This window comes from Labeo rohita, chromosome 23 (genome assembly GCF_022985175.1).
Source record: "Labeo rohita strain BAU-BD-2019 chromosome 23, IGBB_LRoh.1.0, whole genome shotgun sequence".
Classification (NCBI taxonomy): domain Eukaryota; kingdom Metazoa; phylum Chordata; class Actinopteri; order Cypriniformes; family Cyprinidae; genus Labeo; species Labeo rohita.
In genome coordinates this window covers 23,755,210-23,878,950 of record NC_066891.1, presented here as the reverse complement: position 1 = coordinate 23,878,950, position 123,741 = coordinate 23,755,210, and the positions used below count along the sequence as shown (strand labels likewise).

At 35.1% G+C, this 123,741-nt stretch overlaps 7 protein-coding genes and 1 long non-coding RNA gene across 12 annotated transcripts; 3 read left to right on the top strand and 5 right to left on the bottom strand.

Moving 5' to 3' along the window:
- Positions 1 to 2,058: 2,058 nt before the first annotated feature.
- On the top strand, positions 2,059 to 2,447 carry LOC127155269 (uncharacterized). Its single transcript, XR_007825568.1, has 3 exons — positions 2,059 to 2,110; positions 2,233 to 2,293; positions 2,356 to 2,447. It is a non-coding gene; the product is annotated as an uncharacterized LOC127155269 (long non-coding RNA).
- Positions 2,448 to 2,482: 35 nt separating this feature from the next.
- pigt (phosphatidylinositol glycan anchor biosynthesis, class T) lies at positions 2,483 to 12,403 on the bottom strand. The gene is made up of 12 exons (XM_051097386.1): positions 12,000 to 12,403; positions 8,722 to 8,899; positions 8,483 to 8,610; positions 8,187 to 8,287; positions 8,017 to 8,103; positions 7,796 to 7,883; positions 7,388 to 7,485; positions 6,291 to 6,447; positions 5,912 to 6,112; positions 3,620 to 3,785; positions 3,391 to 3,474; positions 2,483 to 3,288 (listed from the first exon to the last, which is right to left on the bottom strand). Exons 1-12 carry the CDS (start codon positions 12,376 to 12,378, stop codon positions 3,036 to 3,038), a joined length of 1,920 nt encoding a protein of 639 aa, XP_050953343.1. The 5' UTR covers positions 12,379 to 12,403; the 3' UTR covers positions 2,483 to 3,035.
- Positions 12,404 to 16,690: 4,287 nt separating this feature from the next.
- Positions 16,691 to 63,740, top strand: phactr3a (phosphatase and actin regulator 3a). The gene is made up of 12 exons (XM_051097410.1): positions 16,691 to 17,044; positions 44,888 to 45,049; positions 48,958 to 49,113; positions 49,599 to 49,811; positions 49,887 to 50,106; positions 50,231 to 50,373; positions 51,327 to 51,480; positions 57,855 to 57,910; positions 59,585 to 59,646; positions 61,110 to 61,250; positions 62,524 to 62,600; positions 63,237 to 63,740. Exons 1-12 carry the CDS (start codon positions 16,939 to 16,941, stop codon positions 63,250 to 63,252), a joined length of 1,506 nt encoding a protein of 501 aa, XP_050953367.1. The 5' UTR covers positions 16,691 to 16,938; the 3' UTR covers positions 63,253 to 63,740.
- Positions 63,741 to 64,009: 269 nt separating this feature from the next.
- sycp2 (synaptonemal complex protein 2) lies at positions 64,010 to 90,484 on the bottom strand. Of its 4 annotated transcripts, none has more exons than XM_051097408.1 (33): positions 90,352 to 90,484; positions 90,091 to 90,239; positions 88,398 to 88,469; positions 88,150 to 88,281; positions 87,503 to 87,608; positions 87,093 to 87,259; positions 84,338 to 84,412; positions 84,136 to 84,202; positions 83,996 to 84,044; positions 83,767 to 83,870; positions 83,022 to 83,311; positions 79,656 to 79,768; positions 79,538 to 79,574; positions 79,388 to 79,455; positions 79,253 to 79,295; positions 79,107 to 79,144; positions 78,869 to 78,926; positions 78,607 to 78,769; positions 77,308 to 77,372; positions 75,559 to 75,732; positions 75,106 to 75,424; positions 74,661 to 74,899; positions 72,666 to 72,890; positions 72,527 to 72,587; positions 72,254 to 72,430; positions 70,742 to 70,879; positions 70,140 to 70,234; positions 69,825 to 69,919; positions 68,075 to 68,174; positions 67,909 to 67,967; positions 67,250 to 67,328; positions 64,663 to 64,719; positions 64,010 to 64,586 (listed from the first exon to the last, which is right to left on the bottom strand). In XM_051097408.1, exons 1-33 carry the CDS (start codon positions 90,428 to 90,430, stop codon positions 64,515 to 64,517), a joined length of 3,765 nt encoding a protein of 1,254 aa, XP_050953365.1. In that variant the 5' UTR covers positions 90,431 to 90,484; the 3' UTR covers positions 64,010 to 64,514. The 4 variants fall into 4 exon arrangements, with proteins under 4 accessions (XP_050953365.1, XP_050953364.1, XP_050953363.1 ...); XM_051097407.1 differs by having other exon boundaries at positions 70,089 to 70,234; positions 72,260 to 72,430; XM_051097406.1 differs by having other exon boundaries at positions 64,011 to 64,586; positions 70,089 to 70,234.
- Positions 90,485 to 91,746: 1,262 nt separating this feature from the next.
- LOC127154946 (synaptonemal complex protein 2-like) lies at positions 91,747 to 95,331 on the bottom strand. The gene is made up of 13 exons (XM_051096831.1): positions 95,151 to 95,331; positions 94,717 to 94,757; positions 94,411 to 94,551; positions 94,201 to 94,329; positions 94,011 to 94,115; positions 93,202 to 93,226; positions 93,014 to 93,099; positions 92,704 to 92,798; positions 92,542 to 92,576; positions 92,226 to 92,368; positions 92,084 to 92,136; positions 91,966 to 92,011; positions 91,747 to 91,866 (listed from the first exon to the last, which is right to left on the bottom strand). The coding sequence occupies exons 2-13, from the start codon at positions 94,738 to 94,740 to the stop codon at positions 91,747 to 91,749; spliced, it is 1,002 nt and encodes a 333-aa protein (XP_050952788.1). The 5' UTR covers positions 94,741 to 94,757; positions 95,151 to 95,331.
- A 62-nt stretch (positions 95,332 to 95,393) lies between these two features.
- ppp1r3da (protein phosphatase 1, regulatory subunit 3Da) lies at positions 95,394 to 97,886 on the bottom strand. 2 transcript variants are annotated; one of them, XM_051095725.1, is made up of 2 exons: positions 97,597 to 97,886; positions 95,394 to 97,400 (listed from the first exon to the last, which is right to left on the bottom strand). In XM_051095725.1, exon 2 carries the CDS (start codon positions 97,369 to 97,371, stop codon positions 96,466 to 96,468), a length of 906 nt encoding a protein of 301 aa, XP_050951682.1. In that variant the 5' UTR covers positions 97,372 to 97,400; positions 97,597 to 97,886; the 3' UTR covers positions 95,394 to 96,465. The 2 variants fall into 2 exon arrangements, with proteins under 2 accessions (XP_050951682.1, XP_050951681.1); XM_051095724.1 differs by having other exon boundaries at positions 97,711 to 97,886.
- A 1,753-nt stretch (positions 97,887 to 99,639) lies between these two features.
- On the top strand, positions 99,640 to 106,655 carry fam217ba (family with sequence similarity 217 member Ba). The gene is made up of 5 exons (XM_051096733.1): positions 99,640 to 99,931; positions 100,081 to 100,282; positions 100,364 to 100,469; positions 100,552 to 100,607; positions 102,988 to 106,655. Exons 2-5 carry the CDS (start codon positions 100,176 to 100,178, stop codon positions 104,339 to 104,341), a joined length of 1,623 nt encoding a protein of 540 aa, XP_050952690.1. The 5' UTR covers positions 99,640 to 99,931; positions 100,081 to 100,175; the 3' UTR covers positions 104,342 to 106,655.
- Positions 106,656 to 106,774: 119 nt separating this feature from the next.
- ttll9 (tubulin tyrosine ligase-like family, member 9) lies at positions 106,775 to 114,567 on the bottom strand. The gene is made up of 14 exons (XM_051096734.1): positions 114,496 to 114,567; positions 114,231 to 114,280; positions 112,082 to 112,174; positions 111,884 to 111,995; positions 111,619 to 111,804; positions 111,462 to 111,530; positions 111,279 to 111,369; positions 110,859 to 110,899; positions 109,109 to 109,196; positions 108,951 to 109,009; positions 108,676 to 108,872; positions 108,464 to 108,577; positions 108,249 to 108,370; positions 106,775 to 106,902 (listed from the first exon to the last, which is right to left on the bottom strand). Exons 1-14 carry the CDS (start codon positions 114,508 to 114,510, stop codon positions 106,832 to 106,834), a joined length of 1,308 nt encoding a protein of 435 aa, XP_050952691.1. The 5' UTR covers positions 114,511 to 114,567; the 3' UTR covers positions 106,775 to 106,831.
- Between the last annotated feature and the right edge of the window lie 9,174 nt (positions 114,568 to 123,741).

The window sequence follows — 123,741 nt, the reverse complement described above, 5'->3', positions numbered from 1 at the left end:
ATTACTAACCTACCAGAAATAAAACCGCCAAAGAATGCAGGGTAATGCTGTACTTTTGGCAATTTAGTCATGTAATAAGAGAAGAAAGTGCAAAAATGAAGAGAATTTGTGATAAACCGAGGTTTGTGTGCATCAGCTTTCAAGAATGTGAACCGACCTTGAATTTTGTCTGGAGGGAAACAAAGCAAAGTTTACATCTTGTGTGTAAGAAAACAATGCTTGATTATATATATATATATATATATATATATATATATATATATATATATATATATATATTTATACAGTACCATTCAAAAGTTTGGAAATTAGTATTTTTTTAAAATAAGACTGGGGTAATGAGGCTGAAAATTCAGCTTTGCATCGCAGAAATAAATTCCATTTTGACATATATAAAAGAAAACAGTTATTTTAAATTGTAATAATATGTTTTTTACTGCATGTATAATCAAATAAATGCAGCTTTATACCATATTTTATATATATATATATATATATATATATATATATAGTTATTAAAATATTATACTTGAAACTTTTAGAATTGCTTAGAAAATCCTGATCAGTTTTGTCAGTCACTTGGCTTCCATTTCTGTCCACTACAAATCCCACTTGTCCAAAATCCCATTCATAACCATACATTACAAAACTAATCTCTTCTGATTGGCTGGGATTGTATTATGTTGCACAGCAGTTTCACATTCATTGTAAATATACAAATTGCTTGTCTTTGGAAATTTATTTTGTATTGTCCCTAGTTAGGACACATTGTAGACAACATACTTGAGTCAGCAGTACTGGGCAAAAATAAGTAAGCTGATATTGTGGGGTTTGGATAGTCTGTTTTGATCAGTGGTACTTTTATTTTAACCGTGAGTTACTGCACATTTGTGCATTTCAATTTAAATGCATATTTAGATTAAAAATGCCCATTTCATGTAAGAGATAATAGAAAGATTTACAATTAGCTAATGCAAAGGCTCTTTTATATAATTTAGGCAGAATGGCACAGCAGTGGGATGCCAAATAGTTTCCTAATCCCTCCAAAAAACATTACGTTCTTCCGCAAAATCCCCTGAGGCACAAACAAAAAATGTTGCACTTGTGGGTTATGGGTTTCTAGTGAGTTTATTATGTAAAAGTTAACCAGTGTTAAAGATTTTCAGAATTTAAATTCAATAGCACCCAATCTGGAGGGCATTATGTGGTCAGCCCACATGCAAATGCACAAATAAAACCAAAACACTAAAAGAATCCAAGAGTCCAATTTTGTTTGTTCAAAAAACACATATTTAAATATCAGTGCATTACAGAACATGGAAACTATTTGCCACATTCTTAGACATCCATTTTCAGTAGTTGGACTGTAGTGTCTGTGTTTCTATGAGGCTTAGTCACGCTCTCAAAAGGGTGGAGTAAACGGAGACGACTTCACATCACGCTCCTCCACGTATATTTCTCCCAGATGCCCAAACCAAGCAGTTCCTTTGAGAAATGTTCATTTGACAGCAAGCTATCGTTTTCCAAAACAACACTGCAAAAATGTCTTTGCTTATGTGACTCACAAAACAAAACAAAGGTGGCTAGTCTTTGTTCATGCGACTCAGAAAAGAAAAACAAAAAACAAAACGGTGGCTTATCGTTGCTTGAGTGACTTGAAAAAAAAACAAAACAAAGCAAAGCAAAACAAAAAAGTAGCTAATCTTTGCTTATGTGACTCGAAACAGAAAAAAACTGTGGCTAATCTTTATGTGACTTAGAAAACAAAAAACAAAACAGAAAGGTGGCTAATCTTTGCTTATGTGACTCAGAAAACAATAAAAAGTGAAACAGTGGCTAATCTTTGTTTACGTGACTCAGAAAACAAACAAACAAAAAAAAAGGCTAATCTTTTCACATCTGATTCACAAAAAAAAAAAAAAACAGTTGCTAACCTTTGCTTATATGACTTAGAAAACAAAAAACAAAGCAAAACAAAACAAAACAGTGGCTAATCTTTGCTTATGTGACTTAGAAAACAAAAAAACAAAGCAAAACAAAACAAGAATGTGGCTAATCTTTGCTTATGAGACTCAGAAAACAAACAAAACAAATATCAAAAAGCAAAAAGGTGGCTAATCTTTGCTTATGTGACTTAGAAAACAAAAAACAAAGCAAAACAAAACAAGAATGTGGCTAATCTTTGCTTATGAGACTCAGAAAACAAAAAACAAAGCAAAACAAAACAAAAAGGTGGCTAATCTTTGCTTATGTGACTCAGAAAACAAAAAACAAAGCAAAACAAAACAAAAAGGTGGCTAATCTTTGCTTATGTGACTCAGAAAACAAAAAAACAAAGCAAAACAAAACAAAAAGGTGGCTAATCTTTGCTTATGTGACTCAGAAAACAAAAAACAAGCAAAACAAAACAAAACAGTGGCTAATCTTTGCTTATGTGACTCAGAAAACAAAAAAACAAAGCAAAACAAAACAAAAAGGTGGCTAATCTTTGCTTATGTGACTCAGAAAACAAAAAACAAAGCAAAACAAAACAAGAATGTGGCTAATCTTTGCTTATGTGACTCAGAAAACAAACAAAACAAATATCAAAAAGCAAAACAGTGGCTAATATTTGCTGTGACTTAGAGAACAAAACAACAAAGTGAAAAAGAAAAAATATTAATATTTGTACTAATATTTGCTTATGTGACTGAGAAAACAGAAAGCAAAACAAAAAGCAAATAACTGGCTAATCTTTGCTTATGTGACTCAGAAAACAAAAAACAAAAAAAAAAAAAAAAAAAAAAAAAAAATCAAAAAGGTGGCTAATTTTTGCTTATGCAACTCACAAAACAAAACACAAACAAAACATAAAAAGGTAGGCTAATCCATTTTGGTAGCTCATTTGTTCAACAGAAGTCCAGAACAGTCACTTGGCACCAAGTTCTTCCAGGGCTGAAAAGCATCTTGAAACTCCAGTAGCTGCCGTTTAAGCATCACGATCCTCTCCGCTGCCTAATATGGGCATTTCAGGCGTCAGACCTGCTCTCAGCAGTTTAGGTCAGCAGTGGCACTCCCCTTATGCGACGGATGAAGTTGGCCAATCGTTTCGCCAGCGGTGGGCTCGGTTCATCCACCTGGAAGGTGCGGGTCAGCAAGTTGTAAAAGGAGCCGTAGCCCACCGCGACCACCGTGCAGGTGAGGCAGATGACGTTGTAGGGCATGCTGAAGTCAGGTGTGGGTAGATTCACCAGCAGTGGTTCGGTATACACTCGAACGAAGTAGCTTGATTCTTCTTTGACTGGGACGCTGGAAGTCAGAGGTGAAGCGTTATTAACAAAAAAAAAAGGTTTTGCATATTTACATTTTTTTTTTACTATTCCTTAAACGCCAAGACCTGTTCATACTTACAAACTGCTAAACAATGGTTGTTCTAGTGTGAAGTTGGTGTTCATTGCAACCATACTTGGCACAAGGGCGCTGACCACAGAGGATCTGCAACAACACATTTATAATAAATCAAACAGATACAGGAAGTGGCACACAGGATGTGTAATAAATCTGTACAACAATTATATTTAGCCAAGGTTCAATCTTTCCAGTAAAATCTTTCAAAATACTTGTTAAGCAAGCGTCTTACCCAACGTAGAAGCCGTGGTTGGGATCAGGTGTGTACTCAGTCCATTTGAGCAGGGCTCTTTCAAACTGTACAGTGACTTCTGTCATAGAGTGAGGGGGTAACTGGATCAGCATCTCCAGTAGATGAGGACGATGACGGTCTTTAGCAGGCTGGTAGTGAATGTAACCTGCAGGAGAAGGCACAATGGTCTAAAAAGTCTGTACTCTCCGTGCTCATAAGCACAGGACTATTTCTGTTCACTAAGGATGATTAAAAAGTACAGTTTGTCAAAGGTTTAAACTGTCTTTGTTGTGACTTCTACATACATACTTCCTCATTTTAAAGAGTGTTGCAACTTAACATTTGCCATGAGTTTTCTATTTTGGGCTTGTTCCCTATAGACGTTTCAACTTCTCCTCTACAATTAATTAAGTATTAAAAAAATTCTGCTTAATACATTTGGCATTAATGGTATTTAAATGGTATTTGGTATCAGCGTACAAACCTTTGCAATTATGTATAATACTGATATATCAGCAAGAATAAGACTAAAGTAACTTTTATTCAGCAAGGATGCATTAAATTGATCAAAAGTGACATTAAGACATTTATAATGTTACAAAAGATTTCTATATCAAATAAAAGCTGATCTTTTGAACTTTCTATTCACATAGACATGAAAAATATGTCATGGTTTTCACAAAAATATTAACAAATCACCATGATCAACGTATAAGATGTTAATTTCACTGGAATCATGTTTCACAATACTACTATTTTTACTGTATTTTTATAGAATAAATGCAGCCTTGGTGAGCATAAGAGACGCGTATTCAAAAATGTTCAAAAACATTTAAAAACCAAAAATAAATCTTACAGATCCCAAACTTTGGAAAGGCAGTGTATAAAAGTAGTCTAATAATGTCAGTAATAAGGTAATAATACTGTCATTACATCAAACCAAGCATTTTAAAGAACTAATAATATCTTTTTTAACTGTGATTAATCTTATGCCAACGAAAAATGAGAAAGGCCAAAACAGCAGCATGGACATTTGAAGATAAGAAATATATTGTCATTTTAGGTCAATTTATTTTGTAGTAAATACGGTTGAGGTCAAAAGTTTACATACACCTTGCAGAATCTGAAAAAAAAAACGTATTATTTTACCAAAATAAGAGGGATCATACAAAATTAATGTTATTTTTTATTTAGTACTGACCTAAATAAGATATTTCACACACAAGAGAAGAGTCCACAAGAGAAAATAATAGTTGAATTTATAAAAATGACCCCATTCAAAAGTTTACATTTGATTCTTAATATTGTGTTGTTGCCTGAATGATCCACAGCTGTTTTTTTTGTTTAGTGATAGTTGTTCATGAGACCCTTATTTGTCCTGAACAGTTAAACTACCGCTGTTCTTCAGAAAAATCCTTCAGGTCCCACAAATTCTTTGTTTTTTCAGCATTTTTGTGTATTTGAACCCTTTCCAACAATGACTATGATTTTGAGATCCATCTTTTTACACTGAGGACAAGTGAGGGACTCATATGCAACTATTACAGAAGATTCAAACACTCACTGATGCTCCAAAAAGAAACACAATGCTTTAAGAGCCGGTCGGTGAAAACTTGTTGAATTTAAAGATCAAGTCAAGTCAAGTCAAGTCAAGTCCGATCAGTGTAAATGTAACTGATTTTGTCTTCTGGGAAACATGTCAGTAGCTTCTGTAATAGTCACATATGAGTCCCTCAGTTGTCCTCAGTGTGAAAAGATGGATCTCAAAATCATACAGTCATTGTTGAAAAGGGTTTAAATACACAAAAATGCTGAAAAAAACAAAAAATTTGTGGGAACTGAATGATTTTTATGAAGAACAGCAGGCAGTTTAACTGTTCAGGACAAACAAGGGACTCATGAAAAAAAAAAAAAAAAAAAAAACACAGCTGTGGATCATTCAGGTAACAACACAGTACTAAAAATCAAATGTAAACTTTTGAACGGGGTCATTTTTAAAAATTCAACTTATTTTCTCTTGTGAAATATCTTGTTTAAAATACCTTGTTCAGGTCATGACAAGCATTTTTTATGATTCCTCTTTTTTTGGTCAAATAAATTTGGTGAAATACATTTTTCCAGATTCTGCAAGGTGTATGTAAACTTGTGACCTCAACTGTATAGCAGATTAAAGAAGTGGCCTTAATTGAAGAATTGCTCTAAAACAAGTGATAAATATATGGAAAGCACACATAAAGTTGGAATACACAATATATTCTGCACAGCTACTACTGTAGGTATGTGTCTACTCACTGGGCTTGTTATCACGGGACTTGCTGGTGACTGTCAGGGTGTGAATGTACAGCTGCAGGTACCAGGGTACTGAATCCATCAGCAGTACAGGAAAAGCCCGATATGGGTGGTTATTATAGATGACGGTGTGGATTTCCCCTGTCTGCAGCCCAAAACCAGCCACATAGCGTTCTGCATGCAGCAGAGGACGCAGCATATCACCTAAAGCACAAGGTGAAAGAAATGAGACAGTTCCAAAGTATATTAGATTGTCACTTTGTAAATTTAATGTAAATAGTTCCAGTTACTTTCACTGGATGATTTCATGCAATAATGCTGAAACAATTATAGTTTTTTTATGGATGAAGACTGAGCAGAAAAACATCAAATGCATTCATACCACTGTCTCCTTTCCAGCGCAGAAGAAGATTTAGTGAACGTAACTGGCCAAACGTCTCAGCTCTGGTCAGGTCATACACTGAATATGTCCTGCGGTCCCCCAACACCACAGCTTGACTGAGCAGAGGAGTAGCAGGAGTCAACTCAAACAGCTCCCCCTGTTGGACAAACAGCACAACACTCAAACTGACTGGAAATAGCAGTCAACCACAGTGGAAAATTATAAAATGTGACCCTGGACCAAAAAAACAGTCATAAGGGTCAGTTTTTTGAAATTGAGATGTACACATCATCTGAAAGGTGAAGAAAGACACTTCTTGATGTGTTAGAAGTTTTATTCATATCAGGTTTAGTTACGGCCTCCGTGCATAAAACGCTAAGTTAGGACCTTCTAGGAAAGCCAAAACTGTTTTTAGGCATCTGAGCTCTTGAAACCAAGGCATGCTTGGAAATGCTCTAAAACGTCTTTTCTCAGTCAGAAAAGGGCAGTTCTTGCAGTTTCATGAATAAAGTTGACCCACATTAAAAATGTTTCACATGCATGAAAGGAATGCTGTTTACAATACAGAATGACACTTCTTGATGTGTTAGAAGTTTTTTTTCATATCAAGTTTAGTTACGGCCTCTGTGCATAAAACGCTAAGTTAGGGCGAATGGTTTTGTTAGGATTGGACAATATTTGGTTGAGATACAATTATTTGAAAATCTAGAATCTGAGGGTGCCAAAAAAAAAAAAAATTCTATATCAAAATATTGGGAAAAATCGCCTTTAAAGTTGTCCAAATTAAGTTAGCAATGCATATTACTAATCAAAAATTAAGTTGATATATTTACGGTAGGAAATGTACAAAATATCTTCATGGAACATGATTTTTACATAATATCCTAATGATTTTCAGCATAAAAGAACATTTTGATCCATACAATGTATTTTTTTGGCTATTGCTACCAATATACCCGTGCTACTTAAGACTGGTTTTGTGGTTCAGGGTCACAAATGCAGTAGAATTTTAAAAGCTTCTTAGCCAGTAAAATTTTCCATTTAGAGAAACATTACAGCATCACAGAGAAGAAAGTATTTTATTGTTTCTCTTTCACCTCAGGGTTGTCTGTGATGTCCACATAGATCTTACTAGAGGTCGCAAGAGGACAAGCCTCTGTCAGGGTTCGAGAAAACATCTTGAACAAAGACCATTCTGTGAAAAGATGAAGGTAGTAATTAACACACAGATGGCCCGAGCATAGTATTGTTTAAATTTGGTGTCATAAGAAACACCACACTGAATCGCAAAATTAAAGTGCACCAAAGCTTTTGCAAAGTCAAGTTCATTTTTTAACAAATTTATTGTCTTTAAAAATATCTCATTGTCTTATTTAAACAGGTTTATCATAGTGAGCAATGATTCGGAAGATTACACTTGATGTAAATCATGTAAATGGCTAGTTGGCACAATGAAATAAGAAAGGAGAAAGTCTTCTAACATCAAACGTTCATTTATTACGCACCCTTTTTGCCTTGGCCTGAAGTGTAGAGATCAAACACAACATTGAGAGTTTGTCTCAGCTCCCACGCTTTACTTGTGCATTGCTCATCCTAAAAGGGAAAATCTGGAGGGTCATCAAGAAGCAAGAAATTTTCCAGACTATGTACAACCTGTGCCAGAATATAATTTCTGAACATTTTTAATCTATTATTTTGGTAAAGAAAGGTTTGAAATAAAGCTTACCTGACAGACGGGTCTGATGTGAACAGCCTGTGAATGGAAACTGCTGTGAAACAGCTTCTCAGACTTCATGAGAACCGCCAGACCTGCCTGGAGAAAATGAATGCATAAATTAATTAATTAATGCATTCATTAGAATGACCAGTTATTAAATCGCAGGTAATGATCTGAACCTTAGAACCACAAGGGAGAAGCTTCTTCCAGGGTGTGAGATTCTCAGTGCAGACGATTTCACGTGGTAGCGTCGCGTAACGTAAGAAACGGTGATCTGTAACTGTGGAGAAAAAGAAGTCTATTGTTTCAAGGTCAAAAAAAAATGAAACATGCAAGATTAAATCGTTCACAATTAGATCAATAACATGCATTTCATTTTTTTTTTTTTAAATCAGTGCAGGTTGGCAGGAATAAATGAGCTTCAGTTGCTTCATCACTGCCAGTCACGGTTTATAATTCACAGAAAGGACCGTACCATTTCCCAGACCCAGCGGTTTAAAAGAAGCACTTGGCTGTACAGTGTTTGTCAGGTCAATGAAGTTCAGAGATGCACAGAAGATTCCAGAGAGAACGTTGGTAAGTTCCTTCCAGTTTCCATCCACACTGAGAAGTAAACAAAAGTCAGTAGACTGTCCAAATGGCAGATTAAAACAAATCTGCTTATCAATCAGGGATACTTCAGTTTTCACAATTTAAGCACATAAGGGTACTCACTCGCTCACTGTGTCATGGAACCACACCCAGAGCTCTGCTCCAGGTGGAGAGGGGATGAAGGGCTGCCCCCACTGCATGGTCCTCCAGAAGCCCTGGGTGAAGGAGATGTGCAGCTCCCTTACTGAAAACTTGGAGAGCACTTGGCCGAGGGATTTAGGGAACAGCCGGTAATGAGAAACTGTAGGCAAAAAAAGACAAATCATGCAAACAAATGTTCAGAATTGAGGTTACACTTGGAAAAAAATTGCTGGGCAAGGATCAGCTCTTCAAGCTAACTTTTACTTCTGAGGCAAACGTAGCATAATCGATATACGTAGTGTACAAACTGAAATCTATTTATTTTATTCATATTTTAAACAGTATACCATCAAGTCTATTCATTTTATTCATTTTTTTTTAAAATACTATGCCTTTTTTTTTGAGTATCTGGTGCCATGAAGGATTCTAACTTCCATTTGGGTGCTTCTGTGTTCTGTTTTATTCATATTTTATAATACTACAACCCCTGGCAAAAAGTATGGAATCACCCCTCTCAGAAGATGTTCATTCAAATGTTTAATTGTGTAGAAAAAAAAACAAGCACATATATGCCACAAAACAATTTTCACTCAACAATCCAAACTTCTGGCTGTATAAAAAACTTTTTTTAAAAAACAACGTAAGATAACTATAGTCAATTACAACTGTTTTTACAGATCAAAAAAATGGAATCACACAAATCTGAGGAAAATTATATGGAATCACCAAATAAAAACACTACTAGTACTTTGTTGCACCACCTCTGGCTTTTATAACAGCTTGAATTCTCTGAGGCATGGATTTAACTAATGACAAACAGTATACTTCATCAATCTGTCTCCAGCTTTGTCTTATTGCAGTTGCTAGATCAGCTTTGCAGGTTGCCTTGTCGTGGACCATTTTCTTTAATTTCCACCACAGATTTTCAATTGGATTGAGGTCCCGACTATTTGCAGGCCATGCCATTGACATTATATGTCTTTCCTGTAGGAATATTTTCACAGATTTTGCCCTATGGCACGATGCATTATCATCCTGAAAAATGATGCTACCATCACCAAACATCCTTTCAATTGATGGAATAAGAAAAGTGTCCAAAATCTCAACATAAACTTTTTATTTATAGATATAAATATATATATAGCATTTATAGAAGATGTAATGACTGTCATCTCTCCCATACCTTTACCTGACATACAACCCCATATCATTAATGATTGTAGAATTTGCATGTTTTCTTCAGGCAGTTGTCTTTATAAATTTCATTGGAACAGCACCAAACAAAAGTTCCAGCATCATCACCCTGCCCAATGCACATTCGTGATTCATCACTGAATATAACTCTTATCCAGTCATCCACAGTCCAAGATTGTCTTTCTTTAGCCCACTGAAACCTTGTTTTTTTCTGTTTAGATGTTAATGATGGTTTTCGTTTGGCTTTTCTGTATGTAAATCCCATTTCTTTTAGGCGATTTCTTACAGCCTGGTCACAGACATTGACTCCACTTTCTGCCCATTTGTTCCTCATTTGTTTTGTTGTGCATTTTCTGTTTCAAGGCTTATTGCTTTAAGTTTTCTGTCTTGGCGCTTTGATGTCTTTCTTGGTCTACCAGTACGCTTCCCTTTTACAACCTTTCCATTTGATTTGTACTTGGTCCAGATTTTAGACACAGCTGACTGGGAACAACCAACATCTTTTGCAACATTCCATGAAGATTTACCTTCTTCGAGAAGTTTGATAATCCTCTCCTTTGTTTCAACTGACATCTCTCGTGTTGGAGCCATGAGTTATGTCAATCATCTTGGTTCAACACATCACTAATGTGTGCAAGCACTCTTTTTTAACTGCAGACTATTAATTTTATTAACGTTTTATTAGGTTATTTTATTTATTATTATTTTATTTTTATTAGGTTTAAAATACAATATCATATTTAATTTTATTAAGTTTATTCATTTTATTCATATTTCAAACACTAAACCATAATCAATTTTATTAACTAAGTCTATTCATTTTATTCATATTTAAAATACTGTTACTGTACCATATTAAATTTTATTCACCAAAGTCTATTCATTGTATTCATATTTCAAACACTAAACCATAATCGATTTTATTAACCAAGTCTATTATTTTTTTATTAACCAAGTCTATTAAAATTGATTGATGTTTTAAATACAATATCATATTTAATTTTATCAAGTTTATTCATTTTATTCATATTTCAAACACTAGACCATAATCAGTTTTATTAACCAAGTCTATTTTTATTTCAGTTTTTTAATTCTGTACCATATTTAATTTTAATCACCAAGTCTATTCATTTTATTCATATTTTAAATACTGTGCCATATTTCTTTTTTTTACCGAGTCTGTTCATTTTATTCATATTTTAAATACTGTACCATATTTCATTTTATTTACCAAATCTATTTATTTAATTAATATTTTAAACACTATACATAATTATTTTTTATTAAATCTATTTATTTTATTCTTATTTTAAATGCTATACAATATTTTACTGTATTCAATATATACTGTAATATATTTACTGTATTCTATTGATTTTAACCATATATAAAGCACTACATTTGATTAGTTTCGACTACAAGGAATTACACTTGATGAGTAAAATTAATAGACTTTGTTAAGAAAATTAAGTATGGTGTAATGTATGAATAATGGTGTATGAATGGTAAAGTATAAATAAAATAAATAGACTTTGTAAATATTTTTTTAAGTCTATTTTATTTGTATATCACCACACTATACTTAATTTTATTAGTTTCAAGGCACTACATTTGGCTGAATTTACAGTATGCTTATAATCATAAACTTTTTGATCCGAAGGCTTATGTTTAAATGCTTGAAATTAGTTTTTAAGGACAAATATAAATTGTCCACACATGATTTCTTTAACAATTTCGATTCATACATTTATTTTTAATGGATAAATTACACTAGATAGTGAAATAAATGCAGCTAATAATTGTCCCTCAGACTGTTTAAAAGGCATCCCATGATGCACCTTATGAAAAAGCTCAAAGTGTGCAGAGAGGTTGGTGCTACATTGAAATTTAACACTGAAGCTTATTTCCTATACCTCCACCTGTGTTATTTCATCATTTTGACGACTTCACAGTTGTTATTATTTAATGTGGAAAACAAAGAAATGAGTAAAGATGTCATTTTGACTGCTAATGTACAGAGATAATTCTGTGTGTGATGGGACACTACCACAGCCATGATAACTCACCCTTCTGCCCCTCTTGCAGGAAGTCAATATCCCACAGTGTGCGGAACTGGAAGCTGGCATAAATGTCTCCGGAGTGCAGGGGCCGGATGACCAGCTCCTCCTGAAACTGATCTTTCGCTGCTGCTGGTGTGAAAGTCTCGCTGTCTTTCGTGCCATCGCTTCTGTCCACCTCAACATCAGTCGACTGCCATTGCCTTTCATTCAGATCTTCCACAGCGGCACTGCCATCAGTATTAACCTCCTGCGGCGCGTCTGAAACGCTCTGTTTTTCTCCTGTATTATCGTTTGCTTTTTCAAGCGTGTCACAACTACTGGGGTGAGCTAACAAGGAAAAAATCAAAATGAATACTAGAGACAAACCGTACCTGTGCGCTGCCATTTTTGCCACAGCTTCCCTTGCTGCACACACTTCCTGGTATGTCATTGACAGCATTGACCAATCAGAGATGGGTATGTAGAAATATGACCAATGGGAGACGGGAATGTAAAATTGAAATGTTTATTGCAAATTCAGCGTATCAGAATAAATAAATAAATTAATTAAAGTATCAGAATCAAAACAAATGCTAGATTCACTTTATTAGGCTACTTTTCAGAATTAGTTTGTAAGCTCATTACCATTGGACTTCAATTCTAATTTCTTCAATTCTATTTATTATTACAAGGGTTCTGATGTCATAAATATTAATTTATTTATTAAATCAGCAAGTTTATTGTTTTATACAAGAACGCTGCTAAGAGGACCCTACATTAGTTGATTTCAATGTAGATACACAACTGAGCCTGCGGTGTCGCTCTTGAACGCTGTAGCGAACGAATTCAAAGCATTCGAATCGTTTGAACTTGATTCGAATGTTTCGAATTCATTCGCTTTAAAAGATTCATGTCCATTCAGTGGCCTTTTCTGCAGTTAAAGCAGTAGTTTGTGACAAGTAAAATGTCTTTTTGTGTTAAGAATAATAAATTAGCTATTAATAATAATAAATAATATCAAGTAACTAGATGAGTAAAGTTTGAGAACAAACTTTAAGTTGTCTTGAGAAAGCCTAACCTGAAAGTTTGAAGCAGTTGTACTAGTATGGAAACAGCTAGCATGATTTAACACGTTGCTTACATGATTTAACATGTTGTTAACATGTTTTAGCACGATTAGCTTATTGCTTGTATTTTTATAGGCTGATTACAATGTTGTAAACATGATTAGCACGTTGTTATCATAATTTGCAAGTTACTAGAATGTTGTTAGCATGATTAGCCTGATTAGCATGTTGATAGCACGTTTCACACATGATTAGCATGTTACTAGCATGTTTCTAACATGGCTAACATGTTACTAGCTTGTTGTTAACATGTTTCTAGCATGATTAGCATGTCGCTAGCATGTTTCTGGCATGATTAGCATGATGTTAGCATGATTAGCACGTTACTAGCATGTTTCTAACATGATTAGCAAGTTACTAACATGTTGTTAGCATGTTTCTAGTATGATTAGCATGTAACTAGCACGTTGCTAGCATGATTAGCACGTTACTAGCATGTTGTTAGTATGATTAGCATGTAACTAGCACGTTGCTAGCATGATTACCAAGTTACTAGCATGTTTTTAGCATGATTAGCATGTTACTAGCACGTTGTTAGCATTTTTATATCATGATTAATTAGGCATTCATTTTAATAAGAAAGCTGCTAATTTCACAGTAACACTACTGCCTGACTCTTGTATCATGATCCAGGGATTCGAATCATTTGATCCTTTGATTTTTTCAGTTTTGTTCAGTGGCCCTTTCTGCAGAGTTAAGGCCTATTCCAAGGACTACAACAATAATTGTTATGATTTCAGAATGTACTTCTAGCTGATAAACAATAAAAACACTGACAGTTGATTAAAATTCACCCAACTTAAATAGCTCATGCATTTAAAGTGGCAGACTACAAAAATGCAGCATGCAAATAACTGTTATTTCATTGATTTGGGCGATAAAATTTAATGTTACAGATTGTATTATTATGACTTATTATGATTTTTTAATAGCCTATCATTCCTGATGTGAACGGGTTGCCGTTGGCTTGCGGCAGATCAAGTGAGTGTCTTGTGTTATGAGTGACTCTTTTGAATCATTCAGTCACTCACTCCACCGGTTTAACATCACAGAGTTTCATGTATTCATCAGTCATTTGATTATAATTCTTCTGCACTCCTTCCCTTAAAAAAACAAATTTCTAAGTTTCATTAAGTTAATTCACAAATAAGATGTCGAATTTCATTCAATACCTTCACCAACCAATCCAAATCTCATTAAGATTTGAAACATTAAATAGCACAGGATTCACTCCAAACGTATTTTATCATCCTTTAATAGTCTTTAAAGACAGGAAATCAGTTACATGCTTCGAAAACAAGTGACTCAAAAATATGAGTCATGATTCATTCACTTATACGATTCATTCTGTTAAAAAACACTGATTCATTTCCAAAGGAAACCCCACAAGGTCTATAAAAAGCACAAATGAATGAAGTCACTATGACTCACTCAAATATGTTCACATGCTATGATATGTTTCAAAGGCAGAAAATCATTTACGTGCTTCAAAAACGAGAGACTTAAGCTAGTGAAATTATAATGATTCATTAACTGTGCGACGGCACACAGGCAGGCCCCTCCCACGATTATTGATTGACATTTGAGTTTTAGCATAGATCCACCCTGACTGAGCTGTGAACAGTCCGCCATCATTTTGACGCTGAGAACTCTCAGAAAACTGCTCGTCACCCCAGAGCCTGGTCACCCAATGGAAGCAAGGGGAAGGGTGAGCAGTAGCTCATTATCATTTAAAGGGACATACACCAAAATGGTTCGCTGTGAACAGAGCTGTTTTTGACAAGGTAAGAAGGGTTTTACACTGCTACTGAGAAATTTTAACCAAAGTATGTTATAGACTTTTCATTAAGACCCTAAAGAATCACATCAACCTGTGGAAAATGGGCGTCCGATGACCCCTTTAAAAGATTTATTCTGTTAAAAAACGCGGATTCGTTCCGAAGGTAACACTGCTACAAGGTTTTAAAAAGCCAGAATGAATTAAGTCACTATACTAAAATATCACAGGACTCACTCAAATATTTTCTCATGCTGTAGTGCATTTTAAAGGCAGAAAATAGTTTACATGCCTCAAAACCGAGAGACTTGCGAGCGAAATTATAATGATTGTTAACTTAAAAGATTCATTCGTTTTAAAAACACCCATTAGTTCCGAACAAAACGCTACAAGGTCTGTAAAAAGTCAAAATGAATGATGGCACAGGACTTACTCAAATATTTTTATGCTCCATTTTGAAGGCAAAAAATCGTTCATGCTCTTCAAAAATAAGACTTAAGTGAGCAAAATTATAATGATTCGTTAACACACTGATTCATTTCGAACAATTAAAACACTACAAGGTCTCTAAAAAGCCCAAATGAATGATGGCACAGGACTCACTCAAATATTTTTATGCTATGTTTTAAAGGCAAAAAATCGTTTACGTGCTTAAAAACGATTTAAGCCAGCGAAACTAATGATTCGTTAACTTAAAAGAGTAATTCCTTTCAAAGACACTGATTCGTTCCTAACAAAATGCTACAAGGTCTGCAAAAAGCCAAAATTAATGATTGCACAGGACTCACTCAAATATTTTAATGCTACATTTATCGGTAAAAAAAAATCGTTTACCAGCTTCAAAAACGACAGATTTAAGCGAGAGAAATTAGAATGATTTGTCACTTGAAAGATTCATTCCTTTCCAAGAAACAGATTCATTCTGACCAAAATGCTACAAGGTCTGTAAAAAGACCAAATTAATGATTGCACAGGACTCACTTGAATATTTTAATGCTACATTTATCGGTAGAAGATCGTTTAGGAGCTTCAAAAAAAACAAGAGATTTAAGCAAGCAAAATTATACTGATTTGTTACTTAAAAGATTCATTCCTTTCCACGACACCGATTCGCTCCGAACAAAACGCTATAAGGTCTGTAAAAAGCCCAAATTAATGACTGCACAGGACTCACTCAAATATTTTATGCAACATTTATCGGCAGAAAATCGTTTACGCGCTTCAAAAAACAAGAGATTTAAGCAAGCAAAATTATAATGATTCGTCACTTGAAAGATTCATTCCGAACAAAACGCTACAAGGTCTGCAAAAAGCAGAAATTAATGATTGCACAGAACTCACTCAAATATTTTATGCTACATTTATCAGCAGATAATCGTTTATGCGCTTCAAAAAAAATAGAGATTTAAGCGAGCGAAATTATAATGATTCGTCATTTGAAAGATTCATTGCTTTCCAAGACACCGATTCGCTCCGAACAAAACGCCACAAGGTCTGTAAAAAGCCCAAATTAATGATTGCACAGGACTCACTCCATGATTTTATGCTACATTTATCGGCAGAAAATCGTTTACGCGTTTCAACAAAAAAAAAAAAAAAAAAAAAACCGAGAGATTTAAGCAAGCGAAATTGTAATGATTCGTCACTTAAAAGATTCATTTCTTCCAAAGACACCGATGCTTTCCGAACGAAACACAGTTACGCGGTCTGTAAAAAGCTCAAATGAATGAATTCGTTTATGAAGGCACTGTAAAAACCTCATTCGCCAGCATCCTCTGATTCAGAACGGATGCTCGCTTGTCAGTGGGTCATTGTGAAGTGGATAAAGGTGGCATCTGCGCGCGCGCGTACACACACAAATACCCCAGCCCTCATGACAGACACACTCGGTTTCGCTCCCTCATGCACACACACACTCACACACACACACACACACAGTCACTGTAAAGGGTTCTAATTCAGCATGCCTGCTGCTGGATGCTCCTAGACCGAGACGCATCCGCCTCACCGTCGGGTTTGACTGCCTCCGAAAGGGATTGCAATATTTTATTCATAGCTCCTCATGGCTTCATCGGATGGAATAGACAAATGTCTTCTGCACAGAGGCAGATCTCAAAGTGACCCGAACATCCTCAGCGAGTCTGGCATTGATCTCTCGCACAGCGCAGGTAAGATGATGCATTTATTGTCTGGAGATGCCATTAGAACAGGCGCTTTTCATTTCCAAGCGCTATGGAGGTGAAAGTGGCTCCATAATCTGCGTTAATAGCATTCACTTTCATTTCAATGTTGCGCGCTGCATGCGCGATTGAGATCAATCAAATTACGCCGCATTTGATGCTCTGTCTGTATCCCGATGAAATGCATCTGGCTACCATAGGAATATTTCCCTATGGATCTGTGCTATGGTAGCTATAACGGAAAACAGCATAGCAGACAGTCTAGAGATGATGTGCCAACTGTGGCTCATGCTACCGTTCAAAATGAGCAGACAATAAGATTTTGATCCTATTTTTCACTGAGGGAGGATCCTCGTTGTCTTTTGTCTCGTGTGCACATCCTTCCTTGTGCATCTCTGTGATCATTTAGTACAGGTTTGCTATTGAGGACCTGATTAAACGAGATGCATTTTTTGCTGCTTTGGCAACATTGGCTGGTGTGTCTGATACCTTCGTTCCGCACTGAGACTGCGCATTCACTGCTCCTGCCTATTCAACAGAGCGGGTCAATGGTGTCTCCTGAAGAAACTGATGTAGTGATGTTTCTGGATGCTGCACGAAAGGCAGTGTTTCTTGATGGTGGACAAAAAGCACGTCTCGATGGAGTCTGATTTGGAGGATTTGGTGTGGTCTGAAATTGCCGGTTTGTATGCATTGTCATTATAGAACGGGTGAATCTCATTAAACCTGGCAAGAATGTCCGGGTCATGTTACACCCCAAATTCAGAGGAAAGAAATACAAGACTGTGCTATAATAAGAAACCTGAAAGAGAAAGAAAAAATAGCCCAGTTTTAGGATTCCCAGTTTTTTAGTATTGTGACTTTATTTTTTAACACAGTTAAGCACATTTGCTTCCAGTTCTCATGTGATCTGGAAAAATAACGATAGAGTTATTTAGTGTCTATGCATCATGACTGTTACTTGAATTATGCTTAACCTTTAATATATTGATCTATACATTATTTATTTTTTGCATGTTATGTTTTAGAATATATGTATGTTTTACTGTAATACTGTAATGAAAATCACCATTGAGAAAATAGAAATGTAAAGAAAGTTCAAATGTGTTAATTTAATGATAATTTTTTTGGGTGAAATGTGCTATTTATTATTAAAATATTAATAATTACATATTAAATTAATTCATAAAAATCAATCTCTGAATATAAGAATATACTGTAAGAATTATATATAATTTAATGAGATACATATAATGTGAATATTTCTTATTTAACTGTTAATATAACAAATATTTTTTTATTTATCACTATACACACACACTATATTATAATATAATAATTATACATATAAAAATAATAAAATTAATATAAAATTAATATCTCTATATAAGATTATATTATAAGAATTATATCTAATTTAATTAGCTATATAATAATGGTTGAGTTAAATGTCCATACATATTTAATTGTCATTGTAACAAATTATTCATAATTTTTTATCACTATTCACACACAGTATATAATACAAACAATATATAAATTAATCTCTCTATATAACAATATATTATAAGAATTATATCTAATTTAATGAGATATATTATATATAATGAGAATTTTTTTTAGTAAAATGTGCTTACCTATTTAATTGTCAATGTAACAAATTATTAATATTTTTTTATTATATATATATATATTATTTATGGATAGATAGAGATACTGTATATAATAAAATTCATATAAAAATTAATCTCTTTCCATATATAATAATATAAGAATTATTTACACATACACATAAATACAGAACATATAATATATACATACACAATAAAATGATTGAAATGCATTTTACTTTGTAATGGTATTGATATATTGTGTGTGTGTGTATTGTGTGTGTGTGTGTGTGTGTGTGTGTATATATATATATATATATATATATATATAATGTGTGTGTGTTTATGTATATATGTATACACATATATCTATACACACACACACAAACACACAATAGGAATATATCAAAACAATTACAAAGTGAAACGTCTAAATATGTTGCAATCAATTTTTGGGCAAATTATGTCATTGTCATTAAATAATTATTCTAATAGTCCTAAAACTTATATGTATTCTGAATATTTATTGTGAGATGCTTGCGCATAATGAGATTTACCTTCAGTCACCATGCAGGAGGAGCGCTTTGCTTTGTCCAGTGTATAAGCGGAGTGGAAATAATGCACAATGACCAAGCAATCCTGTTCTGTCTTGGGAAAGAAAAAGAGAAAATACCAGTTGATCTTTTTCAATCTGAACGTAAAATCTATTGCGATAAAGATGACTTCTTTGACTGGCCCGCAGTGTCACCTTTAGCTTATTTGGTTTATTCTATAGGGACCACTATTTCATCATGCCTGTGCTACCAATCAATGAGGCCAAGAGTCACGTTAACCTTTTCTCTTTCTAGTGATGAAAAAATCAGAGGTAACATGACATTCGCAGGTACTTCCAATCCTCTCTGGCAGTGTGGGAGCAGCACAGTTTTACAAGAGCCTGTTCACTGTTGAGTGCAGGTATTTTTAGGCCTTTAAATGCAGAGGAAATACATTGCTAGATTAATCTTGGCTAGATGCTGAGCAGTTCTATAGAAAAAAAGCTGCTCTGAGTGGCACTTTAATGCTTTTCTTAAAAATAATGCATTAAAAAAATTACTTTTGCATTAAAATGTCAGTACCACAGGAGCACAGTGAAGACCGATGGAGCTAAGGAAGATATGTGAGCTGTAAGAGAGATAGAAAGTAGAGTCTGGTGGTTGTACTGGTGCTTTCTGTTGCTCATCGACTTGTAGATTCTGTGGGTGATGCATCATTCTCATCTCGAGCTTACCGTTCATTAATTAAATGTCTGAACGATATGTGGCCATTCTCTGTAATGCACATCACAGCAGGAGAAGAGTGCTGCATCACGATTTAACAATGAGGAAGTTCACACCGCTCACAGATGCCTCTTAACACTTCAGTTTGTCATGATGCTGTTTTAGCACTTTATACTTCGTCATTGCGTCAGCATCCTACTCTAACCTTTAAGGAAATATCAGTGTCAAATTTAACCTCCAGATGCATAAATTATTACATCAGAATGGGGAAAATGTTTTATTCATGTGTAATTATATGTATGCATTTTAAATTGACTAATATTTGTGACCCTGGACTACAAAATCAGTCGTAAGTAGCATGGGTATATTGTGGCAATAGCCAAAAATACACTGTATGGGTCAAAATGATCAGTTTTTCTTTTATTCTTTTTCTTTTATTTGGCCAATTTATTTGGATATTAAATAAAGATCATGTTCCATTTTGTAAATTTTCTACCGTAAATATATCAAAACTTAATTTTTGATTAGTAATACACATTGCTAAGAACTTAATTTGGACAACTTTAAATGACTTTAGATTTTCTCAATATTTTGATTTTTTGCATCCTCAGATTCCAGATTTTCAAATACACTGTAAAAAACAATTTGTTGAGTCCACTTAAAATAATTTGTTACCTGGCTGCCTTAAAATTTTAAGTTCAGTCAACTCAAAAAAAATTAATTCAGCTTGAAATGTTAAATTATGCTAAGTGACAACTTAAATATTTGAGTTGATTCAACTTAAAATGTTAAGAAAGCTGGGTTACTTACCATTCTGTTAAGTTTAGCAAACACAAATATCTAAGTTGTTACTTAGTACAACTTAACATTTCAAGTTGACTAAACTTATTTGAGTTGACTGAACTTAAAATTTTAAGGCAGCAGGGTAACAAATTATTTTAAGCTGACTCAACAAATTGTGTTTTTAAATTTTTTACAGTTGTATATTGGCCAAATATTCTCCTATCATTGTCCTGTCAAACCATAGATCAATGAAACCTCATTTAATCAGCTTTCAGATGATGTATAAATCTCAATTTTAAAAAAAATTGACCCTTATGATTGGTTTTGTGGTCCAGGGTCACATTTTACTACTGTGTTTTATGTATATTTCTTAGGTGTGGGTGATATGACCAAAATCTTATATCACTTTATGAGTAATTTTATTTCACGGTAACAGTATAGTTATTTTTGCTTTAAATATGGTCCTTATGATATCAAACATTTTTGAAACCTTAAAAATTTCATAATTCTTGTCACCATTGTCATTATCACAAAAAAAAGCCTATAAACTAAAAAAAAAAAAAGTCAAAGAACAGTAAGAGATTTTCTCTCTTTTGTTGTTTGATTAACATGAATTACAGACATAAGGAATATTAAACTGCTGTCACTTTAAGAGCCTCCCGTGTGTTTTCTTTCTCAGCTGTTTACTTTCAAGTGCAAAAACGTGCATTTTGACACATACTAGTTTGTTCAAGGCCTATAAAGCAGCAAAAATAATAACAATAGACAATTCAATGTTTTGTGGGCGGAGCCTATCTGGTGGCAGATAACGTGAGTTTTTATCCCATACTTCTGGCTTTTTTCCCTCAGAATTGACAAACTCACTATTGTTGAGTTAAATTGAAATATGAGATATAAACTACTAGTCTAGCACAACATATAATTCTCTTGCTCACAGCTCTCAGAGTTGGTTAACCTTTTAAACTCTGCCCAGTAGTCAAAGAACGCATCAAAGTTTGAACAGGAAGGCAGAGAGACATCATGATTGAGATCTGATTCGTATCAGTACATATGAGGCATCGTCCCATAAGATTATCATCATGTTCATTAAAAGAGTTTTAAATTTAGATTCTCTGATGCACCACATGCCCTGCTCACTTCACACCTCTTTACACATTAAAACGATCTTCACAGTTTGGTGAACTTCTTGCCCCTGAAAAATGAGATGAAAATGAAGCATTTTTGTATTTTGTTACTGACATAAGTGCACATTTTGGGGTATTCAAAACACTGGGAAATTCTCATAAAGAGACTAAAGACTGATTTAAAGGCTTTACATATATATGCATCTTAATTCCTTAGATGTCCTGCACATTATTCAGGCAATATGCACTGAATATTTCCTTAAGGAAAAAAATCAACCTTAATAGACATGTATTGTAAAATCTCAGTCACTTTTTCTCTAACTTAGCTGTGTAACAGTATTTGAAAGTTTTGTGTAAATAACACATAACATTACATTGAGGTTCATGTAAAGGCCGGTGTTCTGAGGTGGGCTATGACTCATCAGCTTCGCTTTTGCTGGCTGGTGCGAGCGCTTGTTCACCAGGGTGTGCGTAGCGTCTGATGAAATGGTCTGGCCCGGAAAGTCCTTGATATTTCTTTTCATGCATCTTTCACTTCTTTGCTAGGATTTGCATAAAACAGCATTGTTTTAGACGGACTGTGATTGTGCTCTTAAGAAGATGGTGGAATCCTCTTGTGTTTGATTTTGCAGTGGCTTGAAAGGCAGTATCAGTGTTTCACTAAAGCTACTTTCATTTGTGCCGCTGTCATTGCTGATATGAGTGGGTGTCTTTTAAGAGTAGGAGCCCTCAGTAGAGGTTCCGGTGAATATTAAATGAAACGTAGAAGTGCAAGGCAAACACAAGCTCTGAGTTTAGCCTGGCTGACAGATCTTGATCTTGACTGCTTGTATGTTGTGTTTTTCGTTGCTTATATGATATACACACAAGACATTGATATGAGTTGTGTGATATTCTATCTTGACAGAGCACTAAATCCTTCATAGACAGCATTGTGAACTATTTTGATAGGACTGTGTTTGCTTTCCTTCCTCGAGTACATCTTTACAAATATGCTAACAAACAATTCCTCCAGGATTTGACAGGACTTTTTTAAATTTTTTCGTGGCTTAAAATGAATGAATTCACCGCAGCTTGCAACAATATTTATAACAGTAACAATGCAGCAATGTTTGTGTCATTTTTGTGCTGTTTTGCAGTGAAAACCCAGCAAAAATCATGATGCTCTTAAGAAAATCGTGTTAGTGATAGTAAGAGTACAATTACATGTAAATACTGAATTTACAGTATTGTGTTAGACACAATATCTTGCACAGTTACACTGAATCAGCACAGTATGTAATTAGTGACACTTTAAATATTTTACATTATTCTTTCATATTTTTACAGTGTAACGATTGTATAATTGTCTCTTCTTGTAATATTGCTTTTGCATTTTGTTTTACAGCTTATAATCGTATAAAAGTGCATATCTGGTATATATATATATACATGGAAAGGAAAAAGGAAAGGACGTGACGTGTGGCCAAGTATGGTGACCCATACTCAGAATTTGTGCTCTGCATTTAACCCATCCAAGTGCACACACACAGTAGTGAGTAGTGAACAAACACGCGCACACACACCGTGAACACACACTCGGAGCAGTGGGCAGCCATATCGCTATCGCTGCGGCGCCCGGGTAGCAGTTGGGGGATCAGTGCCTTGCTCAAGGGACTCACCTCAGTCGTGGTATTGAGGGCGGAGAGAGTGCTGGTTATTCACTCCCCGCACCTTCAATCCCTGCCGGATTGAATATATATATATATATATATATATATATATATATGTATATATATGTATATACATGTATAAGAAATATTTGTGTATATATAAAAATCAGATGCTTAATTACTACAGTCATCAGTAATAATCAAAAGGTGAACATTTGTGACCATCATAAAACCAGTCATCAGTGTAAATCATCTGAAAGCCAAATAAATAAGCTTTCCATTGATGTATGGTTTGTTAGAATAGGACAATATTGAGCCTAGTTACAGTTATTTGAAAATCTGGAATCTGATGGTGCAAAAAAAAAAATATTGAGAAAATCACCTTTAGAGTTGTCCAAATGAAGTTGGCGATGCATATTACTAATCCAAAATTAAGTTTTGATATATTTACGATAGGAAATTTACAAAATATCTTCATATCTTCATATCAGATCTTTAATATCCTAATGATTTTTGGCATAAAAAAAAATCTATAAATTTGACCCTTCCGATGTATTTTTGGCTATTGCTACAAATATACCCGTGCAACATAAGACATAAGTTTTGTGGTCCAGGGTCACATATATGATTTAAATAAATCTTAAATATATAAATGTGCGTGTATTTATATATAAATATAAAATACAGTGTACATACATATAATATGTAAACGTATATTTTCGATAATCCCAATTAACTGATTTAACACTACAAATATATAACAGTACAGTATATATATCAGTACTGTCGGCTCGATTAATTATGATTAATCGCATCAAAAATATTTGTTTGTGAGTGTTTATGTGTGTGTGTTAGTACTGACAAATCGATCAATTTGTGATTAATCACATAAAAAGTGTGCGTGCGTGTGTATATACATGTAAATATAAATATATACAGTACACATACATATATTATGTAAATGTATATTTTCAATGCGAATAATTGCAGTTAATTGATTTGACAGTACTAATCAGTGCTGTCAACTCGATTAATTATGATTAATCGCATCGAAATAAAAGTTTGTGTATATATATCATATTAGTTATGTATTAGTACTATCATCAATTAATTGCAATTAATAATATCGATAAGAAAAAGTTTGTTTATTATTATGTTATATATATGTGTGTGTGTGTGTGTATATATATATATATATATATATATATAAAATATTTATGTATGTATGTATATATATATATATATATATATATATATATATATAATTCTTAATATATTATATTCTATAATATATAAATGTGCATTTATATACAAATATGTAAAGACAGTACACATACATACATTATGCAAATATACATTTTCGATGCAAATAATCGCTATATATATTAGGGGTGTAAGAAAATACACGCGGAGCATAATTACAAACTGAAAAACTTGCGAAATTCTCAGAATAAAAAGGTTCTTAGAATGTCCAATATCTGTTTTAATTTTATTGTTTTAAAATTCTTTTGTTTTCTTTAGAAGTCCTGTAAGCATTTTATTTTTTATTGATATTAAGGAGATGTTATTCTTAAGTTCAGATCAAAATGATTTGACATGGTTACAATTATAAACTTAAATTGTAAAGCAGCCTCTTAAAATATATACGGTCTGTTTATAAAAGCTAACATTTTATAAATTTAATACCTAAAGAATCTTGCAAGCACTTTATTTTCCCCTTTACTCGTACTGTTCTTAATTACAGCTTTCCTAAAAGTATGTCCTATTCATAAAATAAGAAATTTCCCAATATATCGTCTTCTTTACAGTATCGCAATGTATCGCAACATATCGTATCGCAACCCCTGTATCTTGATACGTACTGTGTGGCCAGATTCTTGGCAATACACAGCCCTAATATATATATATATTTATGTATAAATATATCGCATCAAAATAAAAGTTTGTGTGTGTGTGTGTAAATCTATTAGAGTTAAAGTTCAATTCTGTGGTTGCAAAATCCTGTATGGACTGTACAAAGAATGAGAAATAACTAGATTTCCATTTTAAAAGTTAAGAGAGTTAAAAAACACAAATTGTGTTTGTGCAAAAATGGGAGGTTGCCAGGGCGTTGCCAGGGTGTTCTAGATTGTGGCTTGCTGGAAACCAAAAAGCCAACCACTTTATGATATTCTGGTCTCAGTTTGTGTGCATCCTTCAGTGTAAGCATGTGAAAAGTAATATCACACCTTTCCACAACAAACCACATAATGAGGTGTCAGTTGCTGAGATGTGTGAGACTGTTATGTGCTAAAGTTCAGGACTTGTGTAGGGTGTGTTCAAATCCCTAACCCTAAGTATAAACAACAGTGGTTCTAAACATTGCACGGATGCTACTAAGTAATAACAACATTGTTGTTATATTTCTCTCATGCATATGTCAGTGGCTTCTTTAAAAATCCTTAGGTGTCGTTTCAGTTTGAGATTGTCTTTCTTCAATGCAGACTAAGGTATATGCACCGCATAGCGTACAAGAGGAGACAAGACCTGACCTTGTCAAGCACAGTTCAGCGGCTCCCAGCTCTCCTCAGGCGTGAAAACTGAACACAACAACAAGCTCAGCGACCTCCCCGGAGATACAACACAGAGCAGATAAGCTGTATGACAGGCTGTCTTTTCAGTTGTGTATATATCTGAAGCAAAGAGTTTAATATTTTTGAGGTTGTGTGTGTGACACACACACACAGAGAAAGAGAGGAGTCAGACCTGAGTCTGTAACAAAACAGAAACGTCTCAGTCATACAGTTTGATTACGCCGGCTCTTAAATTAGAAATTAGCTCCACTGATTCACTCTCACGAGTATAAACTTTTTCCAGGATGGTGGAAACAGGCAGAGCCCCCAGAGCATATATAACAACAACAACAACAATATTAAGAAATGACTACAAAGTTAATCTACTATAAAATTACTAAATAAAAAAATGTTTTAATAGCTCAGGAGTCTTAACAGTGCTTCTAGTATATAGCAACAACAACAATAAAATAACATTACTAAATATATTATAAAGTAAAAATAACTCATTCATAACTCAGGAGACTTAACAGTTATATACAATTGTAGCATCAATTTTATCCCAAATGCAACAACAACATAAATAAATAAATAATTAAATAAATCTCATTCTATTATATAGCAACTGGAACAACAAACAAACAAATAAAATATAAATAAACATGACTTATTCTAATATGCAACAACAACAAATAAAAATAAATAAATAGACAAACATAACTCATTCTAATATACAGCAACAGCAATGACATAAATAAATAAATAAATAAATAAAACTCATTCTAATATTTAGCAACAGTAACAACAAATAAAAATAAATAAATAGACAAACATAACTCATTGTAATATACAGCTACAGCAATGACAAATAAATAAATAAATAAAACTCATTCTAATATTTAGCAACAGCAACTTATAAAATAGCAATAACCAAAAATAAATAAACAAATAAAAATAATTCATTCTAATAAATAGCATCAGTAATGACAAAATAAATAAATAAATAATTTATTACAACAACAACAAAAATAATAAATAAATGTACTAAATATAATATAAGTAATCAACTTATTCTAATATATAGCAACTGCAGCAACAATAAATAAATAAATAAATAAATAGAAATAAAATTGAAAAAATAGAAATAAATAAAATTCATAGCTCAGGAGACTCAAGTTATATACCATTTTAGTATCAATATTGTCTCAAATGTTTCCAATATATAGCAACAGCAACAAAAACCAAAAATAAATAAATAAGTAAATAATAAAATAAACATAACTCATTCTAATATATAGCAACAGCAACAAAAAATATACATAAATAAATAAATACATGTAAATTTACTATTTAAATTGTGTCTAAAATTTTCCACAATAGCAAGAAAGAAAGAAAGAAAGAACACGGGACAATTATTGATGTAAACGAAGAATATTGAGACATAATATTGGATGGCACAGCTCACGTTAATTAGTCTCAGAAAAATTTGTTTGAAAAATAGATTAATAATGCTATGAAAGATTTCTCTGCAAAAATATTAAGCAGTGCAGCTGTTTTCAACATTAATCATAAAAATAAATGTTTCTTGAGCAGTAAATCAAGACTGATATTAGACTGATTTCAGAAGGAACATGTGACACTGAAGACTGGAGTAATGATGCTAAAAATTCAGCTTTGCATCACAGGGATAAATTTAACAATATATTTAAACACAAAAATAATGTTTCACAATATTACTGTTTTTTCTTTCTGTATCTGTACATTGTTAAAGAATCTTACCAACCTTAAACTTTTAAATGAAAAGAGATTCCTCTTTCCTATGGGCGGCCATTAGAGTGAATATACTGTATGGCTTCAAACTGTAATCACTGTTCTGCACACTCAACAGATCTGAGTATCTTGGCTCTCTGCTTTTGCTGAGCGATTGAGAGAGGAAATGTAGTTAATATTAAATGCAATGCCGCTGGAAAGAGCAGGTCTCACTCTCAGCATACCTGAACCATCTAAAATATTTCATAAACTCATTTCTCATTCATAAGCTTGAGCGGAGCTGCCTTGGATGGGTGGCGTCAGCTGAACCTTAGTTTATTGTGCTGCTCGTGATTCAATGAATTTCGCCGCTGCCCGATTACCTTAGTGTCTGTTTGTGTTGAACGGTAAGTGAAACCATGACTGTAATGCAGTTTAAAAGCAAAAGGATGGAGTCAGGGGAAGGACAGAGAAAGAGACTGAGTGGGTGTGAGCGAAGGGGAAACGGGGGAGGGGGAGGCGGTATAAAAAAAAAACAATGAAGAGACACAGAAGGATGAAAATGACTTCAAGTGACTCACCAGAGAGTCAATGAGGATCTTTAAAGAGCAAATATACCCATTTGCCAATACTCACAGCGCACATTAAGGCATATTTCTATTCTGAACCATCACACGCCCACGTCAGAGTCAGAAGTGCTTTTCAAGACGCGCTTGTGATGCGGTTATCAGTGTGTCATTCTGTGATTAGATTGAGGTATGCAATCGTTTTCAGCATATATGACTGTCTTACACCATTTACATTGAAAGCTACATGCAGCAGGAGCTGGATGCACATTAATGTGAGCCGATGGGAGGCTTGTTCTGAATGGCAGGGTAAGCAGCGAGGGCTTCAGCACCATAGAGAGCGACCCGGGCCAGATTACTGCCACAAATACTGCGCTCACAGAGGCTCAGCAGCTCTGCTAGATAATACACTCTCAACAATGACCAGCAAGCACAGAGAGCCGTTGATTCTCTCTTGTGGCTTTTGTGTCCTTAGTTAGTTCACCCAAAAATGAAAATTCTGTCATTAATTACCCTCATGTCGTTCCAAACCCGTACAACCTTGTTCATCTTCAGAACACACATTAAATTTTTTTTTAGGAAATCCGAGAGCATTCTGACCTTGCATAGACAGCAATGCAACTGAGACATTCAAGGCCCAGAAAGGTAGTAAGGACATCATTGAAATAGTCAGTTATGTTGCTGTCTATGCAGGATCAGAAGACTCTCAGATTTCATCTATTTAATTTGTGTTCTAATTTTGTGCTAATATTAAAGGAGAACTCCAGTTCCAGAACAATAATTTACTTGCCCCCTTGTCATCTTCGATGTTCATGTCTTTCTTTCTTCAGTCGTAAAGAAATTATGTGTTTTTTTTAAGGAAAACATTTTAGCATTTTTCTCCATATAATGGACTGATATGGTGTCCTGATTTTGAACTTCCAAAATGCAGTTTAAATGTGGCTTTAAACGATCCCAGATCGTTTGTAAACGATCCCAGCCGAGGAAGAAGGGTCTTATCTAGCGTAACAATCTGTTAATTTAATAAAAATAATACAATTTATATACTTTTTAATGTCAAATACTCGTCTTGTCTTTCTCTGCCAGGACTGTTTTTGTTCCAGTTCATCACAACTTCAAGATCACCCTATATCGCTGTTTTAACTTTTTTGTTAAGGGTGTTTGATCTTATTTGCATGTTCACTTTGCAAAGACTGGGTCAGAACTTCTGCAGCGATGTAGGATGATTTTGAAATGATTTTTGAAGTTGAGGGAGAAAATATGGTCAGAGTTTTTCGACATACCCGAACTGTCCTGAGTCAGAATACACAGAGTTCAAGCAGAGCAAGACGAGCATTTGACATTAAAAATATATAAATTGTATTATTTTAATGAAAATAACCAATCATTTTGTTGGCATTTGGTATCATTTGAAGCCGCATTTAAACTGCATTTTGGAAGTTCAAAATCAGGACACCATAGCAGTCCATTTTCCTCAAAAAAAATTAATTTCTTTATGACAGAAGAAAACAAGATATGAACATCTTGGATGACAAGGGGGTGAGTAAATTATTTGTAAATTGTTGTTCTGGAAGTGGACTTCTCCTTTAAGATTAGTGACTTACCAAGATGCAAGAGTTTTTGTTGTAATACAGGCAAAACATGAATCAAGTATAATTCTGAATTTTTTGTATTTGCAGTACAGTGTCTGGAAATGTCTTCATTCACTGTTTATAAATAGAAATATGTTTGCTATGAGACACAAACCACCTGATTTTAGTTACTAATGAGCAACAAGAAAAGACAGAGAGAGAGAGAGAAATAAGATTTAAAGGGATAATCCAACCAAAAATGTATATTCTGTCATTATTTACTCACTCTCGTGTTGTTCCAAACCTGTATTAGTTTCTTCTACTGAACACAAAAGAAGATTTTTTGAAGAATGTTACTGGTAGCCATTGGTTTCCATACACTATCAAAAAATGCTGGGTTAAAAACAACCCAAGTTGGGTTAAATATGGACAAATTCAGGTTGTTTTGACCCAGCGGCTGGGTTTAATGTTTGACTGAACCTACTGGCCAATTTCATTTAACTCAACTGTTGTTTGAAAATTACTATATGAGCCCAAAATAGGTTGTAAACTAAAAATCAGATGCTGAATTACTACAGTCATCAGTAATAATCAAAGATTTGTGACCACCACAAAACCAGTCATAAGGGTAAATTTTCTTAAATTGTGATTTATACATCATCTGAAACCTGAATAAATAAGATAAAATCTGAGTGCAAAAAAATCTAAATACTGAGAAAAGTTGTCCAAGTGAAGATCTTAGCAATGCATATAACTAAACAAAAATTAAGTTGTGATACAAAATATCTTCATGGAACATTATCTTTACTTAATATCCTATTGATTTTTGGCATAAAAGAAAAAAATAATTGATAATTTTGACCAGTACAACGTATTTTTGGCTATTGCTACAAATATACCTGTGCTACTTAAGACTTGATTTGTGGTCCAGCGTTACATGTTATTTATAAGCAATTTGATATTTTTATTTTAATGATTAATTATTAAACATATGAATAAATGTTCATTTATTAAACATATTTATAAATGTTAATTCCGACCTATTTTGTATGCATTTTAAGACAGCCATATAATAATTTCTCTCGATTTTTCCATATTTAGTCCAGCCTGGGTTTTTTTAACCCAGAATTTTTTAGTGTGTACCAACTGTTTGGTTACCAACATTTTTCAAATGATATTCTTTTGTGTTCAACATAAGGGTGAGTAAATGATGACAGAATTTTTGGTTGAATTATCTCTTAAATATGCCTTATAGTGGCTTAAGCATAAATTTAAACCAATACCTCATTTATTATGTAGCAACTTGGTCTCAAAACGTACCTGTGGGAACGTTTTCGCAAGACGTGAAATACGTACCACCATGTACATTTCGTGACATATTCGATATGAAATGTCTACTGAGTGGTGCTAAAACAGTGTTTTACAGCCTCTAGTATTCATTTCTGTTGGAAACTGCAGTGTTATGTTCTTATTGGTACGCATTTCACGTCTTTCAAAGCTATGTTTTTGTTATGAGATCAGGTAGCAACATACATGGTCCCAGGAATATGCAAATTAGTCCTCGCCTCCACTCAATCACACCAGCTCAGACATGCTCTGATTTCACTCAGTTAAAGGAGTAGTCCACTTCCAAAACAAAGATTCACATCACCCCCTCGTCATCCAAGATGTTCATGTCTTTCTTTCTTCAGTCGTAAAGAAATTATGTTCTTTGAGGAAAATATTTCCGCATTTTTCTCCATATAAAAATATACACTTTTTAATGTCAAACGCTCGTCTTGTCTTACTCTGCCTGGAATGTTTTTTCCGGTTCATGACAGTTAGGGTATGTCGAAAAACTCCCATCTTATATTCTCCGTCAACTGAAATGCAAAAATGCTGAAATGTTTTCCTCAGAAAATATAATTGAACTGAAGAAAGAAAGACATGAACATCTTGGATGACAAGGGGTGAGTATATTATATGTGAATCTTTGTTTTGGAAATGGACTTCTTTAACTAAAGTACATTTTTGAGACTGTCCGTGCACTTGGTAAATAGTCATTTTACACAATGTATTATCCAGATGTATACCTCAACGTAGCTGAAAATTATCTGGAAAGACTGAATTTTACAGATGAAAGATTTTCTTGATAAGCTGATCATGAGGGTGCGCCCCAAAGGTCATTATATGAATATAAATGGATTATGAATATAAATGGAAAATCTCAAAACACTAACCTGTCTGATATTGTCAGGGTTTGCTGCCTAAGGTGCATGAAGCTTATGGAGTTTCCAAGTACTATATCATCAAATTCAGTGATATAAGCCACAATGAGCCGGGTGACTTGATCTTGACCTATAAATGTGACATATAAATCATGACCAAAACATTAACGCTATTAACTTCCTAAAGTATTGTTAAAGGGGTCATATGTTATTGTTAAAAAGACTATCATTTTGTGTATTTGGTATAATGCAATGTGTTCACGCGGTTTGAGGTTCAAAAAACACATTATTTTCGACATACTGTACGTTATTGTTGCACCACTCTGCCCCGCCCTTCTGAAACACGTCGATTTTTATCGTTCTGAGAAGCGGGGTGTGCTCTGATTAGCCAGCTATCCAGTGCGTTGTGTTTGGCCAAATACCTCAAGCATGTGATGGAAATGTTACGTCCCTTACCATGTTGTGATGCCGTGTCCTGGTGTGATGAGACAAAAACAAAAAAAAACATTATAAATTAGGCATTTGTTGGATCCAGTGAGGACTATAATCAGTACCGGCGCTCCCTATACGCAGAGTACCCAGTCTATATTAATATTCGTTCTATATTAATATTAACATGTACATATACATAGTGAAAATATAAACATGAACATATATTTATATTCATAAAAAATGTTACGGTGAACATTTTACTGTGAACTCAGTAGTGACGCGCCATTCCCGCATTCGCGCCGAGAAAAGAAAAAGGAAATCCCAAGATGAAGCAAGCCCATATATCACTTTCAGGTATGTTCATAATCCTGTGAAATTTGGCTGTTGGCTGTTGGCTGTTGGCTGTTGACGTTAATAACATGTTTTAATGTTGGTAATAATTTTACCACCACCAACGCATCTGCCTTACTAATTTAGTTTCCATGGTTTAAAATGGATATAAAAACAATGAGGCAATAATGACTGGTTAAGTAATAATAATTGTTGAATTATATAGGCTAATACAAAATAAACAATTTATGTAGGCTACATTACATTTTATTACAAATCTGAAAAGGGCACCAAAGCCTTGATAACTGCTGTTGTTACACTTACAGGATGATCAAATCCTTGTTTAATATTGACCAAACGTTTAATTTAATTTAATTCAATTATACACTTAATATTGCGATGGAAATGCTACAGCCTCTATAATTTATAAAGCAAAAACATGTGGACATGACAACCCTTGCCTAAATTAACCATGGTTTTATCATAGTAAAACCACTTAATTTTCTTTTGTGTGATTTCTGAATGTTAAAATCAAACAAACAACTGTATTAATAAAATCATAGCTGCCTAGAGTTACAACTGTAATTTATAAATAATACAATGTAATTACAGTTTATTTATTTATTTACTTTTATATTTTATTTAAGTTCTATTTAGACCTCATATATTTTTACTTCCATAGTATTTGAGGGAGGTGGCACAACAATACAATTCTGCTTAGGGCACCCATTTGGCCAACAGCGGCCCTGATTATAATAACTCATACTGTCTTTTTACACGTTGTGTTGCGTCACAACGCATAAACATAACACCATGTCTGCATTTCTGATTGTAGAAAGGACAAACAACAACTGCTCAAAACTTGCATTTGAATAGTCAGTAGGAAATTCTTTAAATACGAAAACATACTTGCAGGCTGTGAGTCAGAATCGCCAGACTGTCCTTGCAAAGTTGTAATTGCCCCACTTTATAGAAACAGCCTTTGTGCACAGCTGGCATTGTAGGCTACTCTCCCAGGTTCAGGAAACAGTCCTCCGTAAATGTGCTACACACACTCAAATATTTGCGTTTTACTGTTCTGGAACAGTGTTGTAAATATAACTTAACCACTGATTTCTAGTTGTGTACTCATTTGGAAGGCCAAACAAAGTAGTTTAGCTTTTGCAACGAAACACACAGTCTCCACGACATGGCGGTGGCTGCAACAATACTAAAAGTTACGCCTTCTTTCTTTGCGTATACATTTGGGCGGTGTCATGCAAATCTTCCCACACAGTGACGTGGATTGGTGGGGGCGTGTTTGAATGAGCCGTTTTAGGAAGGTGTGGCTGAGTCTTAACTTTTATAAAGAAGGTCTCTTTTAGTTTGGGACTTTAATCTTTGCATCTTTACAGATCTTATATATGCACAAACAGCTTGTAACACTCCAAAGACAAACAAAAATATGAAATTGCATCATATGACCCGTTTAAAGAAAATAAAAGAACATTGAATGGCTACATATTCATCATCATATTCATTCTCTTGCTTTAATGCAAGTAAGCTACATATAGACATATATCCAGAGTTAAATGCTAGTCTGAATGAGACAGTCAGTTAAGCAAATTAAGTTGCATAAATTAATCTTGAGGAATGGTTATATCTCTTCTTCTGCTTAGTATTAAAAGTCAAAGGGGTCAAGATTTGGCTGGTTAAGATACGTAGTTCACCCAACAATGACGATTCTGTCATTACTGACTCGCTCTCATGTTGTTCCAAACCCGTAGGTCTTTATTTCTTCTGTGGATATTTAAAAAAAATAGTGCTTAGACCCCTCTGAGATTCACTGAATGGACAAAACAGTTGAAATGTTCTGGAACAACATGAGGGTGAGTAAATGATGACAGAAGTTTCATTTTTGGGTGAACTTTGGAAGCTCTTAAAAGCGTGAAATGGACTTTTTCCTTGTCTGCCGCATCTTTGAGCATTTGCCTGTGAGGCCTTGAGCAAATGTAACACATTCAGCACTATATTACAGTGGGAAAATGACAAACGATGATTTCTGTTCTGAGGACAATGTCCATGGTCTCACACCCAGCATGCGCTGCTTTGTATTTTCATATTTCTTTACCACTCAGCGTTTTTTCTTTCTATTTTATGACTTGTCTCAACACAGAGACTGGATCACCACAGCTTGGTCTTGTAAGTCAGTGTCAAGCCCTAGATGCCACAGAGAATAGAGCGGTCTGCTTGATGTTAGAAGCTACTGTTGCTTTTCCTAAGCAACACTGGCCAAAGCTCGGAGCTGTCTTGGGTCCCTTTAAGCCATGTCAGAGACTTGTTATTTAGTCTGTTCCACTTTTAGCATCTTGAGGAGGCTACACCGCAGGCAGTTGTCTTCTGACAGATGGCTGCACAGTTGTTGAGCCAGGGGGTAAACTATGGGGTTTCTTTTGTTGGAGGACAGGAACTGTTCATTTCTCACACTACACTACCTGCTCTTATGATTTCTGAAAATTGACTGTTTTGATTTTCATTCTGATAATAGACTATTATGTGTACGGTTATGTGCCTGGTTCTCTATTTTTGGATTCTTTTTAAGTTTTAATGAGACTTAAATTCTTTTATTGGTCTGTTTGGTTGATCAAAAGCACATTTTTTTTTACTTTTCATACTCTGTGAGTCTCTCTGACAAATTGACTGAACCAGTATAAATGATATTGTTTCTTTTTCTTTGATCTGTTAAAAGCAGGACCAACTGAAATGTACCTCATCTTAATTTTTTCTGAAATTTGATCTCTCTTTGTTGGTCTCTGCAACAATTTTGTATTCTTCTTCATTTTTTTACTGTAATAATCTTTTTTTTCTAGAGAATATACATGCAATGTTTAATTTTATACCCAATTATCTGAATCCAAATCTTCAGTAATTAAATTTGTAGTTGGAAAAGTGCAAAACATTTATCTCTACACCACTCTGAAACATTTAGAGTAACAATTAAGCTAGTTTTATTTTTAGTGCATATAATTAATAAATGATTAAAATCAAAAGTACTGTTAAACAAAGAAATTAACACTTTTACTCAGCAGGGATGCATTAAATTGCATTAATGCATTAAATAGTAAATAACTTATCATGATTTCCAGAAAAATAAATTAAGCGCATAACTGTTTCAACATTGATAAAAATAATCATGTTTCTTGAGCAGCAAATCAGCATATCAGAATGATTTTTAAAAGATCATGTGACTCTGAAGACTGGAGTAATGATGCTGAAAATTCAGTTTTGCATCACAAGAATAAATTACATTTTAAAATATATTAAATTAGAAAACAGTTATTTTTAACTGTAATAATATTTCACAATATATCTGTTTTTCCTGTAATGCAGCCTTGGTTGAGCAAAAGAGACTTCTTTTAAGTTTTTTTTTATTTATTGACCCAAATCTTTTCAACAGTAGTGTGTTTTATATAAATAGCATAAGACACAGAATATGGCCCTGAGCACAGATCAAAGACCTAATTCCCTTAATTAAGAACAAGAAAATTCTGATTCTGATTTTATATCTTTGCATAGGCCCCCTTTATGCAGCAGAATACTGTTTACACTGGCTATAAAAAAACTGGTCTCAGATCAGCCCTAAACAGCACAACTATATGGAGGCCCACCTTGGCCCATCCACTTACCATGAGGCCCACATTCATGTGTCTGCTATGATTGCATCTTTAGTCTGCAGTCATTGATGAATTGAATAATATTCTTAATCTTTCACTTTCATCTCTGGGGTGACATTACAATAACAAGCTCTTAGTATCTATCTATTGCAGACAAATGGGTTTTGCCCGCTGCCTGTTTATATGGTCAGCAACTCCAAAACAAGCCTCAGAGGACAGACCGTAAGCAACTCCATTACATTTACATACATTTACTTAAAGCCTCTCCCAATGCCAAAGAGCTTTATTAAATAAGGCATCCATCACATCTTCGTGTAGAGGTTAAAACTGAGTTTGAACTTCTATTCTCCTGAGCATTTTGGCTGAGCTGGAAATGTATGAGCTGAGATGTATGTATTAAAATCAGTCATATATATGGACCATATTAAGGATGTTTTTGGGAATGCCATAGACAAATGTTGTGTGTGATGCATAATTTCTCTTATAAATATATGTTTAATTCAGGCATTGATACAGTTGTAGTCAAAAGATGTAAACTTTAAGAATCTTCAAAATGTTAATTATTTTACCAAAATAGGAGAGATCATACCAAATTCATGTTTTATTCTTTATTTAGGTATTGACCTGAATAAGATATTGCACATAAAAGATGTTTGCATATAGTCCACAAGAGAAACTTAATAGTTGAATTTATATAAGTGACCCTGTTCAAAAGTTTACAAACACTTGATTCTTAATACTGTATGTATCATCTGAATCACCTGAATGATTCACAGCTGTTTTTTTTTTTTTGTTTAGTGATAGTCGTTCATGAGTCCCTGGCTGTCTTCAACAGTTATCCCGCTGTTCTTCATAAAAATGTTTCAGGTCCCACAAATTCTTTGGTTTTCCAGCATTTTTGTGCATTTTCCAACAATGACGGTATGATTTTGGGATCCATCTTTTCACACTGAGGACAACTGAGGGACTCATAGGCCAGGGGGTGAAAACTTTTGAACAAAATGGGGATGTGTAAATTTTTCTTATTTTGCCTAAATGTCATATTTTTTTCATTTAGTACTGCCCTTCAGAGGCTACAGAAGACACTTCAGAGGCTACATGTTTCCCAGAAGACAAAAAAAGTTACATTTACCCTGATCTTCAAATTCAAAACACTTGGATCCCCTGGCTCTTAATGCATGTTTTTTTCTTCTGGAGCATCAGTGAGTGTTTGAATCTTCTGTAATAGTTGCATATGAGTCCCTCAGTTTTACTTAATATTGAAAGATGGATCTCAAAATCATAAAGTTATTGTTGGAAAGGGTTCAAATATGAAAAAATGCTGAAAAATCAATTTGTGGCATCTGAAGGATTTTTCTTAAGAACAGCGGACAGTTTAACTGTTCAGGACAAACAAGGGACTCATGAACAACTATCACTAAACAAAAAACACAGCTGTGGATAACAACACTATTAAGAATCAAGAGGATGTAAACTTTTATAACGGGGTCAATTTTATAAATTCAGCTATTATTTTCTCTTGTGGACTATATGTAAACATATTTTATGTGAAATATCTTATTCAGGTCAGTACTAAATAAACAATAACATGCATTTTGAACATTTTGCAGATTCTGAAAGGGGGGTGTAAACTTTTGACCTCAACTGTATACAGTATGTTGCTATAATGGTTTTTAACAAATCATGTTGTTAGAAAAAATGTATAATTTTTTAATTGTAAAATTAACATTATATCAAACTTTGATAATTGCATTAATCTTTTAAATAGCTGAGAGAAGAGCTAAATACATTTTATAAATACCAGTTTTAGCGAGTGAAGAACGAATTTATACTTGCTTATGTTATGCATTATGCATGTTATCTTTGACAGACAGCATGTTGAAGCTGCTCAGGCGGCCATTTTTTCCTTCTTCTCGGAAAGCGACAACATGGTCGAAACATCCGGTAGTGTGGATTGTCCAAGTAATGCTCCTTATACTACCGTATATTGCACGTGTTGTTTTTTGACAAACATTGAGGCTGTGATATTCAAATGATTTGGATTTAAAAACAGATGGCTATATATATTTTTAGCCAGCAAGTATTTAGTGAAGAAACTGATGTGAATAAGTGTGTTTTGTTGATGTTTTTAGTTGTAATATTCCAGCCGAAGACCTTTTGACAGACGTGACAAAGTTTTTGACAGACGTGATAATGTGCATAAGGGTTGAACTGTTTGATTTCTGAGTATTGTAAAAGGACACATTCAAAATGCTTTTTGCGTTGTTCATTATTCTTATTTCACAGTGAAACTGAAGAGGAATCAAACAAGATTATCTGAAGCACGTAGGTGTAAAGGGGGCCATGGACTAAAGGAGTGTAGATTTGCTGACAAAGCTATAAACGGTATTTGCCAATCTGCAGTGTTAAAAAGGGGTTTGTAGTGTCTCTCGGTCTCTTTGTTGTCTGGGTTTGTTAATCAAACAGATATCCACCTTTTTAAAACCATGGTAATGAGCTGTGACAGAGATAAACGCCTTTGATAAAAAAGGATATGAACTTCTAAAGCAGCCTAAATCAAACCAGGCAGGATTACTTAACATGAACTCCCTTTTATTTATTTATTTTATTTTATGATCGTCTTTTATGTATCGTGTGTGTTCTGCAATGGTAGAGCCTGGAACTAAAACTGCCTCAACACTAAAGGCTACGTTCAAGGACTGACAATCGCATTGACTTACAGGTGTGAGTCTCAAATGTCCCGTTCAGACATCAGCTCACAGAAGCATCTCGAATACTGTCTGTATGAACGTGCAATGGGAGTCAAGCCCATATTCCTTACCAGTAACGAGAGCAACAGTGACCCAAGTAATATCAAAGACAGCGGCGCTGATAGAACTGAAAGTCTTATCACTTTCTGACACCACAAGAGTCCAATTGAGCTACGAGTTCATCCGTCAAATCTTCATTAACCGACAGCAGTTTTTATATTTGGGTGGAAAGTGTTTGAGTCATACGCAGAACACAAAACTGACTGGAGTCACTGTAAGTTATTGAGACTACACATGAAAGTATGGAACACATGGTAGACATGCGTTTGTGCAGTAGAGTGGCTCTCTCACACTGTGTGATGTGACAGACAATTAGTTGTCCGGTCCTGTTCCGTTCACACAGCAGATGTTTTCAGAGTGTGAGTTCGGTTCGATGTAATGTTTATGCGCCAAAAGTGGAATGAAACAGCGATACTCATTTGAAGTGCGCCACATGGACTGTTTATCCACTCGGTTCAAAGTTCAAATGGCAGCACGGTGTGAGCTTACTAGAGCAGATCCATTTACTCGCTGATGAGTCTCGGTTACGGCATGCGACCACTAAACAACACTGTGAGATCCAGTGTGAAGCGCTTGAATTCAGTGAAGAACACAAAATTTGTCATTTAATGACTTTCATCATCGGTCATCGGATGCAGACTTTACTTTTTCATGTTGTTTGAACATTAATGTGTGTTGGCAGTGTATGTACAAATCTACCCTATAATGATAAAAATCCATGCAGTGGTTTTTAATTAATCTGTAAAAATAATATCCCCTTTTTCAAATTGAGCCGTTCTCAGATGCCTGTCATTGTGATGCCGCTCCCACAACAGTTGATTGACATGAGCGTCTTACCTCAGATCAGCTGTCACAGTCCAGTAACTTTCCTTGTTTCGATGCCGAAGCAGGGATGTAAGTTAGACAAGAATATCTCAGATTGAGGTGTTGTGTTGCTGGATGTAATAATGAACGTAGTGGTCGTCATTTACTCCCGACATCTGAGCCACTGAAGATGCAGTAGATTACATTTGTTTGTGAAGGGAATGCGCCTCCCGATCTACATATACCCGTCTGTGTTTGCGCAAATCATTCATGATCCAGCTTCACTTACAGCTGAAGTGTGTATAAGCATTTTTTTATGAATCTTTGCGATCGCCTTTCCTTATGTGGTAGTTAGGAAGTTTAGGGTGCTGTTTTACAAAACCATTGAGAATTTTTAATCAAAGTATATTAGAGACTTTTCATTAAGACCCTAAAGAATCATATCAACTTGTGGAAAATGGGCATCATATGACCCCTTTAAACTAGTTTAAAGTCAGATAAAACAGCGCTGACAAACAGGAGAAACACTTTGTGCAACGATTAGAAGGCCTTTCAGTCTACAAATTGTCATCATTTATCATGGATTTACTGTAGCAACACTAACTGCACCATGCTATTGTGATAGAAACATGGGATATTCATATCGAATTTTATTATATTATTAATGTAGACATGTATTTAAGGAGTAATGGAATAAATTTACAGTATTTTTGTGATTTAGCTATTGTGTTTGTGCATTTAGTCTAAATACTAAATGTATTTAGACTACTGTTTTTCATACAAATACCTAGAAATCATATTGTTGCATTTTTGACATGGTATTGAGGTGCTGTATTTGTGGTTTTAATTGTGGTTATTATGATCTAAATGTATGCTACTATGGAAGACCAGTGGTTCATTTTTTTTAAAACTCAAACTGAATACTTAAATTTCAGCATATAAAAATGAGGTTGTTACAATTTGTACGAATGTAACCGGTTTTGATAATGAACATAAATTTACATCTGCATCCTAACTCAAGCTACTACTGCTGTCAACTCAAGATACTGTCAAATGTGCATTTCTAAGAGACAAAAAAGCCTACAAAAAAGAGACAAAGAAGCCTACACTACAAACTGTGCTGAAGATACACGTCATCAAAGTCAGGCATTACAATGATCTGAAATAATATCACTTATGAGGAACAGGCTTTTACATTTGCCAAAAATAGAACTTTTTATATTAAAAACAAACAAGCAAGCCCTGCCCAGATTTAAAAAGTAACACAAAATTAACTTAATGCATTGCTTTCCATAAAAAGTAATTAGTTACTTTTTTAGAGAGTAACACAAAATTGTAATGCATTACTTTTAAAAATAACTTTCCCCAACACTGAACATACAGAGCTGTAATCATATCAAAATCGATTATAAGTGTTTGGTGTTTTACTGCCTCTAGTATTCATTTCTGTTGGAAACAGCAGTGATATGTATCTATTGGTACGTATTTCGCATCTTGATACATTTTCGTCATGAGATCAGGTAGGTTATAGTTTTGGAGTTACATATTATTTTTATATTTTAACTTTAATTTTAGTTAAAGTTTTTCTATTTTTGTTGTGTTTTTTTTCTCGAAAAACGTCTGTATTTTAGTTATTTTAGTACTTAAAACTAAACAAAAATGAGAAATTTTGCTTTGGCCACTAGCTGAAATAAAATAAGTTTGATTTTATTTCAGTAAACGTTTATTTCGATTCACGTAACAAAATTTTTAGTTTTAGTTAACGATAATAACCCTGAAGTACAGTACTGTTTAAGATTTGCTTTTACAGTAAAAGTGGGTGTGTTCTGCTGTGTAATTATGTTCTGTATTGCATTATAAAGATTATATTATTAATACACCCAACCCTGTATGCTGGATATATATTTCCATACGGTCATTTAGAGTCTTATATCAGCGGTTTTAGCGGGAATTTGGCAGGTGTTTTTGAGATATTGGTAACGTGGGCATCTGTGGCACCCGGCCAGCATGCAGGCCTATTTGCTGACTGGCTCTCTGTTCATAAAACGCTGTGCTTTGCTCTTCTGTCGCTTACTTCATGAATAACAGATATTCATTCAAATATTGTCAGAAGTACTGGATTATATTTAGGACTCCTTTTAAAAATTCTCTTGTGTGCCGTTGTTACTGCACCCACCGATATGTTAATATTAGCTAATATACCATAAATTAGCATTTTTCTTCTGTTTTCCATTCCAACAGATTGTCCAGCACGACACCAGCTCCTTGTAACGCCTTGTCCCTGCGTTGAAGAAAGGGCTAGTGTGCTTGATATTATATGTTATGAAAGGCCGGGCCCTGATTGGCTGCTGGAGGTCTTCTGCAAGCGCTTCCGTATAGCAACAGACCCCCGTTCCCCCCTCCTCTGCCCGTTTCCCCATCCTCCCTTTCGTAAGACAGTGGCAGCCCCTCATACGGCGCTCGGATTCTGCCTCCGAGGGGGCTTCGCTCTGCTGCCGCTGCATCTGGAGGAGCAGTAACCATAGTAACAGCTAGGCTTTGCTGACCCTGGCTTTGCTGACTCGCCGCGCCGCGCGGTTTTCAGGCTTGACCTGGATTCCAGATAGCGCTGGTTACTTGGGCAGAGCCGCTCAGTCGATTGACCCGCTTCTTTTCTTGTATGGTCAATGATCAGAGGACCTCCGTGCATACGACGCCTCTGGGTTTGTGACGGCACTCGCTCGCTGCCCCTGCCCACACTACACTATTTCAGTACCAGAGTGTTTGGCAGAGCGTTGACTCATTTGCTCTATGAATGGAGCTTTTCCTGCATGTGAATATTTAAAAGGATTAGGTCTAGCCTGCTGAAGGATATGATGCTGATGTGGGTGTCGTAGAGGCTTTGTATGGTAAAATATGCAATTGTTCTTTCACGATAAACCGCCGCTGACTTATTCGCAGCCGTATTCATGTAGGCAGATGTATTTATGATAACATCTGCTTTAGCTCAAAACTGAAAGACTGTAATAGGAAATCTGTAGAGAAAAATAATTAAAAACTTTACATGCTTTGTAATTGCCTTCATTTCAGCAGGAAATGACATAATTTCCGGCCTATTTTCCCTGATGAGAAAGACTGCAAATTTTAAATCTGTACACAAGGATATAAATAGCCTCATAACTAACAGACATGAATTAAAACCACAAAACAAAACAGAAAATCTGCTTGACCAAATCATTAAATCATCGCATCCTTGTTTAAATGTGAATGTTTAGGAATATATATAATATATATTATTATGACAGTTGTATGGCACCATTTAAAATTATGTATATTTATGATAATTTTTCCCAACGTTATAATAAAATATGACCAACCTGTACTTAATAAACTGCCTATAATGTATCCTGGAAAAAATGTAATAAAAAATAATAATGGCAAAATATATGTAAGTACTGAATTATTTAAAGTGATTAGGAAATTAATAGACAAAACAAAAAATATAAATTATATTAAATTAAAAATAGCTATAATGGACTGACCATTTGTCCAGGGTGAATGTAAAAACATTATTAGTAGTAATTAGCATTAGTAATAGTAATAATTATTATTATAAATTATTAGTATTTAAAGAGCTTTTAAAAATAAGTATGAAAAGCAGCAACCCAGACTTGATCCTGAGATGACAAATGGCAGTTAGTGTCAAAGTAAAATAAAATAAAATAAATATTTAAAAAATAATACATTTAAATAATAATAATAATTATATATATATATATATATTAAATAATGAAAAATATAAATAAATAAATTTATTTTTTTAAGTATTTAAAGTGCTTCAAAAATGAGTAAGAAATTCATAAATCCAGAGTTGATATTGTGACAACACACAACACACAATATATATAACTAGTATTAGTATAGTAATAGAAATAGTTATTATTATAGTTTATTATTAGTATTTAAAATGCTTTTAATAATAATACATTTTGTAGAAAGTGACATAATTTTTGTTGAAAATCACTGGCACAACCTGCAAGAAGTGAATTATATAATTTCTGTCAGGCTTTTTGTTATTAATTAAATACTAAATTATTATATTATATTATACATACACACTATCAACAGGTCTGCTATATTCTTATAAACAAACAAATAAATAAATAAATACATGAATACAGATATTTATTTATTATTTGTCTTGTACTTTAAGGAAATATTTATTTGATCTATCTATCTATATAATTAGTGTTGGTATAGTTATACTAATTATAAATTATTAGTATTTAAAGTGCTTTTAAAAATAAGTCTTAAAATCAGTAAATAAATTAATTAAATAAGTAGTCTCTGCACTTAATGAACCACCCATAATGTAGGCAGAATAAAACAAAATGAAATAATTTTAAGTATTAATAAGTATTTCAATTGTTAAAAAAATAAATAAATAAAAATTCAAATATGATTCCACAGGGTCTTTAAATTTCATCTGACTTTCTCCATAGGTTGATTAGTGTGTCACCGTCTGTTTTATAATCTGCTCTGTAGTTTTAAATGAGCAGAATGGGCTTTAGACAAACAAATCCACTGAAACACGGCCCCAATCAGATTAGGTGCTTTTCTAAATGAAGCAGCCAGTCGCAGTCTCATGGACCTAGCCTGAGTCTCTGTATAAATGTTCAAAATCTGTATCATCTGTCACACCAATGGATGTCACTACTAGATGCTAACGGCTCCTGTCTGTCTTGTGTTACAGATGTGATGGAGCAGCAGAAGGTGCTGCGCTCCAGCTGTTTGGTGAGTGGCGTCCACACCCCTCCCATCCGGCGCCACAGCAAGCTGGCCACGCTGGGGCGTATTTTCAGGCCGTGGAAATGGAGGAAAAAGAAAAACGAGAAGCTGAAGCAGAGCTCTACAGGTAAGACTGGCCTTTTTAATTTTATTTAGTGTATTACTGAAAACACGGTTGTGTTGATAATACAAATGAACTTGCAAAGATGTGTTTGAGGGAATATTTTGAGCACTAAATAAAAGAAAGAGGACCTAAAACCGAACCCTGGGGGACACCATAACAGCAATGATGGAGGATGGAGAAACTGCTGTTTGTCTTTGAAGGACTCGACCTGAGGAGAGTTTCCAGTGTCAGTGATGCCAACATCTAAATGACAGAATCCAATAAAGACTTGAGGTCCAGAAGGAGTTGAATATTAAGCACCCCTGATTCAGCAAAAAGTAGGAGGTCACTTATGGCCCTGCAGAGAGCTGTCCCTGCTACTTTATGTAAAGGACAATATTCCGCCTGGTAAGAAACTTAGTCTGGTAGTTGAGAGGCAACAGCTCTGGTTTGTGATAGGTCTGTAATTATTTAACACAGAAGGACCTAGACGAAGTTTCCTGAGAATTAGGGTGTCAGCAGCAGTTTTTAGTTCTAATGGAACAGTGCCAGAGGCAAGAGATCTGTTAATCAAGCGTGAAATGAGTGTACTGATAGCAGACAGCTTTAGAAACAGTTTAGTTACATAATGAGACAATATCATCATCATTCAGTCGAGGTTAGCGGAGGAAGTGATACACAAATGATAGTAGATGCATGCAGAGAATGAGGGAGGATTGCGAGACGTCTGATGGTGTTAAGATTGGGAATGAGCAGGCAAAGTCAATCCTGTGACGACAAACAGCAGAGGTGTTTCCATTTTTGGAGAGGGAAACCGATGACTTGTGGTCCAAGTGATAGTTCACCCAAAAATAAAAACTGTCATCATTTACTCACCCTCATGGCATTTCAAACCTGTCCTGATCATTTACTCACCCCCATGTCATCCAAGATGTTCATGTTCTTCTTTCTTCAGTCAAAAAGAATTTTTTTCAGGAATTTTTCTCCATATAATGGATTTCAATGGAGATCGATGGGTTGAAGGTCCAAATTTCAGTTTCAGTGCAGCTTCACAGAGCTCTACATGATCCAAGCCGAGGAATAAGGGTCTTATCTAGCGAAACAGACGTCGTTTTCTAAAAAAATATAAATATATATACTTTTTAACCCCAAATGCACATCTCGCACTAGCTCTGCGATATGCATCTACGACTTTGCGAATTACGTAATCATGTTGGAAAGCTCACGTGTGGTTAGTTCTTTGTCTGTGTACTTTGGTTCAAAAAGGTAGGGTAGGGCGTTTTTCAAAACTTAAAAATCATCCAGCATCGTTGTTTTACCCTTTTTTGTAAAGGCCATTTGACTGTTTTTGCACGTTCGCTTTGTAAACACTGGGTCGGTACTTCTGCCTACATCACGTGTGACCTTTCCAGTGTGATCAATCTAGTGCAAGATGAGCATTTGTGGTTAAAAAGTCTAGAAATGTTCAATTTTATTCGAAAATCACAGATCGTTTCACTAGATAAGACCATTATTCCTCGCCTGGGATCGTGTAGAGCCCTTTGAAGCTGCATTGAAGCTGCAATTCGGACCTTCAACCTGCTGATCCCCATTGAAGTCCACTATATCTACAAATATCCTGGAATGTTTTTCTCAGAAACCTTAATTTCTTTTCGACTGAAGAAAGAAAGACATGAACATCTTGGATGACATGGGGGTGAGTAAATATCAGGAAACGTTTATCATGGCTCTAAACTCTGACTGGGTTTTTTGCTGGTCTATATGATGCTTCAACCAGCAGCAGCCTTACATGAATCTCTGGCATTTAATTGGAGAGATAATTTGGAGTTAAAAGTCAACTGAAGTGCTTTAAAATATGTAGGCTTATTCCGTGTTGACGTAATTTCAACTGAAACAGGAAGCTGCCCCCTTTTTTAAATAGCCAGTAGCGTTTCATTTATATCGCATCTTGGGCCAAAGCCGTTGAGCTGGCTAAAGCCGCATTTGACAGCATATTTTCCATCCATATCGCATTATTGATATAAAAAATAGCATTCTGCGTAGAATTCAAATATGAAATGTGTCTGATATGTTTTGTGGCCTGCGCCAGGTCACGCATATGATCCGCTCCGTGCTATCATGTCTTTGGTCTGGAGCAGACTGTGTGCATGCTGCGGCAGTTTGTGTGACACAAAGCAAACCAGTCTGAATTGTTCCCTATCCTCTACATAGTGCACTAAATGGCATTCACCGTACAGAAAATACTAATTCTGTAAACAAGTGACAGATTGACAGACAGACAGCCGCAGCTTGACCGTCTATTTATAGTGTAGGGGATGGAACGCTTGGGATTCTAGCTGAAGTACAGGGTGACGTCATCAAAATCGTTGGTTCATATTGGTGGAAGTTGGAGATTGTAAGTTTTGCACACTAACTTACAGTTTTGATTTTCAAAATTGACAGATAATCACCCTTGTCATCCAAGATGTTCATGTCTGTCTTTCTTCAGTCGCAAAGAAATTATGTTTTTTGAGGGAAACATTTCAGGATTTTTCTCCATATAATGGACTGATATGGTGCCCCAAGTTTGAACTTCCAAAATGCAGTTTAAATGCAGCTTCAAATGATCCCAAATGCAGTTGTAAGGACCCATTCATGGCGTCAGTGTTAACGCTTCTCATTTACTTTGAATGGAGTGACGTCAAGCGTTGCCGAACTGATTTATGGGTCTGTTGTGTCACGTCACTGGCATTGCTCGCGACAGAAGTTAAAAAAATTTCAACTTTTTCCAGCACCAATGCAGGCATCAGCCAATCAGATCGCCTTATGCAAATATACTAGTGCAGACGCTAACCAATCCCGTTCGGCGCAGATGCTGGCCAATCAGCGCAAAGCTTCAGTCACGTCCTCCGTGAAGTGTTAGCGCTCACGCCCAGTGTGAATGGGGCGTAAACGATCTCAGACAAGGAAGAAGGGTCTTATCGAGCGAAACGATCAGTTATTTTCATAAAAATAATACAACTTGTTTACTTTTTAATGTCAAACACTTGTTTTGTCTTACTCTGCCTGAACAGTCCTTTTCCAGTTCATGACAGTTAGGGTATGTCCAAAAACTCACATCTTATATTCTCCCTCAACTTCAAAATCATCCTATATCACTGTTCTACCTTTTTTTGTTAAGGGTGTTTGATCTTCTTTGCATGTTCATGTTGCAAAGACTGGGTCGGTACTTCTGCAGTGATGTAGGATGATTTTGAAATGATTTTTGCAGTTGAGGGAGAAAATACGATTGGAGATTTTTGACATACCCTAACTGTCTTGAGCCAGAATACACAGAGTTCATGGAGAGCAAGACAAGATGATCGTTTGAGATTAAAAAGTAATTAAATTGTTTTTTTTTTTTAAATGAAAATAACCAATTGTTTCGCTAGATAAGACCCTTTTTCCTTGGCTGGGATTGTTTACAACTGCATTTGGGATGATTTGAAGCCGCATTTAAACTGTATTTTGGAAGTTCAAAATCAAGGCACCATATCAGTCCATTATATGGAGAAAAATCCTGAAATGTTTAACTCAAAAAAACATAATTTCTTTACGGCTGAAGAAAAACATGAACATTTTGGATGACAAGGGGGTGAGTACATTATCTGTAAATTCTTGTTCTGGAAGTGGACTTCCCCAGAGGTTTACAGTCGGCAGAATGTATGGTTGTTCACTTTCTAGCACCCCTGTGGAGATCTCAAATAACATCCCCAAATGACCAAGTCTCAAAGTAAAAGTCACAAACACCTACCCACATCATGTCAGCAGGAAGATGACACACATGGAGCTATGTGAGAAAGAAAATATGTGTCAGAAGGAAAAAAGGGAATTGCTTACATATATGTTGCGTAACTTATGTTGATGAATGTTTGTGAGTAGAGCAATCTAATGCATTGTTTCTTTGTGTGCAGATGTGGCCTTGGCCTGTGGACTTCACTCTCCAGACCCCAGCTCTCCCATCCAGGGCATCTCCGATGCTGAGATCCGGCTGCCTGGCTCTCAGGGGCCCATTCTCAGCATCAGTAGCATGGAGTACCTCAGCTCAGAGCAAGACAATCTCCCTACCAGTGAGTACTCTTTATCATTTCTATATATAGATATAATAGTGCTGTCAAACTTAGCGCGTTAACACAGGCGATTAATTTGTCCAGTTTAACGGCATTAAAAATATTTAACGCAGTTAATGCAGGGGCGGAGCTAGGGTTGGCCACCCCACTCAGAGTTGTTTTAAAGTGTAATAATATTTATTTTACTTTGTTTATGATTAAATAAATACAGCCTTGATTAGCATATAAGACTCAAAAACTAAAAAAATCATAATTACTCAACTTTTTGGGTCCTGCTCTTTGCTTAGCCAATAGCAGGAGGTTTGGGCGGGGCTAACTGTTTGACCAACCAATAGAGTATGGGGGAGTGGTCGGGAAACCCGTCTGGAAACAGACGTATTTACTGCAAATATGATCCTTGACAAATAAACAACATTACTAAATAACCACATCCTTGAATTCTGTTCCTAATAGTTTAAACTATGATTTGTTTTGTTTCCTATCAGTGGTAGATTCTGTACAGGACAATGAGACAATGGAAGAGCCAAATTCAAATGAGGAAGAGGAGGAAGACGAGGAGGTGGTTCCCTCTGTAAATGAGAATGAAGATGTCGAGGAAGATGAAGACGACAGAGAGGAAGATGAGGAAGATGAACTGCAGGAACAGTCTCCTCCAAGCGGTCACGGCAATCTCCTTTCTCAGCTAAGCACGGAGGAAGGTGTGTTCATTTTTTTTTACATAATAACACTTGTAAAGATAATATTGCAGTATATGACGTTTTTTGTTTCCGCAGACCCAGGTAAAGTCGTCATCGCATCAGTGCCTCAGTCAAACTCTTTTCTCCATAAAGAACTGCCTAGGGTCTCTGACGGCCCCAGTCCTGTGGTTTTAAGAGGGCCTTTTTCTAATCCTGTGGGGTCGCCGCACATAGGTAGCATACATCCACCGCTGCCCCCTAGCTGTATAATAGAAGAACTGCACCGAGCACTGGCAACAAAGCTCAGGCAGGACAGGTGAGGATGTTAGACCTATTTTTATTATTGCTAAATTTTTTCAAGAAGGTTTAAGAAGTATTTTCTGTTAAGTTAATACTAATGTATTACATTACAGTGTGTCTCTTTCTTTTTCTTTGTTTAGCATTGAGCGAGAGCCAAGTGGAGATGGTGAGAACAGAAAGGAGGCAGAGGAAAACAAGGAAAATGTTCGACAGGACCACTGCTTCACTGACGCTTCAGGAATTATCTATGATATTGACAGCTGGAACGATTCTGTAATTTCTGGTGGGTTTATAGCATAACTTTTTAATACTTGTTGTAACTCTTTTACACCTAATGTTATTAGATACTGCACTGCAGGGTTGGGTATCGAAAATCGATTCTGATTCCAGAATTGGATACTTAAGGTCGGGAATCGGTTAGTTCTTGTAAAATTTAAATTTCGATTTGGCCTATCAATTCCTATGTGTATTAATTCCTTTCCTATGAAACAGTTTCACAGTCTTTTCAACGACACAGTTCATTATTTCTGTGTTACAAACATTCAAATAATCACAAAAGTACTGGGATAAAAGTTCATAGTCTGGATATGAACTCTAATATGTACGGTATCCTTTTGGAAGTTAATTTGGAATTCCAAATAATGTTAAAGACAAATGTATTTGTCTTTGATCATTCATTCAAAAACACTGATTCATCCAGTAATGAACCAAGTAAATCTTGGGTGAATCACTGAATCATTTACTTATAAATTAGGCCTACATGTGATTTTGTTTAGTTGTCTAATGTTTTTTTCTTCAGAATCGTAAGAGAACCACAACTTCCATTTAAAAAAACAACCCAATTTATCCAGAATCACTCAGTTCTATTTTGCAAACAGCTCTTAAGTGAATGTTTTTATGTAGCCTGTTGATTTTTGTTTATGGGATTCAGCTGTAACTAAATGTTTAGCAAAAAAAGAAACAGCTTAAATATGCTTGATATCATCTTCTATTCACATTGGAATCGAAACTGGGAATTGAAAAGAATCGGAATCGGAATTGATAATATTCTAACGATACCCAACCCTACTGCGCTGATTTATTAAAGCTGGAAGATCTGCATGTTTGCCATGATGTTGTCATTGTATCATTGTGTTTTTTCATGTCGCGTAATAAAAGTACCAAGAGAGATGTATCATTGGTCATTTTTGTTTTGAAATCTGAAGTACTTATGAATTATATGGTAAACATGTGCAGGCACATTGCCAAGGAGGATGAGGAAGGAACTGCTGGCTGTGAAGCTTAGGAATCGTCCCAGCAAACAGGAGCTGGAGGACAGGAACATTTTTCCTGCACGAAGCGACCAGGAAAGACAGGAGATCCGTCAACAGATCGAAATGAAACTTGCCAAGTAAGTCATAAATATGTGTTGACTGGACTGTATATGTGAGTATATAAAATATCACACTGCCCTCTTCAGGACTTTTTTTGGAAATACATGAAAATGCCATCTTTAGTGACTTGGAGACTGCTTAATACTATTTTTTATATATGTTTTTTATAATCAACATACGCTGTCAACCTTAATTCTCATATTCATTTAGCTACTAATTTTGTTCTATTAATTACACAGGGAGGCTTAGCGCTCGAGCTGAGTCATATGCTCAGTGTCCTCCATTATGGACAGCAAATCTGTTTACCTGTATCTTGTAAGGATTAAATAGACAAGTGAAGTTTTGAAACAGATTATGAAAACACATTTCATGCAGAGGTAGTGTAAGTATGTGTACAGTGGGTTGTAATCTGATGTAAGGTACATAGAGTAAACTGGGATTATAGTTGATTGAGGATTGGAGTTAATCTGAGTGAATAAATCTACAGCTTTCATTTGATTATATTTGATTATATCACCTGCCTTTGACTTCAGAAGTTCAGTTCAGTACATGGTGCACTGCCCACGGTTGGTGTAACGACACAAGCAATGGAGAAACCTGTATAGGCTGCAACACTTATACAAGAAAAGTTTTTGTTTAGCTTTATTGTGTTTTCCTTTGTGGTGTGTTTGTTTAGCTTTGTTGTATTTTGTTTTGCTTTGGTTGGTTGAGTTGTGTTTTTCAATTTATTTTGATTTTTTTTTTTTTGTGTGTGTTTGTTTGTTTGATTTGCGTTGTTTGTTTTGTTTTGCTTTATGTTTTATGGTTTTTTTTGCTTTACTGTGTTGTGTTGTTTTGTTGTTTGGTGTCATTTTGCCTTGTTTGGTTTTGCTTTGCGTTGTTTGTTTAATTTTGCTTTGTTGTGTTTGGTTTTGTTTGCATTGTTTTGTTTTGCTATGTTGTGTTGTTTGGTTTGGTTTGGTTTTGCATTGTTTGTTTTGCTGTGTTGTGTTTGGTTTTGCTTTGCGTTGCTTGTTTAATTTTGCTTTGTTGTGTTTGGTTTTATTTGCATTGTTTTGTTGTGTTGTCTGGTTTTGTTTTGTTTTGCTATGTTTTGTTGTTTGGTTTTGTTTTGTGTTGTTTGTTTTGCTGGGTTGTGTTTGGTTTTGCTTTGTTATTTGTTTCACTTTGCTTTGTTGTGTTGTTTGGTTTTGCTTTGCTGTGTTGTTTTTTTTTGCTTTGCATTTAGCTTTACATGTTTGGTTTTGTTTGCATTGTTTCTTTTTGCTGTGCTGTGTTGTGTTTTGTTTGGGTTTGTTTTGCATTGTTTGTTTTGTTTTGCTTTGCTGTATTGTGTTGTTTGGTTTTGCCTTGCATTATTTGTTTTGTTTGCTTTGTGTTTTGCACTTTGTTTTGCTTTGCTGTGTTGTTTTATTGTTTGATTTTCTTTGTTGTGTTGTTTTTTGTTTGGGTTTGTTTTGCATTGTTTGTTTTATTTTCCTGCATCACGTTGTTTGGTTTTGCCTTGCATTGTTTGCTTTGTGTTTTGTGCGTTGTTTTGCTTTGCTGTGTTGTTTTGTTGTTTGGTTTTATTTTGTGTTGTTTATTTTTCTTTGTTGTAATGTTTGGTTTTTCCTTTGCATTCGTTTTGTTTTGCTTTGTGTTTTGTGGTTTGGTTTGCCTTGCTGTGTTGTTTTTTTGTTTGGTTTTGCTTTGCCATGCTTGTTTTGGTTTGCCATGTTGTGTTATGTTGTTTGGTTTTCATTTGCGTTGTTTTGCTTTGCTGTGTTTGATTTTTCTTTGCATTGTTTGTTTTAGTTTGTTTTGTTGTGTTGTTTGCATCGTTTGTTTCGTTTTGCTGTTCTGTGTTTTGTTGTTTGGTTTGCTTTGCATTGTTTGTTTTGCGTTGTTTTACTTTGTTGTGTTGTTTTGTTATTTGGGTTTGTTTTGCGTATTTGTTTTTTTGTTTGCTTTGTGTTTTACATTTTATTTTGCTTTACTGTGTTTTTGTTTTTTAGTTTTATGTTGCATTTTTTCTTTTTGTGGTTTGTTTTGCTGTGTTGTGTTTGCTTTGTGTTTTGCTTCGTTTAATGCATTCAGTTTGGCATTTCAAATCTCAGGCATTAGATCCTCAGCAAACATAAACTGTGACATCTGCTGTTTCAGCCTTCTGATAGAAGCAATGTAGTGCCTGATCTTTACAACAAAGTGCAAGAAGAAAAAAAAACTGCTGAGAAAGGCCTGCAGTGCCTCACACAATTACTGATCTTGTCAGGATAAGTCTTATGTGATCAGCTGTGGTATTTGTCACCTTTGAGAACAGCCCTCTGTAGTTTTTTTAGAAGAAACAGTGATTATGTCCAGCTTATAAGAGAGCTTTGTTCAGGCCGCACACAGGGTGCTAAAATGTTATGAGCAATGATAATAAGTGGCCATCCTAAGTTAAGTAATGTGAGAACCATGAGCGGTTTGTAACAAAGATGTGATTCAGATAAGGATGAGAGGAGAAAGCAGACACTGTGCTGACGCAGATGTTTACATTAGATTAACTTCAGACACAGCAACACATTCTACAGATTCATACATTTGATGCACATTTACACTGAATAAATTATTTTTAAATGTGAAACAGCACCGGATACTTAACAAGGCATAGATTATTTGTATGCAGCCACTTAATAAATGAAAATAATTGTACTTTTAAGAATTTTTGAGGTCGCATATGCATAACTGAATGCTTAGCAGATATTTCCCATGAGAGCATGGTCCTGTTTGATCTTCTAATTGGAATCATAGGGTTCACTGTGTGTGTTATACTCTTTGTAAGTTGCTATATTTAAGAGTGGGAAGTCTGGTTAAATTAGGCTAAGCTGAAAATGCAGCCAGTTGCCTTCAATTATATATAAAGATGTACTTAAATCTCACATAAATGGTTTGAAAAGTGCTCTTTGAATCTAATATCAATATAAACTGTACTACGTTTTCATTTCATTGCAGTCAACATGCAATGAAGTGTCTGAAAACGTTACATTCGGTAATGTAAATGTAATTTTAAAGTATAATATTTCCATAAATTCAGCGCACGACTTTGTTTTAACCATTTTGGAATTGGCAGAGTCAACCAGAATGGAGGCTGGAAAAACAAGAAGGATTAGGTCACTTCAGATGTTGTTACATTTGTCTTATAAAGACATTTTTCTTTCTTAGGATTAACACGCACTGACAAATAGTTGACAATTAGACCAGAAACGTACAGTATTAAGACAGTGAATTCACAAACTCTGACAGTGATAGTCAGCATAAACGGGTGCCGTCCACTTGATCTAGGCCAGCGGTGAAGTGTGACAGTCAATGCACCTGCAGGACAGGCTGAAGTCTGAGCTAAACACTCAATGACACTTTGCCGCAGCAGCATGTCATGACCTTCCTATCTTTGGCTTGCCGTGCCCTACTCCACCACTGAAGAAAGACACGGCTGGAGCTATTTTTAGACCTCAGACTGGTGAATAATGGATGCTAGTGCATGTTCCCCTCCTCCATCTCTACCTTCACCTTGCATGCCATAGTGAATACCAAATACGTTTACTGTACTATTACTCATAGCAGCTTCTTGTAATTGATGGAAAGATAGTTGGATAAAGTGCACTGCCATCCGTCTGTTAATTAAACGGGTCTGATTAATGACCGGTGCATAATGCAGACCAATGCCACGAGCTCCCAGTGTTGCTCGGGTAGATTTCTTTGTTTCAGCGTTCACGGGGAAGCTACTGTTGCTAGGCAACTCGTGATACAGGTCAATAATATCCAGGCAGCTTCCAAAGGGGTTTTGGGAGTAGGTCTCCATTTCAGTTCATGAAATATTAACGCCGCCACATCTGCTGGAATCCCGCCTTACTCAGCTTATATGAGTGACAACAGTGTTACAATGGCTGGAATACAAAAGAATGCTCTTAAATGCCTTAAAATATAATCAGATATTCATACTGTATATAGCTTTGCATAGTAGTATTTTGAATTAATAGTGTTTGAATTTCTATGAGACAACATGCAATTTAATCCACCGTCAAATGCAAAATCAGAACATATTTGAGTCATTCCTGTTGTGTGTATATATATATATATATATATATATTAGGGCTGTCAGTTTAATGCATTACTTAATTAGTTCTGAAAAATAATGCGATTAAAATATTTTAACGCAGTTAACACACTTGCCCCGCCCCCAGACCTGTACATCATCTTACATTTCATATAGTTGACTGTTGACAAATATGATGCAGGGCAACAACTTCACAAATGAAGTTATGCCCTAAAATTCAAGATATTGGTGCAAAAAATACTCCTTTATGTTTTGTCTCATATTTATATATAATATTACATATCACACAATATCACAAGGGCAGCAAGAGCAATATGACACGAGTTCTGATTTTGTCCTGATCTATCACCTATCGTGATTTTATACAGCAGTTCAGTAAATAAGTTGATATTGTGTTATATATTAAAACACAATATTAAGTGTTTTTGCTCAATTTCGCAGAGAAATATTACCTTTGAAGCCACAGCAGAATTGTTGCGCATCTCTGACCAACACAGCCGTGTTTAGGTTCTGAATGAATCTGTGTTTTGAACGAATCGTGTGAATCAATGATTCAAAAGCCCATTCATAAAGAGAGCCATTTATGCCATTCCTGAATGAATCAGCCGTTTGAACTAATCAACATTTACCGCCACCTGCTGGCAGATTTAGTTTCTTATTTAGAGTTTAATTTAGAGTATCATTTTCCAAATAAATAAATAAACAATAATACAAATAATAACATTAAACGGATAGTTCACGAAAAACATATAAATTCTGTCATCATTTACTGAGATGTTTCTCAAATTATCTTTTATGTTCCATAATTTACGTTAGTCTGTTGCAGCCTAAATGTTTGTGTAATTTTTTTCCCCTAAAATACAACAAAAACAATAAATATGTATGTATTTATTTAATATATAAGCAATATAGCAAGAATATAGCTAAGAATATGGACTTGTGGATAGTTTTGATATTATTACTAATATTGCTAATATTTTATATCAAACAATACTATGTTTTAGTGAGACAAAGCAATAATTATATTTTATAATTATTTAGTAATTAATTAATAACACAAAAACGTGAATTTATAAAATTCACTTCTTGTAGGTTGTGACACTTATTTTCCACAAAAATTCACCTCCTATAAGATGGCTTTTAATTAGGAATAAAAAAAATATATAAAAAGGTTTAAAAGTAAGATTAGGGTAAAGAAAAATGTGTAAATTTATTACACACACACACACACACACACACACACACACACATATATATATATATATATATATATATATTAGTTTACAAAAATGTACAAATTTTTGTTAAAGACAGATTTTAATGCATATCAAATGGCAACATCCACTCAAACCAAAGTAGTACAATTTTCTGAAAAATATGGAAAATACACCCTTATGTTCACCCAATTGTGAAATGGGATCTAATCTACCTTATTTTTCTCAGTAAGAGTGGGTGTGGCCATTTATAAAATTAATGAGTCTGGCGTCAGGTCTCATCCACGTCCATTTTTAGCATACAAAACAACTCGTTTTGCTGCTTGATATTGTAAATTGATGCGTCTTACCATGTTATTTCAATGTAGTATCTTAATTATGAACACACTGGTTTGTAGTGCAAACTTTTTTGCCGTTTGCTGCCCGCTGTTATTCTTCTCGCGGCTAATGAACCGGAAGTCTCTCCCACAGGCTTACTTCCGCGTTGAAGAATGAGGAGGATACAACTCACTATATGATTTATAGCTAAAAAGTGTGTTTAATATTTAATAGAATATATTAAGACATACAATGGGGACTTGCTGCATAGGAATGACCTAGTTTCTTTGATCTACGCTTTATACATGTTATTCGCCAGCGTATTATATTCAAATAAGTAATTCTCAAACAATAAAAACACTCAATTAACCTAATTAGTCCGTTGCTACAAAGGCTAGCGGAGAGATAGAGCGCATGACAAAGAACGTGCTGAGGCACGCGCCTGCCTGTTCAAAAGAGCGCGCGCCCGCCACACACAAACCACAACAAGGAGCACGAGTTGTCTCGCTCTCACGCGCGCGCCGTTATATGCACCGACCGCACTTTCTTACTCGTTTGAGTCTCATTAGCACCGCATTTTAATAGCTGGTGTTTATTTAGCAAAAGCGCTCAGAAACCCGGTGTTTTGCATCCAGATGAGGAGTAATAACTGTCAGACTGAACACAAAGGACGGAGAGACTTTGAGCGTCCCTTCAGGATCTCCCTCACCTCTGGATCTCATTGAGGCGCGTCAGCACGGGACAGTATGGTTCAAAACGTTATTCTGATCTTTTTCCGCAGGAGACTCAGTCAACGGCCGGCCGTTGAAGAGCTGGAGAGCAGAAATATTTTAAAACGTGAGTATTGCGCGATAAAAATGATAAACATCAATATAAATGTAAATAATAAATGTATGTGTCAACAATTGTTGTTTGTGAGTAATAATAATTATGTTATTAATGAATATTGTATATAGTATTAATTGTAATAATAATTGTATTTGTTAAATATATTTTATTGTTGTAAAAATAATATACTTTTTATAATAAATACAAATATTAAAAAACAAGCCTTTTATCATAGCTTTAATCAGTATTTAATAATTAAACCAGTACTTAATTGCATTTATGTTTATATATGTTAAATAGTTTTTATATTATATATGTGTGTTAATAATAACTAATAACATGAATAACAATTGAAATATTAAGACATTAAGTATTTTGAATATTGTCTAAAATTGCACAGTAATATGTGTTAATATTATATTTGTTAAATCAATAGATGTAATAGACTACACTAATACAGTATTCTATTCTAAATATTTGTGTACATTTAAAAAATATTTTATTTATAATAATAAATATTAAAAAACAAGCCTATTTATCATATTCTTTAACAAGTATTTAATAATTAAACCAGTACTTAATTGCTACTTTATCGCATTGGTGTTCATATTTGGTAAATGAATAAACAAGTAATGTTTTTTATATTATATATGTGTCTATTAATAATAACTAACAGCATGAATAATAATTTAAATATTAAATAATATTAAGTGTTTAGAATATTGTCTCTGATACTTACAGTAATATCACAATTGCTACTTTTGTTTTATTACAACAGCAATAATCAAATGTATTATTTATTTATTTATTATTTGTATATGCACATTAATGATAATAATAATAATAATACAATGTATAATACAAATATGTAATATTTTTTACTTTATAGTAATAAATACACATTAATTTAAAAAAACAAGTGTTTTTATCATATTATCTTTAATCAGTGTTTAGTAATTACACCAGTACTTAATTACTACTTCATTGCATTGATATTTATATTTGGTTAATAAATAATGTTTTTATATTATATAAGTGTATTAATAATAACAAATACCATGATATTATATAAATATTAAGTAATTATTATAAATATTATAGTAATTTTGTCAATAAAATAAACATTAAGTAATTTTGAATATTGTTTCTGACATTTATATTTGTTAAATAAATGAACATATATATGATATAAATTATATGTATAATTAGGTAATTTTATAAGTGAAAAGCAAGTGTTTTTATTATATCTTTCAATTATATCTTTAAATTAAATGTTTTATTATCATTTTTTTATTATATTGATTTTTAAATCAATAATAAAATGTTACCATCTCTATGCATATAATAATTAAAATCTGAAATAATTTGGTAAGTGAGAAAAAAAATATATCTTCAGCACTTTAATTGAATTTAATGTTTTATTATTGAAAAGTTTTTGGTGTCAGTTAAGGTGAAAATGTAATTGATTACTTCATTCAAAATACTTACATGTGCTAACATACTTTTTGAGGTCTTCCATTGCTTTGTAGTGCACAAAATCACTCCAGACTATTATCAGGTAGATTACTGTAATCCGTCTGTCAGATAAGACGCATTGCTAAAGCAGGTACTGTATGTCGAGTGACCCTGTGACTGCACTTTTGATTAGATCACCCTCATTGAGTCTCTCTTTGGCTCTTTCAGAGAGGAACGATCAGACGGAGCAAGAGGAAAGAAGAGAGATCAAACAAAGACTGAACAGAAAGGTAAACAACCTCCGTTCAGGTTCATTTCACTCGCATCATGCCTTATTTTTCTGATTTATTTGTATAAATGGTGGCCACTGAATGTCAGGAAACTGTTGGTCTGTAAAATGATGCTATTTACTGCTAATATTACTACTTGCAGTAAGACATTGCTATAAAACACTGTCTAGAGCTGAATAATGATGCACTATTCGAGAACAAGCAGTGGTTTTAAAAGGGTAAAACAATTTTGTGAAGTAATAATGTTCAGAAGTAGATGCATCAGACTGAGAGAACCTCTATTAAAATATTCAGACCATAGAGTTTGATGAGAAGAAAAGAGACGATTTCACTGACATGCAAGAAATGAGAGCAGGACTTAATTTTTTTAATTATTTAAAAAAAAAAAATTTAGTATCATAGCTTTTTTGGCTTTTTTTCCCCAGTGTACAATTAATCACATTATTTATATTTTATTAATACACCTAGCATTAATCATTGCTTACATTATTTTGAAGTAAAATAAGCATCTAAAGAATGAAACTGAATGTAATAAATATGTATCATTATTATTATTATTATGGTAACACTTCACAATAAGGTTTCATTAATTAATGTTAGTTAATGTATTAACATGAACAAACAATGAACAATACATTTATTACAGTATTTATTAATCTTTGTTAATGTTAGTAAATAATAAAAATACAGTCGTTCATTGTTAGTTCACAGTGCATTAATGCTCTAATGTTAACGAACACAACTCATAATTTTAATAATGCATTAATGCATAATGCCTTAAAACTGAGACTTAATGCGTAGAGTGAAAAACATCTAAATAATAAAATTGAAAGAAATAATAATTACTATTATTATTATGCTTTGGAATCATATTGTTTTTGGTACATTTTTCCAATATGCAATCATTTACACATTATTGTTGTTTTTTTTTTTTTTTGGTTAATGATGATACTTAAAAACAATAATAATAAAACAATAGAACAACAATAACAAGGACAACAATAAAAAATATATATTCAATTATTATAATTAAATAAAAAATATAAATATAACATTTTGGAGTCATCCTTTTTTTGGCATATTTTTCCAGTGTATAATTAATTTTGATTATTACTCTTACCATAAATCATTATGGCTTGCCTACATTAATTTATTTTTTAAAACAAAAACAAAAAATGAAAAAATCAGCAATTTACCTCAAAATTGCAGTATGATATAAAGAGCAATATAAACATTTAATAAAATAAAGAATAAAATAAGCATGATGATTAAAAAAAGCATGTTATGGCTCGTCTTTAGGCAGACTGTACTTTCAACTCGTGAGCGTCCCCGTCACAAGAGGAACAAGATTTCATTGGTCACTAGCAATTCCAGTCCTAAAATGTATTACCTGCAACATTAGACATGTTATCTCATAACTTGCATTTATCCCCATTAACAACATCATTTTTTCTCTCTCACAGCTCAACCAGAGGCCGACAGTTGATGAACTAAGAGAAAGAAAGATTCTGATCCGCTTCAGCGACTACGTGGAGGTGGCCAAAGCCCAGGACTATGACAGGAGAGCTGACAAACCCTGGACAAGACTGTCTGCAGCTGACAAGGTATGAGACAAAGAGCCGACCTCAACAAATCTTCACACTGATCTACAGTCAGTCTTTAAAGGCATAATTCACTCAAAAATGTAAAAATTCTGTCATTAATTACTTACCCTCATGTAGTTCCAAACCCGTAAGACCTTCATTCATCTTAGGCTTTGTTTACACTAGCGCGTTTTCATTTTAAAACTTTTGCTACAGTTACGCCTGTCGTTTACACAGAGACTTTTGAAAACGCTGCAGACCCCATTTTAGTTTGAAAACTCCGGGGTTGCGTTTCAATGTAAACGGACCAAAACGGAGACTTTTGAAAACGATGTTTTGGCTGCCCACATTCAATCTGCGTATCCTTGACGACCATGTATACAATAACATCATGCTCATTGTTGTACACCATAGATATGTATAGGCAGACGCATCTGCCATCTAAACAATAGGGCATCAACCTATACATATCTATGGTTGTACCTGCATGAATGGTCATGTGACATGCGTTTTCGGTTGTGTAGTGTAGACAGAGATAATTTCTGAAATGCAGTGAAAACGCTAGTGTAGACGAGGATCGTTTCATTTTAAAACGCTGCTTTAAAATGAAAACGCACTAGTGTAAACAGGGCTTTAGGAACACAAATTAAGATATTTTTGATGAAATCTGAGATCTTTCTGACCCTGCATAGACAGCAATGCAACTGACATGTTCAAGACCCAGAGAGGAAGTAAGGACATCATTAAAATAGTCCATTTAACATCGGTGGTTCAACTATCAAAGACTGACACGGAAGAGAAGAAATTGTTGAATAAAGTTATTTTTGTTTTCTTTGCGCTTTATAAAATTACGGTTGAACCACTGATGTCACATGGACTATTTTAATGAAGTCCTTACTACCTTTCTGGGCCTTGAGTGTCTCAGTTGCATTGCTGTCTATACAGGGTCAGAAAGCTCTCGGATTTCATCAAATATATCTTTTGCTTTCCAAAGATGAACAAAGGTCTTACGGATTTTGAACGACATAAAGGTAATTAATAACAGAATTTTCATTTTTGTGCAAACTGTTCCTTTAATTCACTAACCCCACATAGAGGAAAAGGTGCTTTCCTTTATTCCTAGTGTATTCTCTCTGAAGTTTTCTAAACCCAATATATTCGTGACGCATCTAAAAAGCAATCTAATTTGTGTTGGTAGTCTTCTTGCTCTCCCCACATGACCCGGTTGACTCATTATAGTGTGCACATGTTACTTGAGGATGCGCTTAAGTGGCTTTTATTTGCAATTCCACAGGCGGCCATCCGTAAGGAACTGAACGAGTTCAAAAGCACTGAGATGGAGGTCCATGCTTCAAGCAAACACCTAACGAGGTCAGTATGCGTGTACAGCACTTACAGATGTGGCTGTGCTATTTTTAGATCCCCAAAATCCAAATAGTCTGGTCAAAAATGACAGAGACACAAATGTGACCCTGGACCACAAAACCAGTCATAAGTAGCACAGGTATATTTGTAGCAATATGGGTCAAAACGATACATTTTTCTTTTATATCAAAAAATCATTAGGATATTAAGTAAAGATCATGTTCCATGAAGATATTTAGTAAATTTCCTACCTTAAATATATTAAAACAATTTTTTGATGAGTAATATGCTTTGCTAAGAACTTCATTTGGACAACATGAAAGGCAATTTTCCTCAATATTTTGATTTTTTTGCACCCTCAAATTTCCAAATAGTTGTAATATTGTCATATCCTAGCAAACCATACACCAATGGAAAGCTTATTTATTTAGCTTTCAGATGATGTATAAAAATCACACATGTGTCACCTTGACATGAGTGGTTTTGGATAACAGGCTCCCCTCTACATAATCATGACATAAATGGCCATCAGAGCTCTTAAGTATGATGTTACTAAAAATAACTGATGCAACAGTCTCATCCAATCATATCGTGTTTGTGATTGCGAAAGGCACCTTTGTTGATTTCTCTCCTCTCGATCAGGTTTCACAGGCCCTAAGAGGGGGTTTTCTTCTGTGAAGAAAATGCTGAAAGCGGCGTTCGTGATAAAATCCTGGAGGTGCCTCTTCCAGAGCCATGGCTTTGTCCATGGGATTCCCTTATTCTTCCAGCGCCCTGGGCCGAGTGGTGTTTGGGTGCGGTTAGCGCTGGAGGCTGCGTCTCCACCGCGGGCGGCCACAGGAGAAACCTGAAGAACATCTGCGGATACATTTAACCTGAGGCTGACAGAGTGGAGCGGCAGAGGACTTTTTGATGTTTTTATAACTGGACTGCATTTCAGTGACTGCTAAGAAAAGACGAATCAGTTCTGGGTAAATGTTTGTGTACATGTAACCAGCTCCACTCTGAAAAAAAAGTAAAAAGTAAAAAAAAAACGTAAAAAAAATACTTGAGGGTTAATAAGCCTGCTATAAATGAATTTCATATTTACTGTACAAAAGTCAGTTTGAACAGGGTTGTTCATGTCATCACTTGAAAGAAAAAAAACTTTGTAAGCACTACTTGTCTTCAAAATACAATTTTGGAAATACTTCTGCGTTGGTGTTTTTTAAGTTTGATTATATACACACTACATTTCAAAAGTTTGCTCAGCTGGGATCGTGTAGAGCCTATTGAAGCTCTGAAACTGCAATTTGGACCTTCATTGAAGTCCACTATATGGAGAAAAATCCTGGAATGTTTTCCTCAAAAAACAATTTCTTTTTGACTGAAGAAAGAAAGACATGAACATCTTGGATGACATGGGCTGAGTAAATTGCCAGGAAATTTTTATTCTCTAAGTGAACTAATTCTTTAACTGCAAGTAAAAATGATAAAAAGGAACTCTTTCAGTAAAGCTGAAACTGTCAATTTAAGCAATGAGGTTTGCTTATTCAGGCCCTCTTATGACTAAAGATGCTTTTAGAATCCAGTATCCCTTTTTAATTTTGCGCACATAAATCTGTTATTATAAGGTGGGATGTTGGGAATAAATGCATTTGTTCTTTGTGCCTAAAACATTTACTTATTTACTTTTCTCAACTATTCATTATTCATATTAAAAATCATAAGCAAATATGTGCGCTAAAACCATGTACAGCTAACCATTGTTTCAAGAAGATCAGAATAAACAGCATTGAGTACAAATATTTAACCTTTTCTGAGTAGGAATATTTTAAAAGAACATAACATTAATGATATCTAAGCATACAAACACATTTTAGGAATAGCTTAAAGTAATAATAATAATTAAAGTCAAACGGTAGCTTTTTTCCCCTCAGGTCAGAACCTTGATGCATCAGGGAAGAACAAGGATTGCAGTCCTCTTCGCACACTCGTTAACTCTTCCTCTTGCTACAAAGACAAAAAACTTGTCAGCCCTGCAGAATTGTGACATTTGAGTATTATTATCAATTGTGTTCGCACCCACCATTTCTTTGAAGAAACGCTCCTGAACTGACTTCATGTTCTTCCTCATCAAAGACATCTGCAACACAAGCAAAAAGGTTTCTATTGTAGACAATCAAAAATGAAAAAGCCTTTAACTGTAAATATAACTACTAGGGATGTAACGATATCAAAATCTCATGATACAATAATATCTTGATATTAAGTCCACATTATGGTATTTATTGTGATATTTAAAAAAAGACATGGGAAAAAATTTACATTTTAAAGTTAAATTCTTTTATTTAATGCACTTTGAGAGTTTAAAATTAAGATCTGGTGACCGGTGCCTGGACTTTAACCCTTTAAGTGCCCGTTGGAGCTCTTTCTTTCATTGTCTTTTTTCTCCATCACATTTTAGTAATCGTCATAAATTCTATATCATGTAAATTCATTCTGTAAAAACATTTTGAAATCAAATATTGCTTTACCATGGAAATGGTACATAAAATCTTTTGTGGGCAGTGTCGAGTGTCATATTACAAAATGTATTACGGTCTTTTAGAATCAAAACTTTTTATAATCTTGACAAAATACATATCATCGGAAAGGTCTGAGTCTCAAGATCCCATATTTGGTGGTTATTTTGTGATATTGACAGAGAAATGCTTTTTTAAAAAAATCAATCGAGTTTTGATGGCACCCGGTGGCTGTTAGTGGTAAAACGCCCTAAATAAAATCTCACAGGAACCTAATTTTTTTTTAAATCAACTTCAAAATTGAAACATAATTTATTTAGACATAAGGCTTTAATTTTATAGCAATTTTGGATTAAAAAATATTTTATAAAATATGTATTTTATATAAAATAAAAAAATGGTACAGTGCATTTTCTTTCCAGTACATTTAAACTTCTATAACTTTTTTGATAATGTCATATTTTGAAATGATTTCATCAATAATCTGCAGGTTGTCTTCTGAAAAAGGAGTCCAACCTTTGGTCTGTATTTCAAAGTTTTCATGAATTATAACAATTAAAGTCTGGATAGTGCACTTCAACGTAGGGTGACCTCCTGACAAGAGATCTGCTGCGGGACACAGATGTGATTTTGCAGGACAATGCGGGAGACGTGTGAGATAGATACATTTTCTACTGTTATGCTATGTAAATACTGTCATATACGCCGATTTATGTTTCAGAGTGCGCACATGCAAGCGAGAGAAAGCGCGTCATTTTTATTGAAAGTTAAGAGAATCCACCTGTGCGTGCACATTTTTACGCGCCCCCGCATTACAATAATGCGCTCTAGACATTTGTCATTAAAATGACGCCATAGAAACCACATCAAACAAACTATTAAAATAAGAAGTGGCATCTGAAAGCTGCGTCGGGTTTTTCAATTGGTTAAGTTGAATAGAGAATATTGTGTTTTTCCGTGTGCGCTAGACCATTTCAATCGGTAGTGCTGGATCACTTGATGAGGTCCGCAAAACGTTTGCGCGAAAAGTATGCGGCAAAAAGATTAAATAAAAAGTTTTCTAAAAAAGGCAAAAGAATGGATGTTTTCTTAATATGATCATTAAAAACAAACAGGCTGATGAAAATGTGGGACATTTTCTCAATATGTAACGTGTGGGACAAGGGGTGAAAATGCTGTGCAGTACAATGCAAAGCGGGACAGGTGGTCACCCTACTTCAATGTCTATGTTCAAAAATGAGGGGTGGCACTTAAGAGGACTCGACCGTCTTTTTATCTGTGATATACTGTCTCAGTCTAAATTACATTTACATTGGTGTTTTAGGAAGCCAAACAAATTAAAATATAATAAACAGTAACAACGACAGTAATAGCCATATACTGTATACAGTAACAGCCACAACAATTGCATTGCAAAATAAGTGAAAATGATTTTTTTCCTAGGTATATTCTTTTTGCTTTACACTGCAGTAGGGAAATTACAATGCTTCTTTCCTAATTTCTACACTTGAAAAAGATATTTCGAATTTGGACTGCAGTAACCACTAGCTGTCAGCAATTCATACTGCATTTTTAAGCTTTTATTTTGACAGAAAGGCAGTAAAGCCGTTATTTTGACGGAAAACTCCAGCTTCAGTGAAAACAGGCTTACAAAAACACACTACAAATCTAGTGAAATGCTGTAATCATCTGCCGTGAAAATAAAGCATAACTGGTGGCTGTTGCATTCCCAAATGCGCGTTAAACTCACAGCACGTGCAATAAACAAGTTCACTGCATTCACTGTGAACGGAGCCGTTCTGAGGTGCGGAAAACACCGGATCACAAGCTGATTGTCTGAAAGGAGTGAAACACGCAGCGAAAACAGACTTGATGAAGGGATTAAGCTATATTGCGCTACTCAGTTTTAGTTCATTTGACAGATAATGTGTCAAAGCATAATGGACCAAAACACAACTTTTACCTTTTATGTTAGAATAAGACGTTTCAATATATTTTAAAAACTACACTTTTTGCCCGGAAGACCTTGCGTTTCATATCGTCATGTGACCACAATGATATCCACGATACCACGATATTGATAATACCATTACATCCCTAATAACTACTGAACCATGTTGGACCACACTCAAAAAAGGTTGAGGTCCTCACCTCCACAGAGAAGATTTGTTTCTCGTACTCCAGACTATCACACACGTCAGTCTGGATGGTGCTTTTCAACTGCTGTAATCTGAGACAAAACAACAAGCACTTACATTACAAATCCAATGTACAAACAGCAAATACAAACACAGGGAACTATTCAAAGCAATCAACCAGTCACTTTGTTTGAATCTAGAGAAACGGGCAAATTCTCTGAAACATGGTGTACAATGCATGCAAACACTGCTGAGTAGCTTCCTTGGAAAAAAGTGCTCTTCTGTTCAATTTACACTGACTCTCTTAGCAGCTATTTTTTTAAACTATGCAACTCTCAGTGCACTAAAACGAAAAATGTACCTGTCTAAAATCTAGTCTTTCATCTGCCCATATTTAAAAGTCTTCCATATTTAAAAGAAGAAATCACAAGTTTCTTTGCATAATAGCCTGGCTGTTTTCCCCCCTGTTGCATCTTGTTAGCTACGAATGGCTGGAAAATCCTGTTTGCTGTTGCGACCCAGAAAAACCCAGAGACTATTTCATAGTCATAAACAGGTCTTGTAGACATGCGCAAAGAACAGTTATTTAGGGAAGATAAGTTCCATTTACATTAGAGCTGGGAAATCTATGGCATTCATCTCATGTTCATACAGCAGCTGATATAGTCTCACCTCTTGGTTCCTTTCTCTTGGTAAGCATGGAAAGCCACAGTCTGCTTTTCCCAGTAAGTCTGTAGATACAGGTGATTAAATCAAAGACCATTTATATATTTTACACATCTACTTGCCAAAGTCCATTTGCAATTATAGGCACTTGTCAAATCAGAACATTTGTTACCGTCAACTCCTCTTCCATGCTTCTCAAAACAATGTCATCTTGCTCCAAATTTGCTATTTCACTCAACAGGACTTGTTTAACTTTCTCCAGCCTCTGAGTACTATAAAACAAGGAGAAAGAAAGCAGATGAGGTCAGTGGTGGACAGTGACAAAGTAGTTGTACTTCATTACTGTACTTAATTACATATTTCAATTATCCGTAATTTACTGGAGCAGTTTTATTTTGAGTAACTTTCACTGTTCTACATTCCAAAGCATGTATTTCACTACATTTCATAAAACATATTGTAACTCCTTATAATATATCACATGCTCCAAGACGCAGAAGTGGTGTCTGATTCATGAACAAACTGATTCTTTTCAATTAACCTGTTAAATCGATTCGCAAACTGCACCAAGCGGTTCATTCACGAATCGGAATGCTCCGAAGCAACTGTTCTTGAGTCGACAACTCGCTAATTCAAATGATCCATTTAGAGTGAGTCTCCAATGAACTGAAATCACAAGTAAGAACTGGGAGATCTTGCTGCGTAAAGTAAGTTACTAAAGTCGAAATTTAGGATTAATTATTGTAACTGAAAATTATATTTAGGTCAAAACTGTCCATTGTTTGTGAATTAAATCTGCTGTAAAGGGTGATCTGTTTAAGCCTACTGAAATGCTTGAATTCAGACACATCAACATCAGTGTCTCTATGTTTTAGGTCAAAAAACAACATTAAAATAACAGAATAAATAAAATAACTCATGCACGTTCATATTCCCCGCTGTAACGCTAGCAGTTTTATTAAAATGCTACGCATTTAGCCCAAGTGACATCTGTTTTTATATTGTTTATCAACAGTATACATTTTTATGTTGTTTGGATCAACAAGCCAAGTAGACAGATATGAATGTTTATTCATAACCATACTGAAAATAAGTAAATATTGCTAGCTGATGCTAACTGTCTAGCCATCAAGCTTGCTGGTGCCAAGTTGAGGTAATTTTTAGACATCAAGTCCCAATATTTTTATTCAACCACCTAGACAGATTACATCTGAGGGGAAAAAAAAGGATGTGATGTTCAGAACATAGTAACTACAGTAATTATCAAAGTGGGAAGTGATGCCCTCTGGGGGCATTTGGCAGACAAGGTTTGAGAGGAAAAAAATCATTATGAAAATATAATTATATTTTCCTTAAAATGTTCTTGCTAACTTCAGGCCTTATTCTCATGTCATATATAACTGTGACGTTATGCAAAAAAAAAAAAAACAAGCTTTAAAGCACCTTTTTCTTACTGGTGAAAATTAGATGGTCAAATCTGTTTTCTCTCAGGTACATCGCAGTGTAAGCTTCACAGTGAATATTACTACATTACTCTCATCAACATAGTCCATATCAACAACAAAAATGTATTTTTACTCCATATATTGGTTATTTTGGGAAAATCCAAGGTATTTTGAGCAGAAGGATTATAAAAAAATATGTGCTAATATAAAATTTAATTAAGTAGCCTATATAAAATTGCAAAAAAAAAAAAATCCGTACTTTTTTACTTAAGTACACAAAAAAGCGTGTACTTTTGTACTTTCACTCGAGTAAAATGAGCATTTTTACTTTTACTGGAGTAATATTTTATTACACGTAGCTGTACTTTTACTCAAGGACTTGATTTGTGTACTTCGTCCACCACTGGAAGAGGTAAATATCAGATGTCTTTTAGAGCAGAAACTCTGATCTTTTCTGAGTCATAAGTCATGTCTGACCTGAACTGGTGTACTTGAACACTGACAGAGGACATGTGCTGCTGTAAGGTCTTCAGAGTCTGCCTGGTGTAAAGATCCATCGTCCTGCAGCGATTCTGATAAACGCACAAGACAAGTTATTGGAAAAAGCTAATAACGCTCATTGAATGCTTCAAGATGTGCAGCGGGTTTGCATGCAAGGATGTGAATCCTCAAATAGTTGGCTCATGCTGCTGGCGTGGTTAGCTAGGGCTGATTTAGTGAGAAAAGTGAGATGACAAGCACCTTGATCTTCCTCTTAAACTCTGAGCTGAACTGATGGCAGATAAAGCCCACCTGCTGAGCAGGCTGGGTCAGGTCTATGTCTGCCTCCACACTGGCATGCCTGCAACTGGACCTCGTACAAGATGACAGCGTCTCCACTTCTTCAGCTGCAAAAAAAAACACATACACATACTCATGAGTCACCTGCATAGTGAGTAAACTTAAGATGTACAGTACAGCTGAACTTCTGAATCATTCAGTTTTTTATATTTACACTACTGTTCAAAAATTTGGGGTCAGTGGGATTTTTTTGTTTGTAAGAAATACTTTCATTCAGCGAGAATGCATTACATTTATCAAAAGTGACAGTTTCTGTTAAATAAATGTTACAATTTAAAAAAAAATGCTGTTCTTTTGAGCTCTAAAAATGTAGTATCGTTAATCACAAAAATAAAGCTTTCAAAATTGGTAATAATAAGAAATCAGCATTAACAATGACACATACTGTTTTTGATCAAATAAATGCAGACTTGGTGTGCATAAGAGACTTTCAAAAATATTAAAAAGCCTTACCGACCCCGAAACTTTTGAATGACAGTGCACATTTATCAATACTATGTTTTTAGCCTTATTTTTGTGCCCAGAAACACTTTTTCTCTCGAGTCTCTCATTACTGGATATTGTTGTTTCCTTGGCCCTTTTATTTAGGCCTTTCTGGTAACTTCTCTTTCTTCTTCCGTTCTCTGTGACTGTGTCTTCCTCCTCTTCCTCTGAGCTGCTCTGATCCTTCACCAGCGGTTTAATATTGGGGCCTGAGGCACAGCAACACAAAGTCATTCACAGAATCAAATGCCATCTGGGCTAGAATTCTTATTTAGGAAACTGAGAAAACAATAGATTTTCCCAGCAGAATCAACAATAACAGCGCCTGATAAAGTCAGGAATTAAATGACTCTGTGTTTGAGAAACTTACTGAGATTCAGTACATTCATTAAAACGGTTTGCAAAATCTAAATATTCAGTGATGTGCTATGTATTATGTAGAGACCTGCCCTGATTACAGTTGAGGTCAAAAGTTTGCATCCCCCTTTCAGAATCATTAAAAATAAGAAATGTTAATTATTTTACCAAAATAAGAGGGATCATACAAAAAGCATGTTATTGTTTATTTAGTACTGACCTGAATAAGATATTTCACATAAACGATGTTCACATATAGTCCACAAGAGAAAAATAATAGTTGAATTTATAAAAAAAAATGACCCAGTTCAAAAGTTTACAACCCCTTGATTCTTAATACTGTGTTGTTACCTGAATGATCCACAGCTGTGTTTTTTTGTTTAGTGATAGTTTTTCATGAGTCCCTTGTTTGTTCTGAACAGTTAAACTGCCTGCTGTTCTTCAGAAAAATGCTTTGGGTCCCACAAATTCTTTGTTTTTTCAGCATTTTTTGTATTTGAACCCTTTCCAACAATGAATGTATGATTTTGAGGTCCATCTTTTCACAATGAGGAAACTGAGGGACTCCTATGCAACTATTACAGAAGGTTCAAACACTCACTGATGCTTCAGAAGGAATCATGATGCATTACAAGCCAGGGGGTGAAAACTTTTTGAATTTGATCAGGGTAAGTTTAACTTATTTTGTAGTATCTTCTGCAGCTTCTGAAGGACAGTACTAAATGAAAAAATATGATATTTAGGCAAAATAAGAAAAATGTACACATCTTCATTCTGTACAAAAGTTTTCACCCCTGGCTCTTAATGCATCGTTTTTCCTTCTGGAGCATCAGTGAGTGTTTGAATCTTCTGTAATAGTTGCATATGAGTCCCTCAGTTGACCTCAATGTGAAAAGATGGATCTCAAAATCATACAGTCATTGATGGAAAGGGTTCACATACACAGAAATGCTGGAAAACCAAAGAAGTTGTGGGACCTGAAGCATTTTTCTGAAGAACAGCAGGCAGTTTAACTGTTCAGGACAAACAAGGGACTCATGAAAAACTATCAATAAACAAAAAAAAAACAGCTGTGGATCAATCTATTTTTAATGGACTGTATATTAAATATCAAATACGTTCTGATTAGCTGGCATTACCACAAGGAAAAAAATACTTTATGCTGGTAACTTGCCACACCATGCCTAGTTAGAACGACATAATCTTCTTTAAAATGTGATAAATACCCTTACTAGGAGTGAAGGATTTATTAGCAGACATGAACAGCTTTCTGGGCTTCATTTTTAAAGCTAGCTGTGATGGAGAAGGAGCCTTATTTTCTTTGTCCTCTTCACTGTCTTCATCTCTCTCTGAAAGACTAGTGGAGTGGCTCAGGGTGACATGCTTGTGGATGGCTGTTGGACCTGATTGGTAAAAAAAAAATTGGTACAAAAAGGATGCTTATTTTTGTATACTAACAAATCAAATATAAAACCACAACATAATTTAAATCTCCTCACCTGACTTAAATTCTAGTCTTTCAACCTTCCTTGAACTTACTTTCTGGGATGCTGGTGTTTTCTATAAGTCGTACAAGAAGTTGTGTTATTGAAATGTACTAGTATGACCTGTGCTCAGAAATGAACTGTTAAACTGTACCTCTAGCTCAGTGCACATCAGGGCCATGTTGCTCACAGATATGTGAGAAGATTGGCTCATTGTCACAGAAATGACAGATCTTCTTTCAAAAGATGTTGGACTGGGTTTGTTCATGACACCTCTCTGCTCCTCCTGAAGGTCTGAAGGGACTTGTGGGGAGGGCAGCATGGATGTCTCCATGGGTTGAGTAGGGATCAGTAATGAGTGGACTGGACTCAGTTCAACCTGCAGGTGTTATGCATTACATAAACCAGTGGTTTTCAATCCTGGTCCTGGGGACCCATCTCTCTGCACATTTTGTGTGTCTCCTCTATTTAACACACCTGATTTAGATCATCAGCTCATTAGGAGAGCCATGTACCAAAGCCATTAGATGGCAAGCCTGCAACCATTAGCCGAAAAAGTGTAACAGCTAAAGCTAACGCTTCTGGTCTTAGAGGAAACGGCTTATCATTTAATGAATCGACAGCCTATCTGCTAATCTTCAACATGTTTTACACTAAACAATACTTTTAGATTGAACTATTTTTAGAGTTTACCACGAAAAAAATGCAGTTTTATAAGAGAAGTCACTGACTTTTTGAGACTGGTGGGATTCAGCTTACGGCACTTCTCATTCATTCCTATGGTATCCGAAAACGGCGACTGAGTGTCACACAACTCTGAATTCAATTTCAATGACGTCAAGGCTATAATGTGATTGGTTAAGGAACACGTGATCCAAGTTAGCCATTATACTTTCTCTAATAGTAAGTAATACAGATTCTCTCATCTCCCTATAGTAAGAAAATCTCTGCATGTACTGAACTGAGTGTATTAGAAAAAGGAGACATACAAAATGTGCAGAGCAGTGAGTCCCCAGGACCAGGATTGAAAACTACTGACAAGAACATATTTATCTTTCTTTAAATTTCGCTTGTAAACCAAATCCTCCGTCCTGTCTGCTATCGTTTGCTTTCCAGTAATTTTTGCTGCTTGTGCTGATGCGGTGAGTATAAACCAGGCAATGCTCCAAAAACGAAAGCACGTCTCTTACTCACTTCATGTGATCAGAAAAATCAGACTCCTGCTTTACTGTCTGCAGCGCACGCTTCATGCATGGAGCAGATCAGACACTTTGGAGCAGCGCAGACCATGCACTGGCACAAATGCGATCACGTACAATTTTAACTCGCACATTCTCAAAAAAACTGTCGCAGTCTAGAGCCCTGCAAATGATAGGGTTCCCTGTGTAGTTAACAGCATCAGTTAGGACAGATATTTTTTCTCTAAGAAAATCAAACTCTCGATGACAGTGTCGGTGTCGGTATCAGCCAATGTCATTCTAAAATAATCGGCTATCGGAAAACAGTTGTCAGGAATGTGTAATATATATTTTTTTTATGATTTTTCAATGCATACAAAGTTTAACAGAGCTATTTGAAAATAGAGAAATAGAGATCTTTTGCAATTATAAATGTATTTACTGTCACTTTTCATCAATTTAATGCATCCTAGCTGAATAAAAGTGTGTCTTACTAATCCCACACTTTTGTATTCAAATCAGAAATTACTCTGGCATCAGTGAAAAGTAACTGCAAAAAGAAACATTAAGTTTATAGTTTCATAGTGCTGAATTCCTGAGGTAATTTCATGTTTTATGTTACTCCGTTTGCTGTGCAATGTCTGTTTGTTTCTCTACAATGTCACCTGCTATTTCAAATGCACAAGCCCTTTAAATTTGAATAAAGTCTTAATAAAGCTGCCAATGTTTTGTTCATCAGCTGTTAAAAATCATTCTGAAACTGATCCCAACGATATTGTTTCCCTGTATCGTTATCGTTATAGTCGTGGTGTGAACTCTGCTATTCTCTTAAATTTGAAACGATTTTTAGAACGTTATCTTTGTAGTTATAGTTATCATTCTTGGTGTGAACAGGCCTTTAACAGCAGTAATGTGGCTCATTAGTACTTGATTTTTCCATCTATTTTGCTCTATGGTTGTTTCCTGTTTACCTGAGCAGCAGGTGGATTCTGCTTAGAGTCTCTTGAGGTTGTGGAAACAGGTGTTATGGAGTGAGATGATGGTTTCACAGCAGCTTTATTCCCTGGAGTTTTACGGAGCGTGGAGGTTTGGATTTCTTTGAGAGAACTGAAAGACTGTAGTGGAGGAGAGTCAGCTTCGATTGGGGAGATGGACAGAGAACGAAGAGGTGTAGCACTGGATCTCAAGTTGGTTGTTAGTTTTTCACCAGCTATAGAGGAAAAATAAAATATAAGTGACACAGCAGTTACTCAAGATGTTGTTTTTATAAGAGGCTGTTCATTCAATAAATTTAGCGTGATTCAGGGCCAATAATAAACACAATTATTAATTCCCCATGACTTGTATATACATTTTGCAAATAAGCATTTTAATTAAAAACCATATATTAATACAAATAACTAGTTTATTTCTTACATCTCATCTTTTCAACGGAGGGAGGTGAGGCAAATGTGGAAGATAATCTTGCAGCCCAAGATTCTTTCTGTCTTCTGGCTGACCCCTGAACAGATGACGTCTTCTGCACTGTGAGATGCTCTAGACTAGACATCTTGCCTTTGTCATTCCTCTGATCTTGCAGCATCTTTGCAAAGCCTTTATCTGTCTTTTTCAATACATTCTTCTCATTTTGTAGCTTTGCTATGTCTAGAGAGGTTTTCTCTCTCTTTTCTCCTTGTTCTGTGGCTCGAGCTGGGACAGACTTCTCAAGCGTTGCTTGTTTCCCAATTGCTTTTTTCTATTCGGAGAGACATAAGACAGAGACATAAAACTCATCAGGACAGTTATCGTACTGTCTAGACCCTGAAAGTCTAAAATAAAGGTATTTACAACTAATTAAGTTTCCTGTGCACTGTGCTGAATACCACATGCCTTAGGGGGTGGTGCTTTTTCGCTCTCTGACAGACTGGACTGGTTGTCTGAGTCAGACGGCTCTCTGTAGGTTCTGGTCAGGGCTGCAGCTCTTTGAGGTCGTCCCGTTGCTTTCTTATTATTGATGCTTGGCTGCCTTTTATCCTTCTGTTCGGCCATTTTCTTCTGCCTCTTCTGTTATTGACCCAATCCAAGAGAAAAGTGAATAATTATCAATTTGACTGTACAAAATACAATACTACTGATACAAAAAAGTGTAATAAACTTATGTACAGAGGCATATGAAGTAACACTGGGTTCAGGGTATGTACAGATACTGTGAAATGAAATTCCAGTACTTTTAAGGACTTTTCAAGCACTACCTTTTTTGTGTAAATGTATTACTTTTTTTTTTGTTAACCTGGCAACACATCCCTTTCTCCCAAAAAAACTCATGGTAAATCCTAGTTAAAACCACAGTAACCACAAATTAACCATGGTTTTCCTACACTAACCAAAGTTAAACCATGTTATTTGTAGTAAAACTGTGGTTATACGGAAAAAAAAAAAAAAAAAAAAAAAAAAAACATGGTTACTACACTTTTACGGTAGAAAAAACACAGTTCATTTTCTTAAGGGATTTGTATTTGTACTTTCAGTATTTTTGTAATTTCTTTCTTTTTTCGTTTTCTTTTTTTTTAAACTGTACTGGCTTAATGGTTTGATGTTTTCTACTGTTTAATAAAAAATGAAAAAAATTCTAATTTTTGAAATACTGATCTGAAACAAATGATTCATGAACTATCATTTCAGATCAGGACTTGGTGTGTGGAATGCGAATCATTCAATTCGCTAAATGATTCACAATACGTAATCTGAAGTCCCAATCTAAATCAAATGATTCCTGAACCCGCTCCGAAGTTCTGATCTAAATCGAATGGTTCATGATAAGCGATTTGAAGTCCCGATCTGAATCAAATGATTTGTAAAGTTCCAATCTAAGTCAAATAATTTGCAAACTCATTCCTAAGTTCCAATCTAAACCAAATGATTTGCAATTCGAAATCCCGGTCTGAATGGTTTAACTGATTCTGAGTTTCGAAAAGCTTCACCAGTAACTGTTTCACTGATCTCTATAAGTGCTTTATAAAATCATTACAAGCAATGTCGAAATTCAAAAATGAATGGCTCTTTTAATTTGATCTGGTTTTTGCTAGTGAATCGCTTGAAATGAATGATCAAAGTCACAAGTTTGAATAAATCGGAGCGGTTCCAGCGTAAATGACTCACTCAATTGATTCGGATCATCTGTTTCTCTTTTCACATCTTCAGCCATGTTTACGCTACACTGTCAGTACTACTACTGGCTTAGCTCGCTAGTTTTATGACATTAACTGAAATCCGTGAAAAAAGTATATGTTTTCTGAATTGTTGAATTTTGCATGAAAAGATGTGCTTGTTGAAAAAATTAAACACTTATTTCATAGATGCATTATTTCAATAATTCAAGTACTTTTCAAGTACCTCTTGAAGAATATTGCTATTCCAAGCTTTGAATTTCAAAAAGTCAAATACAAGTACTTCAAGCACTTTAAGCACCTTGTACGAACTCTGTGGGTTGCTCTTTTTAAAATAAGGGTTCAATTTACTATGCAGGCCCACTCTAATATTCTCCTCAGTCCACCCTTACCAAACTAAGCTGCAAATGGTTAATTCAGAAATTAAAAGTACAGTATATGGCCTCCTTAAGTACAGAGGAGTTGTTCTTACCCGCTTTGCCTTGATTTGTTTTTTCTCCGGTTTTGGCGAAGACAAAGGTGTATATGGTGATTTAACTGAAATAAAACAAAAGTGCAAGAGGATGTGGAAGAGAGAGGCAAAGTAGTTATCAGTAAATTGTGTGTAGATGCCACTCATCATCACTGTGGAGTTAAAGGGCTAGTTGACCCAAAAATGCCCTAACCCCTAAGACCTTTATTCATCTTCAAAACACAAATTAAGATATTTTTGATGATATTCAAGAGACATATTTTAAAGAGGTCATCGGATGCCCATTTTCCACAAGTTGATATGATTCTTTAGGGTCTTAATGAAAAGTCTATAATATACTTTGGTTAAAAATTTGTGGTTTAAAACAACACCCTTTTTACCTTGTCAAAATGAGTTCTGCAAAAATCATCCCATTCTGAGGGATTGTTCCTTTAAATCCAAACACTAATGTTCCTCTGCTCACCCCGCCCCTCTCTTCTCTCTGTGGAGTGATGATCTTGTTTACTTTAGCCGCATTTAGTCGCTAAACTTCCTAACTACCACGTTATAAGGAAAGGCGATCGCAAAGATTCATAAAAAAAACCCTTATACGCACTTCTGCAAACATAGATATATGTAGATCAGGAGCCGTATTCCCTTCACAAACGTAATCCACTGCATCTTCAGCGGCTCAGATGTCGGGAGTAAATGACGACCACTATGTTCATTATTACATCCAGCAACACAACACCTCAATCGCTCAATCTGAGATATTCTTGTCTAATTTACATCCCTGCTCTGGCATTAAAACATAGAGGTTACTGGACTGTTACAGCTGATCTGAGGTAAGATGCTCATGTCAATCAACTATTGTGGAAGCAGCCTCTGTCGGTGTGACAGCACACCAACAAGCATCTGAGAATGGCTCGATTTGAAAAAGGGGATATTATTTTTACAGATTAATTAAAAATGATAAAAAACTATTTTATCATTATAAGGTCGATTTGTACATACACTGCCACCACACATTAATGTTCAAACAACATGTGAACTTTGCATCTGATGACCCCTTTAATAATGTCCTTACTACCTTTCTGGGCCTTGAATGTGTCAGTTGCATTGCTGTCTATGCAGGGTCAGAAAACTCTCGGATTTCATAACAAATATCTTAATTTGTGTTTCGAAGATGAGTAATTAATGACAGAATTTTAATTTTTAGGTGAACTATCCCTTAACCTCTGCAGATGACAAATAAGAGTTCAAAACACAACAGTTGGAAATGTAAGAAATCTCTAAAGTACAGAGATTGGTGTAGCATACATGCAGTGTCAGCTGGTGGAAAGATGGGTTTAACCGGCTGCCTGGTATAATCTAACACTTTGGGCTTGGATTTCCTGTTGGCTGAGTTTAACCAGCTAATCTCTGTCATGTTGTCTGTGTCTGTATCACTGAACAGGTTTTTCTTCACATTTGTCTTGGCAGCCTAGGTTGTAAAAAAAGAAAAACAATTTTTTTGTGACAGGCTTATGCTAATTAACAAACGCATAAGTGTCCATCCCCACATAATTAAAAAAATGTGAACCTTTGAAAGCTGAGGTCTCTTAGTTGACTTGGAGAGAGTCTGAGGATTACTGGGTGCACTAAAAGAGAAAATGCAATGTAAATATGCAATAAAAAGCATAACACAATACACATTCATAAATACACAGGATTTCTTTGGAAAGATTTTAACTAGTGTCAGCGTAAGTGTCCTGAACTTTGCTGTTAGGTTCACTTGTTAAACACTAGAGGGGGCTGTTTTTATAAATTAACACAATTACCTGCTTTCCACTCTGGATGTATCAGAGGATTTCTTTCTCTGAAGAGGACAAAATTAGGAACTAGTGACAATTATGATCATATTTTTAAATATTGTATAACATATAATATTTATTTAGTTTGCATTCAGAGCTATTGGTGTCCTTACCACACTAATTTTTGGTGTGTCTTCTGTAAATGTATAAATATCCCTGAGGAGACAAAACAATAAATACAGTGTTTCATGAAAGCTATCAAATTACCATCCCTAGTTTAAGGGAGTGAAGTCAGTAAAATGCAGTACTCAAGCTGCTGGAAATCCTTCTTTGATTTGTCATGTGTTGAGCTTGAACTCCTGGCAGCAGCTTTCTCCTGTAACACAATGTGCAGGTAAAATCACATTTGTAACTAGATGTATTGATTTGACATATTTCTTTCTTTCTAAATGACTTACATTTGAGGATGGACGGCAGCTCTTGTTGAGCAGATATCTGAAAGTGAACGTAACGTTATGATTGCATGTGAGGACAGAGGAAAAGGTAGCGCCTGAATGAAAGGTCAGTCTGTTTCACCTGTTTGTAGACGTGATATTTAACTGGGGCCCAGGTTCATGGGATGCTGCTTTGGCAGTTTTCTTATAATGACTGGTTATCATTTTCACCATACCATCTGCAGCATGAGCCATCTTCAGAACATTAACAAACACAGTTTAATATAGTTAAGATATTAATTAACAGGATGGTAAAGAGAGTACAGAAAACATGGAGAGATTGGAATGGGATTGGGACATCCCTTGCGAAAAAGAAGTACACTTTAGCATACTTTTAATAAAAAATACATATTAAAAGAACATATTAAGAATATATATTTATAAATGTGTGATCTGAATGTAATGTTTTATGAAACTTAATTGCACATTATTTAAAATTAAAATAACTAGGACTTGCACTAGGAGTGCATCTTTATATGTATACTACCCGGCAAAAGATTTTGAACAGTAAGATTTTTCATGTTTTATAAAGAAGTCTCCAAGCCTTTTAATTTATTCATTAATTTATTAAGTACAGCAAAAACAGCAAATGTTTGAAATATTTTTACTATTTAAGGTAACTGTTTTTATTTTAATATATTTTAAAATGTAATTTATTCCTTTGCTTTCAAAGCTGAATTTTTAGCATCATTACTCCAGTCACATGATCAGAATAATTCTAATATTCTGATTTGCTGCTCAAAAACATTTATTATTATTATTATATTGAAAACATGTGAGTAGATTTTTTTTCAGGTTCCTTTGATGAATAGAAAGTTCAGAAGAACAGCATTTATCTCAAATAGAAATATTCTGTAACATTATAAATGTCTTTATTAACACTTTTGATCAATTTAAAGCTTTCTTGCTAAATAAAAGTATGAATTTCTATAATTCCTTTTCCCAAAAAATGTATACTGACTCCAAGCTTTTGAATGGTATAGTGTAAAATGTTACAAAAGCTTTTTATTTCAAATAAATGCTGATCTTTGGATCTTTCTATTCATCAAAGAATCCTAAATAAAACATACTCAACTGTTTTAAATATTAATAATAATAATAATAATAATAATTATTACACTGTGTGCAGAATTATTAGGCATGTTGATATTCTGGTCATATTTTTTTTCCAAACACATTTTACCAATTCCAAACCACATCAGTCTTAATAACTACTGTTAATTTTGTGTTTAATCATTTATATGTGATATATAATTGTCCGTGAAGGCTGGAAGTGAAAAACTCCTTATATTCAGGTGTGCAGAATTATTAGGCATGTTTTCGTTTACAGCTAAAATGAGCCAAAAAAGAGATTTAACCCAGACTGAAAAGTCCAAATTATTAAATGCCCATGAGAAGAATGCAATACTAATGCATTACAAGAATTTGCAAAGTTAAGGCTTGACCATTGGACAGTGAAATGCTTGTTGAGTCTGCATGGTCAGAAAAAACAGGTGGAGAAGAAAAGATGCATGTTAACTGCAAAAGAATTAGGAATTAAGGTGAAGAATTAGGTGTGACACCATCAGGAACCGTTTCCAGTTCTCCAGCGCCACCATTTTCCAGAACTGCAACCTACCTGGAGTCTTCAGAAGTACAATGTGTCAGGTTCTCAGAGACTTTGCTTGGTAAAAAATCCTAAAAAATGCCCCTTACTTAATAAGAATAACAAGCTGACGTCTTGTGAAATACATGAAGACAGTTTTTTATATGCTTTAGAGACAGATAAGTTGAGAGTGACTCTTGAAGGACAAGCATCACATCCTCTTGTACCTCTGATTCAAGAATTTATCTTCTAAAATCTGGCAGTAAGTTTTGGGAGTTCATGTTTAGTCTCTTATCCTGAAAAGTCTGACTTGCAGAGATGGACTAAAATGTCTGTCTCTAAAGCATATAAAAAAACTGTCTTCATGTATTTCACAACACGTCAGCTTGTTATTCTTATTAAGTAAGGGGCATTTTTTAGGATTTTTTACCAAGCAAAGTCTCTGAGAACCTGACACATTGTACTTCTGAAGACTCCAGGTAGGTTGCAGTTCTGGAAAATGGTGGCGCTGGAGACTAAACGGTTCCTGATGGTGTCACACCTAATTCTTCACCTTAATTCCTAATTCTTTTGCAGTTAACATGCATCTTTTCTTCTCCACCTGTTTTTTCTGACCATGCAGACTCAACAAGCATTTCTCTGTCCAATGGTCAAGCCTTAACTTTGCAAATTCTTGTAATGCATTAGTATTGCATTCTTCTCATGGGCACTTTTCAGTCTGGGTTAAATATCTTTTTTGGCTCATTTTAGCTGTAAACGAAAACATGCCTAATAATCCTGCACACCTGAATATAAGGAGTTTTTCACTTCCAGCCTTCACGGACAATTATACATCACATATAAATGATTAAATACAAAATTAACAGTAGTTACTAAGACTGATGTGGTTTGGAATTGGTAAAATGTGTTTGGAAAAAAAAATATGACCAGAATATCAACATGCCTAATAATTCTGCACACAGTGTATAATAACAATAAATGTTTCTTGAACAGCAAAATCAGCATATTAGGATGATTACTGAAGGATCATGTCACACTAAAGACTGGAGTAATGATGCTGAAAATGTAGCTTTGATCACAGGAATAAATTACATTTTAAAATATATAAACATTAATATTTAAATAGTAAAACTATTTCAAAATTTTACCACTTTTGCTGTACTTTGGATCAAATAAATGCAGACTTGGTGAGCAAAAAACCTTTGCCTGGTAGTGTAATTCCTAATTATTTATATTGTCTTTGAAATATGATTTAAGTATACTGACAAGCTGACAAGCACTGAAAACTAAAATATACTTTAATGTAATTTCTATTGAAACTTGCTTGTCATGCATTTAAATATATTTGTGATCATACATTTTTAAATAATTAAGTTGCAATTTAGTAAATTTAAAATATATAAATTTGAAATATAACATCAAATAACACTACAGTTAAAATTATAGTCAAGCACTTAGTATGTTAGTCAAACAGAAAAATAAGTGTACTTCTTTACAGCATTACATTAAAACAACCATTTAAAATGAAGCATTCTAAATTGGAAATTTTTACAAAATGTACTTTTTAAGTGTACTTAAGTTAAGTGTGCTGTCTTTAAATACACTCAAAAGGCTATTTACTTCATTAATATTATATTATCTGCAAACAGTTTTTTAAAACATACTTTTAAGATTTTAAGTACACCACAAGTGCAATTAAGCACACTTCTTTTTCACAATGCGTGACAGGTTTGATTCAAACCTCCATCACCCACATACTCCTAGAACACTCGACTCCAAGTTCAAGTAGTATTACCCGTCTTAGCAAACACTAATGTTTGTTCTTTATAACATAAAGACATCTATTCCAACTAAGACTCTCACATTGTCATGGTCTGATGCATCGCCCTGAACCTCACTACTCTTCCTTTTCTCTTGTGTAGGTCTAGCAGGCACGGACTTCACTGATTTCTCCATATTTTCTTTCTCTTGACCTGCAGTCCTGGGCTCCAGCGAGGAGCATCTCTGGCCTGCTTGGCCATCTGTACCCTGCTGCTCCCTCAGCACCTCCTCCAGTCTCTGAGTGAGCTGGGTGTGCAGCTGCTTCTGGGTCAGGGTTCTGGGTGCACACTGTGCCGGGGACAGACGCTGAGGAGGGGGATGAGAACTACCATCTGGAGATGATTACACAGAATGCAAAGTTACACAAAGCCATGTGATTCAAATAGTGACAACATATCAGAAACAGTATTTGTTAAAAATTCTGGTTTGTAAGCAAAATTCAGTAAACAATCTGACAGATTCGATGAGTAAATAATTAGACTGATGCGGTTTTTAATCGATTTAGGATCAAAAGAACTGGCTCATTCTTTCATTAACTGGATTACACTTGCCTGCCTGAATGTGCAAGAAACAAAACATAAGTGATGGGGGAGTAATAATGACAGGAAATTAGACTATGAAACTAGCACAGTTATGTAGGAAATTGGTTCAAACTGTCAATTATAGTATAGAGGTCATAATAATAATACAAAGGTGTTTTACTACAGCATGCCGTATTCAAAGTATTTAAGAGTCATGTATTGCAGTCTTTGCTGATAAACAATACCTTACAAATCTATTACCTCACCTGATATAGTGCCGTTTTTAGAGCTATCTTTTTGCAGAGTCAGCAGTGATCCACATACCGAGATTCTCCTTTTACTAGAGTTCAAGCTCCAGGGAGCTGGACAACTGATCAGTTACACATAAAAGATAGACATGCAAGCATATATTATGTTGTGAGCAGACAGAATCCTTTTTACAATAGTTAAACGGCTGAGAAACTGTAACCAAAATGCCAGCAGAAATGCACTCACAAAGAGCTTCCCTTTCTCACAGGTTGGGTGTCTGGGACGATGCTGTTGTCTTTTACACAAAGAAATAAAATAAAGTTAAAAGCATTCGAAAATATGCTCACATCAGCAGTGGCATTTTCTTAGTATGCTTCATATAATACCAAAAGTTTCCTCTTCATGTTCTTTATCAGCCTGCACCATCTGTACTACTTTTTCTACAGGAATATGCTGCAAAAAAGAGTTTTTATAGGGTTAGATAAGCCAATAATAGAAAAAAAGGGAGAGATAAAGGAGGTAGCAATAATAGAAAACATGAAATGAACAATCAGTCTCTCTCTATATATATATTTATATTCAGAGCACCTTGTGGTACTTCTTTTCTTTAGCCTTTATGCTCTGGATTTTCTGTTGGTCCTCATTATGAGCAGCAGGGGTCGACTATCAAGACAAACAGAATTCAGTGAGTTGCATTTTTTGGATTACATCCATTAAGCTGTTTATGACTTTATTACGAATCAGTAAAAGCTAATCAGTATATTGCTTCATTAATGTAACTAGGGCTGCAACTAATGATTATTTTGATAACCGATTAGTTAATATTAATCGGATAAAGAGCCACAATTTTCTTTTTTTATTTTTATTGAAATAACACTATTCCACATTCTGCCCAATGTCCTTCAAACAAATGTGCCAACTGAAAGCTGTGAAACCATAGAGTGCTTAACAATTTATTAGACTATCTGATAATAAAGAGAAAACACAAATATCTCAGGTACCTGTCCAAAAACTGATTAAACCTAAAAATGTTATTGTCATTTATTGGCAAATAACAAACTGAAACAACTAAATAGTATTTATTCACATAATAACAAAAATAGCTTCCTATGCATTTCATAACAGCTTGCATTCTTGCTGGCATTGTTTATGTACTTTTTGACTGTAATTGGGTAAAAAAAAAAAAAAAAAAAAACACTATAAAGCGCTTAACTATTTTTTCTGCCTTTCCTTCATAGATAACGGTAGTAATTATATTATAACATTAGAAACAGCCTACTACTGTTACTAAAGAGCTTACGCATATTGATGGACTATCCAATCCACTTGTTAAGTGGTGCCATAATTTGTCCAATGAACGCATCAACGAATGCAGTTTCTGGGTCCAAGCCTTAACTCATTCACTTAAGAGTACCATCTCAGCAGGCGTTTTTTGAGCACTGTTTATTCATGTTAAACATTTAAGCTAAACGTTTTCAAACTTACAGTGTGCACTATAGTCTCTGTCTTCACAGTGTCCCAAACACAAATTAATTATTTATTTATTTATTTAGATTTATAGTTTCTTTGTCTGGCTATCTGGGATTTCGGTATGGAGTTAAAGGAAGGATTATAATTTTTTTGGTAGTATTATATCACATTGTAAGTGTATAATTAGCACCGTTTGTTGTTTTCTTGTGTCATCTGATAGAGTGTTTGGACCTTGAGGTCATGGAAGAGGTGATGCGTGACGTCAGAACTCCACTTCCAGAGCAACAATTTACAAATAATGTATTCACCCCCTTGTCATCCAAGATGTTCATGTCATTCTTTCTTCAGTCGTAAAAAAATTATCATCCTATATCGCTGTTTTACCTTTTTTGTTAAGGATGTTTGATCTTCTTTGCATGTTCACTTTGCAAAAACTGGGTGGGAACTTCTGCAGCAATGTAGGATGATTTTGAAATTATTTCTGAAGTTGAGGAAGAAAATACGATTGGAGTTTTCCAGCATACCCTAACTGTCTTGAGCCAGAATACACATAGTTCAGGGAGAGCAAGGCAAGACGAGCGTTTAAGATTAAAAAGTATTTAAATTGTATTTTTTTTAATGAAATTAATTGATCGTTTCGCTAGATAAGACCCTTCTTCCTCGGGTGGGATCGTTTACAACCACATTTGGGATCGTTTGAAGCCACATTTAAACTGCATTTTGGAAGTTCAAAATCGGGGCAACATACCAGTCCATTATATGGAGAAAACTGCAGAAATGTTAAGTACATTATATGTAAATCTTTGTTTTGGAAGTGGACTTCCCCTATAACAATCGCATACAGAAAGCTAAAAAAATATTTTGGTATTCACCAATACTGTTAGTTTAGACCAGCAGTGGAACACACCTTACTTAATTTTGAAACCTTACTTTGGATTTGAAATCTTTTTTAAGCACTGTATACAGTGAACATAGTTTAAATCACTTCATTAAAAATGTAAATAATAAAGATAAGAAAGACAAATGAAAACACAAACTCAGTGTTAACCAACAGAGTACAGAGAGTAATGTTCTGCAGGGACACACGTTCACTTTGATCACAGTCATGTCTTACTGTCATTTCTTTATCCTATAAAAGGCGGCTATTAGGCGTCTGATATTTATATTCAGACAATTACACAATGCTATCCCTTTACAGTTCCTACTCTCATAAAATATGTGCACTACATACTGTCTTTTAAATATTCATTTAACGTTCAACAACAGATATTTCAGCACAGTGAATGTTTTTTGCACTCTCCCTCTCTACTGTGTTCCGTCTGTCTGACGCCCATTCAGTAAAGATTTAATCTTAGCACAGACTGTTGTGACAGACTTTTGTGCAAAAATGGAAATGCTTGTGTGTATTTGTGACATTTACAGATAAGGATATGACCGTAAATGGAATGTTTTTGAGCTGAGGATGCAAACACATCTGTCAAAGTGCCTGACAGGGCAAGCCATTACGCTAATGCATTAGCTTAAAGCTTAAAATAAAGAATTCTCATGTTTGGGGCAGCTTGGATCACGTATATGTCCCGCAGCATCTCATTCTGTTTCCTCTACTACTTTTAGATGCATTTTGTCCATATAAATGCATTATTCAGTGCTGTAATTTGACATGACCGGCTGAAGTTGGACGTGCACTATGGGCACCCAACTAATCGATAATGACAATTGCTGTCGATGATTTTTAATTATCAATAATAATTGGTTTTACTGATTAGTTGTTGCATCCCTAAATGTAACTGTTTCAAATTCTAGTTTCCATTTGTTAGTCTACATCATATGAACTTTAATTTGAAGTATCTGAAAATTTCTAAAGAGGTTATACCTGAGCTTGAATTGCTTGGGCCTTCTTTTGGTTATTCTCACACTGAAAACTATGAGAAGACACAATGGAAGATGTCTTGGACATCATGAGTTCTCTAAGTTCAATCTCTTTCTTCCTCTCTGAAGAGCTCATCATCTGAAGAGCTGGTTTCACCATTGGCTTTGACACTAGAATGAGGAATCAAGCAGTTACAAAACTTTATATTGCTTACAAAACTTATACAGATGACTATGTGTTACAGGGATTTCACCACAAGTAGGTGTTTATCTTTATAACAAACCTTTTTACAAACTGATGGGTAATTCAAAATTGTGTAGTAATCGACAACAGAGCTGAGAGTGCTTATACTCTTTCTGTGGTAATCTACAGAGCTATCTAGATTAGTCATAAGGTCATCTTAATGGACCTACCTGCAGGCAGCACACAGAGGGAGGAACAGCTTCCATGTTTACTCCCCACACTGCCAGAGATATATGTGCAGGACTCAGACACCTTCATCTTTATAGGGGTTACCATCTGAAAAACAGAGATTTGCACTCTTAGCTCTGAACCAGAGACATCTGCCCACTATGATTCCATTAGCATGTGCACACAAAGCTGTAATGACAGCAGCATTAACAGAGGTGAGTCAGTGCCACTATACTCCAGCAGTTAAAAGTGAGAAAATGCACCCTCGACACTTTAACGGGGTAATCGAGGACAACAGTTCACCAAAGTTAATTATACAGGTCATCTAATTTAATAACACGCCTGAATACACGGTCCAATAAACAATCATGATTATAATTAAGCCCTGATGACGGCAATTACAGAACAGATATTTTCATCAGGCAGCTGGTGTTAACAGAGAAAAAGCCAAGCTTTTAAAATAAAATCAGACAAGCTGGTGTGTTTCACAAATGGGTTGAGAGGGAACAATATTTAGCTGACAATAAAATGGCATCAGGTCTATGATCAATTCAAAGCTCTTACAAAACATCATTATGCTCTATAAAAGCTGTACAGTCATCCTGAAGTGGACAATCACAATGTTTGTGTTGTGAGCATCCTGTCTTACCTGTTGGGGGACAGTGTTTGTATCTGGTGTTGGATGTGTGGGAGGCTGGCAGGAAATGCCATGCTTGGTTGATGATGACCCTTTTCCCTCTACATGCAAAGAGGGGGACGCTTGACTTTCAGGGACAAAAACCTGAAGTTTAACAGACAGTTAAAACAGATAAAACTTCACACCAAACTGCAATGTCACAAATCACCTTAGGAAGAAGTGATTAGCACATTTAAAAGTATCCTTTGAGCCTAACTTACCTGTGAACTTTCCTGTGAACTTAGGTTGACGTGAACTGGTGTTTTTACAACAGAGGTCTTCCTAACAGACGTCTGAAATACAGCAAGAGGGATTAAAAACATAATTTGCTGGGTGACAGCTGCATACAAGTGATTACACATTTAATGTAAGCGTTTCATTCCTGTTAGCAGATTTAATTTAAAGTTAGAGCTGTACAGCTTCTCCAGCTCAAAAGCTTATCAAATAAATGTTGAGATTCTAATAGACACATTTAATCAACATGTCATCATGTCAAACCATTCATTTAGTTTTGGACTAATCACTCTGGTGTAAAGCTATAATAAACAAACAATACCATGTCAAATTTTAATTTAAGTTTATTTTATTAATATTGTTATGTTATACTATTTATTAGAGTAGATTGGGATTTGTGCTTAGAACCCAAGAGCTTTCTGACCCTGCATAGACAGCAGCGCAACTACCATGTTCAAGGCCCAGAAAGGTAGTAAGGACATAGTTAAAATACTCCATGTGACATCAGTGATTCAACCGTAATATTATGAAGCTACAACAATACATTTTGTGTGCAAAGAAAACAAAATAACGACTTTGTTCAACAATTTCTTCTCTTCCATGTCAGTCTTCGTTCATGACAGTATCACGGTGCATGCATGTGGCGCTGCTGACACAGACGCCGGCATTCTAATGTAGAACTTTTGCAAGTCATTCTCTCTGTCGAAATATTCAGACATGTTTACAAAGACCAGGGCTCGACAATAAGGAGTGCCCGATGGCCCAGGGCCAGTGCGAAAGGCGCTCGGGACAGTTGATGAAGCTGTCGCTGGCCAGATCGGGCCACTGCTGCGCCGTCAGGAAAGTTTATCATTTGCACGTGCTTTTAGGTCTTGTTCATTTAACTTTTCCAGAGATCACAGAAAGACGTGTCTCTGACGGATGGATAGCCTTCAATGTATGTAAAAATACCTGTCTTGACGAATAACTTTGTAGCTTTAACAATGATTATCCTATATTTAATTTATACCATGGAGTACAGATGCACAAACTGCATGCAATCCTTTTTCAAAATGTCATATGTGTGGAAACATTACGAACTCTTTAAACATCCGTTAACAGAGGCCAGAGATGCCGAAGACGAACGCAAAGAGGAAAAAATGCTGTAGCAGGCAGAGCAAGATCACAGTTCACAATGTGCGAAATATTGTAAATATTATCCTAAATACTGAAACAGCATTTATATGAATGTATCTCTGAGATGAACTGACTGTTTTAAGAAATGTTTACTTGGTGTTTTCTTTTCATTTGCCTCTGTATAATGCATTTAAAGTTGCATTCATAAGCATGGCGCTGCTTTGTTTACAGCGGTAACCAAGGAAACGCTGTATCATTATTTATTTATTATTAATTTAACTGGTAAGTAAAATTTTAATGTCATATAAGCTTATTTATTAAAATAAAAGATAACATGGGTCAAAAACAATGATAACTATTTTATTTTTTGTGGCAGGGCCAGTGAATTTTTTTTTTTTCGTTTTTTGGTGAAGTAACCCTTTAAGCATACACTAAAGAGTTCTGATTTGATGAAGTACTGTTAAGTACTGGTTTTTGACATTTCTACTCTTCATTATATAACTTCAGCTTAGACATACAGGCTGGTCTTTTTGAGATAAAGTAGCCATCAGTCACATTACTCACCCTGTTCTTAGCCTGACCAAAAACACTCTCAGTGGCTCGCAAGATGTCTAGAGATGAGCTGAACTTGATGGTGACACTGGAGCCGTCTAAGCTGTCAAAGCAGAGCGGCTCAGTCAGAACCAGATGAAGAACCTTTTTGCTATTCTCCACTGTGAAGTCAAACATAAATATGTGTGAACTTTTATACACAGCTTAAAACAAATCCTGACCTCAGATAGACCAATATGGATCCAAAAATTTGTTTCTGTATTGTATTGTTACCTTCTACTGTGTAACTCTGGACCTCATTTTCAGCAATACACAGTGTGCTCCACTGGCCATCCTGACAGGAGAGAGACATGTAATATTCATATTTCTATTAATTTCTTATTCATCTTCTTACAGAAAACAGCCAAATGTGATTAAATAGCATAATTCAAAGCATAATTTTGTGCTTAATTACACTACCAGTTAAAAGATTTTGAATGGTAAGATTTTAAATGCTTTTAAATACATCTCTTCTGCTCACCAAGCCTGCATTTATTTGATCCAAAGTACAGCAAGAACAGTAAAATTTGGAAAAAAATTTACTATTTAAGATAACCATTTTCTATTTGAATATAGTTTAAAATGTAATTTATTCCTGTGATTTCAACGCTGAATTTTCAGCATCATTACTCCAGTCTTCAGTGTCACATGATCCTTCAGAAATCATTCTAATATTCTGATTTGCTGCTCAAAAAACATTTATTATTAAACAGCAAAGTAGAATTTTTTCAGGTTTCTTGGATGAATAGTTTAAAAGCACAGCATTTATCTGAAATAGAAATCTTTTGTAAAATTATAAATGTCTTTATCATCACTTTTGATTAACTTAGCATCCTTGCTAAATATATATATATATATATATATATATATATAAATGCTAGATAAATAAGATAAATGCTGACCTTTGTTTCCTTCTTTTCATCAAAGATTCCTGAAAAATGTACTTAACTGCTCTTAAATATTGATAATTATAAAAATGTTTCTTGAACAACAAATCAGCGTATTACAATGATAACCGAAGGATCATGTGACACTGAAGACTCAAGTAATGATGGTGAACCTTTAGCTTTGCTCACAGAAATAAATGACATTTTAAACTATATTCAAATAGAAAGCAGTAAATAAATAGTAAAAATATTTAAAAATTATACTGTTTTTGCTGTACTTTGGATCAAATAAGTGCAGGCTTGGTGAGCAGAAGACTTCTTTAAAAACTCACTAAAAATCTTACTGTCCAAAAACTTTTGGTGTATATACCAGTTGAACCTCTAAGATGTGAAATATTTACTTGAAGTATCCCCTGAGATTTTAAGCTAATATTACAATATTCTATGAAATATTCAAATACTCACAGTTTTCTGATGTCAGTTGTGACATGACATGCAAGTAAAAAGACAATGCCTCAGTCAACATTAGATTCACACAGGTGTATTGTGTCAAATTGAATAATAATAATAATTATTATTATTATTATTACTGTATGTTATATAAACAAAATGTATTACTGTTGTAAATTACAATTGTATTGCAAAAAAATAAAATAACATTTCATCGTTATAATAATTAGATTTGCACTGCAATGTCTTAAATTCTTCACTTTCAAATGTTGAAATCCTTGAGCCATGAAAACTATAAAGTCATTACCTGGGCCTTCTTATCAGCCACACAGAAATAAAAAGACATGCTTTGACTTCCTAGATTAAAGTCAATCCAGAACGCTTCAAGATTCTTGTCCTCTGGCATGAGCAGCTATAAATAATATAAAACAGAAATATACATGTGGTTCAAAACTGCACAAAATAAAGTATATATATTCCCATATTCACCCTTTTAAATGTGAGAACTAACCTCATGTTTGTCCAAAAATGCCTCCAGGCAAGGGTAGGAGTATACGCTGTGAGAAGATAAACCAAGAAATGTTATACAATCTGTAAAAAAGCGAAAGCTGTCAAAAGACATTAAGTACCTTCTCCCATCTCCTTGCATGCCATTGACCATATTTAGAAACTTCCTACAGTCCTGTCACAAAAACACATACAAAAAAACATCCTCTAAAATCTAAAATAAAGTCAGTTTAAAATGATGACTTCAAGTGAGGCCATATTTACAGTCTCAAACTCAGGATCTTTGATCTTCTTGAATGCAGAGGAGACAAAAGTCATCGTAAACCAGGAGTCAGCTAGTTGATTCCTCTGAACTGGTGAAGCCATTCTGCAGAGGGCCTCCATTAAAGACACCTGCAAGTCATAATCTGAACCACAGCAGATATACAGCTACAATCAGCCACAGTATGAGTGAGAGTTTAGAAATGAGTTTTATAAAGAGCATAGCATTTATAATTCCTTTAAATTTGTGTTTAAGTATAATACTATGACCACACTTTATAAACTAAATATATTCATTACAATGAATTTGTACACTAACCTCCACCTCTGAGGATTTGATTGGCCACTGCACTCCTAATAAAAACACAACACACTACAGATTAAACAATACAAGGATACTCGCACCGTTACAGGTATTTTCCAGAATGCATTTATCTACAGGGGCAAGACACAGGAGTGTGATAATGCATCATCAACAAACATCATAGATGAAGCCTCTTGAGATGACAAGATCTTTTTCTTCTTTTTCAGCTCTATGGGAATCTTTTCCAGAATAGCATTGAGTTTCCTTGCTGCCTGTCAATAAGAGTAAATAATAATGCTTCATACATCCCCTCCTTTAATTCAGTCTTCTATTTCTGGAAAAGTCTGGGTAAACACAGCTCAAGTGACATGTCATGACTGGAGGTGTATAATGGGTTTTCAATATGGCTTAAATGATTGCTTCCATGCATAATGATGGTGACTGAAGCTAGGAAGGCTTTCCACTAGGAAATGCATTAATGTCTTACCTCTTTCTGAATCATGATGTTTATTTGTGCATCAGAGGCCAGTTTGCCAATGTGACTAAGCAGAGCTTCTGTAACTTCATATATACCTGAGGGAATACACAAACTGAACTGAATGCAGAGCGCTGGTCAATTTCCACTTTGTTTTTTCTTGAACTTAAACTCTTGAAAATCTGGAACAAAACACTCACCTTCTTTACAACTTTCACAAACAACCTGCAATGGTGAAATAAAATTTACAGATCAGAAAACCGTATCATGGTATGAGTGTGCGTCTATATTACGATTTTTGATCTTGTACTCTTTTCCTAGCATTCACATCTGCTAAACTGTATTGTACCAGTAAGTGTAGACATTTCAGCTACATTTTTCAATGTTTACAACTTTGGTCAATCAGAATGAATCTAATCTTATTTCATATTCTAAAAAGCTGTTTATATGAACTCTAAATGTTGCTACACATGTATTCATGTATTCTCTGAAAGCCACGCAAAAATGTAAAAAAAATATATATATATATGTATAGTTATATTCACTCTCTGGCCAGTTCATAAGATGTAAATTAACATGAAGATTTGTAAGAATTTAATCGAACTGAGAAAGTAGATTGAGTCACATGGAAGCTTATTTCCACCATGGAATAATTTTAAAAATGTAAAAGAAATTTTTAAAGAAGACAGAATTGTGAGATGTTAACTTGCAATTCCAAGTTCATAATTATAATTGTGACTGTTACAAAATCACAATTGTTTATATCTCACAATTCTGAGTTTGTATCTATATCTGAGTTTATGAAAAAAAAAAAAACATTTGAACTGTAATATATATGTATTCAGAAGTGCAAGAAAATAAAGTCTGAATTGTGAAAGTCACATTTTTTTAATCCAAGGTAGAAAGTCTTCCACAGGCTTTTTTTGTACTTAATTTGTAATTGTTTTCCTGTTGATCAGATTATTGTGAGTCTTTCAATGAAAATTCAAAAAAAAAATGTGTTACAAACCATCAGTGCATCAAAGTAGTCCTCAGCCAGCTTCATCATAGTCTCGTTTCTTGATGACCCAGCCTCCTCCCACAGCTTTCTGGCCTTGTCGAACCACTGCACCATGTAAACATATTTTAAGCAATAAAAATATTATTCACCATTATCAAAACAGACAATGAGAGAACAGAAACACTGATTATAAACTTATCTTTTTAACAAATCCCTGGGCGACCATTACAGACATTCCTCCACCTCCTGGAAACACCAGCGTCTCGCCATATTTGTGTAAAACGGTAAGCACTAGACAAGCATGGTCCACATTTCCAAGATCCATTTCCTGCAAGAAAATACAACAGTATATATAAATCGAGTAAAGAGGTTTATACAGTATGTATGCAGTGTTGAACACATAACTAACCCTGATGAAAAGCTTATCCAGCTTGGTCATGAATTGCCTGGAACATTTTACAGTGGTTTCCTCCTTGCTTTCATTTTGCAAGAATTTCTCTAGGTCCTGAAAATTATTGTGTTTGGAAGCCTCATCCAGCAGTTTCTCCACCTAAGCAATAAAACATAAAGTGAACTTTGTGGTATTACGCATAAATAAATAAAGAGCATCTCGTATAATTACAGAAGACGACAGCACTTCAGAGGTGAGAAGTTAAATCCATTTTCCCAGAAATAAAAGCATGAAATAAACAGCTCTTTGGGGTTTAATTCTCACCTGATGGTCCTGCAAAGGTGCCATGATGCACAGAAGATGACCTGTTTTAAAGGTTGAAGACGATAAATAATAACTCATATGCGGATAATTTAAAGAAAACAATTCCAGGAAAGATGAGGACTCGGCTGTCTTTAAACTTTCTAAATGTCAGTCCTCGAATTTCTCAGAATGTAAATAATAAATTAACCAAAAAAGGAACAAAACGATGTGCTTCGGCTTTGTTTATGCGATGTTTTTATCAAAATGTCATACATTAAGCAAATTATGCTGATTTGCAGTTAATAACACTGTCAGCTATAGCATGGACATCGAAATTAATGTCACAAAAAACATAAAAATAATAAGACATAACCGTAAAAATGAAAACTGTAAGCGATCATATCTTATTTAATTATTAGCTATCTTAGGCTATCGGCTAAGCGCTCCGATCTTACCTCAGATTTTGACTGACGCTTCAAGGAGGCTCTTTTACATACTTTTTACTATTAAAAAACAATGTTAAGTTGGCACAGATCGATAAGATACAATAAACGAGACGGAAATGGACAGCTTTCACTCAAACTACTTGTTAAAAAGCGATTTATTTCGCTTTTGACGGTTGTACAGTAACGTAGTGTTTTGACAACGCGGGAAAAAACGAGGCGCGCGCATGCGTAAAAATGGACGCTCTCAACATCTTGTTTTTTTTTTTTTTTTTTTTTTTTGAGTCAAATCTTTTCAGAAAATCGACTACACTGATTTTCAGTTCAAAACTCACCGAGTGCACTACATACTAAATATTATATTTTTTTAAAAAAATCTTTAATAGCAGAATGGCAGAAATCGCAAATAAAACGTACTGCAAATATTTTAATGATTTATGCATTCCAGCTCAGTATACACTAATGAAACAGCATTGGTTTTAATAAACATAACTTTATTAAAACGTGCAAGACATGTAAATGACTTTTAGCATAGTTTATTGCAAAAAATAAATGTATGTTATAACCTGAATCATGGCACAAACAAACTGAACTTACAATAAAAATGAAAAACTGAGTGCTGTTAGTGATTACATATTTTTTAGTTCAAGCCAGTAATTTGCATCAGCCTGGTTATCTTAACCAAACAGTTTCCAGTAACTCTTTCTTTATTTTAAAAAAAAAAATAAAAAATTTAGTGCAAGTAGACTTTCTAGAAACCAACTGACTTTAGTGCTAAAATGCTAATTCATCTCTGAGTTTAGGCCTACAAAAATGTCACCCCTGCAACACTTTTTAAACAGCAATTTGTGTCTACATACAGTATACAGTTTTATTTTGAAGGTTTTATATATGAAGCACAATGTGTTTAGTGAAGAATGGCTGAATAGTTTTTTTATCAGTTCTTCAAAACAAGTGGGATTCACTATTCTTATTTACAATATTCCATCAACATCTGTTTACAATATCCACAACTATTATGAAAACGTACCACATAGTGACAATAACATCCTCACGCAAATGCAAACCTGAAATGTAAAAAAAAATACAGTAAAGGCACTTTTTAAATCTATATTACATTATCAACTCATCATACAGTAATGCTCTCAGTGCTCTCAGCCCATCTTAAAGTTAAAAATCTCATATTTCATATGGCTTCACGATAATCACAAATGAAATACACTATGGCAAGACTTTCAGAAGGTCAGATATGTATATCATAAGGTGAAAATGCTGGTTGTTGCAAGCAAAATATAAAGTGAAACAGTGCTTTAAAAAAAAAGTGTCCTTAGATAAAGTGTATCATGCTGTCTTCGCATTCCTTCGGCACAGGCAGGTTATAACTCTGACAGGTTAATTTGTAATTCTGCCCACCATTGTTATCCCAAAACTGAGTGCCCATTACTTTATAACAAATGGCAAACTCAAGCACTGCTCCAGGGTGAAGGATAAATGGAGGAACGGGGAGATGAAATCGAAAAGTGTCACAGCAGGGCCCGTTTGAAATGGATTTGCTTGCAACCCAGTAAGCCTTGGTTTCTGAGCAGCTCTTCCAGTTTGTAAAAGAATAGCGTACGCTCACTTCCTTCTCAAATGCCAAGTTTACAACTTGAACGATTCCTATAATACCAGGCTCGTAGCACAAAACCCGCTCTAGACATACTTTCTGGCAACACAGGCGCTCGGTGAAGTCTGAACAGTCACCTGGCTGGACAGAGAACACCGGTTTTAAATACGGTAGGGAAATCTCCATCCTCTTACTTGAGGCTAACTCTGCGTTCATGAACAGTCGGAAGAGAACATGCTCTGGGACAAACGGGTCCTCCCCGCTTTTGAAAACCTTGACATTTTCTAGGTCCAACCCTAGAGAGTCCACAAACCGGACGCTGGCTTTGCGACTAAGCCTTCTTCTCTCCGATGGAGACGGAAGAGACTGTGCCCGCCTCTGGATGATTGATTTGGTTGGAGGTTCACATGACAGGCTTCGGCCTGCTATTTGCCTTGGAGCAGTTTTCGGGCTTGGTGGTCGAATTTTAACTGGCTTCTTTCCGCTGTCCGGTTTTGCCCGGGACATGTCGTGCAAAATCGGCGTGGAACTTTCTTTTGAGCCATCTGATACCGTGGTAAAAAATAGGTCAGCGTTCATCTCCTCAAGGGGTGTGTCTTTATGGCAACATCCCAAAGACCAGGCCATGCTTATTAGAAAGTGTAACCTTGTGAGACCTGAAAAAGAGAAACATTCTATGTTATGCATATTTATAAGTATTTATATCACAAATAGTCCAGGAAGTCCTAGTAAGCAATATCAGGCACTACTATGCAGCTGTGGAAACACTGCAGGCTCACAAGCTTCTTCAATCTCGGCTGCATTGCTGCAGGAACACTTTAGTGAAAACTAATGCAAAGTAATGCAACTTACATTTGACGTCTGTCAAAATGGCACAACTGTCAGTGCAAAAGTCTATTAGTCAATGACTGCGCTTCTACATATAAATAAACGGAAGAAGTTCAAGTTCGCGTTTTATTGCCTCACCAGCAAAATCCGGCGTGTTTATGTTTACAACGCATCTGAAGATCCTCCGATGCTATTTTTATGATCCATTCATTTCATAATGAGGAGCACAACACAAACTGTGCAAAGGTGAAGCATACTACGTGATACAACACACATACGACGCATTTCAAGCAAACTGCGCAGAGCAGGCAGGAGCGTGATGTCAAACAAAGGGGGCGTGACTATTCAGTCAGCTGTGATCGGGAAATGCTGTTGGTGGTGGGGTTGCCATGTCCTCCTATTTTAAATGTTTTTTCTTTTTCTTTTCTTTTCTTTTCTTTTCTTTTCTTTTCTTTTCTTTTTTTTAGGTTTATTTTCACAAGCTATTCTCGTTTTTATGCTTGCAGGTGCTTGAAAACGAAGGGTCTGTCCAATTCTCACACTTGCAATCTTTTCACTTGACCACTTGTCTACTTATGATGTACTTCCTGTATTTGTGAGTGTTCAAGTTTGCAAGTGAGTGTAGAGCTTTTGATTACGTGATGGGACACACATCTATAACATAGCATTGTAAAAATGCATGTAAAGCTTTATTTACACATTTTCAATACATTAAACTTTAAATTAACTTGTCTGTTCAGTAGTCCACAACAGATGACAATTTTGTGGTACTTCTAATTATGTGATAAAAAGCTGTTTCAAATGTTTTACAAAATACACACTCTGATATCTGCACTAATAAAATGGGGTTTACTTACAAATAGTGCTGTTAAACAATTAATCACGATTAATCGCAAATTAAACGTTTTTGTTTACATAATATGTGTGTGTACTGTTTATATTTATTATGTATATATAAATAAACACATATTGCACACATATTTTGAATATATTTACATGTATTTATATGTATATATTTTTATTCATATAATTAATATTATATAAAAAATATTAGGACTGTGAAACAATTAATTGTGATTAATCGCATACAAAATAAACGTTCGCCTATTATATGTGTGTGTGCTGTGTATAATTATTATGTATAAATAAATACAAACACATTCATGTATATATTTAAGAAATATATTTACAAGTATAAGTATTTATTATAATTTTTATATAATTTATATTATATATAAATAAAATATTTTGTACATAAATTTCTCTTAAATATATACATTAATTTGTGTGTATTTATATATACATAATAATTACACAGTATATACACATATATTAGGCAAACTGAAACTTTTATTTTAGATGTGATTAATCATTTGACAGCCCTAATTATATGTAATATCTAATTAATTTACCTTACACTACCACTCCGAAGCAGTATTAGAGATACTGTAGATAGTGTAGGGTTTCACAGTCTATCAATCTAATAAACTAAAATATATTATTTTAAATACACTATCAGTCAAAAGTTTGGAATAACTATGATTTTTCAAACCTATTTGAAAAAAGTATCTTATGCTGCATTTATTTGATTAAAAATACATGTAAAACAGTAATATTGTAAAATATTATTACAATTTTAAAGAATATTAGAAACATTAGAATGATTTCTGAATGATCATCTGACGCTAAAAACTGAAACAATGCAACTGAAAATTCACCTTTGCCATCACAGAAATAAATTACATTTTAAAATATGCTAAAATAGAAATAGTTATTTTAAATAATAATAATATTTTACAATATTACAGTTTTACTGTATTTTTGGTCAACTAAATGCAGCCTTGGTGAGCATAAGAAACTGCTTTCAATAATCTTAATTATTTTATTTTTATTTTTTTTTCACAGCTTAACATATGGTTTTAATGTTTTATATGCTGATGAGACCTAGTCAAACACAAACAGGGATCCCACATTATTTTTAAAATTTTAGATTCTTAAACCACCAGTATGCTTGTTCTACTTTGATCTGGCAACCCTACTCGTTTTAATAAAACAGTGATTCTTGCGAACTTACACAACCCCAGTATTAGTCCTCTGATACATACACATGCGCGTGTTTTTCTGTATGAGTAATCGATAGGAGCAGCGGTGAAATTAACGCGTTTCTCTCATTCGTACGAGTTATAAACTTCAATTCCCATCATGCCAATCGGCGGATCACGACGACAATGATGCTTGAACATACAAAGCAGCAGGTAAACAAGTCAGATCGAGCTGCTGTAGTGATGCACAGTAACGGTGATTTCAACGCGCTTCGCTCATTGCAGGATGACGGGGGTTTCATAACCAAGATGCAAAGGTGATAATTTTATCCTCTTTAAATGTTAACGTTAAAAATAATTTGTTCGACGCTGTTTAATGGATTGCTCCAATTCCTGGCAAACTGGAAAATACATAAACTGTGACGCTGATATTTCGCTGCTGCATTTCTGCGATGGTGCTTTTCAGTCGCACGGTGCGTGTACGCGCTCACAAATGGGACATTTTGGGGCAAAGCTGAGAGCTTCAAAACTGCGCCTGTACACTTCATAGTGTTTAATGCGATGGGACCCATCCTGCAGGAACGAACTGCGTCTGCGACACTGAAGAAGGTGCCAGTCAAGGAGAAGGTTAGAATGAAAAATGCAGAAAACACTGGGATTGTTGCCAGGTATGTCTGAATAGAGCAGTTTGTTAAGATCACACAGGAATAACAAAAATGTTTAACTAATATAGTGTGCTTTATTTGCAGCAATAATAAGAGAGGAGGAAATGTGAACCAGAATAAGAAACCCCTTAAAAAAACAGTGCCCTTGCATCCAGGGCAAGAGAAGGATCCTCTGCCCAAAGCTGAAATTGTAAGTTTCATGTGCAACATTAAGATGCATCAAACATCTTGTGTTGGCAGCAGTTTGAATATGTTTTCATGATCTTTCCAAGGTCCAAAATGGCATTAAACCAAAGAAAGCTAAGAGTCCGACTGGCAAGTTGCGTGGGTGAGTGTTGCTTAACATATGGAATTTAATATATTAATAACCATAAATAGTAATAATAAAAGACATCATACAAATGTACACAAGTATTTCACTATTGGCAATCATTGACCAAACAGAAACAAATATTCCAGAGTGCCATGTGATGAATGTGAGGCCTGGTTATTGACTCAGATTTCACAATTCTGATTCAAATTGGTTTGATATTGATTTATTTTGCTATATATCAGGAGTTTTAGTGGTATAATTATGTGTTTCAACTTCAATTTGTTGCTGAAATTTAAATAGTGACTGTCATAATTTATTTTCTTGACAGATTTATTCAAACATGCATTAAAATAAGACAGCACTAATAAATTGCATAATGCATATATTAGCACTATAGAGTCACTCTAGATTTATTTACAACATGCCTTATGTTCATTCCTCTAGCTTTTCCTTCACCATTACCATCAAAAAATACCTTTTTTTGTACTGTTGTTAATATATGTACACAGTATATATTCAGTTGTATTTATCTGCAGTAGAGTTGTTCACAGGCTGCACTCATAATAAAGATCTGCTTCATCATAGACACACATTAGGAGTTTTGTTTCCTTAAATGGATTGTAGGTAAATATCGACCTCATGCAGCACATTTTTTGTCTTATTCAGCACTTGCTTCTGTCTTATAAAGTATTCTGTTGCTGTTTTGATGTGAGAAACCACTGGAAACGATTCAGTGTGTGAGAGGACTGTCCAGATAAATCAGACCGCATCACAAACAAATTCCAGACCTTTTTGGAAACCCATCTGACTAATTAGATCAGAAATAAATGATGCATTTGCGAATGTGGCATCATTTTCTTAAAGGGATAGTTTACCCAACCAAACCAAAATTCTGTTATGAATTATTCATCCTCATGTCGTACCAAACCCATAAGATCTTCATTCATCTTCGGAACACAAATTAAGATATTTTTGATGAAATCTAAGAGTTTTCTGACCCAACTGCAATGCAACTTCGATGTTCAAGGCCCAGAAAGGTAGTAAGGACATAAAATCCATGTGTCCATGTGACATCAGTTGTTAAAACTAGTTAATTAATTGCAATTAACATTACAATTTTTAATTATACTTTTATATTGCAGTAATTTCACATTCAATCTTCAAATTAATGTAGAAACAACATGAAGGAAAAATATTTTTTTTTTTAGATTTGTTTAATCTGTTTTTTTTATGACTGAAGGCAGGTATCACTGATACTAAATATTTACCCATTGACTAATAGCCATTCAACATTACAGTATAATTAGGTGCTTTCAATTTAATATTTTAATTCAATTTAAGTGAACTGAAAACAATCTTCACATAAACCCATTATAATAACTGCCATATAGCAACCTGTGCACTTCAGCAAGAAAATATTTAATGAAGTTATCAAACACTAAAATCTAAATTAAATAAAAGATAAAGCTTAAAACTATTGAAGTTTTAGCGATTTCCTCTTTTTAAAATTTTGTTCTTTGATTAACAGACATCTCAGCAGCTGGTTATTGGGATATTTTGGCTGCTGGTACTTTAAAAGCTGCCACTGCTGAACTTTAAGCGGATGTGACACTGTTTTAAATGTGACACTTAAATAAACACTTACATGGACAGTTTTAAGGGAGCTTTTGTCACCTTTTTTAGCTGAACTGACGACATGACTACGACTAACTACATACATACTCGTAGTTTCATTTGGGTTTGAATATGATACAGTGTTTTAATAGTCTATAGCCTAATACAGTGCACGCCGGCATATTTGTGCGTGCACTTGAAGAACACACGCTACAAGCACAGTATAATGGCTGACAGGACAGGAAAATTATTATTTTTTACTGACATGACCTGGCAACATCTCATCTGACCCCAGTTCACTGATGTTCTACTGAAGCTCACGGTACCGTTTCTGCGCTCGTTTGACTTGCGCCGGCGATGAGGTGACGTTGGAGCACCTGTCTTAATGGTCTCCTGTTTGATCTGCTCATTATTACATTCTACGTCTAAATAAACACAATTGTAGTGGTTGTGGGTGGGGTGGCCAAACCTAGCCCCGCCCCTGCATTAAAATATTTAACGTGTTAAAATGAAAAAATTAATCGCCTGCGTTAACGCACTAATTTTGACACCATTAGTTAAAACATAATTTTATGAAGCTAGGAAAATGCGAACTTGTGTTCTGAAGAGGTCAAACCGGTTTGGAACGTCATGAGTAATTAATAGCAAAATTTTAATTTTTTGGGTGAACTATCCCTTAAAGGACAATTTCAGTCCATGAAAGTTGAGTAATTAATGTTGTTGTCAACCCAGCCCTGATAAATATATTGATTAAAATATCTCACTTGAACCATTGCTGCAGCACACAGGGCGAGTCAGACCTGCGACCTCCACGTCCCAAACTCTCTTGTCCCGAGCATGGACAGGAGAGGCAGAAAATCCAGCTGGAGCCTCAGTGCGGTAAAGATATGGTACAGAGCCACGTGGCCTTGGAGAAGAGCCGTCGTGCTCTATCGCTGCCCTTGGCTCCTCAGCCAGTGCTGCAGCAGTTCACCTCGCAGAAACAAGTCCCAGACCTAGAATCACTTCGGCTCATGGAGCACAAGGAGGATGACACGGACAGCGCCAGTGACCTGTCCGACTCTGAGAGGCTCCCTGTGCTGCCTTCACCCTGCACTCCTCCTCAGCTCAACCTCCGTGCAGAGGTGATCAACACAATGGACCTGCATCCTCACATACCTGGACCTAGGACAGTGGAGATAGATGAAGTCAGCTACAGCTACCCAGACTTCCTGCCACCTCCGTTCAATACCTGGAGCCTGAGGCAGCTCGCCATCTTCCTCAACACAGAGGGAAAGCGGGCTCCCCGGCCGAAACCCGTAGGGCAGCTAGAAAAGTATTTAGAGCGCCTCCTTCAGTTGGAGTGGCATCAGATCCAAACCATTCAGGCTGAGAGCGGACGGCACATTGTTCCCATCATCCGAACAAGAGGTCATTCAGCCAGTGTCCTAGCAAACGGCAGCCGGCCTAGACCTCATACTGCTCCTCCGACACGTCTCAGCTCCCCGAAAAGCTTTCGGCAGGGTCAGCGGGCCTTCTTCTCCTCCATTACCAGCCCTTCATCCACCCAACTTTCTCGCCCTGTGTGTCCTCACTGCCACATCCGCTATCCGCTCTGCAACGGCACATGCTCTTCATACGCCTACCAGCGCCATTCCCGTCTCAGTCCCCTGCTAGAGCGCAAAGCTCCCCCTGACACCCAAAAGAGAAGCAGCAGCGAAAGCCGGGCCTCCACTTCCGAAAACCGTACTACTTCGAAAAACCAGCACCCGGTCAGTCCTCAGGCAGCAAAGGTTCACCAGAAGCACATGCAGGCTGCGGGAAACGTGCGCAGGGCGTCCCAAGAACTTAATGCGAATGGCAAATCCCATTCTTCGGTCAGGAAAGGAAAGACTACGAGGTCAAACGAGGTAGACAAACAGAAAGATTCACCTGGAGCAAAATGTGGAGGGGTTGATAGGCGGGATCCTGTCGGTATGAAACGCGAAGGTGGTGGTCCAGGGAAAAAAATGGTTAAGGATGGTCCAAGAGCCGAAACGGGTGAAGTACGACTGAGATCTGGCACTAAAAGAACGGTCACTGATGGCTGCGATGCAAAAGTGATGTCAGCTACCAAGACTACTGGCAAAGTGAAAAATGCTCTATACGCCAAGTAGTTAGTGCACCTTTCACGCAATTTTCAGTTGCCTCAAAAACATTTCCAGTTGCATACTGTAAAGAAGAGCTAATTAAAACATTATATTATCCCTGCAGTTAACTGTAGTAGTTGGTAAAAAGGATACATGTGCGGTCACATTAGCAAAATTTCATTGGAAAATCGTCTATTGGCAGTTGCCGTAAAATTACCGGATCGACTTTACCGGTAAATTAAAAAAATGTGCTGTTCACACAGGCAACGATGTTTTGTCTTTTTACCAGTAAAGCACCATTCACACATCTGTTTCAAAATACTGGTAAATTCTGTGACATCGGCTATGCTTCCCGATGTTGTTTGTAAACATGGAGGGGTAAACACAGTCAGTGTTTTTGTTGATGTTTTAATTTTTGTAGAGATTGCAGTTGCAGTTCTCTTGGCTAATTCAGATTTTTTTTTTGTAAGTGTGACCTGCCGATATAGAATTTTGCCAATTCCGATAATTGAGAGCATATACAAACCTAAAGCTATATTTTTTTCAATTATCAGTCGTCGTAAGTGTGACCTCAATTTGGACCGTCTTGGAATCGTCAGACTGACCGGCCAGTTAGTGGGCAGCTAAACCCTGGCCGGCCGATTGGTGCATCTCGACATTTTTGTGTCAAACATTCACATTTATGGAGCTGCTTTTGGTCCAGAGGATTCCTGTTGAAATGCTTAGATTTTGCAACCTGATCTCATGACGAAAATGTACCTGTGGGAGCTTTTTCACAAGACACAAAATACATACTGCCATGTATGTTTTGTGACATATTGGATGCAAAATGTCCACTGAGTGGAGCTAAAAGAGTGTTTGGTTTTTTTCTCCGGAACAGAAGAACGTACATATGGTAGCGCTATAACTCTAATGTTCTGTGATGTTTTAAAATAACATACCATCTGCATTACAGCTAAACCTACTCAATAGTATGAACAAAAGCGAATGTGATGTAAAAACATCGCAAGCATGCCATTTTAGCTTGTTTTTCGATCTCTCATCTTTCAGCTGTTTCATCATGAGTCATGTTTTCATGGAATTCGTAGTCAAGGATTCCGCATCTTAAGTTCAATTCCGTGCTGGCTGAGCTATCAAACAAGCTTGTTACGTCCGGAAAGCGAAACATGTGGAGCTGTAATCATAACTGTGTACAAAAGCGATTACAAGTGCTTGCTGTTTTACCACCTCTGGTGTTCATTTCTGTTAGAAACTGTACTTGAATTGAAAAAACTTCTCACAGGTACGTTTTCGTCATGAGGTCAGGTAGGGATTTTGCCAGTGAAAATTTGCCAGATAATTGCAAATGTGACCGCACTTTTAAGAGGTATCCTTCACTTTAGAAATCATGCCTTTTCATTGTCATTGTTTCGGTAGAACTTCAAAGTGCATTTCTTGAATAAGATATATTTATTTTATCTGCCTAAGTACACAAAAGCAGGTTATATCTTTACATACTGTACGCACAAGTCCTCTATAAAATGAACTAAATGTACCTAAATCTAGTGTGCATGTACATATCTCTTATTTGAGGGAGGTATGGCTGAGAATGTCAGCGTGGGGCTCTTTGTCTAGTAAGCACTATTGGTCAAAGAATGTATATTTTTGAGATGAATAATGATTGTTTTGTAACGACTGTGTATTTTTGTAAAGTGCTATTTACAAGGACTTCTTTCTTTTACTGTAAACCATTTATCTGTTTATTACAATAAGTTGACATGTATTAAGTTAAATATGAATGTTTTATCTTTGAATGTTTTGGAACTCATTACTTAGGTTTTCAGTGAGTTAGAGTTAGTGAGTTGTGAATTGTTAGGATTGCTTATGGTGGTTTTGTGGTGTGTTGACGGAGATGGACCAGAGCTATAATCTGTTAAGATAATATGGTCAAGGCTATCTGTTTGTTTACTCTTTGAGAACTTTTCAGGTGATTACATTGACGTTCATGTCTCTAAATATAGCATGTTTTGTTTATTTTTACAGGAACAATGATGGTAGTGGTTTAGTAGTTTTATATGTACTGTAATGCGTTGTCAAGGCACTTGAATATGACTTGAAAGTTGGTACAGGTTGAGGCCATACAGTACGTGATACCACATTTCCATACTTGATGTACTGTATGTAGCATCATTTCGTTTTTGATGTTATACAGTGTGAAGTTCACTTATCAGGCAAAAAACACACAAAAATCTACTTTTGTCCAATCATTGTCAGATTGTGCTTTATTTTGCTGGGAGTTTTTGGTAGAGTTGAATGCAGCTATTTTTATGAGATACAAAATAAAGTTTTCATTACATCATCAGTCCCTCGTCTATAGTATTTATTTTAATGTGGAAATTGATAGAGGCTCATTGGATGAAAATCTTCAGGGATTTGCCATGTCTACTGGGTATTTAAATGCACTCATCTGAATACTTAGGTGCATATTATAACATTTGTGAGATTGTCATGCTTTAATTTGATGTAGTCTGCATGTTGTCATGTTCTTTTTTGTCCTGGGAAAGGCTTTAAAAGCTGTTGAAGCTGTTTCTGACCATCATTCACACAACCTGTGTGAATACAAAGCAAATAGCATTTGTACTTATTGCAGGTGACATTAGTAAATGCTGCTATAATATATGATGTGACACTTTCCACAAGTAGGTGTTCCATTATTATTAGAAATTAACATTTTATTTACTTTTATACATTTAATTTGTATATTTCCTTAAAGGAATAGTTCACCTAAAAGTACAAATTTGCTTAAAATTTACTCACTCTCAGGCAATCCAAGATGTAGATTGCTTCTTCCTCAGAACAGATTTGGAGAAATGTAGCATTACATCACTTGCCCCCCAGTTAACCCTCTTGAGTGAATGGGTGCCGTCAAAATGAAAGTCCAAGCAGCTGATAAAAACATTACAATAATTCACAACATGAATCCAGTTTATGTTAACATTTTGTAGAGTGAAAAGCTGCGTGTTTGTAAGAAACAAATCCATCACGAAGGGGTTTTAGCCTTTTTAAAGTCCTCTGTCCTTAATATTGCTTTCCCGATGAAAAAGATGTCTCGTCTGAATCAGGAAGTGACAGTTTAATATTAAAATGTTTTAACAAAGAATTAGTTTATTACAAACAAACTTTTCACTTCAAGAAGTTAATTGATGGACTAGAGTTGTGATGTCTTTATCATTTGTTTGGACTCATTGTGACGGCACCCATTCACTGCAGAAGATCCTATAGTGAGCAAGGGATGTAATGCGAAATTGCTCCAAATCTGTTTCAATCATACAGCTTTTGGAGGTTTGTAACAGAAATGTGATTTTTGGGTGAACTAGCCCTTTTCAAAGCACTGTACCTTATTTTTTGGAAAGTATGCATTTAGTGTTAATAAATATATGTGACCCTGGACCACAAAAGCAGTCATAAGTAGCACGGCTATTGTAGCAATAGCCAACAATACATTGTATGGGTCAAAACGATCGATTTTTCTTTTATACCAAAAATTATTAGGATGTTAAGTAAAGACCGTGTTCCATTAAAATATTACGTACATTTCCTACCGTAAATATATCAAAACTTAATTTTTAATTAGTAATATGTATTGCTAAGAACTTCATTTGGACAACTTTAAAGGCAATTTTCAGATTCCACCCTCAGATTCCAGATTTTCAACGTTGTATCTCGGCCATTGTCCTATCCTAACAAAAATACATCAATGGAAAGCTTATTTATTCAGATGATGTATAAATTTCAAAATTGACCCTTATGACTGGTTTTGTGGTCCTGGGTCACATATTTCTTATTCAACTGTGTGACAAAAAATGCCTAAGAGTGTATAAAAAGCTCAACTAAGCACGGCTCATTGAGTGTACTATAGGTCAACATCTCCATTGAGGCAACGTAAGATACTGACCGAGATTTGTATTTGCCACGAGGCAAGAACTACCCAGAGCCTCTAGTCCGACATCCGTGTAGACAGGTCCATCGTTCCACATTAGGTCAAACCCGCCAACCCTCTTCTCCTTGCCTGTCAGGCTAATTGCAAAAGAATGTTTTGGACAACAGTGTCAACATACACAATCCTCCACTCTCTTCCATGTAATTTTATATCATTTTGTCAAATCCTACCGGCCTTCCATGTCTACAATGTGGAGGGTGTCCTCTAGCAGTCTGTATTTTAGGTCATAGTCTTCCTGACTGCTGGCTGTGAGGGATGGTGAAGCGTTCACTTCAATTAGCCACCTGCATGATGACAAACTGTGCTGTCGTTTGTTTAGTTGTGCAATTCATACATTCTAATAAGCATCCCATCAAACTAAGCATTCAAAAATGAATCTCACGGCTTTAAATCCTGGTCCAGTAGTATGTCATAACCGTACAACTCAAAACAGTGTTTGTCATTGATGATGGTCTTCTGAACACTAAGCAGGCTGCGAATAAATATGTTGTCAATTTCTTTAAATAGAGTCTGCACTGTCTCGAAGCCATGCTTAGCAGTCAGATACTGTCGTAGCTGCTGCATCTGCCACTTGCAACCCTGAGAGAGAGTGAAAGACAGATCACTGCTTTTTAATAGTACTTAATAGTACAGTATGTCTGGTTACTTCTAACATACCTTTTCAGGATCATAATCAGGAGCTGTTTTTTGCACTGCAACATTGGTAAGATGAACATCTGTGTACGTCAAGGTTAAAGGGGATAAACAAGTGAATTCCTGTACTATGGGGCGTAATATAAAAATAGTGTGTATTTCAGAAATGTTGCAAAGGATACACTGATCGTCTATGCTACTAAGAGAGAACCTGGTGTTGGAAAATCGAGCAAAACCATCACGATACAGCCAGGCCTTCAACGGAATATACTGCAAAAAAACACAATTTTGTGTTGCACAGTCTTACAAATGACGCATTCAAAACACTGAAAACGCAACAGTGATGTAAAATCTAAAACAGCAATAACAAACATGCTGTGTGTAATACTTTGTTCACACCATGTCATAATTACAATAATTACTAGATGATGTTCTAGTTTAAGCTTTTAATGTTCTTATACTCTGAATTGTATAGTTTCTCTCGCAACCCTATTAAAAGGACAGTTCACCCAAAAATGACACAATCACAATACAAGTAACAGTTGTTATGCAAATGCATTATTAATAAACCTAATAGTTTATTTAATGTGGCATTAGTTAGCTATTCAGTTGTGTTAGCCACATTAAACTACTATATGACTTGCATTTATTTTTTTGTACTATTATAACATTAACAATAGTCACATATAAAAATTACAAAATAACTGCTTTTTACTGCTGAAGCCTTTTTCATTTTGAGTGTTTCTTTTGAACAATCAGGTGGTACACGTCAGAGCAAAGAGGAAATTCATAGTTAATTCATGTTGAAATTTGTGAATGCTTTTCATTAATTGAAATCTCATGATTGCACATCTGCCATTTCACCATAATTTCAGTAAAATTGCAAAATGAATGGCTTCCCATTGCAGCAGGAGAAAGTACTTTAAAGGAGAAGTTCCAGAACAACAATTTACAAATAATTTACTCACCCCCTTGTCATCCAAGATGTTCATGTCTTTCTGTCTTCAGTCGTAAAGAAATTATGTTTTGAGGAAAACATTTCAGGATTTTTCACCATATAATGGACTTCATTGGTGCCCAGATTTTAAACTTCCAAAATGCAGTTTGAATGCGGCTTCAAAGGGCTCTAAACGATCCCAGCCGAGGAAGAAGGGTCTTATCTAGCGAAACGACCTGTCATTTTTTTCACAAATAAAAATTTGTATACATTTTAAGCACAAAAGCTCATGTAGCACTAGCTTTTGGGATCCACGCTGCTACAAATCACTAAGTTCATCGTCTGTGTTCTCCGGCTCAAAAAAGGTAGAGTATGGCGAAAAGCTCCATCTCATTTTCTCCTACAACTTCAGAATCGTCCAACATCATTTTACCTATTTGTTTGTAAGCAGCGTTTGACTTACTTGCACTTCCTTAGTCTTTCTTTGTTCGCGTTGTAAACACTAGGTCTGTAGTTCCGCCTACGTTCCACATGACCTTTTGATGCGATTCAATAGTACGTAGCGTCATGAACGCGCATCCCAGAGCCTGTGCTACACAAGCTTTTATGCTTAAAAAGTATACAAATGTTTATTTTCGAAAAAAAAAAAAAAAAAGACCAATCGTTTCACTAGATAAGACCCTTCTTCCTCGGCTGGGATTGTTTAGAATCCTTTGAAGCCGCATTTAAACTGCATTTTGGAAGTTCAAAATCGGGGCACCAATGAAGTACATTATATGAAGAATGAAATGCTTTCCTCAAAAAACATAATTTATTCACGACTGAAGACAGAAAGACATGAACGTCTTGGATGACAAGGGGATGAGTAAATTATTTGTAAATTGTTGTTCTGGAAGTGGATATCTCATTTAACAGCGAAAAACAGCATTGCATTTTTTTGAAAAAAACAAAACAAAACAATTTCATAAAAAAAATAAATAATAATAATTACTTACTGATGTGACGAGAACATAGACTCTCAAGTCAAATTTTCTCCCTGTTGATAGATAACATATACATGTTATACATGTATACATGTCCCAATAGGGTGGCATCCACTTAATAATTTGAATTATAATTATAATTTACACTACAATAACTACAATACTGAGGGGCAGATCACTGTTACTATTTGCAATTAGTAGTTTAAATAGCAAAAAACCCTGCTATTCTAACATAGTTACTTGCACTTAGTGCAATAAAGTAGAATCCATTGCTGTTTGCACTTAGTGTTAATAGCATCTATCACTAAGAAAATGTGCAATTTTCACTTAGTTTAAATAGCATCTAATTGCTATTTACATTAGTGTAAATAGCATCTATCACTATTTACACTTAGTGCAAATAGCCACTGCCCATATATTTTAGGTAGATACCAGCTATGAGGTAGGGATTCTCAATGTAGCGCTGAGCGACATAGCTCTCAACTTGAGCCTCATCTTTCTGTTCTTCAGAGCGGGACCCATCCTAAAACCAACAACAGCATCAGTACACAACATAGTGAGTAAATAATCACAGAACTTATTTTTCTGAGAGTCAGTGTGTCAAATGTGTATTACCTTCTTCCAATCTATGATATCTTTGAGTTTTCGAAACAGAAAAATTCCTTTCCCTTGAGATCGTGCTACCTGTGTTGGGAAAGTATTATTATAATGGATGACCTGTTGATGATCAGTTTGGTAGTATCGTACACAGGGCACTGGTATAAACACTCACAGGCTTCATGATCCAGGTGCTTCCTGGGCTTCTCTTAAATTCTTCTACAAAAATGTGATATTCACTGGGCAGCACAAACGTACAGGGAAAAAAGTCACATTTGGCCGCCTCTAAACGCCCAGCTTCCCGCTCTAAAGTTTTTCTGTACCTCTTCAGGTTTTTTACCATTAGGTTCTTACGGGTCAGCTAAAAAATATAGATAATTTATGATTATTTTCAATTAAATATTCTGCATTTAACTCATCATAATTCGCGTAATACAGACCTCGTAATGGTTACGGAAGTGACATATCCGCACATGCTCCTCCATGTATGAGTGATCAAAGTTCTCTCTCAGCCACCCAACATCACACCAGTTAAAGTCCCAGTCGCCATCACTGTATGGGTGAATGCGAATGCATGATGCAACGATGATACACTAAATAGGGTTTAAAAACACATGCAGGAAAAGCACAGCACTTACTCTTTCACCTCTACCCAGCCTGGTCTCTGGTTTAGGACGTCCTGTATAGTGTTGGTGAGGCCACATCTGTACCGTATGCAGCTCCTTCCTTCTCTGAGGTCAAAATAAACCACACTGGATTGCTAAACTACCTTTTATACATACATACATACATAAAAACAAATATTTAACCTTAAGAGAAACTTTAAAGCACTTTAAATGCAATTTGTACAAACATCTATACTACCAGTCAAAAGTATTTGAACAGTAAGAGTTTTAATGATTTTGTTTCTGCTCACCAAGCCTGCATTTATACAGCAAAATACAGCAAAAGTAGTACTATTGTGAAATATTTTTACTATTTAAAATAATTGTTTTCTATTTGAATATATTTTAAAATATTATTTATTCCTGTGCTCAAAGGTAAATTTTCAGCATCATTACTCCAGTCACATGATCCTTCAGAAATAATTAAAATATGCTGATTCGCTGTTCCAGACGCAGGTATCATTCTTCTTATTATTATTATTGATATTTAAAAAAAGAAAAAAACAATCTAAAGATCAGCATTTATCTGAAATAAAAAGCTTTTGTAACATTATACCCTATACCATTCAAAAGTCAGTATTTTTTTGATCAATTTTTTGTTTTTCAAAACTGATGATAAAGAAATTTATGATGTTACAAAATATTTTTATTTCATATAAATGCTGTTCTTCTTAACTTTCTATTCATCAAAGAAACCTGGAAATTACATTCTACTCAACGGTTTTCAACATAATAATAATAATATTAACAATAATAAAAATTTCTGAAGGATCATGTGACTGAAGTAATGACGCTAAAAGTTCTGATTTGAAATCACAGGAATAAATTACATTTTAAATATACAGTACTGTGCAAAAGTCTTAGGCCACTAGTATTTTCGTCAGCAAAAAATGGTTTAAAGTCAGTTAAAGTCGGTCTTTTGCTGTAGTGTGTCAGTAGGAAATATCGGTTTACATTTCTAAACATTCATTTTGCCATTAATCGTAATAATCCAGTGAGATTTGTGTTTGCACAAGGAGTCTGACAACAGCAAGTGCTCTGCACAGAGATCTGATCTCATCATCATCCAGTCTGTCTGCAATGACATGAAGAAACAGAACAAACTCAGACAGACTAAATCCAGAAGAACTGTGACAAAGTCTCCAGGATGCTTCAAGAAACCTACCTGCAAAGCTGCAGCACTGTTAAAAGTTTTAGGCACTTGTGTAAAAATGCTGTAAAATGAGGATGCTGTCATAAATAGATTTTCTTTATCAATTACCTTCTATTAACTAAATAAAATCAACATTTGGTGCCACCATTCTTTGCGTTTACAGCAGCAGGTGCACTTGCGCAAAATTTTTCAGGTAGCTTTGCAGGTAGGTTTCTTGAAGCATCCTGGAGACTTTGTCACAGTTCTTCCGGATTTAGTCTGTCTGAGTTTGTTCTGTTTCTTCATGGAAATGTATACCAATATTTTTTACTAACGCACTACATCAAAAGATAGAAATAACTTACTTTAAACCATTTTTTAGCTGGTGAAAATACTAGTGGCCTAAAACTTTTGCACAGTACTGTATATTCAGATAGAAAACAGTTATTTTGAATAGTAAAAATATTTAACTTCATTACTGTTTTAACTTTCATTACGACTTTATAAAACTAAAAATGAAAAAAAAAAAAAACAACTTTTGACTGGTAGTGTATATTTTTGTAAAATAATAAATACAAAAATACCCAATGAAACAATGGATGTATTTTTATTCATTTTTAAGTATGTTAAGTATGTAAATTTTTATTTATTTATTTTAGATTTTTAAATGTTTTGGTAGGAAGTCTCTTATGCTCACCATAAGAGCATTTGTTTAATCAAAAATACTAGAATGTTTTATTGACTAGAAAGCTTTAATAACTATAAAGTTAAAAAAGAACTATTTATTTTAAAATTTATATTTTTTGTAACATAAATGTCTTTACTCCCACTTTTGATCAATTAATGCATCCTTGCTGAATAAAAGTATTAATTTCTTTTAAAAAAATAAACATAAATCCGTATTAATCCCAAACTGTAGAACGGAAGTGTGAAATACTTCAACACTTTAATGAATGTCATTGTATTAGAAACAAAAACTTACAGACTTACCCTTCTTTTTTCCTTTGTGAACTGTAGGCCCCTTTATGTCCAGCTGTCTGCTGTTGAAGGTAAGTTTGTTACAGCAAACCAGGTTAAAGTGGAGCGTCACACATAACTTTGTGTTGCAATGCTAATTTTAAAGACAGTTTGCAGCAATGGCTCCTATTAAGTAAATACTTATTTATATCAGCGGTCAACCGTGGTTTTAAATATAGCACATAATACCATATAATTTAGTTGTAAAATGTGTTTGCTTCAAAAGTTACCCTCTTACCTTATTCTTGGACATTTTAGAAACTAACCCTCTGATAACAGCGGAACATTAGCAGCGTGAGCACTAGAACTGTAGTCTGTGTGTTGTCATAGCAACCACCGTGCGAACCAATCACCTCGCTGCATACCGTAGTGACGCAAACGCAATATGACTGTACTCTCTCTCTCTATATATATATATATATATATATATATAATACCTTAAAATACAAAAATATAAAATATTTAAGTCTTTAAAATAAATAAATAAGCCAATCTGCTCTTAGTTACCGCATGTAATAAGACTGTTTTTCGTTTTATTATTATTTATTATTATTTCCTGTCAATTCACTGACTCATAAAAGTACGGAACCCCTTAAGGGACATGGTGGTGAAAAAAATCAGAGTGAGTGAAAAAAAAATTCAGGGTGGGAGGAAAAATATTTTTCAGATTTTTTTGCGTTCCCTCGCAAAACTTTGCGTTCTCTCGCAAAACTTTTGCGTTCTCTCGCAAAACTTTTGCGTTCCCTCGCAAAACTTTTGCGTTCTCTCGCAAAACTTTTGCGTTCTCTCGCAAAACCGGTTGGGTTCGGACAAACACTTCCTGTTTACTCAGCTCAGTATGTTCACAACGGAGCGGTTCATATAAGTTTTATACTGAACTTGAACTCAAGTGGCCTATTATAGAAATACAGTCATTTAATTGCTTATAGTTTAAGGCACGATTTGGGAAAATCCTAAAACGCTTAATGTGGATTAATGTAATAAAACAGTGACAGCGGAGGCCCAATTCGGTATTAATAAATGCTATTCATACTAATAAAAATTTTAATATTAATAGCATTACTCTCAATAAAGCAGTCATAAATGCAACTTGCTTTTCTTCCCACAGAAAACCTTTAGGATACAGAAAACGCTTAATGGAAGCTAATGGACGAATTAAGACGGTATTTGTAGTTACAGTGGTTTAAGTATAGTAACCATGGTTAATTTGTTTGCTGCTTGTTTAAAAAAACATTATAAGTTTTTGAAAGGAAAAATAAAACAAACAAGTCACGTAGCCTGTTAGTCCCATTTTATTCAGAAATAATACTACCAGCAGGCCTACAGCGTGTTATAATACCAACATTATAAACACACATAGCCTAGGCCATTAGTTCCCTGCACTTCACAGCAAATCCTTTAAATTTAACCGTATTCAGAACAGACCAAAAACTAAAACCAAAAAACTATAACTTATTCATTTTTAATGAATACATATAATATAATGCAGTATATAATAATAGGTATAAGCTTATAGCTATAAATAAACTAAAATAAATAATTTAAAGCGAAACTGAAAGTATGGGCTCACGTATGGCTCTCCTTCAGCACAAATCCAAATGTTTCCATATTCACAATGTATTTGCAGCTAAACCATTAAATTAACCGGGCTTTGTACGTTCCAATATCGACATGAAAAAATCATAGTGAACAAAAATGTGCCGCAGTGGATTGGACCGGTGCTCACGCTGTACGACACAGACTAATACAGACTATTTAAACTGACTAGTGTAACTTTGTATCTGTTTGGGTGATTCTGTGTATTATTTAAATAATGAACAGGCTGCGAGGCGCCGGCGCGATCAAATAGCTGATATATAAAAACTGTAAAAAAAAAAAAATATATATATATATATATATATATATATATATATATATATATATATATATAAAAACTGTCTTCCATACAGAAAAATACCCTGTGCGAGTTATTGTTTTTCATGTTTAAAATAGGAGAATGCAATATCCAAACGACTGCAAATGCAACATTTATTTTATAGCAGTTCAACAAAAAGGGTAATATTAAGTGACATTTTAAATGTAGCCTACATTTTAAACACATGATGTTTGTTATATTTAACGAAATAATAATAGTTCCAACGAAATCCGCAACAGAACTGGCGTGTCTCCAAGCAACAGCGGTGTTTCGTTTCTGAATTAATCTGCAGCTTTGAACCATTCGGAGAGTCCGTGATTAATAACCCATTCATAACTACAACCATTTGCTTAGTTATTGAATGAATGAATGAATGACGGGACGCCTTGCTCATTAAGACAGTGACATGCCGCCACCTACTGGAACGTTTGAGAACCACTAGTTTAATGGATTACTTCATTAATTGCCTATTTTTAATAAAACATAAAATGTTGGCTTTTTATATCATTGTCTTCTTATATTAAGCTAAGGTACATTGGAGAGCTTTCTGTTCATATTCGGGGCTTACCTGCTTTCTTACATTTAAAATGTATAACAAACTCTATACCGAGTTCGGCCTTTTATACTCTATTATCCCGTTAATTTTTCTTTCTGGGGGATACGCTTAACGTGCAATTTAGCGGGTTACGTTTATATACTGAGCTATTCTGGTATATAAGGTGTGTACTGAACTTGGTCCTACAGTGTTTTACATTTTAGAATGTCCCAAAATCGTGCCTTGATGTATTTATATAATAGCCTACTTGAGTCCAAGTTCAGAATCAAACTCTATGAGTCGCTCAATTGCGAACGTGCAATGTAGGAACCACTACAAGCTGTAAAGTAAACAGATAGTGTTTGTCCGAACTCAACTGGTTTTGCGAGGGAACGCAAAGTTTTGCGAGGGAACGCAAAAAAGTTTTGCGAGGGAACGCAAAGTTTTGCGAGAGAACGCAAAAGTTTTGCGAGGGAACGCAAAAAAGTTTTGCGAGGGAACGCAAAGTTTTGCGAGGGAACGCAAAAACGTTTTGCGAGGGAACGCAAAGTTTTGCGAGAGAACGCAAAAGTTTTGCGAGGGAACGCAAATGTTTTGCGAGAGAACGCAAAAAAATCTGAAAAATATTTTTCCTCCCACCCTGAACTTTTTTTCACTCACTCTGATTTTTTTCACCACCATGTCCCTTAAGGGGCTCCGTATAAAAGAGCAATACATAGATGAAGAAGGAAGAAGACATAAGAATGAAGGTTGGAATAACGTGGTTGAAATGCTCATCTTTTAGAGCCTCTTGGTGTAAACAATATGAATGTACACTAGGTGGCAGCATGATTTAAATAAAATGATCCCTAAGGAAACAAAAGGCGCATCTTCATGTGCACAGAAGCGTGAAATGTATTGCTCAAATACGTGCCCAAATCAACGTAATCTGACAACACACGCTTTTCAATTACCGTGTTTTTCTCATATCTGACATATAAAGATGTCAAGAAGAATAAAGGCAGCAGTTAGATCATCTGTCAGTGGTTCTCAATCTTTCTCTTCATAAAAGCCCTGTTTTTCTAACAGTGTTCTGGATTTAATTGAGATCATTTTCATATGAATATATTAAAATACTTAATATAATAACTTACTTTTAATTATTTAAATTTAAAGCATTCTTTCAAGCCACTTGAAAGTTTACTAAGGCCCCCTTGTGGCCCCTGATGCCTGCGCATGATCCTTTGTGCTTTTATTAAAATGATAAAACAACAAAGATGAATATACCAGAACACTGCTAATGTTCATGCCAGTAACCCATAATCATGTTTCAAAACAGCTAAAAGGTGTTGATATCAACCCTGTTGAAAAAAACAGCATGTTGGTTGAAGCATGACTGCTGGTTTGAGCTGGTTTAAGCTCGTCCTTTGTTAATGAGCTGGTTTAATCTGGTTCTTAGCTGGTCATATGTTCCTGCTCAGAATCATCTTAGGACCAGCACATGGCCATCTTAAACCAACTCATGACCAGGTTAAACCAGCTAAGGACCAGCTAAAACCAGCAGCCATGCTTCAAAACATACCTAACCAGCATATGCTGAATTTTTCAGTGGGGAGTGATATTTCAATATAATTGAGATACTATTTGCTTTATAATTATTTATGTGTGCATTTCCATTTTAATATTTAAGTTTAATAATAGTTGTGTTTTTGTCGTTTCTATAAGCTTTTGTTTTTTCTTATAAACATGTCGATATAGTTTTTATTTTAGTTATGTAAATTATTTTGCAGACCACCTGGCTTTGTGTCACGGACCCCCAAGAGTCTGTGGACCCCAGTTTGAAAACCCCTGTTTTACTACATCAAACCAAATGAGAAATGTTGCCTTGGCAACTAAACCTTATTTATTAAGGCATAAGTAAGCCTACGACTGAGACTTCCGGTTCATTGGGATAAATAGAGGGTATGCATGTGACGTCACCATCAGCTGGAGCAGCTGCGGCTCCACCCACTGAGTGGCAACATTGGTTTCAACGTGAATGCAGTGACAGAACACACAAAACACCTCTAAAACCAGAACAAGCTTTGCGATTGACTGTACAAAGAGATTTGACAAGAAACCTGAGGTATAGTTTTACAGACAGATGAAAGCTACTGAATAGAGAAGCAAATTAATCGCTGCAGTTCAAAGAAACAAATGGTCTCCAGGGAGCGAAACGGATTTGCAGTTATCATTTTACATTAATATGTTGAATTGTGCAGTAAAATCATATCCTATATACTGTATTATAGTATATCGTATTGACAACTCATCAACTAAATATTTACCATCTTAAATTCTGCATATGTTTTTCAGCTGGACGACCTATTTTGTATTTACAATTTGCGGGGGGACAGGGGACAGGACCCCCCTATCTGAGGGTTGTCCCTCCTAAAAATATCATTACAAGCGACTCTGTATATTGTAAATGATATAATATACATATACTTAAAATGATTGTCTAAGTAGTAAAACAACATAAATGCAAAAAAGCGTTTTAAGTCCCCCCTCCCTTACCTCTCAGTGGTTTGGTCCACTGCCTGCTTTCCCCCTTTACCTATACACACATGAGTCCGGTTCGCAAGAGCAAAGTTCTTCAGTAGTTATATGTAAATAACTTCGGCTGTTAACTCAAGACTATTTTATTTACTTTAAACATAAGGTGAAGTGATTCTTTCTCTTTAATACTGATGCTGCTGGATCAAAAAATGATGATCATCCAGCTGAGCCACACCCATAAAATTTACAAACGGCCGCGTCCACTCTTACAGAAAGAAAAAGGTATTTTTTTATTATTATTTGATTTAATACTGGTTTTATAGTTTTAGTTTCAGTTAACTATACTAACCCTGGTATCTATATTCTCAAGATATGGTTTTGTAATACAGACAAACAAACAAACAAAATAAAGCCCCTTTAATTCTTGTCTTCTCAGTCTAAACACATCATAACTCCCATATATCGTTCAATATAATGCAAGAACGGGATTATTCGATTTTACTTTAAGACACATTTTATTAAAGAGATTTATGAAAACATAAGAAGAATTTCTCCTGAAGTCCCCAAGTATTTGATTTTGATTTTGCAGTTTTTGATGAAACACTGCTTGACCTTGGTGAGCATCGATTGTGTGTGAGTGTGTATGTGATTGTTAAGTGAGTTGACGTATCTCTTAGGCAGGGCATGTTGACCACAGCAGGCTGATAATGCACCGCAGCTGTTCAACCGATTCAACCTCTCAGCTCATAAAACCTTACATCAAAACACTTTTTCGCCAGATGGACAATTATCTATAAAAAACCAATCTGCCATCTCTTCAAAGCAAAGCAAAGCTCAGGGATGTCATGTACTCCATCCGTGGATCAGCAGAATCCTTAACCACATAGAGAAAGGATTACCTGTATGAATCCAACCATGGCCAGTGCCCGGGCCGGTACATTTTTCCTCCTTCATCTCTCCTTGGGAGATATGGGAAACAAACACACAAAACATGTTGTGAAAAAGCTCCTTGTACTGTGGCGGTGGTCCAGAGTCCTCAACACAGAGCTTTGCTAAGCATTGTTGGATTCAACGAGGAATGTTGGCGTGGAGGGTAATTGTCTCTGAGTGGGACGGTAGTGTTATGGTCGGGATATGGCGTGCAGTCTTTATCCTGACAGCTCAGCCCCAAACAGGGCAAGATCCCAGCAGGGATGAACTTCTCATGCTGTCCTGTCCAGGTTTGAGGTTGTGGTTTTGGTGCTCTGGTCAGCGAAAATGTGAGAAAAACAACCTGCGTGTCTTTTGGAGTTCAGCAAGAAACAATTTTTAGCTTAGGGATATTGAATCAACCTCCAAATGCTCCCATGAAAGGCTGTGACTGATTTTTCCATTACTACTGCAGTGTTATCAAACGCTAGGACGTGGCTCCGGGCTCTGGTATTTGTGGCCAAAACCCTCTAACCAAACTTAATGCAATTTGACTCTCTCCTATGTGGTTGGAAGGGACATCTTTACGTTCCGAGCCAGACTCTCTCCTTGAAACAGGCGTCTGAACACTTGCCAACTAATAACTAGAATGAACTGATAAGCAGAACCTCGCAGGCCTTATGAGTGTGAAAGTTGAACATGAGATTTATATCACAGTATACAAATTCTTTTAATAATAGAATAATGCACAGCTGACCTTTAATAGATCAGTCAGTCAATAGACAAATGAGGACATCACAAACACAAATTAATTGTGGATGATACATTCACATTTAAGATTTAACAGATGCTCATTTAATTTCCAAAACGAGGACCAATCTGACCAAAAAAATGAACACAGATATTATGTCGGGTTCTTGGCTTTCCTAAAACCATGGCTGGGCGAAATTCATAATTGAACAACTGGCTCCCTTTAAATGCATGAGTGTGATTTCAACCGAGTTCTCACAAGTGCATATACGTCTGTTCAAAAGTTTGGGTTCAGTAAAACATTTTTTGTAATTTATATTCATTTTTATTGCGGCAATGAATTAGGAAAACATTCTGTGGCCACAATCACTAATTTGTTGCCTTGTTTTAGTTAAATCAGAAAGAGGGAATGAAATAGTACATGTCTACCATTTACTACAAGGGAACAAATGAATAAATTATGGCCACATATAAACATGCTGTGGAAATGATAACTTAATTTATGACCATAATAGATAACAGATTTAAATAAATTGCATATATTTTGATAAAATAAAGAGAACAACATGTTGTCTTGTGAGATAAACGTGTTTTTTACTTTCTTTTAGTGCTTGTACAATAATAAAAAAACATACTTTATAAAGTTTTAGTCATTAAAAAACAGCATGTATTTAATCAAAAACACGAGGTGTTGTGAAATATTATTACAATTAAAAATAACTTTTATTTTAATAACACAGTTCATAAAACTGTAACCTGCTTCAATAACTTTTGGTATGTGGTATGTAACAGTCACTTTTCCCATCCAATTGATTCCTGATGGACAAAATCAGGCCCCTTTCTACATTTCCCACCTATGAATATCCTGTTTCACACAGAAAAAGTCACATACTACACTCGCAGAAAAAACTGCACACAAATTATACAGTGAATGACTTTGCTGTCACTTTTGATCAATTTAATGCATCCTTGCTGAATAAAAAATATTTCTTTTAAAAAGTTATGTTTGAAAGCTAGTTTACTTTAAATGGCTCACAAAATACACATTGTCATCATTAAAGAAGTCCACTTACAGAACAACAATTTACAGACAATTAACTCACCCCCTTGTCATCCTCATGTCTTTCTTTCTTCAGTCCATATAATGGACTGATATGGTGCCCCGAGTTTGAACTTCCAAAATGCAGTTTAAATGCAGCTTCAAACGATCCCAAATTCTGTTGTAAACAATCCCAGCCAAGGAAGAAGAGTCTTAACTAGCGAAACGATTGTTTATTTTCATAAAAATAATACAATTATATACTTTTTAATGTCAAACACTCGTCTTGTCTTACTCTGCCTGAGCTCTGTTTTTTTTTTTCGGTTCATGGCAGTTAAGGTATGTCGAAAAACTCCCATCTCATGTTCACCCTCAACTTCAAAATCGCCCTATATAGCTGTTTTACCGTTTTTGTTAAGGGTGCTTGATCTTATTTGCTTGTTCACTTTGCAAAGACTGGGTCGGTACTTCTGCAGCGATGTAGGATGATTTTAAAATGATTTTTGAAGTTGACGGAGAAAATACGATTGGAGTTTTTCGACAAACCTTTACTGTCTTGAGCCAGAATACACAGAGTTTAGGAAGAGCAAGGCAAGACGAGCGTTTAAGATTAAAAAGTATTTAAATTGTATTTTCTTAATGAAAATAACCAATCGTTTCACTAGATAAGACTCTTCTTCAGCTGGGATCATTTACAACCACATTTGGGATCGTTTGAAGCTGCAGTTAAACTGAATTTTGAAAGTTCAAACTCTGGGCACCATATCAGTCCATTATATGGAGAAAGATCCTGCAATGTTTTCCTCAAACATAATTTCTTAATTTCTTTACGACTGAAGAAAGAAAGACATGAACATCATGGATGACAAAGGGGGTGAGTACATTATCTGTACATTTTTGTTCTGGAAGTGGACTTCTCCTTTAACTCACTCTGTCTGTATAACTTTCTTACCATTGTACAGTGCCTTGCAAAAGTATTCATACCCCTTCATTTTTTCCCACATTTTATGTTGCTTCTTTATGTTAAAGTGCTTTAAATGACTTTTTTCCCCACATCAATCTACACTCCATACACCATAATGACAAAGCAAAAAGAGATTTGTCACAAATTCATAAATGTGTTTTTTTTTAACTGAAATAAGTACATTGCATAAGTATTCATACCCTTAACTCAGTTCTTAGCTGAAGCACCTTTACAGCCTCAAGTATTTTTGGGTATGATGTGACAAGCTTTGCACACCTGCATTTGGCAATTATCTGCCATTCTTCTCCTCACCTCTTCATCTCTCAAGCTCTGTCAGCTTGGATGGGGCCAGATGCACATTTTCAGGTTTCTCCAGAAATATGTGATTGGGTTCAAGCCCAGGCTGTGGCTGGGCCACTCAAAGACATTCACAGAGTGCTTAGGGTCATTATCCAGTTGGAAGGTGAATCTTCTGCTCACTGTGAGGTTCTGAATGCTCTGGACTGGGTTTTCATTAAGGCTACATCTCTATATTTTTGTGTGTTGAGCTTTCCTTCTACTCTGACGAGTCCCTCAGTCCCTGCCGCTGAAAAACAGCCCCACAGCATGAGGCTGCTACCTCCATACTTTACTTTTGGGATGGTACTGTGTAGGTGATGAGCAGTGCCTGGTTTACTCCACACATGATGCATGGAACTGAGGTTTATCAGACCAGAAAATCTTGTTTCTTGCAATCTTGCAATCCTGTCTCTGAGCTCTACAGGCAGTGTTTTTTTCTCAGGGCTTAGTTTTTGCTCTGATATGCATTTCAGCTGTTTGACCCTTTAGTGTAGTAACATCTTCAAGCAATATGAA

What these genes read in the sequence shown, in the direction of transcription:
- pigt (XM_051097386.1), bottom strand. Translation starts at nt 12,378, where the DNA reads ATGGCAGCGCACAGGTACGGTTTGTCTCTAGTATTCATTTTGATTTTT. An exon ending in TTCCATGACACAGTGAGCGA is followed by an intron (nt 8,611 to 8,721) that starts GTGAGTACCCTT and finishes TTTACTTCTCAG; the next exon opens with TGTGGATGGAAACTGGAAGG. An exon ending in TTCTCCCTTGTGGTTCTAAG is followed by an intron (nt 8,104 to 8,186) that starts GTTCAGATCATT and finishes CATTTTCTCCAG; the next exon opens with GCAGGTCTGGCGGTTCTCAT.
- phactr3a (XM_051097410.1), top strand. Translation starts at nt 16,939, where the DNA reads ATGGCTTCATCGGATGGAATAGACAAATGTCTTCTGCACAGAGGCAGA. An exon ending in ATCGAAATGAAACTTGCCAA is followed by an intron (nt 51,481 to 57,854) that starts GTAAGTCATAAA and finishes CTTTTTCCGCAG; the next exon opens with GAGACTCAGTCAACGGCCGG. An exon ending in GACTGTCTGCAGCTGACAAG is followed by an intron (nt 61,251 to 62,523) that starts GTATGAGACAAA and finishes GCAATTCCACAG; the next exon opens with GCGGCCATCCGTAAGGAACT.
- sycp2 (XM_051097406.1), bottom strand. Translation starts at nt 90,430, where the DNA reads ATGTCTCTCTCCTGTCAGGATGGCCAGTGGAGCACACTGTGTATTGCT. An exon ending in TCCACCAGCTGACACTGCAT is followed by an intron (nt 77,373 to 78,606) that starts GTATGCTACACC and finishes GTTTTATTTCAG; the next exon opens with TTAAATCACCATATACACCT. An exon ending in GTTCAAGTACACCAGTTCAG is followed by an intron (nt 68,175 to 69,824) that starts GTCAGACATGAC and finishes CTTGTTTTATAG; the next exon opens with TACTCAGAGGCTGGAGAAAG.
- LOC127154946 (XM_051096831.1), bottom strand. Translation starts at nt 94,740, where the DNA reads ATGGCACCTTTGCAGGACCATCAG. An exon ending in CCCAGGGATTTGTTAAAAAG is followed by an intron (nt 94,116 to 94,200) that starts ATAAGTTTATAA and finishes AAATATGTTTAC; the next exon opens with ATGGTGCAGTGGTTCGACAA. An exon ending in CATTTTTGGACAAACATGAG is followed by an intron (nt 91,867 to 91,965) that starts GTTAGTTCTCAC and finishes TATTATTTATAG; the next exon opens with CTGCTCATGCCAGAGGACAA.
- ppp1r3da (XM_051095725.1), bottom strand. Translation starts at nt 97,371, where the DNA reads ATGGCCTGGTCTTTGGGATGTTGCCATAAAGACACACCCCTTGAGGAG.
- fam217ba (XM_051096733.1), top strand. Translation starts at nt 100,176, where the DNA reads ATGGGACCCATCCTGCAGGAACGAACTGCGTCTGCGACACTGAAGAAG. An exon ending in CTCTGCCCAAAGCTGAAATT is followed by an intron (nt 100,470 to 100,551) that starts GTAAGTTTCATG and finishes GATCTTTCCAAG; the next exon opens with GTCCAAAATGGCATTAAACC. An exon ending in CCGACTGGCAAGTTGCGTGG is followed by an intron (nt 100,608 to 102,987) that starts GTGAGTGTTGCT and finishes CCATTGCTGCAG; the next exon opens with CACACAGGGCGAGTCAGACC.
- ttll9 (XM_051096734.1), bottom strand. An exon ending in TCACAAAGGAAAAAAGAAGG is followed by an intron (nt 112,175 to 114,230) that starts GTAAGTCTGTAA and finishes TTTTGACCTCAG; the next exon opens with AGAAGGAAGGAGCTGCATAC. An exon ending in GCACCTGGATCATGAAGCCT is followed by an intron (nt 111,531 to 111,618) that starts GTGAGTGTTTAT and finishes TTCCCAACACAG; the next exon opens with GTAGCACGATCTCAAGGGAA.